Here is a 144,179-nt window from a genome sequence, read left to right as displayed (position 1 = left end):
TGATATTATATCATGATATATCACTTCCATTGTGCACACATAGACAAAAATACACTGCACATGTTTTCGCTACTTTTAATCAAGCATTATTGTGTGGACTTACTACAAGAAGATAGGGTATCAAATAGTTTGTTACACTCAGTAACGTGAGATATCTATTGTTTTTCACTTTGATCGAATAGTTAATATCGAGACAACAATATTACCTCATTGTTACTCGATCCAATGTGCACACATAGATTCACATGCATGCATGTTTCTACACTCCACCCTTACCTAGATATTTTGCACATGCTTTGTTTACACATCTTGTAGTATTGCAATTGAGCAAATGCCTATACAAAATCTCTTTCACTTGCACATTCCTCTCTCTTTCTCCTCTCCTCTCATCATCATTTTATTGCGCTTGTAAATAAAAAGAATCTAATAATTATGAAAGTACATATTTATCATGCACATCAAATATCAATCGCGTTCCATTGTTGGGGGTGGAATTGGTGATCCCTAACAAAGTCTAGGGCTGAGCCACGGAAGCACGCTAGCTTGATCAAGTAGGGAAGCATGTGCTCCAGAAGGATTGTGTCCATGGGGTTTCCCTCAAATGGGGGTGGGCATATAAAGGTGTTGGATGGGTTCTTCTCCATGCTATCATCCACAAATAGTGTTGTTGTTGGGCTGAAGTGTGACCAATCAATGTCGTCAAAACATTTCATGAAAAGGGGCTTTGTGTAACTTTTTATGGCAGAAGTTGTTGTGGGATTTGCTCTATACTTTCGTTGTCCATATTGGAATACAAATGTTGGTGCTTGCTTTGACAACTTCATACATTCACTTCTAACCAATTGGAGCAGCTCACTTAAGTTGTCTTCCTTCATGGAGCTCCAAATGGCAATGTCAAACAATGTAGATATTTCCTTCAAAAACTTGGCGAGCCTTGGCCACAAAATTACCCAATACTTGTCCACTTCTAGGGGCTTCATTGGTAACGATCCCTTTTGCTTTGGCCGCCTATGTAGAAGTACCCCATTCATATCGAACACGATTAATTTTCGGGTTGTGGGAGGTAGCTGTACATGCACATGTGGAAGGGTGAGCACCCATGTATTGGTATGATGAAAAAGAACACTACATTACAATCAGATATTGTACAAGTTTATGTAGAAATGTTACCTTTGCTCTTAGATATCTTCCATCTTCAGTGAAGTGATACACACATGCAATTAGTCTATTGGAATTTAGCGCTAGCGATGCAAAGTCACCACAGCCTGCATTGCAATCTAAAATGGTGTCCCCTTCTTTCGTGTACGTTTGCAAGAAGGAGCTCCAAAGATCCCTATCACGTTGCATGCCACCTACAATATTTGGTAGTCATATAATGTATTAGGAATCTACAAAACATATCAACAATAGTTTAACAGCATTGGATCTCATATTGACCTCTCATTGGGGATCCTGATGTATCTCGCACCCACTCATTTGCAGTAATGTCATATTTTGTGAACTCCGGAGGGATGATTCCATTGTAAGCGATATTTGAACACATGTACGCTAGAATATACAGCACATGTACCTGCATTTAAAGATTGAAATAATAATTTTAGTAATTATACTCACTAATTGAAGGCAACAAGTGTGATACATAAACAATATCTAGCATGAGCATATCATGACTTTAAAACTCTCACCTCTCTACCTCTAATGACACATACAGGTGTCTCGCAATGAATAACCTGTGCCATGCGTAAGGCCCAACACTTTTGCCCTGACTCCATCTGTCGGTGTCCATCCTCCACAACCTGCTCGATAAGCTCTACCATGGAGTGTGTTGTGGCAAGGAACAATAACATCCCTATGTCCTTGAGAACACGATCAGTCAGATACATGGCATCGACTGACTCTTCCTTAGTATGGGAGTTCCATGACGAAATTTCATCCCCCAATCCATGCATGTCACTATCTTTAGGGAGACAAACCACCATGGTATCGCATGCTATGTTTGTGGTTTCTTCGTCAACCTCAACCATCTTTTTTTGGTTGACCTCCTCCAATGCCTCTACCAATCGAGAGAATGCCTCACTTGGCTGATCATTTCGCAATGCATGTCGAATCTCGAATGGGTCGTAGAGAACAGTATGCCACTCCACCTTTGCCATCATAGTGGCATGGGAGACATCGACTGTCTTCCATAGGGCTTTCAATGTTGTGGACCTGTGCACATTGACTCCTCGATTACTAATATATTCTTCTTAGTGAATGTTAACGATAGATAATATTCTTCTTACATGTTTGTTTACCTACATGTGTGGCTGGAACATCTTGCAGCATTGTAGCTTCACGGGAGACGATGTCTTGCAAGTGGAATTCCACGTGACTTTCAATATGGCCCTCTGTATGATAAATTCATAATTAGCAACATATTTTTCATTCAAAATGTTATTGTAGATAGTATTATTGAGACAGGTTAGTTCACCAATGTTTGTGGCTGGTGCATCCTCCAACATTATAGGTTGAAAATCAAAAATTGTATCCCCCTCTGTAAAATATAGACCATTCTTATTGGCATTGTATTGTGGGGAAAAAAAACGATCAGTCACGCTTGTTTACCTGCCATGTCCCCTAGCACGGCTAGTCCATGTTCTTGCATTCTTTCCTTCCCTACACAAGGACACACATAACTATTAACATCATATAATGATAGAATATTTTAAAGCTCTAACATCATCCAATCATGCCATGTGTGGAATTCACAAGCATTGTTTTTTTACCTTTCTGCGCACGTGCCATGTCTGATGTGACCTCAAATCCAAGACACTCAATTCTTCTACCCTCTACATGTTTAAAAATATTGTTGATGTTACTTTGGTGATGAATAAGAATTACGTGCCTTCACATCATGAGTTTTGTACAAAAGCAAGCTTACCATCTTGGTGCTCTATAACACATGTGTAAGTTTCATGTGATGCCTCATTGCTTCTCGTCATTGTCCTGCATCTCTCTATAGCGGTGTCTAAGGTAACACTCTCCAGTGCAAGGTAATCTAGAAGAACTTGTTGTATCCTTCTATCCATGCCAATGTCACGAACCTCCTCGGTGATGCCTTCCATTGCGATTTGCTCTTCAGTGGTATCAATGAAGGGGCCTACATGGTTTGGTGGTTACGATTCATATTCAAGAAAATATTTTTACTTGAGGGACACAAGAGATGTCTTGGCTATAGTACTTCAAAACATCAACCTTTTAGGTGTGGACAAACCTGATTAATTGGTGATGAGGGCCGATCTTTGCTTGGCCTCTCTTCAATGATATTGGATATGCGCTTGCTCTTGTGTTTTCTTTTTATAATAACCGCACTAATAGTATCAGTTTCCTATGAACCCATCATAGTCTCTTCATTAGGAGACAACAAAGTGCAATATACTCCTAAGAATGTAACTCATTTCACTTACCATGCCTCTGGATCCTTGTATCTCATGTGTTTGCTTTTTGCTTGGGTATTTTTGGTACAAAATTTTCTCATTGGAGGGGTATTCACCTTCTGGATAGTCGAGGAAAATAGGGCATCTTCGATATACCTCTTCATCCCACTATTGCTCTATCTTTCGTAATCCTCATACACGCATTGCTCCTCCTGAACGTTTGCCCAGTCCTCACACTCTCCTGGTAGAGTTTGTATAGCCCTCCTCTCCATCTACCCATACATGAACCTGACTTGCAATGTAACCATTACAAATCTTGAATGGATTGGCAAGATAGCACCGCAAACATGCTACTAAAGAAGAATATTGTGAACTACCTATAGAGAAGCCTCCATGCTGCCAACTTCGTTGACTTCTGTGACTTTATATATTTGTTTGGCTTGAAATCATGGAAGACAATGCGAAACATTTTCTTTCTATGCTTTCTTTTTATCTATTGGGTGTATTGGAAGAACAAATCGTGTTCCACTTGAATGTTATAGTAGTCCTCCCAACTCAAAAGCAATCTCTTTCCGCCATCTTGCAACATGGCCCAAAAGGTCTCTTGTCTTATCCAACTTCAAAATGGTGCATTTCCATCTGCTCGAATCAAAGATATGTTGTTTAATACCAATTCATCAAACTTATGATGCACATAATTTAGATGAACAAGAATAACATATGTTCAGGCATGCCCATCAATGTTCCAATTTTCTTGTCAGAACTCTCCATGGCCTTCAATATCCTTATGCGATCTACCTCATTTAGCTTTGAGGATGCCAATGTGTATACTCTCTCCTCATTCAATACACCCCTTGTCTTGGAGCCCCACTCCAAGCATCGGACAGTTCTGCATTGAAAAAAACATTGTTACTTTGGACAAATGTAGTATAAGTACATATAGATGGCAGGCACAAAGAGGTAGCAACTTACTGATACCACTTCTCTCTGAGACTAGGGTTTGCAACTCTTAGCAAACATTGAGTTTTCTTGACGAGCTTTTCATTGATACTATAGTACGCCTCACCCAATTTGGTTCTAAACTCAGTGTCACAGAGTTGTGTCCGTTTCTGTTCGATCGGTTGCATTACCATATCATACTTGTCCTGCACTTGGTAATTAGGGACATCATCATTACATTAGGAAAAAATGCATCAGGAAAAACATTGTTAAGATATCTCGAAGAACTTCCTATCTTCCACAACGTGGGCTAGTGCAATCAATGGTGCCTTGTACCATGTGGGAATGGGTGCCGACTTTCTATGTGCTTGCACCCATGCCTTTGCCTCATCAGTTAGCTTGTCAAAAATAGTTCCGTGGTCAGCCTGCCCTAACATCCTTGCTTCACAAACAAGATCTAGATATGAGGTATGGAAAACCCCCTTTTGTGCCAGCTTGTGTACATTCTATATTAGGATCTCATGCATATTAGGATCTCATGAATATGGTCCATTGTATACCTATTTGCACGAGAAATAGCTGACAAAATCTCCCCCTTTGCCACACTTGTCATTTTCACAAGGCGACAATCAATGCGCACATGTTGCCTCGCATTATCTGGAAAGGTTGTTACAAACAATCAATTATGTAAAGGATGATTTAAGAAGCAAACGCATTGTAGAATGTTAAGGTCCTACTGTTTAGGGCCACTCACATGTGCATATCTCATTCATCCATGATGTGAGACGATGGTTACCATCCCAAACATAAAACATGCAATTTAACAAAAAGGCCCAATCGACACCACTAATTTCTACGTCGAAGTTCTCATGCTTCTTTAGCCAATGGGAATCCCACTCAGTTTTAATCATATCATCAACCTCCTTGCACTGGTGTCTTGGAGTATCTAATGACACTATAAACATACCCATCCCTCTAGCATACCCGTTACTAAAAAAGGTTTTCGAGAGTTGCTTGTACCTCAATGTGACTTGTCTAATTGTAGGCATGGAAACCAAACGACATAATGGGATGGGTGGCAAAGGGGTGGATGTTCGTATCTGAATGAGATGATGAAGTAATTAATGTCCAATTAACATAAATAAATAAAAACCATAATCTAAATCATGCTACCATCTCTTACAAGCACTCACCATCAATGTTTCCAATTGGTCTTCTATGCATGCTTGCACAATACGTTTATCGCAAGTGACTGTGAGAGCGGTCTCGCCAGTCGTTTTACTGGCATCTGGCATGAGCTTCTTTTTGGTTCTTTGTGTTTGATTCTTATTGGGTTGCGTACGGCCATGCCCTTGTTGTGCATTAAAGGACTTGATGCTTTGATGGTGATTGCTTTCCTCGTCAGTATCACTCTCCGATAGTACAAGCTTTCTCTTGCCCTTCCTTGCCTGCGTCATCGAAGCATGCCCACCTTCTCCTGATGTCACTCCTTCCCCACATGCAATTGCAACGGTTGCTTGTAGCTTGGTAGAAGTCAATGATCGTGTTTGTGTTACTCTTCCTCTCGCTCTTGGAGGGTGACTCCCCCCTTGTGATTGCATGTTGCCAGTGGAAATAGCCTGTCGTCTTGTTGTAGATCGTGGAGGTAAGTCAGAGTCCTCGAGAGACTTGTTCGGTCGTCGCTCTCTTTCCTGCAAACAATGATGTGAAATAGGATAAGAGGGGAGATAAAGCAATCATTAAAAAAATCAAGAGAGGATTTGCTTACCGTCTTTTCAATTGGCCACTGCACAGTTGTGTTTTCCTCAATGTTAATCTCACTATTGCCTTTGCCACGGGCCTTCACACCCCTCTAATGCGTGATGGTGATAAGAACTCCCACTCATCCAAGGAGCAAGCTCGGTGAGGGGAACGGACTAAACCTTTTGCAATCCTTTCATTGCCCTCGTAAAGAGTGACATGATCTTGCCTTTTGAAATCAGATTTGGCCATGATAGAGGGGCTTAGGGTTACTTCTTACATATATATTGCTTCCTCACTTTCCTGCCAATGAAATCCACAAAGAGAGAGAGAGAGAGAGAGAGAGAGAGAGAGAGAGAGAGAGAGAGAGAGAGAGAGAGAGAGAGAGAAGGGGGAAAGGAAGAGATGACATTGGGATAAGAGAGTGAGAGATAAAGAGAGAGAGTGTGTGAGAGGCAGATACAGGGAGAGAGAGAGAGAGCCAGAGCAAGGGAGAGGGAGAGAGACAGAGAGAAGGGGGAGGAAGGAGGAGATAGAGAGAGGGAGGAAGGTGGGGATAGATTTAGAGAGAGAGAGAGAAAGAAAGAAAGAAAGTTATATTAACGTCTTCTAAAGACCAAAACTGGCCTATGAGACAAACTGTGATACAACTGATGAGGTCCAGCTATCCAAAATAAAAGTGCTGAATGAAAAGCTAAAAATTGGAAACTGAAAATACGGTGTTGTGAGTGTGATAAGTGTCGTGTATGTGTATGTGCATATGTAGCTTTGGTACTCCAAATAAGGGCTACAAAAGAGAGAGAGAGAGAGAGAGAGAGAGAGAGAGAGAGAGAGAGAGAGAGAGAGAGAGAGAGAGAGAGAGAGAGAGAGAGAGAGAGAGAGAGAGAAGAGAGAGAGAAAGAGAGTATGTGTGTGTGTATGTGAGTGAGTGAATAAGTGGGAGAGAGAGAGTGGGAGGGGGAGAGAGAGAGGGGAAAAGCCTAGGATAGAATGGTGAGATAGAGTATGTGTGACTGTGTTAGAAAGAGAGAGGTGTGGAGAGAGAGAGAGAGGGGGAGAGAGAGACGGAACCGTACAGAGGGTAGGGGATAGAAAACAAGAAGTTGAATTACAAGGGGGAGGGGGTCCTTTTAAATACAAAGGAGAGAGAGTGAGGAAGGGATAGAGAGAGAGAGTCACATACTGAGAGTGGAACTATTTGCAATGTGAAAAGGGGGGGATGGGTCCTTTTATAGGTGAAGGAGAGAGAAAACAGGGGGAGAGAGAAAGAGTGATGAAAGAGAGTGGGAAAGAGGAAGAGCATGTGATATGTGTAAAATTTTCTCACCAGAAAGGGGTCACTGGAAACCCTTTGTCAGACGATTTATTTTTTCAATGACCCATTCTTGGATAGTAAATTTTGGCCCAATAAGATTTGTGGTTTTTTTTTCACCCATTAAGGGGCTACTGGTGGCAACTCCTTTTTGGCGAAAAAACAAACTACAGATTTGAGAATATACAGCATGGGGAGAATAGAGACCAATAGGATATGAGTTTTTCCTGCTCTTGGGCAGAAAAAAAAAACTTGTATCCTATTGGTCCCTATTCTGCTCATACAGTATATTCTCAGATCTGTGGTTTGTTTTTTTGCCCAAAAGGAGTCGCTGGCAGCCCCTTGTTAGGCGAAGAAAAACCCACAAATCCAATTGGGTGAAAAGTTACTCTGGTAAGGAATGGGTCACCATAAGTTTTTTTCGTTCGATAAGGGGCTTCTAGCAACCCCTTTTTGGCGAGAAAAATTTGCACACGTCACATGCCCTCTCTCTCATCACCCTTTCTCTCTCCCCCCTATTTTCTCAATTAATTAACAAATATTTACTTAATTAACTTTACGAGCAAAAGAGAGAGATATAATTTTCTAGATAGTAGATCTTTACACTCCTAAAAGCATAATATGAGATAGTCATACAAAGTAGAATCTTATATACACTTGTTCAAACATTGCTTTATTCATGTTGTCTCTCTCTCTCATCCCTCTCCCATCATTTTGTTACTCTCTCTTCCCTTGCTCAATTAGATTTGAGGTTTTTTTTTTGCCCATTAAGAGGCTGTTGGAAACCCCTTTTTGATGAAAAAACAAACCATAAATGCAAGAATATACAACATGGGGAGAATAGGGACCAATAGGGTATGGGCTTTTTTTCCACACTTGGGTGAAAAAAAAAATATGTACCCTATTGGTTCCTATTCTCGGATTTGTGATTTGTTTTTTCACCAAAAATGGGTCGACGACAGTCCCTTGTTAGGTGAAGAAAACCCACAAATCTAGTTGGGTGAAAAGTTACTTTCGCAAGGAATGGGTCGCTAGAAAATTTTTGTTCGATAAGGGGCTGCTGATGACCCATTTTTGGCAAGAAAAAATTACACACATCACATGCCCTCTCTCTCATCACCCTTTCTCTTCCCCCCCCATTATCTCAACAAATTAATAAATATTTACTTAATTAATTTTACTAGCAAAAGAGAGAGATATAATTTTCTAAATAGTAGATCTTTACACTCCTAGAAGCATAAAATGAGATAGTCATACAAAGTAGAAGCTTATACACACTCATTCAAACATTACTTTATTCATGTTGTCTCTCTCTCTCTCATCCCTCTCCCATCACTCTGTTACTCTCTCTTCCCTTGCCCAATTAGATCTACCTCACTCATGTAAAGACAAAAAAAAGAAGCAAAAAGTGTTATTTGATTTTTTCTAAATTGAAAAAATAATTAACTAACTAATCAATAGTGATTAATAATTAAGTATATAATTAATTAATTATGAACTAATTAATTAACTATTAATAAATTACTTAATTTCTTATTTTAACAAGTTAATAAAAAATAAAAAGTATTATTTAATTTCTCTTAAATTGAGAAATTAATTAACTAACTAATCAATAGTGATTAATAATTAAATAGCTAATTTACAATAAACTAATTAACATACCTATTAACAAATTAGTTAATTTTTTATTTTAGCAAATTAGCTAATTAACCAGTTAATCACTATTTGATAGTAATAAGGTAACTAATTAGTTAATTAAATAATTAATAATTATCTTAATTAGTAAATTATCTTATTAATTAATTAATTAATTATACTAAATAACTAATTAGGCAAATAATTATTGAGTTAAAAAATAAGCTAATAAAATTAACTTTAAAGCATTTAATTAATTTTTTATCAACTTCACTTACTAATCAATCTATTGATTAATTAAGTAACTAGCAAAAATTAAGTAATAGATTTTCTAAGTATTTCATTAATTAATAACTTTTTAGCTTTAATTATTTAATAAGTAAGTAATTAATTAAGCAACTAATTAACCAATAAATTAATAGCCGGTTCATAATTAATTATCTAATTAAAAACCAAGTAACTAATTAAGTAATCATTTAACCAATTAAGAAATTACTTATTAATTAACAAATAACATTATATTTTATATTAAGTTTTAGTTAAATAATTAATTACTTAATATTAATAACTAATAGATAAATACTTTATATATTAGCTATTAATTAATTACTTAGCCAATACAATTATATATTGATCGATTAGTTAAAATTAATAACTATTTATTTAAAATTAATAGCTAATAAATAATAATTGATTATTTATTAATTAGTTATGAGTTACTTAAATATGTTTAACTAGTTAAAAATTAGTTTTTAACAACCAATAAATATATTTTATTCAAGTAATAATTGCTAATGGTAATATTATATATTTATTTTATTTAAAAATATTAAATAATTTTATCATACAATTATTTAATATTTAGAAATATTTATTACTCAATTAATTAATATAAATCTATTATTTTAACTTTTATTTCTTTAATATAAATCAAATGATATTTAACAATATGATATCCGTTAGTTCATTGATTAGATAATTTAGTGTATCAGTCAAATTATATAAATTAAATTATTAATTAATTTCTTAATTCATAATAGTCAACTTGTTTTTTAATTTATGTACATCAACTAGCTTAATGATTAATTTAACTATTATAGTAATCAATTAGTATGAAGTAAACCATTGGTATATTAATATTACTCAACTTGTTTAATAATTTATATATTACTATTAATCATTTCATATACATCAATGTATTGTAATAGTAATACTTATTAATCAGTTAGTATGATTATGCATTAATACGTGTGGGAGCTCTTCGAGCTCTACCCTGAGACCTACGGACCACTTATTACTCAAGTGTTTCGAACTGAGCAGCCATGGCTACCTCTCACATAGCCGTCGCGCAACGCCTACCTTGTGGGTGTAGTGAGCTTACCTTGATGCTCGATCGAGTACCTTTCTCTTTCTTGCACCCCTGCAGCTCCACGATCCTTGAGGCGAGCTCAAGCAACCTCAATCCCTCTCCCATGAGCTTCATCCTCCATAGCCACGTTCAAGACCAGAGGAGAGAAGAGGGGAGGAGAAGATGAAGAGGGAAAATGGAGAGCTTCTTCTCCAAGATCCCTTGCCCTCCCACGATCACTCCCTCACACACTCTCACGCTCTCAGTCCCTCTCACAAGCATAAGCAAGGAGGCACGAAGGTGAGAAACAGGAGGAGAAGAAGAAGGCGCTATCTGCCACACACGAGGATCCTCTTCCCATTTACCTTTTAACTTTATATACATGCCCTTAATTTCCATGGGTGGTCGTCCCCCTTTTTTACATGGCCGGCCATTAGCCTAGGCTCTTTTTCCCATTGTCCCTCTATCTTCCTAGATTCCTTTCCATTGCCCGTCTACATTTACAAATTGCACGGGTGAGAGCCCGACGCTCTTTTACAAGATTTCAGGGTGCGCTTTTATATTTTAAAATGCGCCTTTCCCCTTTTGTATTTGCCTTGGACCTTTAAGGTTGCCCTTGCGCTTTTGGCCTTTTCTCCTATTCTTACTTCAGTTGGGCTACCTTTTTTTTCCGCCTTTGCCCTTCGTCTTTCCCGCTTTCTTTTGCTTTCTTCGTGTTGGGGTTAACATTACCCCCCTCCTAGACGAGTGCCAGTCCCATGGCAATGTGGCGAGAAGTAGTGGGATAAAGGATGCTAGTGGTAGGTGTGACTGGCGGTTGGAGGACACTGAGGCTTGTGAATGAGAGGTGATGGGGTTTGATGACGATGCCCAAGAGAGATTCCAGTGTGCTTTAGGCTTGCTAACAATTGCGGCATCTGTCTCATTGTTCTGGCGCCCCTCTGGAACTGGTCGTCGTTTGAGTATCCGAAATGCTTGAAATAAGAAGCAATCCCTTAGGAAGATGGTATTGTAGGGATTTATTCTAGAGAAACCCTCCGAACGCTGTTTGTCGTGAAAAGCCGTGGCATGGGCTGAAAAACCCTTGTCTGGGAGGAGAGGATCTTTGGTTTTGAGGTGAAAGTCTTCAGGCTTGTGGTGCTAATAAGCGATCCGTAGATCTTGAGGTAGTGGGCATGGATCATCGGACGATGAGGTTCCAAGATCTATGCCAATGGCACCCCATCAGTGGGCGGATGGTTGTCAACATGAAATCTGTGGAGCTACTGAAACCTTCGCAGCGAAGCTCCTGAAGTTGCAGTAATGGGGTCATGTCGGACTTCTGGAAAAAGTCCTTGTCATTGGAGGATGTAGTAGACGATCGCCTTCAACCAAGCAGCCCATTCTGGAAACATGAACATAACCTGCAAGAAAAGTGGTGCACTTCCTAGGGGGTGTGTCTGTCTCATTGTGCAGTGCATGGTGCCCGTGCGAGTGGAACTGGGAGATGGGTCTAACCTTGGGCAAGCCCTTGGTAATGTCCCACACTTGAGGACCTAGTTTGTGCGGCTTCTGAGGTGCGATGCGAAACTCAGGGTGACAGGTCTGAAAGTCCTGCCCTTGATGTGCCCTAAGTGTGAAGTGGGGGAGGGGCTAGAGAGGACTCTAGATGCAGTGACTATGGTGCACCACAATAGTGAACGAAGATAGCAAGCACTTTTCTTCTTCTTCTTCTTCTTCTTCTTCTTTTTTTGGTGAAGGAGAGAGAGGACATTGGGCGATGCATGGGGCACCTATTTAGTCACGAGGTGGTCGCAAGCATTGTGATAAAAATGCGCAACTTTGTAGGTATTCCTTAATACCGACTCTAGCTCTTAGAGGAGTGGTGGACAAAAAGGGGTGATTACACCTTGCAAAATGGGTGTCACTCATATTTTCTAATAGTTCTAAGCAGAAGGCCGGGAGGAGAGTAGCGCACATCATCAACCTTGCCATGGCTCTACTATCTATTCCTAGGTTAAGATAAAAAAAGAGTGGAGGGAGATGGGCTTCCTCTACGGCAGGTTTCTGGAGTAGCAGGAACTTGAGAAGTCGGAGGTAATTACAAGTGGTTAAGAATGCTGGATCGGGGCAGGAAGAGAAATCTACAAGGAAACGATTTATGGTGGGAAGTATATCTTCTGCCCTAAATACTAAGCACTCCTCCGGACTTCTAGCATTTACATTATAGATTCTCGGGAAGTCAAAATCCCCATGCAAATCTGTGTTGTAATCCACTCCATGCCTACGGGGGTAGGGCATGTAGATAGGATCATTGCGCTCTTTTGGGAGGGAGCTACAAAATGCGGTCCAGGCATCAAAATTGGTGTCCCAAATCCTCCTCCGCCATTTTGGCTGTGCCTGGTAGCCTTGGACGGATTTGAGAACCAGACCGACCTTGTCTTCCCAGTATTCTCATGGCTCTTGCCTCCACCTGGTTACTATCATGCTTCTCTCTTCCATCCATTTGTTTGCGAGTTCGTTAGCCAGATCTTTGATCTTGGCTACGACTCCTAGAGGTAGGGCCCGGTCCAGGGATCGTGGAAAAGCGAATGAGAGCTCGAATGGCCTCTTATGTAGCTCTCTCTGGCGCCATATGACCAACTCCTGGGGCCAATCTACAGGATGTGTATCATTTCGCAGTGGCATGGGCTCCTCAGGAAGTTGTCGTGGAAGTATGCACGCTCGGCGTTGGGCCTCTTCTGCTAACTCTTGCCTCCTTCTCCATGCTGCAATTATGCATTCAGGTAGCTCGCCGTCGGCAAGTTCCTCCTATAGGATCTTTGGTTGAGGCGGACTCGGCATCCTTTGCGGCTCGTCTTCCTCATCTGCTCGAAGTCTGGCCCCTCTTCAGCATTTCGCGCTACCATAGGAGGAATGACTGGTGGTGGTGGCAATGGCTGCTCTTGCTCTTGAAAACCCAACTCCTGGAGCTTCGCAGTGGAAAGGCCTGTACAGCGCAGGTAGTAGAACTGTTGCTCTTTAGTTATTATTGTACTTGTTGGAATCTCCCACTCTTGAAGGCCGTATCGTAGCACCCGGGTGCTTAGTCCAACTTTCTTTTTACCTGTTCCACTGTATCATCTCCCTCGGCTTGTGTCACGTGGAGCACCATGTTGAGAAAGGCCTGTCGCTGGGTCTTAGTCGTTATCTCTACAGCCTCAACCCTAGCCTCGGCCAACATTCTTTCACACTCTGCCACTGCAAGCCATTCTGTTAAATCCCTCACCTTGTCAAAGTTCTTTCCCACTCCACGGCTCTCTCCTCCATCTTTTGCCTTTGTTCCTCTAGCTGGCCCGCCAGGGTGGTTATTACCTGTTGTTGCTCATTTGAATAGAACCATAACTGGTTTATTTCGTTTAGTTTCTGAGCGAGCTGCTCTTCAGCGATCCCTCTTGCTTGATCAACAATGCTGAGCCTATGGTGCGCTTCGGTTAGGATTTCTGATTTCTCTTGGACCAACTGTTCTAGGATCTGGATTTCAGTGCGAAGCAGCCTCTTCTGATTAAAGATCGTGGCCATGAGGGCTTCCACGTCCTCCTTGGAGGTCTCCAGTGCGTCTTGCAGTCTCTGCACTTCATCCTATAGTCGTTTGGCTTCAGCTCTACTGAGATCCCCGGCCCTTCATTTTTTAGGAATTCGATTTCCCTGATTAGCTTGTCCTGTTCCTCTTGCTCGTACCATGACTGGGGCTCCGCTGCATATTCTTGTGGAACAGTGGCTTCGCCTTCCTGAACCTCCCGGTAGAGCTTTTCCACCTGGGCCACCCTTTGCTGGAGATCACTGTATTGCTGCATCAGAAGTTTTATGTTCCTTTGTTCCGCTACCAGGCTCTGCTCCTCATCCTCCAGCCTTTGCCTAAGGCGGCTTTCATTGGTTTGGGCTTGCTTCGTTTTCTCTTCTAGCTGGTCTCGCAGGGCCTTCATCTCTCTCCGTCTGTCAACTTCTTGCCTTGAGACCTCTAGCTTGAGGGCTGCTGACGTCTCCTTTTCTTTCTCTAGTTCTAGCAGCGCCACCTTCTTTTCTTCTTTTGCCTTGTCGAGTTGCGTTAGTAACTCGGCCACATATGCGTCATAGTCTGTGGTAGGTATGGGAGTATTGGGCGTGGTGGTCGATGCCTCTAGCCTTTGTCGTTTGGGATCTTGCCGAGACTCTGCATCTGCAGCGGTGGGCCTTTTCAACCGAGTTTCAGGGGCAATTTCGGCCACCCTGCTTACGAGCATTTGCATCATGGTCATGAGCTGTGCCACATTGAGAGGAGGCGTAGGGTGTGCAGTGGCGGTGGTCGTGATTTCGGCTATTGTTGGCACAAAGGAGGGAGGGAGTGGATGTAGGAGGTACTTGCCCTTGCCTACGACCACTGGTGTTGCCTCCACACTTGCACTGGCTTTGGTTTTATGGCCGGGGCTTGCGGGTTTGAGTTCTCCGTCCCCATGGGTCTCTTCCACCGACCTTCGGGTGGCTTCTACCAGTTCGGCCAGTTCCTGGAGTCACTGCTTCTCAGCCTCTTCCTCTGCCCTCCTTTCCCTGTCCTCTTCCGCCTTCTTCGACTCCTCTCCTATTCTAGCGAACTCCTCCTCCTCTTTCCTCCTCCTTTCTTCCTCAACCCTTCGAGACTCTTTCTTAGCCTTTTTGATGTCAGCCCGTTCTTCCTTACTTAATTTCTCTTTTTTCTCCTTCTGTTTCCTATCACTTTTGCTTTGTTCTGCGGGTTTGGTTGCTCGCGGAGGTGGCACTTCTTGCTCTCCCTCATCGCTCACTATTCTCTCGCTTGATCTCCCTCCGCCATGGTGAGCTGAGCTTTGATGCGCCGCTTCCTCCTCCATGATGCCCTCATTTTTTATTGCTTCATCTATGATGGCTGTCAGGATTTCCCCATATTTGATTGTAACCGCTTTCGATGCCGGTTTCTTCCTTGCGGAACGCGCTGTTGAGGTAAGGGACTCTCCTTCTGCTGGTGCTTCCGCCAGAGTGAGGAGGGCAGCTGAACTTTGAATGGTCTTCTGTACGAATCCATTCCAGTCTATTTCTTCAGGGGTTCCTGCTGCTATGCTTTCCAATAGTGGGACCTCGATCCTGTTCATCAACTCATTGTAACGCTGGCCCGAGAAGAGGGTATGGATCATTTTTGCTTGTAGTTTCACCACTGGGTCCGGGATGTCAGCCAAGATGATTCCATCCACAGTATGCACCGCTTCTTTCTTGACTCCCAGCATGGTGTAAACGTCTCGCCTCAGCCTTCTCTCTTTCTTTGGCACAAGCCCCAGGGCCTTTTCTACAATCGTTGCATTGAGGGGCACTTCGATTCTCCTTTCTTGCTCCCCTGTCCTTACTGTGACGGTGCCACAATTCTTGCTTTTGTCAAAATTCCTCAGGAAATCTGTGCACATGCTGTAGTCCACCGCCTGTCCCACCTTCTCCACGTACTTGTGGAGATGGCATCTATCCACTAAGTCCTTGTCCAGATTCAGTGTGTGCTTGAAAGTGAAGTGACTGAATCCACGCGTCTAGATGGCGATGCCAAATTTGGTCATTTCCTCTTCTGAGAATGGTAGTTTGCCTCCTTTGTCTTGTCCTGCCATGGCGGTGACCTATCAACACACCATGCCAACATTTAATGCCTAACAATCGGCGCATTTCTAATCAGAACTAAGTTTGAGAGAAGAATAGATGGGCTTAAAGTGGGCACACTTGCTTAGAGGTTTGACATTGCTATTGTTTTGTTCTGCAACATTCCTCCATAGAAACTTTCTTAATTAACAATCTGCTAGCTAGATAACATAACTTTTCATCCTTGCTCTGCTCTTGGTCGTGCTCCCCCCTCCGTTAGGAATCTTTCAAAGAATCCTTCATAGGATTAGCATAGGAAGGACGAGGGAAGCACTTGTTCGCGTGGGTTGACTTACCTAGCTAATAGCCAATCGTAGAAGTTTGGATTGTATTCAAGTTGGGCATGACAATCCAGAGTGGATGGTTGGATGGAGACTTGGGAAATGTAGGTCAAAATATCGTGGAAGAGATCTCCGGTACTGAGGCGACTAGCAACATGTAATTCCTCTTGGGTGAGGAATTGGTCAATGTAGGGGTGGGCGAGCACATGGTCATCCAGATGCTAATTGTGGGTGATGGCCAAGACCCTAAACGAGATAGATGCCACGTACGTGGGGTCATATTCGATAGTTTTGATTGCCCTGCGTTGCTCAGCATTGGTCATTATGCGACGACCTTTTTTCTCCCATTGGATCCTTAGCGTAAACCACTGCTGCAAGAATGTGGAAGGTGAGCTTGCCATCTGCGTGAGCTCTTGCAGCTCCTGTTCAGGAGCAGAACGTGGAGGCTTTCGATAAGAGGTAATAAGCCTTCTGAGGCAGCCTGATCCTTCGAGATTTCATCATTTGCTATTAGTTCGGCAGCAATTTTGGGAACTTTAGTTGTCATAAGTTCATATTCCTCCCAAGTGCATGGTAGTGCACGAACTGCCGAAGCAAGCATTTCGTCAAGAAGACCTAGATCTAGCCTCTCGTAGCTTCTAGCAAATGTAGTGAAAGTTTCATCTAACATTTTAATGCAGGCTATTAGATCGTCCCCAGAAGTTGCGGAAAGGTCCTTAGCCAAAGAGAGGAAAGGTCGTATTGCGTATGAAGGTTTAAGACCCTCTGGTGGGGTTGGTGCAAGTGGACTAGATAATTGCGACTTCCTCATCGGTGTCATGGGTCGGGCCTCGCACTGGGAAGCCCTTTGAGATGCTGTAGGAAGCTCTAGAGGCACGGGGGTTGTACTTGGTTCTGAGTTAGCAGTAATCGTTGTTTGTAAGTTCTCGGGATTAGGTAGGTTTGGGACCTAGGGCATTTGCTTTGGTCGATAGATGAGCTGAGGCTTGTTAGCCACCGCTGGCCCTGGCCTGTTAATTGTGTTCTGGGCGCCACTGGTGTAACCCTCTCTTGTTAGGAATAGATTGATTGTAGATGAGCTTCTTAGTTGGCCACTTTTAGGCACCCAAATCCAGGGATTGCCCTCGTAGTATCCTTGTGCCTGCAAGAGGTCTTTGGGAATCCAGAGCGACGTGGTTGTGCGTCTACAACGGTAGTGCCTAGACTGCCTCTTGGGTCAGGACAGTTGATAATTTGGACGTTTAGGGTCACACCTGGGTGGTTTACCTTGATGTGGTTTTTGCCGTTTTGGCACCCATAGAAACTTGGACTCTTTGGCCTTGTGAGCGCTCCTGGTGGCCATGGGTCTGGGGTTGAGAACTCAGCACGAGGCCGTGGTTTCTGTTTATTTAGACCGGGGTTGAAGCTTGGTTGTGGGGGTTTCTATCGTCAGCTCCGTAAAAGTGGGGGAGTTAGGGCAGCCCTTGTTGAAAGTCGTCACTATGCGCACATTGCCAATGGCAAGATGTATGTGATTTAGGTTGTAATCCACATTACAGTTGGTTTGTTTCTTGAAAGTGCGACCTAACAGTGATACATTACCAGCGTCCTTGGTGCCAGGAAACACATGGAAGAAGGCCGGTAAACTTTCAGACTCGATGGAAACGACCACCTTGCATTTCCCTAGGAGTGGGTAAGCGGTGCCCCCAAACGGGGTGAGTTGAGTGTTAGTGGGCTGTAGTTGCGGTTGACCAATGCACGTCTAATGGTCACGTGTTAGGATGTTGTAGTCAACACCTTCATCAATCAAGGCGTCAAAAGAATACACCGCTCCTGCTGCAACTATAATCCACAGGTATGCCGGTGCCACTACTTCTTCATCCTGATCTGTCAGGTCAGTTACATTAGCCATGCAGACGTTCATTGGGGGTTCTAACATGGGCGGCTCATGCAATGGATGTGAAGGAGGATAGTGCTTCTTAATGCGGTTGCCATTAAAAAATCCTATTCCCTCACCATCAAGTGTCTCCAACTCAACATTTTCGGTCCTACCAATTACGCGTACCCTGAAAGGCCCTAGCCCTCGAAACTTCATCTTCTGTTTATGTCCTTTTACCGAGTACAGCAGAACAAGGTCCCCTTGTTCGAAGTCTCTCTGCATGACATGCTTGTCAAACCACATCTTTCGTCGAGCCTTTTCGCAAATCAGAGAGTGAGTGGTGAGGAGTCAAGTCTCCGTTAAGCGCTCAAGTTCTACTAAGCGGTTGGTCCAAGCCTCTCTACCCTCCCAACGTTCCTGGACTGCTAGCCTCAAACTAGGGATGAAGAATTCTATGGGCAGAATGGCTTCAGTTCCGTAAGTCAGCCTAAAGGGCGTTTGTCCTATAGCCGTTTTATAAGCAGTGCGATAGGCCCACAAAGCCGCCATTAGCTTGTTATCCCAGTCACTTCTCGAAGTAAATACAACTATTATAAGCACATTGACTAGAATTTTGTTTGTGGATTCGGCTTGGCCATTAGCCTGAGGGTAATAGGGAGAGGACTTCCGGTGAATTATTAGGAAGGTAGAGAGCAAGTGGGCAATTACTTCATTAATGAAGTGTGTGCCTTGGTCGCTTACAAGTTCGATTGGACAACCGAACCGTGAAATGACCTGCTCCCATAGGAACTTAGCAGTGGTCCGAGCATCATTCTTTCTCCCGGCTCGTGCCTCTGTCCATTTCGTTAAATAGTCGGTTGCCACAATGATGTATCGAGCTTGGGAATATTGTGCTACAGGACTGACAGGCCCAATAAAATCGATGCCCCATTTTTCAAAGGGTTGTCGGGCTATGACAGGGCTCAGCTCCATCTTGTCCTTCCGCATAGGCACTCTGGTCCTTTGGCACTCATCGCAGTGCTTTACAAATTTAGTTGCATCGCGGAATAGGATGGGCCACCATAGCTAGGATTGTAGCACCTTTCGGGTTGTTGTGCCCCCACTAAAGTGTCCTCCAGCGATTTCGCCATGTGCTTCATTTAATGCGTCGTGCATCTCGTGCTCACACACGCATCTACGCAATAAACCGTCTTGTCCCAACCTGTAGAGTTGGCCAGCTATCAGTTGATAGGGCTGAATTTTTAGGATAAGTCTCTTCAGCCTGGCCTTCTCAATGGGTCGCTCCGGTAGTCCATTTTCTAGCACTTGCACTATGCCATCGGCCCAATAAGGCGTCAGATCAGCTCTAAACAATTCTTGTTCACTAGACAAGTTAAAAAGATGGCCATCTGGTAAATCATTAGGCACGCTTGTCCAACAGCTTCTCCTGTGGGTATGCGGGACATGTGGTCGGCCATGTAGTGCTGCTTTCCTTTGCGTACGACCACAGAGAAGTCAAACTCCAGTAAAAGGAGTAACCATCTAGCTATGCGCCCCATAGCACAAGGCTTGTTCACAAGATACAGTAGGGCTTGATGTGGTCAATGAAGAAGAAAAAGGGAGTGGCCAACAGGTAATGCTTAAATTTCTTTACCGCAAATACCATGGCCAACCCCTCCCTTTCTGTCATGGAATAGTTCATCTCGGTTTCTGTGAGCTGCCTGATGGCAAAACTCACAGGGTAATCCAAATTATGCTCACCAAGCTGGCATAGCACAGCTCCGATAGCGAACTTAGCGGCGTCTATGTGCACATGGAATGTTACATTCTAGTCTGGGGCTCGCAAGATTGGTGCAGTTGTAAGAGCCTTTTTCAATTCTTCATATGCGCGCTGGCAGTCCTCTGTCCACTCAAACACTATCAACAGCTTGTACAAAGGTCTAGCTATTAATGCATAATTTAGCACAAATCGTCGATAACATCCAGTGTGTCCCAAGAAGCACTGAACTCCCTTGTAGTTGTCGGGTGGCGGTAGCTCAACAATGACTCTGACTTTGGAAAAGTCAGTGGAAATGCCGTTCCTTGACACTACATGCCCCAAGATGCATCCGTGTTTTACCCAGAATTGGCACTTTAAGGGGTTTAGCGAGAGGTGGTACAGCCTACACCTTTCAAAGACAACTCACAATTTATTCAAGTGTTCGTCCCAACTAGAGTGTAAACATAGGTCATCTATGAACACTTCCAGTTCGCGCCTAAGCATGTCCTTAAAGATGGTGCACATTAGGCACTGGAAAGTTGCGGGTGCATTCATTAGCCCAAAAGGCATGACAATGTAGGCAAATACGCCCCATTCCGTGGCAAAGGCTGTTTTGTGCCTGTCGTGGGGTGCACTTGTACCTGATTGTAGCCCAAGAAGCCATCCAGAAAATTGTAGGCTTCCTTCCCTGCTACCCTCTCCAGCATGTGCTCGGTATAAGGTAAAGGATAATTATCCCTTTTCGTAGCGGCATTCACTTTTTTGTAGTTGACGCACACTCGGAATTTCCATTTTTCTTCATGACAATCACGATAGGTGACAGTTCGTGTGCTCGATCTCATATATGAAACCTGCCCTCATGAGTTTGTCAATCTCCTCCTTCACTGCATGGGCGTGTTTAGGATTCATGGGGTAAGGTCATTGTTTGGTTGGCACTGCATCTAGAATCATTGGGATGTTATGGGTCACAACCCTAGGGTCGACTTATTTAAGTTCCAGGCAAACACGTCGATGTACTCTTGCAGGAGCGCAACAAGTTTGGTCTCTTCATCTTCTGCCAAGTCATCTACGACGAATACCGGTCTTGGTTTTTTGCCTTTTCTAGCCAAGTTAACCTCCTCGACTTTGGCAGGTCCCTCTATCGGTTCACTAGTCTGACCTTCTCTCTTTGCACCTAGCAGGACCACCACTCTATCACCCTTTTTAAATTTTGTAAACCGTTTGGGCAAATCCTGTGGTTTCCTCTGCCTTTCCGCTTATGAGCCCATTGCTTGCTTCCTGGCCTCCTCTTTTAGCCTCCTGCACCTCAGGTGGACTGGCAAGTCTCCCTTGGTGCGTTTGACCTTAGATGGTTGAGGTATCTCGGGATCACTCTCAGTAATGACTTCCGACTCTGAGTTGAACTCGCATCCTTCACTTGAGGAAGGTGTTTCCCCAGAGGGTTTTAGTTCAGTAGGGGAATCTGTCTTGAGCACTAGGATTACCCACCGTTGTGCCACTCCAGCTTGCCCGTAATCTACGGCTTCTATTTGTTCCAGCCAGGATCTATCACACTCCATTAGTATGACTCCTTTTTCGTTTTGACTGAGCCCTTCCTTCCTAGGCCTTAAGTCTGCCCTGATTTGCTCTATCGCTTTTCCCTCCATGTCGTACTCTATCGCGTCTACCTCTTCTTCACTCTCTTCTCTCGCAGAACGACAGTCCTCATACTCATCGTCTGGGTCCTGTTCTTCTGACTGCTCATCATCCCCTAAGCTTCCCTGTTCACACTCCTTGTCGTCAGTAACTAAGGCCCAGTTATATAACAAGTTCAGGTCATGGACTTTGTTCCATTTCCATTCTGGTTTAGCTAGAAGGTCACGTAGAGGCTTTAAGTTAGCGGTCAAATTGCTGTTCAATTTATCGGACAGATACTCTACGATCTCCTGAAGCTCTAGTTTATTGTTGGGGGTGCGAGACGAGGCCGGTTTGCCTGGGTTGAGCGAGCTTCCTACCATCATGCAAAGCGGCACAACTGGCTCTTCAGTTGGCACTGTGGCAGTTTTAGCAGCCTGCTGAGGTTGTCCTTCCTCATTCGAGAATGGTAGGTCAATGGTTGCCAGCACGTGCATCCAATCCCTCTCATCCTCAGGGTAGGGAATATATCTAGCTAGTGATCCATAGGGCTTGGTCAGTTGAGTATTGCCTTTTAGCATGGCTGAGATGGCAGCCAGGTCAACAGACGTCGTTGCCCAAGTGTCCATCTCTATCCTCATTGCACTAGTCCTATTCCCTAGGAAAATCGATCCATTGCTCCAATCCTCTATGACTCGTGCATTCCTCATCCAAGGTCGGCCTAATAGTATGTCGTAATCCACTCCCTTCATGACAATGAAGTTTACTGAGAATTGCACACCGGCAATCTTTACCAGCCAATTCTTTAAGACCCGAAATGGTCTTGCCTTCATTCCGTTTGCTAGCATGACGTTGAATCTAGCGGTCTCTACGGGAGGGTTTCCCCATGCCTCTAGGACCGCATGGTTTAGCACACTAACACTGGCACCTGTGTCTACAATTCCCTTCCGAGTCATGTCCCCTAAGGCTAGGACGGGCAAAACTGCGTGCATTTCAGTGCCCTCCCAAAAAGCATTGATGTGCAAAGACTTAGGATCTGTGTGTAGAGTTAGACTTGGGATCTGTGTAACTGCATCGTGATCTTGCGAATTAGTGCCCACCAGTTCCGCGTGTCCCTCGATCCAGTCTTTTAACTCCTGCCACAAGGAGTGATTTTGCCTAAGCAAATCCTCCAGGCTTAGAGTTACTAGGGTGGACAGCAAAGTTGTGAGGAGGCTACTGGACCCTTGTCTTTCTCTGAGGCTGGCAGTTCTAGGCCATGCATCCTGTCTGCCCTGGTAAGCTTCTGCCCGGCCTTGCTGCTGAGCCGCCTTTAGGGGTGCAGGCATGTTCCCAGCCGGTGGTTTTGAGGGTGACACTGGTGTGTTAACACTGGAGAGGTCATCCATAGGGTCTTCCAATATGGGTTCAACATCTTCAAGGTGCTTTTGGGCGTCCTTGACCCACTCCTTGACCTTGGCTATAGCTTCGAGTTGTCGTTTGGGATGGGGATATTCTCCTACCTTGGCACTCCCTAGCTCTGCTATCTTAGGAGCCGAGGTCTCTGCCTCTGCGTCTGTGACCCTCTTTCCTGTTACCAACGTAGTCGTTTCCTCGATTTTAAGGGTTATCTTCGCATCAGTACTCTTTTTCGGTCTCTTCCGGCTTTTCTTCCCTATTGAGGTTGCATCAAGGTTACTTGGCCCTGGTAAGGAGATGCCTGCTTGTTTCGTTTGAGCTCGCGTCATAGCATGTAGTGGGATGGGCATATCCTCACTACCAAAAGTTTCAACTCCAAAGAGCCCCAAGGGCACCGATGGCATGTTGGCAGCGCCCGTTAATGGCTTCCGCCTAGGACAGTCAGGAAACAGGTGTGTGATTCCACACTCTGTGCATCAGAGATCCGCTTTGTCCTTGTTAGCTTGTTCTCGCTCTGGGCAGCGTGATGAAATGTGGCCTGGGTGGCCGCAAGTCCAGCATGTGACTGGATCCTGGCTTGGCCCTCCAAAGCCTCTGCCTCATCCTCTTCCTAAGGCCATCACCGGTACTGGCCGGTAGTCCATCAGGACTGGGTTGCCCTCCTCGTCGTAGGATACATAAGGATTGACATATGCCTCTTCCTCATTGGGCTCCTCCACAAAGTGAACAGGAGCATCACTAGGTGGGTGAGTCACAAAAGGCCCTAGTGGCCTAGGTATGCCAGTTGGGTTCATCTCCAGCCTAGGCACGACAGGTCTTGGGTCAGTTGGTACTAAAAGAGCTAGCTAGGTTCCCCTGCCTAAGAAATTAGGTGGCCTACTACTTAAGTATGGAGGGTTGTACTGCTGCGTATACGGGAGTCTCCTCGGCATTCTACAATGCGCTGCATCATGTCCGAATCTACCGCAATTTGAGCACGGCCGAGATCTAGGATCTTGGCACTCCACTAGGAGGTGATTGCCACCACAGTACACACATTGTACATGCGATCTCACCGGCTTTCTAACGAGCTCTTGTAACCGCGCAATCTCCATCCTCATCTCTACCATCCCTTGGTCATGGTCTGCACTCTTTCCCTTATCCTGCGTGCTAGCAATTGCTTTTTCCCCTAAGGGGGTTGATCTCTCAGGGTCCCTCTGGTTTGCATTATCCCGGTAGGTAGCACTCATGCTTCGCTCTCTAAGTTGATCATCTACATGCATTGCCTCCTCGAAGACTCGAGCTAGCACGTCCCGTTGTAAGGTGGAGTTACTGGCCAGAGCCTTGTAGAGCTCCTCACTCCGAATCCCGTTCATGAACACTGTAGACACTGCCCTTTCGATAGGTCGCTTGTGGGCAGGGATTCTCTTGTAGAGGCTACGCACCTGAGTAACGTAATCCCTAACATCCTCCTTCTCCCTTTGACTGATATTCATTAATCTAACAATGAGGTTGTCCGAATACCCTGCCTCTGAGAACCTCTTGATAAAGAGGTCCTTAAGGCGAGCGAAGTTTGTACGTTCTGCATCATCCAGACTAGAGTACCAAGTCCTCCCCTTATCGCCTAAACACAGGCCGAAGGCTTGAGCTCTCTGCCCTTTTGTATTTGCCTTGGACCTTTAAGGTTTCCCTTGCGCTTTTGGCCTTTTCTTCTATTCTTACTTCAGTCGGGCTACCTTTTTTTTCCGCCTTTGCCCTGCGTCTTTCCCGCTTTCTTTTGCTTTCTTTGTGTTGGGGTTAACAATATGTTAGTTGTATGGGATTTTTTTTTGGAGGGAATGAAGAGAGTGCAAGTGCATATGGATTAGGATCGTTCTGCCCACCACCGAGAAAGGGGTCGTTGGTGCACCTGCATCATCTATCTTAGTTATTTGGGTTTAGGGTCCAAGGTATGAGAGAGAGTGTGTGCGTGTAGGCCAGGACGACTGATGAGAGAGAGTGCATGTGGATTGGGATCATTTTGTCATCAAAGAAGGGGTCGTCGGTAGCAGCCCAATATTTGGTGTAGAAAAATATGACTAGCACCCCCCTTTCTCATATATCTCTCTTCGTATGGCACATGTCTCGCAATCTCCCTTTTTCCATCTCTCTCTCTCTCTCTGACATGCATTTAATGCCCCACAGTGTCAAAGTGGTTATATAAGGCCACATACCCCCTATGACACAATGCCTCCCCCTCCCTCAATTTGTAGATTATTTTCTTAATCTCGCAGGTACGTACACCTCTCCCCCTCTCTCTCTCTCTCTCTCTCTCTCTCTTTCCTTCTCCTTCTCCTCCCTCTCCCCCTCACTCTATCCATCACCCCCGATCTCTCTCCTAGGCCCCTTCTTGGTGCTCTCCAACTCTCCCCCCTCTCTCTCTCTCTCCATGGCACCCACATCCACTCACACACACACACACACACTCTCTCTCTCTATCTTTCTCTTTTGCTCTCTCCCTCCCTCCCATACAAATCTTTCTATCCTCTCACACACACACACACACACACACACACACTCTCTCTCTCTCTCTCTCTCTCTCTCTCTCTCTCTCTCTCTCTCTCTCTCTCTCTCTCTCTCTCTCTCTCATGCCAAATACTATATATATAGCACTCGCACGCACACACATGCATGTACACTCTCTCCCTCCTTCCCCCCTCTCTCTCTCTCATGCACACACTTTATATATCCTCCTCTCTCTCTCCCTCTCTTGTATACGAAATACACCCCGACACTAAGTCTTTCAATGACACCCATATCTGACATGAGTATTTGCACATGTGTAGGTAGCTTTGGAAATGGAGTCAACATCTAGTGCTACACCAAATACTGAGGTCCACATATATGTATCATCCCTCTCTGCCAAACCTATTATGCACTACACAAGTAGTCGGTTCCTGACGTTGAAGGAAGACATTTGCAATGGAAATAGCTACCGTGTTCTTGCTATCACCCATGCAAATGGCCGAATACAAAGCATGCCGGTCCATTGTAACAATGACCATGAGGCTCTCCAGGTATATGTTCTAGATACCTTGGTCTCGCAAAACTATCTTATCAAACAAGGAAATGGGCCTACATTGTAGCCTTCCCCCACCATAGACCTCACCCAGAGCCCTTGTAGCATTGAGAAAACAACAATCACCGTGGAAGCCTCACCACCCCCCTTGGACATTGAGAAAAACAAAACCATCCCTATCACACTTGATGTGGAAGAGGAGGGGATACATCAATCTTCTTATCCTGTAAGTGTGGTTGAGTATATAAGGTCTTCGGGGGGCCAACACAGAGTCTTACATCATTTGCTTCTGAATACGAGCACTATAGAGAGAGTGGAGGAGATCCCACTTTTCTATGATGGCAATGTGGCGTATGAGCTTCCACCAATAGCAGACAATATGCATCCAATGGAGGGTATGGAGCAAAAGTACAATGGCCATTGCTAGACAAAGCCCACATCAACATCGATGGCATTCCTCGGTACTGTTCACTGAAGCAAATGTATCGGAGAGCTAGAGTGTCCCAATAGAGATTGCACTATTGGCAGGTCGATTTTTAGCTCCCCAAACAAGGTGGCATGGACATGTGCAAGATTCTTCATTCACTCCACTATTGTTAAATTGATTGCAAAGTCGCATGACATGGTTCTAGTATCCTATCGCAAGTAAATCACACTAATCAAGTCCAAATGCATGCCATGCAGGTAAAATCAGTACAACCATACTGACTGTTGGAATGTCAACTGTTGGTCTTTGAATCCTTGGATGATTCTATTGTAAGAACCCCCTATCCTGCTCTCCAAGTGCGAGTGTATAGTGTATTATGTGATGTCAGCAAGGCCAATGTCAAGATTATTTATTCATCAAGGCACACATAACCATGAGGTGCAAAGAGGCACATGTAGAGCTAATGTAGAAGAGGTGTGAAAGACCGTAGAGAAAATGGTAAGAGATGTTAGTGCAGCTAGACCTCAACACCTACAAATGACTGTGGCTAGAAGGCTAATGATGGGTGCCTTGGTTCGTGAGCAAGGTGCCCCCATGTTTGACACTCAACTCTTGATGATGCTCAAGGAAATCCAACCACTCATTTAGAGGAACAGGTAACATATTATTCCATTCACAACACATTTCAAAATATCTTTAAAAGGCCATACATATGAAGATCAATATTTTGTGCATGCAGGTTCAAACACATGGTCCGTACAGCACGCACTGAGAGTGATCAAGGAATGGAATATTGTCTTCTAAAGTTAAAGCAACGTTGTGCATACAGATTTTTCCATGGTAGTCTATTTCCTGGGCAAGCCATTGACAATGATAGCAGGTGCTTTATATTCAAAATGTCAACGATTGGGTCAGTCTCAGGGGTTGACTTAGTGAATCGTATGCAAAGGAATGGCACTAGGGACCTACACAATAGCTGGGTATGCTTTGACCATGTGCATCACATTAATGATTGGACCACCATGGCAGCACATGTATATGACCCAAGGTAGTTTCTCTTATCTAATTCTACCGTCACAACACAAACTTAAGCAACATAGTTTTCCTTACTCTTCCATTCCTTTCTTATGTTTCTATAGTGTACAAGAGTTGATGAATCTGGAAATATGTGAGATAAAAGAAGAGGATATAGATGCACAATCTCTTTTTTGGACAAAGATGAATGAGGTGATGGAGAAGTGTGGACACCCAAGCGCTGATTTTTGAGGATTCATGGCAAACAAGGTAGCTGTCAATTGGAGGGCCATCCGCACAATGTTCAATGGTGGTCCAAACAACGTAATGCAAGGAAGGGTGAGATCTTGCTTATTTCTTTGGAACAAAGTCTCCAAATACACACATCACAATATGTGCACAAGAGTTTTCAAGATGAGCATAAGCGCTTGTGCCACATGTGGAGGTATGCAGTCATAGAAGATGATGCAACAATGCAATATCAATTCATTTGGGCCTGGTGGGCCTCAGGGAAAGTTGCGGATTGCAATATACCAGTAATGGATTGTTGGCTTAGTTGGTGGCTGTTAACCCTCAGACGAACAAGGTGGAAAATCTGGAAAAGCTAAAGTAGAAGAAAAAGGCCAAGGCAAAGTGAAACGGAAGATGAAGGCGCGGCAATAAAAATCTAGAACACAAGAAGCGCAGAAAAGTCCTAAATAAGGGAAAAAGGCGCACAAGGAAAAGTGCAATTCAATACTTTTGTAGAATAGTGCAAGTGCATCATGATTTAATTTAAGGAGCGTCGGGCTCTCACCCGTGCAATTTCTAAATGTAGACGGGCGGTGGAAAGGAAGCTAGGAAGATATAAGGACAATGGGAAAAAGGGCCTAGGCCATGGCCAACCATGTAAAAAAGGGGATAATGGGATGACTATCCAAAAGGGATTTAAGGTTTTGTATATAAAGTTGAAAAGTGAATGAGAAGCTCATTCTTGTGTGTGGCCAAAAGTGGGTCTCCTCTTCTTCTTCTTCTTCTTCTTCTTCTTCTTCTTCTTGCTTGCTTGAGCTTGTGCTTGAGAGAGGGAGTGTGAGAGTGTGAGGGAGTGAGTGTGTGAGGGTGAGGGACCGAGGAGGAGAAGCTCTCCATCTTCTCCTCTCTTCTTCTTCTTCTCTTCTCTTCTCTTGTCTTGCTCGCGGCTATGGAGTTTGGAGCGTGAATCTTGTTTGAAGCTTGCACTTGGATTGTGGAGCTACTGGAGTACACGAGAGAGGAGGTAACTCGATCAGCATGGAGGTAAGCTCACTACACCCATAGATATGAATGGCGCATCGGCTATGTGAGAGGTAGCCATTAGTGCTTGGATTGGAATGCTTGAAACAATAAGCGATCCGTGGGTCTTGGCGGTTGAGTGAAAACTCCCACATTCTGGTTCCATTGCTAGGACCAATGGATTCAAGCCTTGAGCACTTGCACGCTTCGAATCGAGCATTGGAGTAGGGTTTTCCCCGAACCGGTGCTTGAGGTAGATAGGTAGGAAGAGAGGGAGTTTGAAGAGGTATTCGATCTCCTTAACAAGTAGGTTTTTGTTGTTTTGGACTTGGGAAAGTATGATGGAGTAGTATAGGTATTTTCCTTATGATTTTTTTTTGCATTTAGGAAGGATAGGAGCAAAACATTGGAGCAAACAATAGGGTTTTCTGTTGCTGTATAACAGGCTAAAAGAGGGAAAAGAAGGGCTAAAAATGAAATTTTGGGTTAAATGTTAGTAAGGGAGGCAAGACTAGGTGAGTACATGCTTGGGCAAGGTGATAAGGGGCCAAGAGTGGCAAGAAAGGCCACATTGTGCATTGCAGGGTTTCAGGCGAGCAGAGAGAGGAAGAAAACTTCATCGTGTAGATCCGCTTTGATCTAGCCATCCGGGAGCTATTTGCCCAACCCAGGTAATTCTACACCTTCCCCTACATGAGTAGGTTGGATCTGGAGCTGCTCGACCAGTGGGAAAGCCTCCAACACTCGGCGCGGTGAATTTTGTGAAGTCCGGCAAAAAAAACATTGCGCTCGGCATCCGAGTGATGGCGATTCTGGGCCGAGTCCCAGAATCAACCCTCGGACCACTTGGCCATTCGGCCCTCGCCACACTACCACTAAGACCACTTGACTCGGCCCACTACCACACTCGGCCCACTTGACTCGGTCCGCTCAGCCTCGGCCCACTACTGCTCGGACCACCTGACTTGGACGACTCGACTCGGATGCGTCGAAATTCGACCCTCGGCCCACTCAACTCAGACACCCACCACTCGGCCTGTCCGAATCGACCATTCGGACCAACTTTGAAATTCGGCCATCGGCCCACTTGACTCGGCCCTCGTCCCACTCTGCCATTCGGCCCTCGAACGGTCCGAATCGGACACTTGGCCCCTGCAATTTGGACTTGTTGGGCTGAATTTAGATTTTTTTAAATTTTAACATGTAGACCCTGAAACTGATCGAGAGACCATATAGAGCCGAAACAATATCATAGATCGATCACTGGGCTGAAACTTAGAGCAAGTAGTTCAAAATTTGGCTATAAACGGTCTTTCAAATCATGTATGGCATTTACCGTAACAGCCCTATGGGCCGAGGGGATTGCCCCCCCGGACCCCCGCAGAGGGGGTCTGCCCCCTCTGTACCTCCCCCAAGTCGGTTGGAGAGAAAATGCACGCCGTGACAGGTCCTCCAAATTAGACCCTAGTGTAGTAATGGCTCTACACGAGCATGGATTCTCACTTGCAAAAGAGCAACCAAAAACCCATACCCGAACAAAGACAAACAGAGACCCTAGAACCTCAATTGGCCAACCTAGCGAATAAGGGCAAAAAGGCCACGCTACAAAAACACGTACGTATTGCATTTAGACTGCATTTGGTCAAAGCGAAAAGCAACAACATCAAGCTACAACAATGAGGATGACTAAATATGATAGTCCTAAGGATAGATGCACCTTGAATAGCACTACACAGGCGATGCAAGATAACAGTGGAGAATCCACATCTGGTCGTGCAGTTGGGGGCTCAAGAGCATTTGTCAGAAGGCTTAAATTTACAAGCCAAGACCTGGAAGACGAAGACATAGTACCACCTGCTTATCTTAGAGTCAAACTCACCGCAAAAAGAGAGCATACTATTGATGCTTTGATTGATGAAGGAGCAGATTTTAATATCTTGACCTATGAATCATGGACCCTACTAGGCCAACTAGAGCTCACACCGACTAATGTAACTCTTAGCCCTTATGGGGGACACCCACAAGCATTCATAGGGAAGTGAAAAATCCTTGCGTCAATTGAAACTGAAAGCTTGCCTATCCTATTTCATATTCCTCCAAATAGTGGTAATCACAGGAAGGAAACCCTCCTAGGAAGACCCTTCAAAAGGGCGACCAAGTGTGAGGCCGACTATGTAGCATGGAGGATACACCTGACACTACCAAGTGTGAGGATAGTCACAACCTTTAGCAAGGGTGACCTCATCGAACCTCGAGGGGAAGGCAAGGAAGGTGTTGACATAATTGTCAAGCCTACTAACGAGAGCAAGGACTTGTTTGAAGAGTTGATAAAAGCACAAGTTGAACGACGAGAACCAGTGAGTGAGGCCATGCCTGAAACAAGAAGGTTAAGAGACAATGCCAAGGACGGGATTTGGACTTACAAATATCGTAGAAGACCCCAAAAAAATCCCAAGCCTTATAGACGAAGGCATCGATGGAGGGTCAGCACAACACCGTGATGGATATCCAAAGCATTGCTATGTGCTCAAGCGTATTACGCACGTAACCGATGGATTTGGGTGCCAAAACCCCTGCTAAACCTCCTCTATAGATTGAAGGCCAGATCGTATCAAGAGCAAAGAAGCGTAGGAGGAGATCCAAATGAAAGACCAAGTCTCGAGTCAAAAACATTGGAGTGACCAAGCCCCTCACGGTCAAAATCAAGAAACCAAACTGGACTAATAGGAGGGTAGATCCTCAACCTAGTGTGCTTGACAAGTAGATATCAGATGTAATCATTGAGGATACACAAAAGCCACTAGTGCCCAAGGAGCCTTTGATTCCTCAAGAGGATAACAAGCATCATAGGCACAACATTGCTCATGGCAAGGTTAAATGTTCAACAAAGAAAATGACACAATCGTCTAATAGCCTTGAGCAAATCATTCAGCCAGTGCCAAGCCCACCTAAGAGTCCTAGATCTCCTACACCCTCTTTTCCCAAACGGATACAGGAAGCACAATAGTAGTTGTCAAGGGCAGCTGCTCAATCCCAATCTCTATCTCCATCTAAGCTTTCAAATGTCCAAGAGGTGGGACATGACACCAGTCGTAGCACTCGGCCCAAGGATATGCCTATGCAACCTAATGTGACTAGATCAAATCATGCTTGATCTACACAGGTGAATGCTCAAAGGGCAACAAAAGACACGACCACTTCCAATCTACATAGGTGAATGCTCAAAGGGCAACAAAAGACATGACCACTTCCGATCGCCCTAGGGACTTGACACCGCAATCCACCAAGAGTAGCTAGCCCACTGGACTAGCCGCTACTACTTCCAATCAGGGATCACAATAGTCACAACCCCTAGCTGTGACAACGCCCCTTACAGAACGTGTCCTTAGCAATTCACCTGTGGAGGAGGTGCCTCAACCAGTATCCTTGACAACTCCAGCACTCGAAGTGCTTAAAGGCTAAGCTGGAGGAGTTAAACAGAAGGGAATTGACTGAGGAGCTAGACTCTCCAAAAAGAGAGGCAGTTGTACCCTCACAACCTATCGAGGCTATTCAGCAGGCCACACCTATGCCCCATGAGGACACACTAGAGAAAGAGAATGCTGAGGCCCAGCCAAGCACATCAATGACAGACCTAGTTCAAGGTCGTGAGTCTTCAAGGGATACACCTTCTTCTTCCACACTCTTTACAATGTACACAAAGTATAGATAAGATACAACATAAAAGTAAAGTGGCCTACTAAGTCAAACAATGCATAACCGACTACACTAGTCGACTGGCGCTATAACTATGCGAGCTGTAAATAGGTGTAACAACCTGAATATAATAAGTAATGAGTTAGTGGCCATGTGAGAGTCATAATGACCACCGACGTGCTAAGTGTAGATGTGTGGACCCATCTAACCAGGCGGTCCATCATCAATGTCCGCATGTGTTGAGCTTGTCATCTCAACACTCCCCCTCAAGCTCAACTGCATCTCTGCAACTCCAAGTAAGCTTCGAAACTTTTGAAGCTTCTCTGTACCCAATGCCTTTGTGAAGATGTCAGCTATCTGATCCTGTGTGCTGACATGCAGCAAGTCAATCTCACCTACTAGTACCTTCTCTCTCACAAAGTGGTAGTGTACCTCAATATGTTTTGTCCTGGCATGGAACACAGGGTTCCTAGCCAACTGTATACTGCTCATGTTGTCACAATAAATGACAACTGGGCCTTCCACCTGCACATCCAAATCAGCCAATAACTTTTGCAACCATACTACCTCACATGTTGCAACAACAGCACCTCTATACTCAGCCTTTGTACTCGACAAAGCAACTGTAGATTGCTTTTTGCTGCTCCAAGCAACTGCTGCACTACCAAGAGCGAACATGTATCCGCTGGTAGATCTTCTATCAGACATACTACCAGCCCAATCTGCATCTGTGTATCCAAACACATGTACGTCTGTACCTGTCTCATAGAAAAGTCCATAATGTAATGTGGACTTCACATATCTCAATATGTGTCTCACTGCATCCAAGTGTGGCTTTCTAGGTACTTGCATAAACTGACTCACAAGACCAACAACGTAGCTCAAGTCTGGCCTTGTAATGGTCATGTAGATCAAACTCCCCACTATCCTCCTGAACATAGTAGGGTCTTCTATCTCATCCCCAACATCCGCACTCAGCTTTACATTCTGCTCCAATGGGACTGAAAGTGGTTTGCATGCAGTCATACCATACTTGGACAACATATCCAAGCCATATTGTCTTTAGGACAGCCATATACCATCATCACATCTGATCACCTCAATGCCAAGGAAGTACCTTAGCTCACCTAAATCCTTCATCTCAAACTTATTCTTCAAAAAATCCTTGACTTCTGCAATCCCACTATCACTATCACCTGTAATAATCAAGTCATCCACATAGATGACTATGATGACCAGACCTGCATCTCCCTTTCTCACATAAAGTGAGTGATCAGCATCAGAAACATAAAAACCAATATTGACAAGATACTCTCTAATCTTGTCAGACCATGCTCTAGGTGCTTGCTTGAGCCCATAGAGTGCCTTCTTCAACCTGCACACATACATGGGATGCTCTAAATCTTCATAACCTGCTGGCTGATCCATATACACTTCTTCTTGCAAATCACCATGCAAGAAGGCATTCTTTACATCCATTTGCTGCAATCTCCAACCTTTGGCTGCTACCAAGGCAATCACACATCTGACAGTTGCCATCCTAGCAACTGGACTGAAGGTTTCATCATAATCTATGCCATATGTTTGGGCATAGCCTTTTGCAACCAGCCTAGCTTTGTACCTGCTAATAGAACCATCTTCATTGTGCTTAATCTTATAAACCCATTTACATCCAATAGCTTTCTTTCCCTTTGGCAATGATACTAGATCCCAAGTCTTATTGGCCTCTAATGCAGCCATCTCCTCATCCATTGTTGCATCCCAATGAGCATGACCAACAGCCTCCTCAAAACATGTGGACTCAACATCCTCAACTAGTTTCACCATATAAGCATAATGGTGAGCTGCATAACCTTCAAAACCAAATCTTTTAACAGGGTATCTCACCGTGCTAGACCTGCGTACCACTGGATCACTCAATGGAGTCTTTGCATTAACACGTGCTCTCTGCACACCTGGAGTCCTCACTGAAGGAATGCCAAGCTCATCATCCAAGCTCTCTGAGCCACTGGAGTCTCCATCAAGAACTGCATCAATGCCTTCTGACACTTTATTCTTTCCTTTGTCTTTACCTGTAGTGCTACTAGATGCACCTGAAGATGTAGAGGTACTCCTTAGTCTCCCAGACCAAGGACTACTAGATGATGTCTCTGGTCCACTAAGAGTCCGTGATTCTTGCTTTTCAGCTTGCACATGAGTATCATAATCATCATCAACATCCAATGCATCACCACTAGATGCATACCAACTGCTCATTTTATCAAAGATGACATCTCTGCTCACTCTGAACTTACATGTGACAGGGTTGTAACAGCGATACCCTTTCTGCTCTAAAGAGTATCCAATAAAGATACACTTTTTAGCCTTTGGATCCAGTTTCCTCCGCAACTCATCTGGCACATGAACATACGCAATGCAACCAAACACTTTTAAGTGTGAAACATCAGGCTTCTTACCTGTAAAACATTCTTCGGGGTCATACCATGAACTGCAGCTGTGGGAGTTCTACTCATAATATAAACAGTAGTATGAATAGCCTCAGACCAAAAATGCTTAGGCATATTCTTTTCAGCCATCAAGGCGCGTGCAACTTCTACAATATGCCTGTTTTTCCTTTCTACAATCCCATTTTGCTATGAGGTATACCTGCATGTGAACTGTCTCTTTATCCCATGAGACCTTAGAAAATCACTGAACTCATTTGAGAGGTACTCTCCCCCTCCATTTGACCTCAAGCACTTTACTTTCAAGCCTGTTTCTCTTTCAACTGCAGCCTTGAAAGTTCTAAAATGCTCAAACGCTTCACTCTTTTCCTTCATAAAATATACCCACATCTTTCTAGAACAATCATCAATGAATGTGACAAAGTATGAACTGCCTCCAAGAGATACATTTTGTGTAGGCCCCCAAATGTCTGTATGCACAATATCAAGGATATTTATGCTTACATCTCTATCATGTGAAAAAGGTTGTCTTGCCTGCTTACCAAACCGACATGCTTCGCATACCTTATGAAATTCTGCAACTTTGAATATAGGCAAACCTGTAACCAACCCTTTGGACTGCATTAATTTCAGCCTTTGTACATTTGCATGTCCAATGCGTTTGTGCCAAATTTCAATGTCTGCAACAACACCTTTTCCTTTGGCATACATAGCAGCATTCATAGTAGGAATTCCAGCGTCCAGAGTAAACATACGTCCAACTCTACTTCCCTTTGCTACCAACCTGCACTTGTCATTGAAATCTTCTACAAAGCAGCCCTTTGCATTAAATCTGAATTGCAGCCCTTGCTCTACCATTTGACCGAAGATGGCACATGTAATACATCTGAAAGACTCTTTATCTTACCATCATGCAAGGACAAGGGAACTTTTCCAATGTGTAAAATTGGGTGGCATGAGTCATCACCCGTCTGCACATAACCTGCATTCTGCAAATTCTACATCTCTCCAAACCATTCTACATGGCTGGTCATATGATTAGATGCACCTGAATCAACATACCAAACATCATCATGTGCTCCCTTTCCTGTAACAGCATTCAGCATATGCTGCATAACAAACAGACGTTCATTTTTGTCTTCATTCTGTCGTGAAGACGATGCATAGTTTCCTTGCTGCAACTTACCACTACGGATATCATCTTTCTTAGCATAACATTGGGCTGCAATATGACCTGCTTTGCCACAGTAGTGGCACACAATACCAGAGTTGTTAGAACCTCTATTCTGCCATCCACCTCTTCCTCTAAAGCTCCCCCTGCCTCTAAAGTTACCACAACCTCCTGAAACCTGCATATCGCCAAATTGTTGATTCAATCTATTTTGCTGGTTATCACTACCACGTCCTGTACCACGGCCTCTTGAAGAGAACCTGCCACGTCCCCTTCCTGAATTGGAGTAGAAAGCTTGGACCTGTTCACCGCTTCTTTCAGATGTCTCACTCTGCATGTTGATCTCTTCAGTGATCATAAGGGAGACCAACTCATCAAAATCTGGAAATGGCTTTCTGACATATACAGAAGTTACAAAAGACTTCCAAGCCTTTTCATTGTTAAGTCCACCCAAGGTAGACGACACCAAATCATCATCATCGGGCATTGCATCAATTGCTGCCAAGGCATCTGCAATGCTCTTTACCTTCAATGCATACTCATTGATAAACATCTTCCCTTTCTTCAATGTATTTAACTCTTGCTTGAGTTGAATCTTTTGTGCCTTTGTATTTACAGAAAATATACTTTCAAGTATGGTCCAAGCTGCATATGCATTCTCTGCATTTCTAATGTGTCCCAACATATTATTGTCAATTACTGCAAACAACCAATACATGACCTTCTTGTCTTTTGCATTCCATTCCTTTCGTGCCTTTGTCTCTTCTGCAGTTGGAGGATCACTCACCTCCGGCTCCTTTTCTTCACCTGAAACGAACTCGTAGAGGCCTTTTCCAATAAGAAAGTTCGTGACATGGAACTTCCATGAAGGGTAGTTGTTCTTGTCGAGCTTCTCAATGATGGGGCTTCCACTATTCTCTACCATTATCACAAGAATAATACCAAACAACAAGCAAATCTTCTACAACCCTCGACCTGTAGTACACAGCAATACACCAGACAGCCTTTTTCACTGTCTGCTCAACAATACATGCAATCTGCAACCAGTTTGCAGATAAACCTTGTGTTTACTCACTGGTAAACACCTTTGATCTTACAGATCTGAAATCTGTAACCTGCGCACCCACTTTCGATCGATACAGCGGAAGTCACAGCGTACCTTGAAACTGCTATCCGCAACCTTGCGGCTCTAAAACAGGCCCTGAAATGGTCTCAAATGCCCAAAATAACTTCATCTCACTGCAATCTAAGATTTTTGCTCTGCCCTGCTTCCGGTGCCTCCACAGGCACTATCCAAGAGAAAGAGTGGAAGGATGGGAGAGCTTATTACCCGTGGCTTGCTTGCTCGAACCTTGCTTCTTCTCCTTTGCTTCAACCTTCGAAATCAGCCTCTCTCTCAGTGGTGTGGCTCTGATACCATGTCAAGAATCACGTGGTGGAGGGAGTTGCTCAAGATGCTGCGCCGAACACACAGAATGCACAAGGAGAAACTCACTCAAGAGACAAGAAGAGAGATGGAGGCCAAAACGTTTTCTTGCTGATTTCTTCTTCTTCTTCCACACTCTTTACAATGTACACAAAGTATAGATAAGATAACATAAAAGGAAAGTGGCCTACTAAGTCAAACAATGCATAACCGACTACACTAGTCGACTGGCGCTATAACTATGCCAGCTGTAAATAGGTGTAACAACCTGAATATAATAAGTAATGAGTCAGTGGCCATGTGAGAGTCATAATGACCACCGAGGTGCTAAGTGTAGATGTGTGGACCCATCTAACTAGGCGGTCCATCATCAATGTCCACATGTGTTGAGCTTGTCATCTCAACACTCGATTGCCTAAGAAAAAGAAGAGAAAAGAAAGAAAACAACAACAGCAATTGCAAGTGGTTGTAGACCCCAAGAAGATTGAAACCAAGAGTGCGGAAGAGCTGAGGAATAAAGCATCAAGACCATCCACCAATAAACCCATCGATGTCTCTCCTAATAGCGGTGAAACCTTAGACACATCTGTGTGCTCTGAAAAATCAAAGCAGCCGTTACCATCAATGGTTGCTTTCAATACTCAATCCACCGACAATAGAACTCGCATTGACCAATCAAGAGTGGATACAATGCTGTCACAATAGGGTGACAAACAGTCACATCCAAGGAGAACCATGACAAAATAACAAAGCCTCAAGAGAAACATGGAAACTCCGAGAGCATAAGAAATCCTAGCGCTAACCAATCTTGCTCATTTAGGCCTGAGCCCCCAGTTATGCTAAAGCCTAGGCAAACTCATAGAACCTTGCATGAGACAGCAACCGAGCAAGCCCTCATTGAACATAGAAGTATCGCAGAATGCTTAACTGAGTTGGATACTAAGCTCAAGGTGTTCACACGTGTCTACGTCCTTGCGGACATGGATGCATTCCCTAAGGAGAAGCTTGGAGAATACTTGCCATTTTCCCTATCCTGGGAAGAGGAAGAACATCTTAACGAGCACTATGATAGGCTCCTACATGAACACATGCGACTTATCTCTGATGAGGAAGCCGACGAACTATGCTTAACTGTAACATTCAATTATGTGCTCTACCAACCAAATCTCTTAGAGATAGAGCAACTAAAGCGACAATCGGAGGGTCAAAGTAAATTTGAGAAATGTTGGTTTGAAAACCGTGTTGGAATGGCCGAACTAGGAGCCCAAATCATGACAGTCTCAAAAGAGTGATTGGCCAAATGGCGGTCTCAAAGAGACCCAACCTATGTGGCGCCAACTTCCTTCAGGTGCTAACCGCCATTCGGGGTATGGACTTAGCTGGAACTAGCCAAGATAACTCTCTGGCTGATAAGGTTCTCACTGAGGAGGAGCTACATGTTGCAAGTAGACTCGGACAAGGTACCATGATACTTGATGTTGCAAAATACCTGATGTTATTAAGAAGGCTACCATGAGTACTGGATGCATGTGGCACACTCCAGTACAATCCCAAGTTCTACAATTGGTTTTTATCCTCGTGAAGTGACATGGACTCGTAAATATGTACATAAATAAACAATGACTTTTGTGACCTTGTATAGATAAGATCAACACACACAAGCAATGATAGTCAAGCGCAGGGAGAAGAGTTGGGTTTGACAGGCTGAGCTCCTAAGGTCCTCCTCTCACCACACATTGAGAAGTCGTGTGACCATTCTCGCCTCCACGAGGAGGGCATGCAACCCTCATTATCGCCATACACTGACCAACATTTCTGATGGTGTAGATGGGGCACCGTCCCTTTCTATACACCTTTCCCCTTTTTCGGTCTATCCTTCCAGGGACGAGCCTTGCTCCACTCCATGACAGTCAGTCCACGCAACTTAGCATAAGCCAAGATCTGCTAATGGCTGGAGACAAAACAAACATCATCATGGGGGCCATCCTCTACAATAAACATTGCATGCCTCACCTCTCCCCTCCTCATCATATGCGCTTGATAACCCACTGTATAATCCCTTCCATGCAAATAGTTTTATCCTGCCTCAAGGCTTAATCCTTGGTTTGCATTTTGCAGATCCCCCTATGGTAGCCGACATGGAGCGTCCATGCAGCTGGCTTGCAAGGACACTATCCGCCGTCGAAGGGAGCATGTAGCATAAGCTCCTCCGCCAAAACGCTACATACCTACCCTTAAAAGGTATGCAAATAAACGAGGCCCCAAGCAACACTGCCTCGGACGTAGGCCAAAAAATCCCCAGGCCAAGGGAATAGAAGCTCATGGGAGCACATGGGGCATGACAACACCGATCATGCAGGCTCCCACCAGATGCTTGGGCACCAGGTGCTCAAAAGAGGAGAGGGCAGCTTGAGACAAGCAAGAATTTGACACATTGTTTAAAAGCATTCTGGAAATAATTGCGGCCAGGGACTACACCATTCAGGTCCCGACCGACATTTTCCCTGCCCAGCCTCACAGGAGCCCCTTACCAGCACAACCTCAGTCGCCCAACCACCCAGACTCGCCCCGCCTCGTACAAATAGAGTAGCCCCATGTTGTATAAAAGGCTTATCAAATGCTACCTAGCCATGAATTTTTGTATTTAAATGGTTAAGTGCTGACATGTTTCCCAATTATACAAACTTTTCATATCTGCATTTAATGTATTTCACATCTTTAGCAAACGAAAAAGCTAATCAAGCACAGGTGATAAGTATCTAAGTCAACACCATGGAATTCAAATAAGTGATGTCTCCTTGCACTGCATTGGTTTATTATAGTTGCAGCATATGCCGTGCATGTACTCTCATGAAGTGACAAGTGGATGCAGGATGACACATGTCTTTGTGCAAAAGTGTTTAATGCCCAAGTCACTGCAAGACCACCGACCCCACAAAGAGCCGCGACAAAGCCACGCTGCCGAAAGCAAAAATCACTTGTGTGAGTGCCCACGTCGCATGGCCCAAAGCATAATCTTAACCACTTCCTCTTTCTGGGTTATGCTCTATGCCGGGCACTCACGATAGCTGTTACCCCAATTGTACCAACATCGCACGTTCCGAGGGTTGTAATATCTCAAGTGTATCTCCCCATCTCGACTATTTCTCTAACAATGAGCATAGGGCACAATCATCACTGTAATATCCATTTCCTAAGTCTTCAAAGCTTGACATTTGCCAACCCATTGAAAGGATAATAGCCTCAACATATTGCAATGGTTGTACTCAGGCAAGTCCAAAAAAAAGGAGGAAAGAGAAAAGAAAAAGAAAAGAAAAAGAAAACAAAAAAGGAAAAAAGAAAAGAAAATAAAAGAACGAAAAGATACGAAGCACCCACGATCACAGCACAATACCTAGGGGTCCTCAAATTAGGTATGTCTAGTGACCTCGGTCGGTTGGCTCTGTCCCTAGTCCCCTAGCCCTTTAGCATCACCCACAATTGTTCAGGGCACATCAAGGGTAGGACATACCTAGGGAGCTTGTCTTGCCTATGGGTAGACCTGTCACCCTGACCCATTCACACGATTCCCTCTTGCACTCTACCTTAATACCATTGCAATCAATTGTGGTAAGCACCGCAGAATGGCCATGGAAAGTACACTGTCCTCATCAAGCAAGTCCAATGGCACCCAACTACCAAAAGTGCGGTGTCCCTATGTTCAATTATGCTACGTCGTGCAGTCACAATGCAAAGGATGTCTCATACACCTTCATGTGTACTTCTTCTCAACATGGACACCTTTGCTTCATCCACACATTGTTATGAGAAACAAGCCTGTGGTCTTCTAACTATGTAATATCTAAGTATACACGAGCACTCACATAATATCTGCACCAAAATATATATACATTTTGGGTCCTTAAGTGCAGGACAATACTCTCAGCTTGCTTAGAGTTCGACCTGTCTCCCAAACTAATTGAACTATGTCTTGTGCACGATAGAGAAGACTAGCACTATCCCTAGGGAGAGACCACCTATGAGAGGTTTTCAATTGCAGGTATTGAAGACTCCAACGAAAGTGTCATTCGCTCTTCATCAACACCCAACTCTGAATTCTTATCCTTTATCATCTTGCAAGTCCGCCAAGAATCGTCATGTGCAGAATCCCCAACAAACCAACACTTGTGCTGGTCATCAATGCAATCCCCAACAAAGAAAAACCCTACCACCAGCCACCTAGGCCACCAACGTGCCCCCAATGACCTTCCTCCACACCACCACCAACACTCTCCATGGCAACCCCACCGATGTCCCTTCCACCCACATCTTCAGTGCAGGCCAAAGCCTGCTACCTACGACGATGAGTGCCATGGGATTGGCACTCGTCTAGGAGGGGGGTAATGTTAACCCTCAGACGAAAAAGGTGGAAAATCTAGAAAAGCTAAAGCAAAAGACAAAGGCCAAGGCAAAGTGAAATGGAAGACGAAGGCACGCCAAGAAAAATCTAGAACACAAGAAGCATAGAAAAGTCCTAAATAAGGGAAAAAGGTGCACAAGGAAAAGCGCAAGTCAATACTTTTGTAAAAGAGTGCAAGCGCATCATGATTTAATTAAGGAGCGTCGGGCTCTCACCCGTGCAATTTGTAAATGTAGACGGGTGGTGGAAAGGAAGCTAGGAAGATAGAAGGACAATGGAAAAAAGGGCATAGGCCACGGCCGGCCATATAAAAAAAGGGATAAGGGGATGACCGCCCAAAAGGGATTTAGGGTTTTGTATATAAAGTTGAAAAGTGAATGAGAAGCTCATTCTTGTGTGTGGCCAAAAGTGGGTCTCTTCTTCTTCTTCTTCTTCTTCTTCTTCTTCTTCTTCTTCTTCTTCTTCTTCTTCTTGTTGCTTGCTTGAGCTTATGCTTGAGAGAGGGAGTGTGAGAGTGTGAGGGAGTTAGTGTGTGAGGGTGAGGGACCAAGGAGGAGACACTCTCCATCTTCTCCTCTCTTCTTTTTCTTCTCTTCTCTTCTCTTGTCTCACTCGCAGCTATGGAGCTTGGAGCATGGAGCTTGAGGATGGAGCTTGCTTGAAGCTTGCACTTGGATCGTGGAGCTGTTAGAATATCAAGCTCATATTATTCTCATGTTAGTATGTATGACCGACATTAGCCTTGTCTAGTTGTATCAGCAAGTGTGGGTTAAATAAGTCGGTGGTATTAGACCCAATGTGAATGGTCCTACGGACCTTAGTACTATTGTATACACTTATGCTATGTGTGTGGTTATGAAAAAATTGAATGAAAGAAGAAGAGAGCATGCTTGCTCTTCACTCTGTCTATGCCTCTCTCAATCTCTACATGGTATCAGAGCCATGCTAGGCAGGCTCTCTAGAGCAAGAGGAAGTTAAGAAGACTTGTGGGAGTTGAAGATCAGGATTTCTCAAAGACCAAACAAGCTGCCATTGTTTCTCCAAGGCATGCATTTGTTCATGTGAGATTCTATGCTTCATAGCAGTGGTGAAGACTTGTCTGGGACTCTTTAGGAGCATCCTTAAGCACATTTGAGTGCTCATCATCATCATTATCATCAACATTAGCTGTTGCTCCAAGATCTGAAAACAGCGTGACTGCACCTGTTTGTGTAGATACCTTTATGGTCTGCAAAACTAACACACAGCTTGTCTATGCTCCTTGGAAGGTCATTGAAGTTCTGGATATATCAATACTTGATCATGGACTCATTAATGGGCTGTGAGAGTTGACTGCACATCTGAAATCTATCCCAAATTGCTATAGACAGAGAGTATTCAGCAAGTACATGACTTTGGAAAGAGCCTTGAGCTCATAGACATGTCCAAAAAGGGTCTACTGAAGTACACACATGCTAATACAGACATATGTCTTAGATGTTTTGCTTGTAAGTTGAAGATTACTGATCAAGTATACTCATATTTGAAGCATTTATCTTAGCTGGAAATTGTCAAGAATTTGTGGACAGCAAGCACTACTTGGTCCACTACTTGGCCCTGAAGGGTTATGTACTTCATGACATGGTATATCTCTTACAAATGCTTTGAGCACTGATAAGGGAGTTGAATGAAAATGGTTGCAGCTGGAGTTAGATGTACTACAGTTGTCTTGGTTGTTTATAAACAGTGAATACTTTGTATGCCACTTACTCCTGAAGACATGATACTCTTGGGTATTGGCAGGGTTATGCATTGGCTTCCATTTGTTGTGGCATATGGATATGATACCTTGAGGGTATTGTGGACTAAAATACATTGTCTTTGGCCTGTTCTTGGCTAACTAAAATTTGCAGGTAGAATACTCTGCACTTGTACTTGCAATACATGATGTATTCAGTGTCAGATTGACATGCTTGGAACCCCATATGCAGGGATAGATCTCTAAACTGTTGTAAGTGTTTTTGGGACATGTACCCTCTATGTTGAGCTCAAAAAGGAGCTATTGTTTACTGTCATTTTCAGCCTATAGACTGCTTGTTTGTACATGAACAGGTTGCTCAAATACATGATGGTTTTGCATTGAATGCAGTCCGTATATACAAGCTGCAATACCTAAGTGATTGCCAACTGTCATGAGGTGATTGTACTGCTATTTTCAGGCTAAAGAACTGACTGTCTGAGCACACAGAGTGCTGGAAACTATCATAAAAAGTTGCAAGCTGAAACTGAATTATTTGGAAGACTTTGTCTTGCATGTAGTCAGGCAGATTCTAGAACATAGCAAATGCAGAAAGGACAGACAACATAACCAAGATAGTGGGGGAAAAGCTTGACAGTAACAATTATGCCATATGGAAGTTCCACATGGAAAACTTCTTAATAGGGAAAGGCTATTGGGAGTTGGTGATTGGAGTGGAGCTGAACCTGAGCTCCCAGATCGACCTACGGCTGATCAGAGACGATTACACTGAGCTTGGACAGAAAAAGCTCATAGAGTCTTGCAGTGGCTCTCTTTGTGTATCTCAGATGCCATGGTAATGTAGATAATGAACTGTAGCTCTCCTAAGAATGCATGGGACATTTTGGTCAAGTATTATGGCACAACCACAAGTGCCAGGAAGATACAGTTAAAGTAGAAGTTCAACAACATGGAGAGGAAGAGCAGATCTATACAAGATTATGTCACGAAGGTTAAGACCATTGCAGATCGATTGGCATCTGTTGGTTCACAGGTTGAAGATGAAGACATGGTTGCTGTGACTTTGAATGGCTTGGGGCCTGAGTATAAGTCTTTTGACACTTTTGTGTCTGTGCGGGCTGAAATGCCTAATTTCAATGAGCTGGTTGCATTGCTTATCAATGAAGAGGTTAAGCTTGGCTTGGCTATAGGATCTAGCAGTTCTAAAAACAAGGATGCAGTTTTCTATTCCAATAAACACGGCCGTGGAAGTCATGGTAGAGGCTATGGATCTAGCAGAGAAGGTCACCAAAATGCATCCTATGGCAATAACAACCAGCAGGTATCGAATGCAAGAGGTGGTGGAAACTTTAGAGGCATGGGGAGGTCTATCCCTAGAGGTAGAGACTCCTGGCAATAGTAGTGTCCATCTGAAAATTTGAACAAGGATAAGGATTGCCATTGCTGCGGGAAGTATGGGCATATTGCCAAGGATTGCTAGAAGAAGCAAGGCAATCAGAAAGGAAAACAACATGGACATTTTGCTACATCTAGTCAGGCAGATGATACTTCAGGAGATAGATTGTTTGCCATGCAGTATGTAAAAGAAAGAGTTGCTGAAAAATGCACTGATGATGAAGTTTGGTACATTGATTCAGGGGCATCGAACCACATGACTCCTCGCGGTGATTCAGGGGCATCGAACCACATGACTCCTCACGGTGATTGGTTCACTGATATGGTGGTGCTGAAAAACATGGCGATGTCTGTACAGGTGATGACACGGAGCATAGCATTGAGCATAAAGGCAAAGTGCCTCTTGTGGTTCATGATGGCAGAAAGAAAAATTTGCATGATGTATTGCATGTTCCTTCGATTACGAAGAACCTATTGTCTGTTGGTTAGATGATGGAGCAGAACTTGCAGGTTAGATTCAACAAGAATGGTTGCTTTATTGAAGAGTTTGGCAATGGATGTAAGTTGATAGCTTGTGGCCATATGAATGGCATAATGTTTACTCTTGATGCTACCTTGCCAGAGCTGAATTCATCTATGTTTGCCCATGGTTCTGGCACTATCAGAGATTTGGAAATTTGGCACAAGAGAGTGGGGTACGTGAATTTGCAAAGGCTACAAATTACGCAGAAAAAACAACTCGTTACAGGTTTACCCAAGTTCCAATATTCAGATATTGGTCATGTATGCGATGCTTGCCAGTTTGGTAAGCAGTCAAGGTTACCATTTGTCAGGCATGTAAGGCAGAGTACACGTCCGTTGCAGTTAGTGCACTTTGATGTTTGGGGGCTAGCCCATAATGTATCCATGGGAGGCTCGAAGTATTATGTGACATTCATTGATGATTACAGTCGCTATACTTTGGTTTACATTCTGAAGACAAAGGATGAGGTGTTTGCTATTTTTCAGTAGTTTAAAAAGCAGGTTGAAAAGGAATTTGACTGCTGTATCTCTTGTTTGAGATCAGATAGCGGTGGGGAGTATGTGTCAAATGAGTTTGACAACTTTCTGGCTGAAAATGGCATACGTAGGTAGCTTACCTGCAGCTACACTCCTCAGCAGAATGGGGTAGCTGAAAGAAAGAACAAGGTCTTGATGGAAGCTGCTCCTGCCATGATGAATGAGAAGAAGATGACGCTCTATTATTGGGCTGAGGCTGTTATGACAGCCATGTATATTTTGAATCAGACTCCCACTGCAAGTATTCATGAGATGACACCGTTTGAGAAGCTATATGGCTATAAGCCGGATGTAAGTCACATGAAAGTCTTTGGCTGTCTTGCTTATGTGCATATTCCAGATGAAAAAAGGAAGAAGCTGGATCCAAAAGCGCATAAGTGTGTTTTCATTGGATATTCGCAGGAGAAGAAGGCATACAAATGTTATGATCCCTCTACCAGGGAAACCTTGGTGAGCAGGGATGTTATTTTTTATGAGATGGGTTCTTGGTATGTATCACACACCGGCCATAGTGCCATCAGATATGCCTTCTACTCATGTATCTCCAGTTGATATGCAGCAGAGCACTGCTATGATAGGACCTAGTAGTCAAACAGTATCCCCATGGATAGGGAGACTGAGGAGCTCACCATCCACTGACACCAATATGTCAGTGAGGGGGAGATATGATGTCGTGGACAACAAAGGAAAAGAGAAAGTTACTGAGGATGTATCTGGGATGATGACACCTGGTAGAATGACTTCTGGATATGAGTCTACTGACACTTTAGATAGTGAACTTGGTATTCCGATTGTCTATACTCCTAGCGCAAGGCAGAGCAGGTACATCCCGCCTCATGAGAGAGGAGAATCGAGCAGTGCACCACAGCCTAGATGCTCACAGAGGGTCAAATACCCTATTGACAGGTTGACATATAGTGGCTACATTGCAAAGCCGCTTACATGACAAAAGTGATGGAGATCAAAGAACCAGGTACATATGCTAAATCAGTGGAAGATGAGAACTGGTGTGCAACCATGGATGAAGAAATGAATGCATTGGCTGAAAATAAGACATGGGATTTTGTGCCACTGCCTGAAGGAAAAAAGACCATTGGTTGCAAATGGGTCTACAAAATCAAATGCAAGTCGGATGGCAGTGTGGAAAGGTACAAAGCCAGGCTGGTTGCTAAGGGGTATGCCCAACAATATGGACTTGATTAATGAGGAAACATTCAGCCCTGTTGCCAAGATGGCAATCATACGCACCGTGATTACTTTGGCTACTGCTAGAGGGTGGAAATTATAGCAGATGGATGTGAAGAATGCCTTTCTTAATGGTGACTTAGCAGAGGATGTCTATATGGTTCAGCCAGAAGGGTATGTTCACCCTGATTTTCAACATTATGTATGCAAGCTGAAAAAGGCACTGTATGGGCTAAAGCAGGCTCCGAGAGCTTGGCATGCTAGGATCAGTAACTACTTGCAGAGGTTGAGATTTACTGTTGGTAGGGCTGATCACAGCCTATTTACAAAGAAGACTGACAGTGGCTTGGTAGTGCTAGTCATATATGTTGATGATTTGATAATCACTGGTAATGATGACTTGGGCATACAGCATGTAATGAAGATGCTGAAATCTAAATTTGACATGAAAGATCTAGGTGAATTGAAGTATTTTTTGGGTATTGAGGTAATTAAGGCTGAAAATGGTTTATGGCTGATGCAGAAACATTATGCCATGGAAATGCTGAAAAATTATGGCATGGCTGAATGCAAACCATTGGATACACCCCTTGATCAGAATGTCAAGTTGGATATTAGCACTAGAGCTGAAATTCAGGATGTGACTATGTACAACCAGATGGTTGGAAGTCTGATCTACTTGACCATCACTAGGCCAGATTTGAGTTATGTAGTTGGGCTCATAAGTCAGTTTATGCAGAAGCCTAGGAAGCCACATTTGGATGCTGTTAGGCGGATTATGAGATATGTTAAGTCTACTGTAGATTATGGGCTGTTCTATATGAGAGATAAGCCCTTGAAACTGGTTGGATACATAGATGCGAATTGGGCAGGATGCTCATATGATCACAGATCTACGAGTGGTTATGCTTTTGGCTTTGGAAGCGGCATGATCAGCTGGAGCAACAAGAAGCAACCAACGGTTGCATTGTCTAGTACTGAGGCAGAGTATAGGGGTGCTGCATTGGCAGCATGTGAGATTTCATGGCTACTCAAGCTTATGGCTGATTTGGATATTCAGGTGGATGCTCTAGTGACCTTATTATGTGACAATCTTAGTAGTGTACTCCTGGCAATGAATCCAATATACCATGCCATGACAAAACACATAGAGGTACACTACCATTTTATCAGAGAGATGGTTCTTGCAGGGAGAGTAGATCTTATGCATGTGAAGACTGATGAATAGGTTGCAGATATCTTTACCAAGTCTTTGGGTAAAGATAAGTTTAGTAGTTTTAGACAACTACTTGGAATTCATCAGATGATTTGAGCTTGAGGGGGAGTGTTAGAATATCAAGCTCATATTATTCTCCTGTTAGTATGTATGACAGACATTAGCCTTGTCCAGGTGTGGGACATTAAATAAGTTAGTGGTCTTAGACCCAGTGTAAATGGTCCTATGGACCTTAGTACTATTGTATATACTTATGTTATGTGTGTGGTTATGAAAAAATTGAATGGAAGAAGAAGAGAGTATGCTTGCTCTTCACTCTGTCTCTGCCTCTCTCAATCTCTACAGGAGCTACCGGAGTGCGTGGGAGAGGAGGTAACTCGATCGGCATGGAGGTAAGCTCACTACACCCGTAGATATGAATGGCACGTCGGCTATGTGAGAGGTAGCCATTAGTACTTGGCTTGGAATGCTTGAAAAAATAAGCGGTCCGTGGGTCTTGGCGGTTGAGCGAAAGCTCTCACAGTGGCATATCAGATATCCACGTTGGAGGCGGGGGGTAAGACTAGTTCGTAATAGTAGGATGTGACGTGTGGTGCATTTGTTTTCTCACACTCCATTACTTCTCGTGCTATATTTTTCTCCAGGTGGTGGAGGATATTACTCATATGCCAACCATAAAATTGGCAGAGCCAATGCATGCAAGTTGGTTGGGGCGGATTCAAGGGATCTATCAGCTTGTATGATGCATGTGTTAGTGATTTGGCCAACGCTCTATTACAGAGTACAAAACGACATGCATTCATTGGTGGAAAGTTCCATGGTGCAGGATCCAGTGCAGAGAAGCTTTTCAATCGACTATAACAAGGAATTAGCCCCACACCTCAAGCATTGGTAAGGATGGTTGAGGAGGTGGCAAGAGGAACCGAATTGCATAAATGTCTCGATTTTCGAGAGAACAATGTGAATGTAGTAAGGAAATGCAAGGTTGATGGGAATGTGGGGTCAGAGGAAGCCAACGCCTCTCACAGGCCTGAGTATGTGACCGAAAACATACCTAGAAGAAAGGGTACAAGAAAACTAAACTTTGAGGACCCTTTGCCTTCCAACCAATCAAGGGCAGTATCACCAAATTGTTCAGAGGAAATGGTGGTGGAGACAGTCCCCTTCATGACACCGTTTGGGCTATAAGAAGGATTTTAGCTCACAGCCATGTACAATGTTAAGGATGGTTGGAAGCTAGATTTGGAAAATATAAAAAACCTATAAAAAATACATCACATGGGGTGCCTGCACCTTCATTTTGGGGTATCATGGAGTGGTCTAGCTCAAGAGGAGAAGCTAGTAATCAACATGGAATGCGGCGCCAATTCATGTGGTTTTGTAATGATAGTGTGGACCATACATGGAACATTTGTTCTTCCATTCAACATGCACTCCCCAAGGTTCCACAAGTATGGCCAGTGGCACAAGGCACTAACTTGACCGTAGAAAATATACACATGTCGAAGAGTGGTGGGTTTTTTTTTACAAAAGGTGGCACAAGAGGCAGATGCTAACGAGGGCTCATGTAGATATCGAAGAGGTGTTTCACAACTTGTAGGGAAAAGGATAGACTCAGCGTTGGCTCTAGATGCAACTGTAAAGGGCCACACAGTGGTGAAGGCCTTGAAGAATGAGGTTTTCAAACTAGAGACAGCTAACTCAAGTGTCATGCATGAGTGTTATGATGTGCACATTGCAAAGAATCCAACATGTAATTGCCGGGATTTCATGGACCGTGCCGTATAAGGAAAAGCGTATTTGGCATGCAAGCACCTATACTATGTGTACCTCCGAGTGTTTGGAATGGATGCAAATGCCAACATGTTTATACACCAACCCACACTCAGTGAAGAAAACTTGCACATTGTGTTTGGAAGCATAAGAACTTTTCCAACACCACCTATATAGTGACCAGCAATGCAATGCCAACACTACCTCTTAGCACAACCACATTTTATTTTGTTGAGAGTCACTATTATAGAATCCATTTGGATGGCAAGTCTTTGGTGAACTTGTCTCTCTTAATTTGACAAGCAAAAGCATGTTTCCAGAGTTGATACAATATAAATGTACATTTGGATTGCTTGTATGAATTGTCTTCTATCATATTTGTTGGGGAGAGGAGGGGAAGGGAGAGAGAGGGGGAGGGGAGGGAGCTATCAATGCATTGAAATTAAAGTTCTAAAAACACCAAGTGGCTACCCAAGCATTCACATTGTGTGTGTGTGTGTGTGTGTGTGTGTGTGTGTGTGTGTGTGTGTGTGTGTGTGTGTGTGTGTGTGTGTGTGTGTGTGTGTGTGTGTGTGTGTGTGTGTGTGTGTGTGTGTGTGTGTGTGTGTGTGTGTGTGAGGTGTTTAGGATTTAAGAGAAGCATTTGTTACAACACATGCCATAATCTGATGTGAGGCATTATGATACAATGTGGACTAATTGCATGCATGAGAGAGAGAAAGTGAGAGAGGGAGGGAGATAAACACGGAGAGTGAGTGAGTGACTAAGATTTATATACGTATATATATGTACGTGTGTGTGTGTGTGTGTGTGTGTGTGTGTAGGTGATAGGTGAGAGGGAGAGAGAGAGAGAGAGAATATAGAGTGAGAGGGAGAAATTGCATATACAACCCTAAACTGAGAGAGAGTAAAGGCATGGAGTAAATCGTGAGGGGGAGAGATAGAGAGAGAGAGAGAGAGAGAGAGAGAGAGAGAGAGAGAGAGAGAGAGAGAGAGAGAGAGAGAGAGAGAGAGAGAGAGAAAGAGAGAAAGAGAGAGATGAATATACATGAATGAATATACATGAGAGAGAGAGAGAGGTGATTACATGAGATGGAGTAATATTTGATCGAGTGCACTAGAAAGAGAAAAAGAGAATATACACGTAGAGGGAGAAACACACACACACACACACAAAGAGAGAGAGAGAGAGAGAGAGAGAGAGTGTGTGTGTGTGTGTGTGTGTGTGTGAAGGTAGTGGTGGCAATCGTGGAGATGGTGGGGATAATGGTGATGGCGGTGGAGGTGGCAATAGTATTGACAGTGGCTGCAGTGATGGTGGTAGTGGTGGTGGAGGCAGCATGGTGGTGGCAGTGGCGGCAATGACAGTGGCAATGGTGGTGGAGGAAGTTGTTGTGGTAGTGATGGTGGAGGTCAAGAAAAACAAGGGGTGGAATAAGTGGACTATGTGGAACAAGAAATGGAGATTTCCCAGAGAAGCTCGCTCAAAATCTTGCTCAAAAAGCTCGCTTCTCGAAAGCTTGCTCAAAAAGCTCGCTTCTCGCACGCACTTGTAAAGACCCAAGTTACCCCTTGGAATTCACGGTTAAGAATTCATTAAAGAAATCATATGTAAAAATTGAATAGAATCTTATTTTATGCATGTAGCTTCTATTGCCTATTCATGGGATAAAGGCATGCTAGCTGTTTTTATTTAAGAAAAATAGTACCTGACGATCCATGATGGGTGCTTGGTTGATGGTATTTGTGGCTTGGTTTCTAATCCCTGTACTTGCCATTCCGTTTGTAGTAATTGTGTCTGCAATGTTATTGGTAGCTCCTGCCTCTGTGACCTTCGCAGCTTTCTTTTTCGAGGCTATGGTCTTTAATCGCAAGATCGCAAAAACAGGGAATTCAACGAAGGAGCTTAGGGGTAATTAGATTGTCAAGATTTTTGATTGATTTTGGGGGGGGGGGGGGGGGGGGGGGAAGCAATCACCAAGAATTCTGACAAATCAAGAAGAGTCTTGATTCCATAGGGGAATAGGATAGAAGGGACAGAGGAATTGAATTTGAAAGCTCGCGGAGTATCCTCTTTGTATTCTTGACGAGGAATTCCCGTGCTTGCGCTTCTCTTTCCCCACTCCCTCTTGCACTATGCTTCTGAGAAGGGCCTCTCCTGTCTTGCTCCGACTACCCTCAATGGCTCCCCATGCCTCGTATTTATAGCTAAATTGGAAAAGAAGGGTTGTGCCTAAGAAGAAGAGCTCTTTATGGAAGGGATCTTGGCAAAATCAGCAATCTAAAGCTTCCAAGATGCAATATGATGGTTCTGTTGGCTCTGAAAGGGAGGTAAACCACTAGGACACCTGATTAGAATTCTTCCAGATCACTCCTTCTTATCCCCGTTCAGAGTGTTGTTTGCTGCCTGTAAACTGCGATTGCGACACTTGCGATTTTTCCAATCCTTCTTTTTGCATGAAATCTCCAAAACTAGTTGAAAATGTCACTTGTTTTTTTGCATGACACCCTACTCTAGAAGTTTCCATAGCTTTTTAGGATATTTATAATAAATAATATCCAAAATATAAAAACTATACTAGTCTTGTCTAAAAATCTAGTATTTTTGGACCATACATACTATAGACACTGACTATAGATACTAACACTAAAGACTAATATGGCTCATAACTCTTGTTCATGTGGTAACTTCCATGACGGGTGGCTACAGTCCTTGTCAATTCAAAAAAATGTCGAGTTATGATCCTCGGGTGCTTTTGCTCGAGATCTTCTCTATTTAATGATTTTAGAGTTCTTTGAGTCCATTCTGCAAGAAGTCGAGAAGATTTTAAATCAAAGTCAAGATATCACATCCATGGAGTTTTAGAAAACGAAAGGCCTAGTAGGAAAATCAAATTAGCCACACCCTAATTTGTCACATTAATCACAAGATTGTACCATTAATCATTAAGTAATCTCTCATTAATTGCAAGATTGTTTTGATAGGGGAACGATCTTTCCAAGATCGTGTTGATGATGTTGGATAGAGCAGTGATGCATACAAGTATGGATCATCTAAAAACTAGACCTATCAACTTGTCATCTAGAATCTTATTGAGGACTTTTGATGAACTTAGTTTAGCATTATCAAATAGAAAACCTTTTTGCAAGCAAATAAGCAAAATCAATTGCCTCCATGTACTCTTTCAAGCAAAATCTTCTTTTTTAAAAAAGGACAATGCTCCTGCTTGTGATATTGAGACCTTGTTTTGTAGATGGTTAATATGCAATGGTTGAATGCAAAAAATTGTGTTAGTAGTGATCTGCTTACCAAAAAATTATCAAACACTAATGTAGTTATAGCATTTTTAATATTCCATCATCACATGGCATCTCTACATGGACTTTTTAGCTATTTATCTACTTTCACATTTATAGTGATGTTTGGTTATGGATTGCAATTACATAACATTTGGGATTTCTCTTATATAGTTGTGGACTATTTAGAGCTTACTCATCGCAATCATTTTGGAGCTTGATAGATCTATTTAGAAACATCTAGTATGTAGTATAGACCATTTAATATTTGAGACACTTTGGCTTCAAGTTGATTGAGTTGCCATTTTTCATTTTTACGATGTGTTTTGAGAGTAGCCAAACATGGTTGCAAATTCACAACATAGTAAAAATCATAAATGAGGAGATTATGACGCCTCTTAGAAGCTTCTAGATTTCAAAAGCTAATAGGAAACACTATATAAGCTATTAAGAACAACTTTGCAATTTGCTAATACTTATTTAGCTAGGTTGGAGCATTCCATCTTCATTCACTATACATGTACCATCATAGCTTAGTAAGAGAAATTTCTAATGTGATAATATTTGGAAGACTAGGAAGGATGAATTAACAAAAGGGGGTTTTGAACTTTTAAAACTCATCACTTTATAAAGATGACCACATCTAAGAGCAAGAAGTTTTCAAAATACCTCTCGAATAACTAGTATCATGCACAAGATAGTGCATCCATCAAGTAATGGCTATGAATATTCAATGTAAAATTTTCAACAAGTGAGATTTAGTATGTTAGCTTTTGTGAGATGGTCTAGTGTGTACCAAACTATTAGACTACCTAATATGGAGCCTAACCTAAAAGCCTAATTGTCAAAATTTTTGCCTTTTTCTCAACCACATAAAGTCCCTTGACTTTGTAGCCATGAGCAATTGGCTATCCTCATGAAACATATTCACATACTACATTTTGTAGTCGAGCCTAATTTCTTATCCCCACAACTCTAAGCATGAGATCCCTAGACATAAAGGGTGTATAAACACCACATGACACATACATGAAAGGCTCCCCTCTAAATGAATGTGGTGACCTTTACACACATGTGTCCTTATGTGGTTAGAGTTGGTTCCCACCACCCCCATCTTTACACATAAAACATCACAAGGTATCTTTTCTCAATCACACAAAGGTCCATAAGGATCCCATGATACTACCCTATGGTGTGAATATCCTTACACACTTGGTCTATGATGAGACAAGTGCTATGAAATGGTCTATGAAATATGAGACATATAATGCAATAAAGTGTAAAAATTACACGGCGCAGCGAACAGAATCTGAGAAAGAGATAGAGAGTACACAACAAGTAAGAGGAGAATCAGTAAATTCTTTAGCTCCAAACAACTGATACAAAGATGGCTCTGTCTACCCGTGTGCTTCCACTGTGTGAAGCTTAGATGGCGATCTAGACAGAAGATAGGTGAAGAGCTTAAGGCTAGATGGAACAACAACTCTGACTGGGTGAAAGATGAGTGATGGATGGCTGTGAAGGGATTTAGCTTTTATAGCCTGCAAAGGTCGTTAGGTCGGCCTAATCGACCTACCATATGAGCCTCCACTAGTCGGCCAGGGAATATTCCCTTTACCATCGGGCCGGGGGCGCTGCCCCCAGACCCTCGCCAGGGGGGCCACTGGCCCCCCTAGGACCCCCCAGACAGGGGCCACTTTCGCAGCCCCCGAACCCCAAAATAAGGGCCCCTTTTAACTCCCTTACCCCGCAACTCGATGCAATGTGCCTCGAGTTGCTACCAACTTAACCACTCCATCTAACCCAAAGATTAGACCCACAACAGTCACCTTTTTTTGCTATCAGGTCACATAGACCTCATCTAATATACAAGTCAGGACTCAACCAATGTCCGGGATCACATTTGGCTTCTCCTCATAATGGGGGCCTTACAACTTTGAGCACCATGGATCATTGGTGGAACCTAATGAGGGTGGGGCATTGATCATATCTAACACCCCCCCTCAATGTCCACCCATAGGTGAACTATCTCCTCGGCCCAATGCCGAGTCTCTGAAGATGAACTTGAAGCAGATCCTTCGTTAGTACTTTGGTGAAGATATCTGCTCCATTCTCCTCTGTTGGACAGTAGACCAGTTCCACTATCCCATCCTCTATCAAATCACGCACATAGTGATACTGGATCTCTATATGTTTGGTATGTGCATGAAACACTAGATTTTTGGCAATGGCCATGCAACTCTGATTGTCACTTCTCAGCACAGTTGGTTCTTCATCCTGCACTCCCATATGCCATAGAATCCTTCTCAACCATACTGCTTCACATGCAGCAAAACAAGCTGCCTTGTACTCTGCTTCGGTAGAAGACAATGCCACTGTTGACTGCTTCTTACTAATCCAAGAGAAAATTCCTGAACCCAAAGAGAAACAATAACCAGAAACAGACTTCCTGAAATCACTGTTTCCTGCCCAATCTGAGTCACAGTTCCCCACAAGAGAAGTTTCGAAACTGTATGTGATACCATAGTCAAGAGTTTCCTTCAAGTATCTAAGCACCCGCATCCCAGCCTTCCAATGACTTTCATGAGGTTTGTTTGAGAACCTGCTCAAAACACCAACAGGAAAATTGATATTTGGTCTAGTGTTACACAAGTAGATTAGACTGCTGACCAACCTCCTATACCTCCTAATGTCTGCTAGTGCTGATGTATCCTCGACGGATAACTTTGCATTCACCTCCATAGGTGTAGCTATCTCCTTGCACTCGGTCATGCCAAATGCCTTCAAGATCTCCCATGCATACTTCTTTTGAGAGATGAAGATCTTTCCTGGCTCTTGCCAGACCTTGATCCCCAAACAATAGTGCAGCAAGCCCAAGCCTGTCATTTCAAACTCAAAACTCAAAGCATTTCGAGTTTGGTTGATCATATCTTCATAGTCACATGTAATAAGAAGGTCATCCACATATAGGACAATCACTACAGACTTTTTACCATCCCTGTAAACATACAACTTAGCATTTGAGGCACATCTTTTGAAGTTTAGGTCTATCCGCTGGTACCATGCTCTAGGGGCTTGTTTCAACCCATACAATGCCTTCTTTAGCTTACATACTTTGTTCTCTGAATGGGGGGCCTCAAACCGATGCCAGGAGGCATATTTCACGGTGGATTCCGTGCCACGGTGGATTCCGTGAGGTTTTACGGTGGATTCCGTAAACTTTGATGACCAGGGCTCATACACAAAGTGGATTCTTTGTGCGAGAAGTTGATGGGGACGCCTGTCCTTTTCGGGCGTTTCATTAATTTAGTGTGTACATGGGTGATTCCATAGCAGGTGATTCCACAAAATGCATATTAAATTAATAAATGTTTATGAGTTTAGAGTGCGCACTCGTAATAAATTAAGGTTAGGACTGATTTCTAACCAGTTGATTTATTTATGTAGTTGAAGACTGCTAGATATTCACTTTTGTCAGTTTAATTGTATCATTTTACTAACGATTGTGAATGCTTCAGTTGATGTGTAGAGATAGTAGCAGTGGCGGAGGAAAGCATTGGAGGATAGCGAATATTCGATTTATCACTTATATTTTGATGGGCGCATACCTTAGGCATGGCGCCTATATTTTGTCGCGCCTACTTATTGAGGCGTTGGATATTTATTTATTATTTTGTATGCGCATGGGCGCACGATTATGTTATTTGTACTTGGACATTGTATTGGGTATGCCAGACTCTTTGGGCACCGCCCGTTAGCTTTATTCCTATTTTGTGCTAAAGCAAACTCAAAAGCTAAAAGCTTTCTATTTTGTAATTTGGGCTATTATTTGAGCTTGAAGATGATTAATACATAAAATACATGCTTTGTGGAGCGCTCATACAAGGCATGGGGCGAGATTGCACCCAATTGGTCTCTTGTTCATGTCGTACATGCTTTTTACCTTGAGTTTTGTGCAAAAAGTAGAGTTCTTTTGTTCTTGGGGACCTTCCATCATTCACTACGCAAGCGTACAACATCTGATCTGGGCACCAGTGGTATCAGAGCGAAGCTGAGATCAAGAGCTTCCAATCGCTACGCATCTTGTGCGAAGGCGGAGCTCCTGGAAACAATCGAGCTCTACGGTCAATCTCGTCGTGAACGGTCGATACGGGAGGATTCCTAGCGATCAAGAACCTCTATTTCCATCATCAGATCGCGAAGGACCAGCTTGTAGAGGCGGAGGACCACGTGGATATCTCTTACATCAAGTCGTCTTCAAAACAAAGATAAGACTCCATAGCTTAAAAGCTTAAAAGCTTTCATTAGTATTAAGCTTAATAGTAAAGCTTAAAGAAGCTTTAACCCTCACGAAATTCAACGCGATGTATCAAAGGAGGAGTCTACAATTTGCGCCGAGCTGAAAAAAACGCCCCCCCCCCCCCCCCCCCCCCTTAAATTTCGCGTTTTGATTCTCATAAGTCACAAGCTTAATCACTTAAGCTTTCAAATCCCACAAGCTTCATAAATTCTGCAAGTCTTTCAAGTTCAAGTTCTGCAAGTCTAATAAATCAGCAACCAAGTTTTGCAAGTCCTGGAACTCTGCAAGTCACATAAGTTTGCAACTCTGCAAGTCAGACAAGTCACCTGAAGTCAAAACTGACTTCTGTTCAAAACTCATAGAAGGGCTGTTCCTGCGCAGAAACTCCGAACTGCAAAGTTGTTCATTGGAAGGTATTCTTGGCATACGCAGGTTTGCTAAACCATTTTCAGCACACGTAGAAGGATAAAACACATATTTTTCAAAGATTACAAATCCCGCAATAGCCAAAGACGAAGATTGTGAAAGCCATACACAAAAATATATAAGCCTTGTACACCCGATCTTGAGCTACGCTCATCCCGCTAATTTGATTTTGAGAGTGTGAGGTCTTTTGAGTTTTGCAGGATGACGGAACCACATATGGATGATTTAATGGCTGAAGGCAACCTACCTGAACCTACGATGGAGCAAAAGGTAGACTTAATTATGATGCAGTTAGATGAAGAACGACGAGCTAGGAAAGCATTACAAGTTCAATTGGCTAATTTACAAAGATCGACTACTGACAAAGAGGAACCTCAATTCTTATTCAACGTACCATCGACGCGACTCTCTAGCTCAATCCATCCGCAAGGAAACAAAGATAAGTAAAAGAAATTTCAAATTCCATACTTTCAATGGCACTCGAGAGGGAAAAACTGTTCTTGCATTCATTAGTCAGTTTGATGACTACTTTCATGAGGAAACATATGTAGAAAAAGATAAAATCAAGTGTATCACTAATCATTTAGTGGATAGAGCATCTCTTTGGTGAACCGTGGTTCATAAAAGTATAGATTGTCCCGCTACCTGGGAGAATTTCAAGAAGAAGTTTATGCAAAATTTCCTTCCTCCACAATTCCATGAAAAAGCCATAAAGCAATGGGACCTTCTTCAGCAAACGGGATCGTGAGCCTATTCCTTAGTACACCGAATGCTTTTGGAATGCATTACTCGAGTTACGCATGCTTGAAGACATACCTGAAGTGACACACAAGCGCAAGTATATGTCTGGACTACTTGGGCATTACTACGCTGAAGTTAATATGTTCAAGCCTGCAACTCTTGAAGACGCAATTTCATTAGCTCATGACACTGAAGACAAGCTGCGAGGAAGAGACAAGCGTCCATAGCAATTTCAAGCCAATGGTAACTATGGATCTAAGCAATTCAACTCAAATTTTAGAAGATTTAATCAAGGTCGTTTTCCTTCATCATCTTTCCGTAAAAATTGGGCAAAACCACTTGCTTTACCATCCAATGCCAATCAAAACCCTAAGCCTATTCCACAGCCAAATCCTAATATCCCTAGACTTCCTGCCATTGCAAACAATGTAACCAAAGCCAAACCTATAGTATGTTATAAATGCCACCAACTTGGACATCTAGCAACAAATCGCCATTCGAAGAAGCCACCTGTCCATATCAACTACCTTGGAGCAATGGAAGATGAAGAACATGAAGATATGCCTGATTTCATGGAAGATGAAGACGACATTACCACTCCTTCGGATACTTTACCAGGTATGCCAACTCCACATTCTTTATTGACAATGAAATGTTTAGTGCATGGAAAGGAAAAGATTATTTTGCATGATGATGGTAGTACTCATGATTTTATTTTTGCACAGCTAGTAAAAGAATTGAAATTACAGACTGTACCTACGCATTATCGCATTAAAGCAGCATTCTTAGGTACTAGGTATAATGGTACATAGGAAGTGCATGACTTAGAAATTCAAATTGGTGAATACACTGAAAGAAGAAATTTTCTAGTTGTACCATTACAGTCCATTGACATTATTCTAGGTATGCCTTGGTGTCATTAGCATAACCCTGATATAGATTATTCCACACATTCAATTAATATTCAATTTCAAGGAAAACATATTACATTGTATGGTATGCATGCATCTAATGCTTTTCCATTGCTTTTGCATACTCAAGCTAAACGTGCATTACGCAAAAGTAGTAAATCTTATCTCATTTGGGTGAATGAACTGCAAGTTAAAGAAAATCATATGCACCCTAGGCATAAAGAATTTCTTGCACACTTTAAAGACTGTTTTGCAGATCTACCATCTGGTTTACCTCCTTCACATCCAGAAGACCATAAAATAGATTTGATTCCTGGCACACAACCACCTTGTAAAGCACCATATAGGCACAACCAAATAGAGCAAAAAGAAATTCAAAGTCAAGTTGAGGAATTACTAAATAGAGGATTGATTAGACCTAGTAGTTCTCCATTTGGTGCACCTGTTCTGTTAGTAAAGAAGAAAAATAATACCTATCGTATGTGCATTGACTATCATGCTTTAAATAAGATCACTGTAAAGAATAGGTATCCAATTCCTAGAGTCGATGACCTTATGGATAAACTGCAAGGTTCTGCCAAATTTAGTAAAATAAACCTTAAATCTGGTTATCATCAGGTGAGACTAGATAAGTCTGACATATTCAAGACTGCATTTAGGACACAGTTTGGTCATTATGAATTTTTAGTGATGCCTTTCGGATTGACTAATGCACCTGATGTTGAGATATCGAGCTCCACTCGTGATATGTCAGGGTGATCGTTGTGCATTTATGTCACCGACTTGCCAGTTTGCAGATGCGGTTGGTACACCGCCCATGAATAATAGCTAGATGACAGCTATCCTTATCTACTCTAGTTCGTGGCTCAATTAGTATGCCACCTTAGTTAGTTGAGTTTGGTTTGAGACCCATATATAGGGTTCTTCTGTTTCTTTGTACTTGAGTTCTTTTGGCTTACACAACTAAGAAGAGGAAAATTGTTTTCAGCCTCCACCCTTGTGTGTATTCCCCCATTGTGAAAGCAAGAAAGCTACAAGTGAGACTCCTTCTTTCTCTCCCACAATCTTGACATGGTATCAAAGCCTTGTTCATGGTAAGGAGCTCAAGAAAGCAAGCCAAGTTCGTGGTGTTCTGGTAAGAGGACCAGTGTTGCTTTCATTCTTCTATTTTGGGAGTAAGTCTCTGCAGGTAGCACAGCCGGAAAGTGCAAGAGTGCATTGTCTCAAGTTGAGACGCCCTTCACGGTGAAGCAAGAGGGCAGTATATGCTGCGAGAGACCCTGTTTTTTTTTTAAGGCCATTTCGGGGCCTGTTTTGGAGGCAGAAGTTTTCTGCACGCACTCAGGAAAAGGCCCAGTTTTATTCTGTGCAACCACTCTTCTACAGGTCAGTGAAAATTTACTGAAGAAATTGCATCGTATGCCTATGCGCAGAGACATTGGGAGTTACAGAATCATCCTTGTTGCCTGTTTATGCAAAATCGTCACTAGGAAGTGACTGTGTGGTCAAACACCACATTCGCCAGTTTTGCAGATTTGCCCTTGTGAGGGTGAAGCTGTGTTTTTTGTGCAGTGAGAGAATTTTTTGCAGTGTTCTGTAATGGTGTCTGATTCTCTTTCACAAATTGTAACTGAAAAGCTTGACAAGAACAACTTTCAAGCATGGAAGTTTAGAATGACGAATTTCCTTATGGGAAAAGGATATTGGGAATTTGTTGCAGGAAATGAAGAAGCACCAGTTCTTCCTGATGTTTCCAATCAACAGCAAATGCAGGCATTTAAAGCATGGCATGAGAGAGACAAGAAAGTTATGTACTGGCTGTCTATCAGTATTTTAGACTCTATGATTGTGCATATTCAGGATGTAAGTATGCCAAAGGAGGCATGGGATACTTTGTCAAAAATATATAGCACAAATACACAAGCCAGAAAAATGCAGCTCAAGCAAGAGTTGCATAATGTGCAAAGAGAAAGTATGAGCATCAATGACTACCACATGAAGGTGAAGAAGATTGCAGATGCACTTGCTTCCATTGGGTCGCCAGTGGAAGATGATGATTTAATTTCTGTGACCTTGAATGGTCTAGGAAAGCATTATGCACAGTTTTGGACATCCATTTCAGCTCATGAAAGATTTTCTGATTTTGAGGAGTTGATTGCTCTTCTAATTTCTGAGGAGCAGAGAAATGGTGGTGCATCTTCTTCAGGAGGAACTTCAAAAGAAGTTGTCTTCTACTCAAATGCTAGAAGAGGTAGAGGAGGCCGATCTGGAGGCCATGGTAGAAATCAGAATATGTAGCAAACTCAAGAAAACCAGTCCTATGGAGGAGGACGTGGTAACTCTAGAGGCAGGGGGAGCCAAAGAGGTCATGGTGGATGGCAAAGAGGCCAAAATGCAAACAGTAATGTCGAATGCTACTATTGTGGTAAAATGGGTCATATGGCTAAAGACTGCTATAAAAAGCAGAATGACATTATGAATGGAAAATTGTAACAAGGGAATTATGCATCTTCTAGTAGACAGGGTGATGACAGAAATGAGCATTTGTTTATGGTGCAGCACATGAACAATTCTGTGACAAGTGCAGAAGAAAGCAACGATGTATGGTATGTTGACTCAGGTGTATCAAACCACATGACAGGTCATGCAGAATGGATAGAGGATGCAAGAAAAATGGAAAAACCAGGATTTGTGGAGACTGGTGATGATATTGCACATCCTATTGTGCAGATTGGAAAAATTCATTTGTCTATGCATGATAGGAAAAAGAAATACCTATCCGATGTATTTCATGTCCCGAATATCACCAAGAATCTAGTTTCTGTTGGTCAAATGGTTGAGCAGGGCTTGCAGGTCAGATTTAATCCTCATGGATGTTTTGTTGAGGATATGAAAAATAAAGGTCGCTTGATAGCAAAAGGAAATAAGAAGGGCAGAATGTTTACATTGGATGCAGACATGCCTGAATTGAGTGCAGCAATGTTTGCACATGGGACCGGTGTAGTTGCAGATATTGATATCTGGCATAAACGCATTGGTCATGTTAATGTACAGCGACTTAAATCAATGCAAGCCCAAAATATTATTGCAGGATACCTAAATTCAAGATTGCAGAAATGCATAAGGTATATGAAGCCTGTCAATTTGGAAAACAAGCAAGGAAACCATTTCCTAGACATGTTCAAGAGAGTAAGAAGCCATTGGAATTAATCCACTCTGATGTGCGGACTACTAAAGCTGCATCTCTTGGAGGCTGTCATTATTTTGTTACTTTTATTGATGACTATAGCAAAAAAATTTGGGTGTATTTTATGAAAAAGAAAAGTGAAGTTTTTGGGCATTTCAAAACTCTTAAAGCTATGGTTGAAAAAGAAACAGGCCTGCAAATAAAATGCCTAAGGTCAGATGGAGGGGGAGAGTACCTCTCAAATGAGTTTGCAAGGTTCCTGCAAGAGCATGGCATAAAGTAGCAATATTCATGCAGTCATACCCCACAACAAAATGGAATTGCAGAAAGAAAAAACAAACATATTGGAGAGGTATCTCGTGCCATGCTCAACGAAAAAGACTTGCCAGATTTTTACTGGGCTGAAGCAGTTGTTACAGCAGTCTACATAATGAACAGGACTCCCACTGCAGCAATACATGGGATGACTCCAGAGGAGAGGTATACTGGTAGGAAACGAGATATTTCTCATTTGAAAATTTTTTGTTACATTGCCTATGTTCATGTGCCAAATGAGTTGAGATCCAAGTTGGATCCAAAAGCTAAGAAGTGCATCTTTATTGGTTATTCTCTGCAACAACAAAAAGGGTATAGATGCTATAACCCTTCTACTCGTAAGTTTACAGTGAGCAAAGATATTGTTTTTGATGAGATGAGTAGCTAGTATAAACCAATAAATGTGATTGATGATGTAGATGCACAAAATGGTAATGCTACACAGAATTCACAGTAGCAATCACAAAATATTAGTGGACCTGGAGCATCCTCTAGCAGTGGTTCACATTCTTTGCCATGGACAAGCAGATTGAGATCAGGAGAATATTCTCAAAGCAATGCAGATAGTGGTATGCAGGTATCACGAAAAGGAAAAGAGAAGGTAGATCAGCCCATGTTTGATGTGAATGCAGGTCACTCTTATGTGGATGGTGAATCGAGTGGCTCAGAACAGAGCATTGATGATGAGTTGGGCATTCTTTCTATTGTTACACCTGGAGTAAGGAAGACCATGGATGTTTTGAGAGCACTTGGGAGTGAACCTACTTTGCGCAGGTCTACCAGAGCTAGGTATCCTGTGGATAGGCTGAAATATGATGGATTTACAGCCATTCACTATGCATATATGGTCAAAGTGATACAGGAACTAGAACCCACTTCTTTTGAACAAGCCATGGGAAAAGAAAAATGGGAGAAAGCCATGGATGAAGAAATGGATGCCTTGGAAGCAAATGCTACATGGGAGTTGGTACCTTTGCCTAAAGGTAAGAATGCAATTGGTTGTAAGTGGGTTTATAAGGTGAAGCACAATGCAGATGGTTCTGTGAACAGATACAAGGCAAGATTAGTAGTCAAGGGATATGCACAAACATATGGCATTGATTATGAAGAAACATTCAGTCCGGTAACAAGGATGGCAACCGTAAGAGCAGTCATTGCTATGGCTGCATCAAAGGAATGGTCTTTACATTAGATGGATGTAAAGAATGCCTTCTTGCATGGTGATTTGCAAGAAAAGATATATATGGAGCAGCCACCAAGTTATGTGCATGCTGTTCATCCTGAGTTTGTTTGCAGGTTGAAGAAAGCCTTGTATGGCTTAAAGCAAGCACCTCGAGCATGGTCTGACAAGATAGGACAATATCTTGTAACTATTGTCTTTCAAATTTCCAAGGTAAATTTCTCACTTTATGTGAGAAAAACAGAGAAATGTATTATGCTGCTTGTCATTTATGTTGATGATTTGATTATCACAGGTGATAGTGATGAAGATATCCTTCATGTGAAAATGCTATTAAAGCAGAAGTTTGAGATGAAGGATTTGGGAGAGCTGCGTTATTTCTTGGGCATTGAGGTGATTAGATCACCAAGTGGGATATGGCTCTTGCAGAGGCAGTATGGATTGGACATGCTGTCCAAATATGGGATGACAGGATGTAAGCCTATTTCAGTTCCTTTGGAGCAGAACGTGAAGTTGAGCGCAGATGCAGGTGAGCTTCTCGAAGACCCTACTATGTATAGATGCATAGTAGGAAGTTTGATTTATATGACTATTACCAGGCCAGATTTGAGCTATGTTGTTGGATTGGTAAGTCAGTTTATGCAGGCTCCAAGGAAACCACATTTGAATGCGGCTAGACACATACTCAGATATGTGAAGTCCACATTGCAGTATGGACTATTTTATGAGACTGGGGTTCAGATACAGTTGCATGGATACACTGATGCTGATTGGGCTGGTAGTATTTCTGATAGATGATCTACCAGTGGATATGTGTTCTCTTTTGGGAGTGCTGCAGTCACTTGGAGCAGCAAGAAACAACCTACAGTTGCCTTGTCGAGCACAGAGGCTGAGTACAGGGGTGCAGCAATGGCTGCATGTGAGGTAGCTTGGTTGCATAAGCTACTTTATGATATGCATCAACCTACAGATGGGCCAGTTGTCATTTATTGTGATAACATGAGTAGTATACACTTGGCAAATAACCCAGTCTATCATGCTAGAACAAAGCACATTGGGGTGCATTATCACTATGTGCGGGAGAGGGTTTTACTAGGTATTATTGATATAGTTTATGTCAGCACAGAGGATCAGGTAGCTGACATATTCACAAAGGCATTGGGCGTAGAGAAGCTGCGCAAGTTCAGAGACCTGCTTGGTGTGCAGGAATTGGGATTGAGCTTGAGGGGGAGTGTTGAGATATCGAGCTCCACTCGTGATATGCCAGGGTGACTATTGTGCATTTATGCCACCGACTTGCCAGTTTTTGCAGATGTGGTTGGTACACCGCCCATGAATAATAGCTAGATGACAGCTATCCTTATCTACTCTAGTTCGTGGCTCAGTTAGTATGCCACCTTAGTTAGTTGAGTTTGGTTTGAGACCCATATATAGGGTTCTTCTATTTCTTTGTACTTGAGTTCTTTTGACTTACACAACTAAGAAGAGGAAAATTGTTTTCAGCCTCCACCCTTGTGTGTATTCCCCCATTGTGCAAGCAAGAAAGCTACAAGTGAGACTCCTTCCTTCTCTTTCACAATCTTGACACCTGCTACATTTAGTAGAATGATGAATCGTATATTTTTGAAATATTAGTATTGTGTTATTGTCTTCTTTGATGATATTTTGGTGTTTAGTCAAAATGAGAAAAAACATTATGAACATTTGTCATTGGTTTTCCAGTTATTAAAAGATAATCAACTATATGCCAATCCGGAAAAGAGTGAGTTCTTTAAAACAAAAATTGAATATTTAGGTCATATAGTATCATCTGATGGTATTAAGGTTGACCCTAAGAAAATAGAAGCAATATTGAATTGGCCTATACCTAAAAATGTGCATGAGTCACGATCATTCCTAGGTCTTGCTAGTTTCTACAGGAAGTTTGTGCGTAATTTTTCATTAATTGCTTTGCCTTTGACCAAACTTTTGAAGAAAGGTATTATTTATCATTGGTCCGATAATCAACAGAAATCCTTTGACTTATTGAAACATGCATTAACCCATGCTCCTGTATTACAACTGCCTGATTTTAATAGACCATTCTTTTTAGTAGTGACTAATGCTAGCGGATCAAGAATAGGAGCCATACTTATGCAGGACAATCATCCTATAGCCTATTCTAGTTGTAAACTGAAAACCTCCGAACTTAAATATTCCACATATGATAAAGAATTATTAGCTGTAGTACAAGCCTTAAGACAGTGAAAACACTACTTAATGGGTTTTGAATTTATGATTAAGAGCGATCAACAAAGTATTAGACATTTACTTAGCCAACCTCAAATATCTGACCGACATATCAAATGGGCAGCCTTTATTCAGAGTTTTCATCCTATCATTCAATATCAACCCGGTAAAGAAAATGTAGTGGCCGATGCATTAAGTAGAAGACCTGCCATTCATAATATTCCTGTTATATCATTTGATTCTTTAACTCCTATGAAAGATACTTATCATCAAGACATTACTTTTTATGCTGATTGGAATAAGTTAGTTCAAAATAACTGGATTCCTATTCATTCACTGTCTTATAATGATGGATTCACATTTTATGAAAAGAGATTATGTGTTACAGTTCCATTCAGATCTTTTGTTTTGAATGAGATTCATTGTCCTCCATATCAAGGTCATAGAGGTATCATATCTACTTTACGTACATTAACTGAAGATTTTTATTGGCCGCATATGGACACTGATGTATCTAACTTTGTTTCTGAATGTTTGATTTGTCAAAGAGTTAAGAGACATCATGGTAAACAGTATGGATTACTTATGCCTTTATCTATTCCATCGAGACCATGGGAACAAATTTCTATGGATTTTATTACTGGTTTACCTAATACTAAATCTAACCATGATATGATTTGGACAGTAGTAGATAGGTTTAGTAAACAAGCATATTTCATTCCATGTAAGAAAACTTTAACAGCATCACAGGCAGCACAATTGTTTTTGAAAACTGTTTTTACTAACCATGGATTACCAAAAGTTATTATTTCTGATCGTGATTCTAGATTTTGTAACAACTTTTGGATTACTTTGTTTGCTAACCTAGGCACAAAAATTGATTTCTCATCTGCATTTCATCATGAAACTAATGGAAAAATAGAAGCCACTAATAGCACTATTTTAGATCTTCTACGTGCTTATACTATTTCTAAACCACAAACATGGGATACACATTTGCATTTATTGCAGTTTGCATATAACAATACACCACACACATCTACAAAGAAAGCATCGTTTGAAGTGATTTATGGTTATAGATTGTCTACACCTATTGCATCTTTATCAAATAGAATTCAGAGTGCTGATGATATTGCTAGTATGCACAATACTATTTTTGATAAAGTTAAAGACATGATTTCCAAAGCCCAACAATCATATACCAAACAAGCCAATAAGAAAAGACAAGCAATGAATTTTAAAGTTGATGACTATGTTTGGTTGAGAATAGAAAAACGTAGATTACAAAGTGTAGATAGACACCCAGTTGTCAAATTAGCCCCTAGATTCTATGGACCATTTAGGATCATTCATAAAATTAATGAAAATGCATTCAAGTTAGAATTACCACCTCACTGGAAAATTCACAACACATTTCACATTAGTTTATTACGGCCCTTTAGAGGCCAATTTCATGTACACCCTGTTTATGAAAACCCACCTTTGTTAGAGGAAGAGACTGAAATACTTGAACCTGAAGCTATCATAGACACTGACTTTATGACCACTAGAACTGGCCGAAGATATTCTAGATATCTAGTCAAATTTAAGAACCATCCTATAGAAGAAGCACAATGGATGCACGCTAGAGACTTAAATGCTTTCCCCACTCTGCTAGCTCCACTTTGAGCTAATAGCAATTGAGGTCAATTGCTATCCCACCCCAGGGGTATGATGCCAGGAGGCATATTTCATAGTGGATTCCGTGCCACGGTGGATTCCGTGAGGTTTTACGATGGATTCCATAAACTTTGATGACCGGAGCTCATACACAAAGTGGATTCTTTGTGCGAGAAGTTGATGGGGACGCCTGTCCTTTTCGGGTGTTTCATTAATTTGGTGTGTACATGGGTGATTCCATAGCAGGTGATTCCGCAAAATGCATATTAAATTAATAAATGTTTATGAGTTTAGAGTGCGCACTCGTAATAAATTAAGGTTAGGATTGATTTCTAACTACTTAATTTATTTATGTAGCTGAAGACTGCTAGGTATTCACTTTTGTCGGTTTAATTGTATTATTTTACTAACAATTGTGAATGCTTCAGTTGATGTGTAGAGATAGCAGCAGTGGCGAAGGAAAGCATTGGAGGATAGCGAGTATTCGATTTATCACTTATATTTTGATAGGCGCATACCTTAGGCATGGCGCCTATATTTTGTCGTGCCTATTTATTGAGGTGTTGGATATTTATTTATTATTTTGTATGCGCATGGGGCACGATTATATTATTTGTACTTGGACATTGTATTGGGTATGCCAGACTCTTTGGGCACCGCCCATTAGCTTTATTCCTATTTTGTGCTAAAGCAAACTCAAAAGCTAAAAGCTTGCTATTTTGTAATTTGGGCTATTATTTGAGCTTGAAGATGATTAATACATAAAATACATGCTTTGTGGAGCCCTCACACAAGGCATGGGGGGAGATTGCACCCAATTGGTCTCTTGTTCATGTCGTGCATGCTTTTTACCTTGAGTTTTGTGCAAAAAGTAGAGTTCTTTTGTTCTTGGGGACCTTCCGGCATTCACTACGCAAGCATACAGCATCCGATCTGTGCACCACAAACCCTGGTGGGGCTGAGCCACGTACACCTCCTCCTTGAGGTCACCATTTAAGAACACTGACTTAACATCCATTTGGTACACTGGCCACTTCTTGTGGGCAGCCATTGCAAGTACCGTGTGAATAGTGGTCATTCTAGCAGTTGGGGCAAATGACTATTGAAAATCAAACCCTTCAACTTGTGAAATCCTTGGGCAACCAATCTAGCTTTGTACTTTTCTAAGGTACCATCAGCCTTGTACTTTACCTTCCAGATCCACTTGGTGCCAATAACCTTCTGCTTTGCTGGTCGATCCACTAGCTCCCAAGTGTCATTCTTCATTATGCTGTCATACTCCGCTTGCATAGCAGCCTTCCATGATGGATCTACAAGTGCTTCTTCTAAGTCAGTTGGCTCCTTTACTTCTCTCATAATATCAACCATCAAGGCCATATTGACTATGTGAGCAGAAGCCCGCCTTTGCTCCTCTATTCTCTGAGACCTCCTTGGTCCATCTGCCTTCTCCTCAACAGATGTAGGCATAGGATTATTGTGGTCATAGAGCTACTTCACCCAATGCGGCAATGGCTTTTCCAGTGGGGTGATATCAGGTTGGTGAACTTTTTCCTCATCATCTGAAGATGATGCTTCCTCCTGCTTAAGGATAGGGATAGCTCTCGGGACAGGTTCATAGTGGACTACTTCTTTGCTTGATGATAAAGTGGAAGAACTTGCCTTCTCCTCCTCCACTGTATGCAGCTCCTCCTTGAATACCACATTACGGCTCGCGATGATCTTCTTTGTCTCTTGGTCATATAATTTGTAAGCCTTCTGCTCATCACTATAACCCAAGAAGATACATTTTCTGCTTTTTGGTTTTAACTTGTTTCTCTTCCCATCTGGAACATGTGCATAACATTCACATCCAAAAACTCTGAAATGTGAGACAGATGGTTTCTTACCAGTGTAAGCCTCATGAGGTGTTTTTCCCTTAAGAGCCTTTGTGTAGCTCCGATATAGAATGTAGACTGTAGTATTAACAGCTTCAGCCAAAAAATGGTTAGGCAATCCCTTTCCTTTTAGCATGCATCTTGCCATCTCCACAATGGTGTGATTCCTGCGTTCCACAACACTGTTCTGCTGAGGTGTGTGAGGCATCGTCAATTGACGCTTGATCCCTTTGCTCTTGAAAAAGCCTTCAAACTCCTTTGAGTTGAACTCACCACCACCATCTGTTCTAAATTTCTTCACACTTTTCCCTGTTTCATTCTCAACAAGTTTTAGCCATTCTTTAAACTTACCAAAAGCTTGAGCCTTATCACGAAGGAAGTACACCCACATCTTCATACTTTAGTCATCGACAATCAACATAAAATAAGAAGATCCCCCCAAGGCCTGTGTAGGCATCTTACCACACAAGTCAGCATGCACCAACTCTAGAGGAGCATGTGCTCTATTCTTGCTTTCTTGTGGAAATGCCTTTCTATGTTGCTTGCCTATCATACAAGCTTCACATGGTTCCTTCAATTCACTTATTGTAGGTAGGTGAGCAACCATACCTTGCTTTTGCATCTCCTTCAACACTGCAAATCCGATGTGTCCAAACCTTTCATGCCAAAGCTTACTTGTACCCACTCTAGCGGTGGCTGTAAGAGCACTTAGCTCATACAAGTTGTTCCTTCTATCTCCTTTGCCAACAATTTTGCCAGCACTATCAAGAATTTTTGCACCTGTCTTCTTGAACCTCACTTCATAACCAAGATCAGTTATGGCAGCAACATATTTCTCCTGATTTCGGGAACATACAACACATTTGAAAGCTTTTTGACTTCACCATTTGTGGCAACAAAAGAAATAGTACATGTGCCCGCAGCAGGGCATTTAGCATCATTTCCAACCGTCATAGTGATGGATTCTTGTAGAGGCTGCATAGAACTGTATAGACCTTTCTTATTGGTCATGTGACGGGAGGCCCCACTATCCAACACCCATGAGTCAGTGGTAGATTCTTCTTGCGCCAAGGAGCACACTTCCTCAATGGTCGCCATGAATAATTTCAACTCTGTTTCAACCATATTGGCTGCCTCTTTCCCTTTACTTTTAAGGGTACCATTCTTTTCATCTGCCTTCTTGACACAACAATCTGAAATTGCATGTCCTTTCTTCTTGCAGTAGAAGCACTCTCCTTGAAACTTCTTCTTGCCGCCCTTCTTCTCTTTATCACCATCATTTTTGGTGGAAGAACCACCTTTGCCTTTTGCATTCGTAGAGAATGCAGCATCTCCATTATTGCTTCCTTCTCAGGCTTTCAGTCTCAACTCCTTCTCCATCAATAATGCACAAAACTCCTCAAAAGTCAAAGGTTGAGGTCTTACCTGAGTATTAAGGACAGTTACTAGTCCATCAAACTTTTATGGACAAATCCGAAGACACCTCCGAGCTAGCTCTTCGCTAGTCTTTTGTATCCCAGCGCCAGCTATTTGATCGCGCAGATTCTTAATCTGAGTGATGAATGCTTCAACTGTCTCTCCTTCAGCAAACTTCTCCACTGCTAGTTGATTCTCCAAGTTTTGAATCCTTGTTTGGTTTCGTGTTTCATGTTGACTCCTTAGTACATTCCAAGCCTCTGACGCTTTGGTTGTATGCTGAATCAAAGTCAGAACACTGTCAGAACAGCTTGTAACTAAGGCACACAATGCATATGCATTTCTTCATTTCCAAGCTCGTAGAAGATCTGCATTCGGAGGAATCATCACACTAGAATCTGATGGGTTGGGGGTAGGCTGTGGTTCTGCGTCAGTCCCTAGCACAGTCTCCAGAAGCTCATAAGAATCAAGGATAGTTGGAATTTTGAACTTCCACAAGGTGTAGTTTGTACCATCTAACTTGCCTTCGCTGAAGGTTGGTGGACGAATCCTCAGTGTTTGAATAGCCGATACAGCAACACCATCTCCTGTACCGCTTCCTGATGTGCCAGAATTGCTTCCAAAAGTCAACATAGTTTCTATTTACCTGTTGAAACCTTTGCCTCTTGCACACTCTCCGATCTCTAGAGCCCCCTGGGCTCTGATACCATGTTAAAATTACACGGCGCAACGAACAGAATCGGAGAAAGAGATAGAGAGTACACAACAGATAAGAGGAGAATCAATAAATTCTTTAGCTCCAAACAACTGATACAAAGATGGCTCTATCCACCCGTGCACTTCCACTGTGTGAAGCTTAGATGGCGATCTAGACAGAAGATAGGTGAAGAGCTTAAGGCTAGCTAGAACAACAACTCTGACTGGGTGAAAGATGAGTGATGGATGGCTGTGATGAAGGGGTTTAGCTTTTATAGCTTGCGAAGGTCATTAGGTCGGCTTGACTGACCTACCATATGAGCCTCCACTAGTCGGCCAAGGAATATTCCCTTTACCATCAGGCAAGGGGCGCTGCCCCCAGACCCCCACCAGGGGGGTCGCTGGCCCCCCTGGGACCCCCCATCTAGGGGCTACTTTTGTAGCCCCCGGACCCCAAAATAGGGGCCCCTTTTAACTCCCTTACCCCGCAACTCGATGCAATGCGCCTCGAGTTGCTACCAACTTAACCACTCCATCTAACCCAAAGATTAGACCCACAACAATCACCTTTTTTTGCCATCCGGTCACATAGACCTCATCTAATATACAAGTTAGGACTCAACCAATGTCCGGGCTCACATTTGGCTTCTCCTCATAATGGGGGCCTTACAACTTTGAGCACCATGGATCATTGGTGGCACCTAATGAGGGTGGGGCATTGATCATATCTAACATAAAGTGTATCAAATGTGCACAAACAACTTTAAATCATTTAGCATGGGAGTACACAACCATTTCTTTTACTTTTGATGAATGTATCTATATGAATTCTAGTGGTATAGCACTAAACCAAGGCACCAATATCTATTGTCTCTTTCTACTAATGAAATACTTTTATCCACACATATTCGTTAATTTACCATATGTATGCTTACATACACAATGAGTGGCACTAACACTAATTTTGTGGTATCAATCCACCTTTTTTTTTGTAATTACCCATCACATCGTAGTGTACGATAACGTTTGGTAATCATTTAGGGTTTCACTATCCATACTCCACACAAATTATCAAACTTTCACTAGATTAGGTAGCCTTAGGTCTACCTCAAACAAAGTGCTCACTATCTACTCATGAGGATTGACTTGAGGGGTTCTATAGGACTAATAATCACTAACATCACTTTAGAGCCCCAACCAAGATGATCACACTGTAATCAATCATGGTTGAGGGTGGCATAGCCACTACACTTGGTTCAAAGAGAGTGAGAGATGAGGGGGAGTGGGACTCAACCCCTCTGTCCATAAGGTAAAATCTCAAATCCAGCTACCTCAAATGACACTTAGTCAAGATCTAATATCATAACCTAGAAAGTTGATGTTTAGCCTTGATCCTAAACTTTCGTCTATTGGAAAGCACTTGACTAATTGAGTGCACCCATTTGTTCAGCATTCCATCGAGAAATTGCACACTCACTTTCCATGCATGCAATTGATCATTCTTGAAAAGGACTACTATAACTAAAATTAATCTAACATCTAATGCCCAAAAACATGGAAACTTTTTAAAAAAATGCTAAACATGGCCATGCCATGGAGAAATTCTTCTATTAATCCATGATATAATGGAGCCATGGTTGATGTAGGAAATACAAGAGACAACAAATGCTAAAACTAGTGCTAAGTTGAATGTACTTGCTAATTTGTAAAATGATCCAAAAGTATTTATAATGGCATCAAGGCCCTTTTTATACTCCTAAGGGAATGCTCTAAATCACTCTTCCTTTTACAAACAATTATCTTCTTTTCCAGTTAATGATGGACTCTTGAAATAGTATTTGGTAAGCATTTTTCCTTCATTATATATTATCCCCTCCTAAAGTATCTTTGTCCTCAAAGCTTGGATGAGGAAAATGATGAATCAAAGGTATCCCATAAAGAACTAAATCACAAGGAAGTTTATTGAATAAAAGCATAAGATGGTGAAGTATCTACCATAAAGAGAAGAGTCACAATAGGTAATGTGTAGATGTGTGATGATTCATGCCACCCAATTTTACAAATTGGAAATGTTTCCTTGTCCTTTCATGATGGCCAGATAAAGAGTATGTCCCATCAGATGTATTACATGTGCTATCGATCACAAATAATTTAGTATCTATTGGCAAAATGGTAGAGCAAGGGTTGCAGGTTTGATTTAATGCAAAATATTATTTTGTAGAAGATTGTAATGATAAGTGTAGGCTAGTTGCTAAAGGAAGTAGAGTTGGCCACATGTTCACTTCAGATGTTGAAATTCCTACAATTAATGTTGTTGTGTATGCTAAAGGAAAATAAGTGGTTGTAGACACTAAAATATGGCATAAACATATTGTGTATGCAAATGTGCAAAGGATGAAATTAATGCACTCCAAAGTATTGGTTATAGGGTTGCCTATTTTTAGAGTTGAAAATTTTTATAGAGTGTGTGAAGCATGTCAGTTTAGTAAGTAAGAAAGACAACCTTTTTCGCATGATTGAGATGTGAGCAAAAATATACTTGATGTTGTGTATACAAATGTTTGGGGGCATACACAAAATGTTTCTCTTAGTGGCAACAAATACTTTGTTACATTTATTGATGATTGTTCAAGGAAGCTATGCGTATATTTCATGAAGAAAAAGAGTGATGTGTTTGAGCATTTCAAATCTTTCAAGGTAGCTGTTGAAACGAAAATAGGCTTGAAAGTTAAGTGCTTGAGATCAAATGGAGGGGAAAAGTACCTCTCTAATGAGTTTAATGGCTTCTTAAGGTATCATGGGATAAAGAAACAGTTTACTTGTAGGTATATCCCACAATAAAATGGGGTTGCAGAAAGAAAAAATAAGAATATTGCATAAGTTGCACTGGCATTGATGATTGAAATGAATATACCAAAACATTTTTGGTTTGAAGTTGTTTATATTGTTGTCTATATTATGAACAGAACCCCCACAACTATAGTCCATGGGATGACCCCCAAAGAATGCTTTATAGGCAAGCAAGAAACCACTTGAAAGTTATTGGCTGTATTGCATATGTTCATGTGCCAGATGATCTTGAAAGAAGCTTGATTCAAAGACATAAAAATGTATTTTTATTGGATACTCTTTAGAGTAGAAAGGGTATCTTTGTTATAACCTTGGTCAGTTCAGAGTGATCAAGGACATTATTTTTTATGAGATGAGCAGTTGGTATGCATCTACTAGTGATGTATTAGATGACGTTGTAGAAATAAAAGTAAGAATCATGGATCCTTAGACGACCAGAAACATCATTTGGTACTACACCTACAGTTAGTCCTTGGTCTAGAAGACTAAGGAGTAGCCCCACATCTTTAGGTGGATCTACAAGTATTGAAGGTAAAGACAAAGAAAAGAAGAAAGTGTCGGATGGTAATGATGCATCTACTAATCATTTGGGATTCGATGGAGATTCTAGTGGTTCAGAGTGTTTGGATGATGAGCTTCGTATTCCTTCAATCAGGACACTAGGTGTACAGAGAGCACATAGTAATGTGTAAAGGCTCCATTGAGTGATCCACTGGTACGGAGGTCTAGTAGAGTCAAATACCCTATTAAAAGATTTGGTTTTGAAGGTTATATAGCTCACCATTATACTTATATGGTGAAGGTAGTTGAAGATGTTGATCCCACTTGTTTTGAGGATATTGTTGGTCATGCACATTGGGATGTAGTAATGGATGAGGAGATAACTGTATTAGAAGCCAATAAGATAGGATTTGGTACCCTTGCCTAAGGGTAAGAAAGCTATTGGCACTGTAAGTGGGTTTACAAAATCAAGCATAATGCAAATAGTTCGGTTAGTAGATATAAGGCTAGGCTAGTTGCAAAAGGTTATGCTAAAAAATATGACATAGATTATGAAGAGACATTCAATCCAATTGCTAGGATGGCAACTATTAGGTGCGTGATTGCTTTGGCAATAGCCAAAGGTTGGAGTTTGCAGCAAATGGATGTTAAGAATACATTCTTGCATGGTGAATTGCAAGAAGAGGTGTATATGGAGCAGCTAGTAGGTTATGAGAATTTAGAGCATCCCACATATGTGTGTAGGTTAAAGAAGGCACTCTATGGGCTGAAGCAAGAACCTAGAGCATGGCTTGATAATATCGGAGAGTACCTTGTCAATATTGGATTTTATATGTTTGATGTTGATCACTCACTTTATGTGAGAAGAGGAGATGCAGGTTTGGTCATCATAGTCATCTATGTGAATAACTTGATTATTACAAGTGATAGTGACAATGGGATTGCTCAAGTTAAGGACTTCTTAAAGAAGAAGTCTGAGATCAAGGATTTGGGTGAGCTAAGATGCTTTCTTTGTATTGGGATGATGATATGTGATGATGATATATGTAAACTATATTTTTGTTATGTACTCTACCTGAAAGCTATGCTTCAATCATAATGAACAGGTGCAACTTAAAAAGACATCACTTATCTGAATCCCAGTGGTGATTTCGATGCATATTGTGGGAGCTTTCGCTCAACCGCTAAGACCCACGGATCCCTTATTGCTTCAAGCATTCCAAGTGATCTCTCATGGCTATCTCTCACCTAGCCGATGCATTGTTGATCCTCTCGGGGTGTAGTGAGCTTACCTTGATGCCGAAATGAGTTGCCTCCTCCCTCACACAAGTCGGTAGCTCCACGATCCTAGATGCTAGCTCAAGCATCCTCAAGCCTCCTCCATCTCCAAGCTCCATCCACCATAGCCACATGCGAGGCAAGAGAAGAGAAGAGAAGAGAGAATAAGAGAGAAGAGGAGATGGTGAAGAGCTTTACCCTCTTGATCCCTCACTCCCACACACTCACTCACTCACTCACTCCCTCACACTCTCACACTCCCTCCCTCAAGAGCACACACACAAGCAAGATGAAGAGAAGAAGAGAGGACTCTTGTTAGCCACACACCAAAGAAGGAGCTTTCATTCACTCTTTGAACTTTATATATACAAACCCTAAAACCCTCATGGACGTCCATCCCTTTTTACATAACCGGCCATTGTGGCAAGGTCCCTTTTCCTAATTCCCTCTTCTTGCTTCATGCCCTAAGCCTATACTCATCTATTCTTTTACAAGTGGCACAGGAGGGAGCCTGGTGCTCTTTTACAAGAGTTTTTAAGGTTTTTGAGACGCCTTTCCCTTAAAATTGCTCTTTTTGCCTCAGTTTAGTTTTAGAGGCCACCTCTACGCCTTTGCTCTTTTTCAGTTCTTTTTTCACTTTTTCCTTCATTTTTTCACCATTTTGATTTGAGGTTAACACATATCACCTGCGCTTGATTATCATTGCTTTTGTGTGCATCAACTTTGCTTCTTTCTGTATTATTTATACATAGTCACAAAACACATTGTTTATTTATGTACATGTTTATGGATCCATGTCACTTTGTGAGGCTAAAAACCAATTATAGAACTCAAGATTGTAATGAAGTGTGGCATATATATCTAGTAATTGTGGCAGCCTACTCAATAACAATAGATATTTTGCAACATCGAGTAACATGGTGCCTTGTCCAAGTCTATTGGCAACATGTAGATTCTCCTTAGTGAGAATTTTATCAATCAGAGAGTTCTCTTGGCTAATTCCAATGAAGTCCAAAACTGAACAATAGTCAGTACTCGAAAGGAAGTTGGCGCCACATAGGTTAGGTCTATTTGAGACTGCCATTTGGCCAATCTCTCCTTCGAGATTGGGCTCCAAGTTTGGCCATCATAATGCGGTTTTCAAACTAACATTTTTCAAATTGACTTCGACCCTCTGGTTGTTGCTTTAGTTTCTCTATCTCTAAGATATTTGGTTGACAAAGTGCTTCTTTGAATGTCACAGTTAAGCATAGTTCATTGGCTTCCTTGTTAGAGATGAGCTGCATGCGTTCATGTAGGAGCTTGTCATAGTGCTCATTAAGATATTCTTGCTGTTCCCAGGATAGAGGATATGACAAATATTCCTCAAGCTGCTCCCTAGGGAATGTGCCCATGTCCACAAGGATGTAGGCATGTGCGAATAATTTGAATTTAGCATCCAACTTAGTCAAGCACACTATGACACTTCTATTTTCGATGAGGGTTTACTTGGTTGCTATCTTATGCAAAGTTTTGGGAGTTTCCCTAGGCTTTAGCATAGCTAGGGGCTCATGCCTAGATGAGCAAGATTGGTCAATGCTAGGATTGCTCATGTCCTTGAGGTTTTCATGTTTCTCTTGAGGCTTTGTTGCTATTGTGTCATGGTTCTCCTTGAATGTGACTAATATCATTTCGTCAACTTGTTGTGACAATGTTGTATCCACTCTTGATTGGCCAATGTAAGTTCTATTGTCAGTGGATTGAGTGTTGCAAGCAACCGTTGATGGTAATGGTTGCTTTGATTTATTAGAATACATAAATGTATTTGAGGTTTCTCTGCCATTAGGAGAGATGGAAATGGGTTCATTCGTGGGTGGAGTCGATTGTTTATTCCTTAGCTCTTTAGCACTCTTGGTCTCAATCTTCTTGGCATCTACAACCACTTGCAACTACCATTGTTTTCATTTTTCTCTCCTCTTTTTCTTGGGAAATCGAGGTATCTTCTTTAAAGACTTTGGACCTTGAACTAGGTTAGTCATTGATGTGCTTGGTTGGGCCTTGGCATTCTCTTTTTCTGGTGTGTCCTCATGGGACATAATTGTGGCTTGCTAAACAGCCTCGCTAGGTTGTGAGAGTACTATTGCCTATCTTTTTAAAGAGTCTAGCTCTTCCACTAATTTCCCTCTATTTAGCCCCTCATCTGATTGCACTAGCACTTACTCCTAGTGGGGCATTTTCTCTAGACTCTTGTCCTTACCCATTGGAACATGCCTCCATTGCTTCTTATCAGAGTGGGTGTTGTATTTAGAGTTGTTTTTCTTTTGCTTAGGAGGTTTGGGTAACTCTAGTGTAGAGCCCAAAGATGGTTTAGGGTTCCTCTATGTAGGTTTGGACGAAAGCAACTATAGAAGTCAAGGTTTTATTGATGGGAATCATAGAGATTTATGATTGCAGGGACTTGAGTGAGGCAGAAGACATATGCACTAACATCAAGTACCATGCTCCTTACGCCTAACCTACTAGCCACGTGTAGATCTTCTTCTAGAGCTAGTTTATCATACAAGGGATGTTTTTGGATAGTGGTAGAAAGTTGGACCTCATGGACCATTGCCAACACTCTTAATTCGAGTGTCATTAGTCGGTGGCCAATTTTGGCTTGCACACTTTGGTTGGAGTACCATTTATGCACAAAGCTGGCTTGTCCTTTCCATTTTCATTTGATTACTTCGAGCTTTTTCTTGTTTATCTCACATTAAGCAATATAGAGTGAGGGTAAGCAAAATTCTCTAGTTGTGGCTTTTGGGATGTCTTTTATGACTTCTTCAGTGCAGCTACATAGCGGGAGCAAACATATTGTTGGTTGTCCCAAGTCAAGGGCTCGACTATGAGCTTTGTGTGCTCTGATGTTGGCCTTTTGGGGTTCACATGGACGTACACATGTGTGATTGGCTATCAGCTTGTGATCAAGCTTCATCATGCACTTCATCTTTGGTTCATTGGTCAAATGCACTATCTCTTTGGCCAATTCTTTGAGAGATTTCTCCTTGATCCTAGCCTTTAGGTGCTTTGGAAGTGCTGGAGGTGTCAAGGATGTTGGTTACAACATCTCTTCCGTGGGTGAATTGCTAAGGCCATGTTCCACAAGGGGCATAGTCACGACCAAAGGCTATGACTACTGTGATTCTTGATTGGAAGTAGTAGCAACTAGTTCAGTGGACTAGCTACTATTGGTAGGCTGCGGTGTCAAGTCCTTACGCAGATCAGAAGTGGTTGTGTCTTTTTTTTCCCTTTGTGCATTCACTTGTGCAGATCAAGTATCAGTTGAGCTACTCACAGTGGATGGCATAGACATATCCTTAGGCTGAGAATTAGGGGTGGTGTCATGTCTCACATCTTGGACATTTGGAAACTCAGATGGAGATTGAGATAGGGATTGAGCAGCTGCACTTGACAACTATTGTTGTGCTTCCTATGTCCATTTAAGAAAAGAGTGTGTAGGATATTTGGGACTCCTAGGTGGACTTAGCACTGGATGGAAGATTTTCTCATGTGGCTGTTAAAAGATTCTACCATTTGCTTTGTTGATCAATCAGCCTTATCATGAGCAATGTTGCACCTGTGGTGCTCATTATCCTCTTAGGAAGTCAAAGGCTCCTTGGGCACGTGGTCTTTGTGCACACTCGATGGCTACATTTGATATCCGGTGTTAAGCATGCTAGGCTGAGTATCTACCTTTTGAATAGTCATGTTTGGTTTCTTGATTTCAATCATGAGGGGCTCAATCACCCTGATGTTTTTGACTCAAGACTTGGAACTTCGTTTAGATTTTCTCATGCGCTCCTTTGCTTTTGATATGATATGGCCTTCAACCTCTGACAGAGGTGGTTTAGGCAGGGGTTTTGATACCCAAATCCATCGGTTACCTATGCAATACCCTTGAGCACATAGCATCGTGGTGTTGTGCTGGCTCTCCATCGATACCCTTGCCTATAAGGCTTGGGCTTCTATTGTGGTCTTCTACGATATTTGTAAGTCCAAAGCCTATCCTTGGCATTGTCTCCTAATGTTCTTGTTTCAAGCATGGCCGTGCTCACTGGTTCTCTGTGTTCAACATGTGCTTGTATCAACTCTTTCAACAAGTCATTGCTCTCGTTACTAGGCTTGCATGGTATGTTAGAATATTCCTTGTCTTTCCCTCATGGTTTGATGAGGTCACCCTTACTAAAGGTTATGATTATCCTCACACCTGGTAGTGTTAAGTGTATCCTTTGTGCTACATAATTAGCCTTACACTTCGTCGCCGTAGGATAGACAAGCTTTCTGTTTCAATAGTTACAAGGATTTTGCACCTCCCTATAAGTACTTGTGGGTATCCCTCATAAAAAATTAAGAGTTACATTAGTCAGTGTGAGCTCTAGTTGGCCTAGTCGAGTCCATGCTTCATAGGTCAAGATATTAAAATCCACTCCTTCATTGATGAGATCATCGACATTGTGCTCTCTTTTTGCGGTAAGTTTGACCCTAAGATAAGCAGATGGTACTATGTCTTCATCTTTCGGTTCTTGGCTTATAAGTTTAAGCCTTTCGATACATGCCTTTCAGTTCCCAATTGCACAACCAGATGTGGATTCTCTACTGATGTCTTGGGTCATCTATGCGATGCCATTCAAAGTGCATCTATCATCATCAGGACTGCCATGCCTAGCCATCCTCATAGTTCTAGCTTGATGTTGTTGCATTTTGCTTTGACTAGTTGCAGTAAGAATGTAATGTTTTTGTGGTGTGGTCTTTTTGCCCTTGTTGGCTAGATTGGCCCATTGAGGTTCTAGGGTCTCTAGTTATCTTTGTTCGAGTATGGGCTTTTGATTGTTGTTTTGCAAGTGAGAATCTATGCTTGTGCAGGTCCATTACTACACTAGGATCTAATTTGGAGGACCTGTCATGACACATGTTTTCTCTCTAGCCTACTTGGGGGAGGTGCGGAGGGGGTTAGAATGCCCCTTATGGGGGTTGGGGGGCCATTACGCTAAATACCATGCGTGATTTGAAGGACCATTTATAGCCAAATTTTGAACTACTTGCTCTAGATTTCAACCTAGTGATAAATCTATTATGTGCTTTCGGCTCTATACAGTCTTTGGGTTAGTTTCAAGGGTTAGATGTGTCAAATTTATATTCTGTTCACCTGTCTGATTTTGATAGTTTTATGTCTGATTCTTAGAGGCTCAAATATCAGAATCGGATGGTTCGATTATCAGAGGTTTGAATATTCTGGGTGGTCCGACTCTAGGAGTCAGATGATCCGAGTTTGATTGGGTAATGTTTGACCGGATGGCAGTCTGATCGGACCAAGGTGGTTTGATTCCCAAGTTTGGTTTGAGTGGGGATTGTTCGACTGGATAGAAGGTCATTCGATTAGCACCGGCGGTCTGATCAGATGGTTTGATCGGAGGGCGACTAGTCCCAATCTAGTCAAACTGGTTTGACTAGTTAGTAGAACAGTTAGATTCTAAGAGTCAACCATCCAAGTCTGATTTTGGGAGTCAAACTCTGGTAACAATGTTTGACTCTTGTGGATGAGTTTCCAGGGATGACAAAAATTAACTCAATTCTAATGATTTTGGTTATGAGGGGTCACACAAACTTCCAGAATGTAAGAATAGACCCCAATGAAGGATTGTATATACCTGGAATAGCGAATAAACTCCAAAATATGAATCGGCAACACAAATCAAACCCTCTTACCCTATTATGACAGCTGAAACCCCAATGCTTGTTTTCCTTTTTTTTCTTTGTTTTTTCCTACCCTAATGCATCCAAATAACAAAGAAAACACCTACACTACTCCAACCTGCTTTTCCAAATCCAAAAAACCAAAAGCTTCCTTGCTAAGGAGATCAAACACCTCTTCAAACTCCCTCGCTTCCTACCTATCTACCTCAAGCACCGATCAAGGAAAACCCTACTTCAATGCTCAGTTTGAAGTGTGCAAGCAGTCAAGGCTTGAATCTGTTGGTCCTAGCACAACAAAACCAAAATGTAGTAGCAAGCTCAAGCTCAACTGCCAAGACCCACTGACTGCTTATTGTTCAAGCATTTCAAGCCGAGCACTAATGGCTACCTCTCACATAGCCGATGCACTCTCTCTCTCTGTACGATTGTAGTGATCTTAGCTCTATGCCCAATTGAGTTTCCTCCTCTCCCAAGAACTTCGGTAGCTCCATCATCCAAGTGCAAGCTTCAAGCGAGCTCAATCCTCAAGCTTCACACTCTAGGCTCCATTACTGCAAATAAGACAAGACAAGAGAAGATAAGAGAAGAAGAGAGGATAAGATGGAGAGCTTCTCCACCACAGTCACTCACCCTCACACACTCACTCCCTCACACTTTCACACTTCACACCCTCACACACTCACTCCCTCACACTTTCACACTTCCTCTCTCAAGCATAAGCTCAAGCAAGCAAGAACAAGAAGAAGAAGAAGTAGAGGAGAGCTACTTTTGGCCACACAAGAATGAGCTCCTCATTCACTTTTCAACTTTATATACAAAACCCTAACCCTAATTCCCTTTGGGCAATCATCCCCTTTTTGGTCCATTCCTCCAACCCTTCTCCTCTTGTTTCCCTATTGGCATGGCCTCAACTCATGTCTCTAACCATTTACAACAGGTGAGATCCCGACACTCTTTTACAAAAGTATTGACTTGTGCTTTTTCTTGTGCGCCTCTCTCCTTGATCTAGGACTTTTTTGCACTTCTTGTGTTTCCAAATTTTTCTTAGCGCACCTCAACCTTCCACTTCACTTTTGCCTTAGCCTTGTCTTCTACTTTAGATTTTCTAAATTTTCCACCTTGTTCGTCTAAGGGTTAATATATATGTTCCATGTCCGTAGTGTGCTGCCTCTTGTTTGTTTAGACTTTCATTTGGTTTCTTGCCTAAATGTGTGCATGTTCATGGTGTGATGTTGTGTTACCTTTTTATGCAATGTGTGCCTACTATGAAATTGTGCATTAATTTAATTGCTATGTGCTATGTGTGTGGTGAATGGTAAGGTCACAATATCAATGCATGTACTAACTTAAATGAGTCTAATGTTTGTGCAATTGTGCGAAGTGCAAGTTTGTTATGAGTATGCGTGTAAATATGTGCAAGGTGATGTATATATGCATTGTGCATGTGTGCCACATGCATTGTACACTGTGTATGTAAGTGCATGTGTGTCAAATAAACCTAAGTGATTGCCTGAAACATTCTACATGTGATTATGTCCTAAGGATTTCCTATGTTGGTCAAGGATTACACATAGCCCATGCATAGTCCTCGTCTAAAGCCTTAGGCTATGCATGGGCCATGCATGATAGCTACATCGAGGCTATGCATAGGCCACAAAGGTGCATGATAGGTAGGTTGATCTAGGTGTAATATATTGTGTGTGTCCACCATGTATCATGTGCCATGCACCATGAAACACATCTCACCTTCCTCCTCTTCCCCTTGTTCACCCCTTGCAAATAAGGTGGTGTCAAGTGAAAGAGAGAAAAATGGTGAAAGACATTAAACAAGTGCAATGAGTTACATGCAACGTGTAGGCAAGTTGTAGTGCTCATGTATGCATTGTACAACATGCACATGTGCATATGCACTATGCATTATACACAAATGTGGTGCACGTGGTCAAATACTTTAGGCAAGTGCTTACTTGAAGAGAGAGAAGAGAGACAAACTCAATGAGTGTCCAAGCACCTTGTGAATGTTCTAGGGTTGTAACAATGCATAGTGATGTGCACGTATGTGTTATGCATGTGAAGTGTGCATGTGCACTAAAGTGTGCTCATAGATAACCAAGAGAATTAAATGCTCTACACTTATACCAATAACATTAATCAATTAATAAAAAATTCAATGTTGAATGGTGTGATCCCTAAGTGGAAGCCTGCGAGTGAAAGAAAGAGCTATGGTGGAAGGACCAAGAGAGAAAGAGCAAGAGACAAAAGATATGGGAAGTGATTGGCCTTTCATTTTTCAAATGTCACTGAAAGAATAAAGAATGAAGTGATAGTGATGGGCACCCACCACCTATAGTATACAGGTATGTGGATAGTGTCAATATAACAAATACATAAGTGGCTAGCGACATGCGCCTTTACCCCCAAAAACCTTCTACTTAAAGGTAACATGCCTCTAGTGAGGAGAGAACAAGAAAAAAAGTGACAAAGTACAATGTACATAGGTACAAGAGGATGAGGAAAGATGTCATCTCATCCAATGCCCATCAACTTTCTAAGGAAGGAAAAACGCTCCATTGAGAGACTTTTGGTGAGCAGATATTCAAGAATTTGGTTAGTTGAGATCTTGGCATGCTCAATGGACTTGTTCTCAATGACCTCTTGAATAAAGTAGTAACTATTCAAATGCAAGAGAGAAAGTGTAGAATAAACATGGAGTCAACAGAGATCATTGTGCTCTCATCTTTTTATATTTTTCTTTGACTCAGAAAAGCACATAATACTTGCATCAAAATAGGTCTAACTAACCATAGTAACTAACCATGACTAACTAGAGTTAAGTCAAGTGTACCCAACTTATTTAAGACACACACATGCTGGTAATAGTTGAGCAACATAGTTGTCATGTTGGGAATAAGATAGTAGTAAATGGGCTTGACTCTCTCAACACTCCCCTTCAAGCTCAAGAAAGGTATTGTACTCCAAGTAGTTGTCTGAAGTGGCTGAACTTATCTTTACCTGGTGACTTGGTAAAGATATTTGCTACTTGATCATTTGTCTTGACATGTAGGAGATCCACCTTTACTTCAAGTACCATCTCACTTATAAAGTAATAGTGTACCTTTATATATTTTGTTTTGATATGGTAAACCGGGCTTGCAGCCGGAAGTACACTACTTAGATTATCATAGTACAATGTCACTGGAGCCTCTGCCTACATATCCAAATTAGCCAATCAACTTCAGCAACCAAGCAATCTCACAAGCTACTAATTTGGGACATCTATACTTTGCCTTAGTACTAGATAGTGCAACTGTCGATTTCTTCTTGCTACTCTAGATAATCATCCCACTACCAAGGTTGAATGCATAGCCACTAGTAGACCGTCTATCATAAGGACATCATGCTTGATATACATCAATGTATCCCATGAGCTTCAAGTCCTTATCTCTCTTATAAAAAAATGCATAGCTTCACACAATGCATGATCCTTCTCACTGCATCCAAATGGGGTTTCATGGGCTTCACCAAACATAACAGATTCTTTGTACTCCATGACCTTAGTCATGTATGCATACTGCTTTGCAAAATATCCCTTGCATGTAAGTCTATCAACTGGGTATCTCACCCTCTACGAGCATCTCAACTATGGTGGTGCACTACTTGATTCCCCACTTTAATGAGGCGGAATATATCTGCTCTGCTTAACACCAGGAGGATACACAAATAGAATTCCAAGATCACTATCACGTTATCAACTAAATCATATCCAGAAGGCATCATGCCAAAAGCATCATCAATTTTTTTTTTCTTTTCCTCTACTTTCTACGTCATTTCTCCCCCTCAATAACATAGTGTTATCAGTATAGATGGTGATGCATAACTACACAATCTGCTAGTCCAAGGAGAGATGCTAGGAGATACATCACTTGTAAGCCTAAAAAAAGTAGTACTTTGTTGTGGAACAATAGTGGAACCATGTTTTGAAGGCATATCAGAAAGGACACTAGTAGATGATTAGATGATGCATACCAAGAAGCCATTTCATCAAAGATGACATCTTTGCTGAATAGTGTTTCCCACATAGATGGATCAAAACATTTGTAGTCCTTACCCTCTTAAGCATAACGAATGAACACACTCTTGTGTGCCTTGGGATCCAAATTCCTCCTCTTTTCATCTAGGATATGGACATATGCAATGCAACCAAAAACGTTCAAGTGGCTGATGTCTAGCTTATGCCCATATACAATCTTTGATATAGTGTCATGTCATGAGTCCTTGTAGTCGATGTTAGATTCAACACATAAATTGCTATCATACTGGCCTCAGCCCAATTGACTGGCCAAAGACCAAGCCACTTTTACCCAGGTTAACAAGCCAACTCCTAAGAGTTGTTGCACTAAACAAGTGGTTATTTGCACTAATTGTTTTAATTTGACTCAACTTAGCCTTCCCTAAAATCTACAACGTTGTTTGTAGTAGTCCAACTGCAAAAATTCTAAACTTCAATAAATTATACTGGGCACTAAATTGCTAAACCTAAGATAACTATGGTTTCTCCCCATCTCTCAGAGGCAGCTCCTCATAATGTTCTCCTGCCATGCTAGTGGCGGTTTATCCAGGAAATGTTTTTAATGTTTGACTTTGGAAAGGTTGTTTCAGGGATATAGATCTCTTAGATCTATTTGTATATCTCCGTTTAAAATTCCTTTTTATGTTTTTCTCCACTTGATTAAAATTAATTCTTTTTATTTGTTTAATTTTAAACAAACATTCAAATCAAATTTTCTGGCGTACCATAAACCCCTAAATTTTAATCTCCCTTGGTAGACATTCCCCACTCCGTATATAAATTTCGTCGTTGCTTTTAATTTTTAAATAATTTTTTCCGTTCTGCGAAAATCACGTCCTTTCTTTTCCTCTTCTATAACCAGTATCAGCATGATAAAACAAATTCTTTCCACACTCTTATGGTTCACATACCACGTTCATTTTAAATCCCGTATATCCCCTTAGTTTTCTTTAAATATCCTAGTGGCCCTCCACTCCATATATTTAAGAAGTTGATTGTAAAATGAATAACATGTAAAAATTTAATATAGATGCTGAGGCTTTTCCTCATGCCATCCAATCATTAAATTGTTTGATTTTATTTTGGTTTTAATTTAGACTAAATTTTATAACTGCAACCTAACATTATTAATCATTATAAAGTGTTGCCAAACTTTGTATTTGTAACTTCCCATGTTTCCTAAATCTTCACACCGTGTATAATCTCTCCTTTCAAAACCAAAACACCATATCTTTATACGAGCATTTCTTAAGTAAAATATTATTAAATCATTATTTCTTTTCTTTAACCCTTACAACATAAATGCACTAACAAATCAAAGATTTTTTTTCCAATATTTCACTAAGAATCCATAGTTTATATCAATAAATAACACATTTTACGTAAAGGAAAACTATGCTTTTTCCCTAAATATAACTCTTTTCTAATTTTTAAATATAACAAAACATATTTAAAAATCATGATAGAAATTCAGTAAATTCCCTGACTCATAAGATTTATAGGAAAAATATCAGAACTTATAAATTTTCAATCAGCAATTTTATAAAATTTTATTTATGATAATTTTGAGTCATTTTTTAGTGTTTTTGACTGTTTTTGATTTTTAATAAATAAAAACCAGTTCAGATAAATGCAAACAACCATGTAGCATGAGAAAACATATTAAAAGACATATTTTAAAAATATTAAACTAAAGAAGTTATCATGCCATATCATTTATTTTAGATAAACCAGTTAGACACTTACTTGGAAAACCCGCGGGTCGTGATTCTGTCTTTGGAGGTGCACATCCCGTAGTGCTAAGGAATGTAGTCCACCCAATCGTCTCAAACACAAGCTTTCTACTTCCCCTCTCCTGAGATTTCCAACTTGCCAATTGTTTTATCACAATAGGAATGGTTTTTATATGAGCTTGAAGATTAAGCCTTAATTAAAAGCTTAATGGCTATGGCTTCTTCTCATAAAACATGGTGACAAATGAAGGGGGAGGAGACTAATATGATATCTTGACAATCTATCCACCAAACTGTGTGTGAAGTAGAGCGATTTGAAGCTAGAATATTCTTCTTGATGCCTGCAATCTCAGTTTGCCTCAGTACATTGAGGCTCCAGATTGACCATAAGGGAGAGATCATGGCGATGTAGGAGAAGAACTATAATTGACATGATTTTAGAGGATCAATTGAGTGGAATTGACTTCTTTATGCTGTCGTGGATCTCATTTCCCCTTCAATTACACCGAAGGAATGGCAAACGATGGTGCCCTCCATCTCTTTCTCTCCTTCAAAGGTGTTGCTTGGAGAAGATGGCGCCTTTCATCCTTTCTCTCTCCTTGAGAAGATGCTCTCTCGCAAAAGGATTCTCTTAGTCTTTACATTGATTTTCATCTCCTATTTTTTTGCTTATGCTCGTGACATTTTACAAGCTCTGGTCCTCAACTCTCCTATAGATTTGGCAATAAATGCTTTGTCTTATATATTTTTCTCTCGTTCTGAACGAACCATTGGCAAGAAAAGATAGGCTCAATTTGAATAATGCAACCAGGGTGATCTTGTATTTCTACTACGCTACATCGAGGATCTCTTGATTTTCCCATAAATCTTCATGCACTTCTCTTTCGCCCATTTGTTGCTTTTGCTTCTGCGATATTGCAAATCGTGTATCTTCTTGCCCATTTTCTTTTGATCATAAAATTTGTGCTTTCTCTCAGGACGTCGCATCAGTGAAAGCTGCCTTGAGAGATGGTCTTTCTCTCTCTCGCTATCTTTCCCTCTCTTGCAGACCGTCGACTCCCCAAATTCGTTTTTTTTTTTTTTTGACAAAGAGGCGTCACACGAACGTAACTGCCCCTCCTCTCCTTGATATCAAGAGCCCACATAAGGTAGTATAGGCACCTTTACATCCCTTTGGGAATGTCAATGTGTGAGATATTGCTACTAATTGATGACCTCAATGACAGAAGGACAACCTTTGCTCGTCTAGTCCGACCAACTTTACCATATGCATGGTAGCCAACAAACTTTTTGTATTTCCTCGAAGGTTGCCGCAAAAATCATTGGCATGATGATGTTCATTATAGACCATACGATCATCTCTTGCTTCATGCAACGTCGACCAGAAGCCAGAGTTCACTTGTGCACAACCAATTCCCTCTTGCTCAACTCTAATTATTGAGCAAAGACTTGCTATACGTGTCTCAACTAGAGAAATGTGAAAATAAGCCAAGGCAGGAATCTTATCCATTGATGTAAATGCATTGATTTTGTTTCGTTCCTGCAGTTCGATGTTCGATAAATAGCTTTTTAAACCATTTCTTTTGGCTTTCTTGAATCCACCCATAACCATATATCCTCTTCACCTTGGAGTAGTCCCTACTATCAAACATGTAAAGATTTGGGACACTTCTTCTTTCATCCACCGATCCCAATGGCCTTGTACCTCTAAGTGGTAGTTACCAAATACATCTATGTGAGTGACGAGTTTATTGCTTGAATTCTTCATCCCCCCTACCACCCTGTACATCATGGTGTTTAATTTCTTTTGGATATACTTGTGACAAGGTGTAATCCATGGTGGTAATGTATATATATTTTTTTAATAATAATAAGGATCGTTGAAATATGAAGAGACTACCACATGTGTTGTATAAGAGTGTTAGTTGATGAGGACCACAATACTTAGTAATCAATCGTAGATAGATCATGATCATCAAGTCGTTTCCAAGTAGAAATCTGCCCTACCCCTAACCACTGCATATCTTGGATTGATATTGCAAAGTTTCCTTTGGCACCCTTTTGGATGTCACAAGGATAAATTCACATATGACATAGTGTATCCTTATAACCTTTAACACCAAGAGTACATCCTAGGTGGTACATCTGATCTTCCTTTTGCGAGTAAGTCCCTTTGGATCACATCATCCTTGCCAAGAGTCATCCTCTTGAATCTAATATTCAACACCTCCCCAAAGAAATCTTCATAATAATCATCAATGATCTAATGATCACCCCTTGATCATCACTACAATATTACTGTAGACAATAATCACAATGATAATGCTATGTATTTTTCATAAAGAATTTCATCACTAGGAGGTAGGAGGTAGGAGGTAGCATAACTAATGAAATCCTCCATCCCTGAGATTAATACTAAGATATCCTATCAACTTGTCAAGACCTTGTCAAGTCTAAAATTCCCCCGAAAACCCCTAATTTATAACAAGGTCTTATCTCCTCTAAGTGATAATAATCCCTACAGGAAAATTTTAAATAGTCATAGCTGAGGTTCACTAAGTAAACCTATCAAATTTTGTCTAAAACTCCACCTTCCTCTCGTACAAGAACTTCCTTGTACCACATCTCCTAGTTAGACTGCAAGGACACGGCCTCCAAAGACAGCAACAACGAACACCGCATCTGCATTGAATTCATGTAAAAATTTAGTAATAAGGTGTCAATTGTATACAGTTTTGCCAAAAAATTGTTGCAATAAATGGCATGTTTTTAGGTGTTGTCATTTCTCCCCCACTTAATTGCGAAGCATCCTCGCGAGCACGGCTACATCACGAACATTCAGCATCACGAACACTGCTACCACAAGCACTGCTACGCAACTTTGAAAGAAAAATATACTCCCCTCCACTTAATTGCGAAGCGTCCTCGCGAGCACAGCTACATCACCTGCATAACCGCACATGGACAACTAGTAGACACTGGAAAAGTAGAAAAAATACTTATTTGTGTCATATTAAAATGCAAACAATATAAATGTTTCAATGAAATGATGTAAAAACTTGTGCAAACTAACATTCTCCTTTACTCACTCTCCACACTGAAATGCATAACAGAGCTTCATCCATTGCATAGAATATACCAACTAGGAAACTGTCTAGAGCCGCTAAACAACAATAATCCCTCTAGGCAATAAATTGCCACACTACTATCCTACTAAAAATATTGCTTCTGAAATAGCATCACTGATAAGGTCGTTACTTAACAAAGAAACCAAACAAGGTAAACTAATACTACAACACTAAATAGGACTCCTAGGGTTTAGCTGCTAACCATCCATGTTCTACTAGAACAACCAGCCAATGGTTCGTAACTGCTAAGTGTCCAAGGCTCTTCTTTTAAGTTTATGTTTTAATGGTTTTTTTTTTTAAATGTCAAAAGAGTATATACATTGATTCTTTTTCCCAAAAGGTCCCACCCCAAAGAGATACAAGGCATCGGACGCAGGGCACCCGTCAAGGAAATCCCTACAGCCTACCAGGACCTCAGAGGCGATGGTTATCTTCTTTTGGTTGTTTTTTTTTCAAACCCTGCAGTCTCAGGGTGTTTTTTTTTTCTTTTCTTTTCTTTTTCTTCTTACTTTCTTTCTTTAAAAGAATAAATATATAGACTCTTCCGAACTTTTAATATTTGGATTGGATTTTAAGGATTGTTTTGTTGTTGTTGTTTTTTTTTTTTTTAAAGGATCAACTAAGAAGCTAAGAAGACATCACTTAATTGAACGGTCAAACATTTCAGCTCAACAACTTTGCTCGAGGAATCTAATCTAACGCATAATACTAGTCACTTTGCCTAGGCAAATGATAAGCAAAGAATACTCACCAGCTCAGCATCTTTCTTCCACGCTACTCCTAGTCAAAATTTCGTGGAGAGAACCTTGTTATTCAGCTATCCTACATATCGCTAGAAAAGCGACCAAAAGATAGGGGAAAACTCTATAGGATTCCTAATCGGACACCCATACAATGAAATTCACTATGTTATGCACACATGTCACCCCCCTTTTAATCACTCCCTAATGCTAAGTCCCATCCCTTGTGCGTGGACTTCATATAGAGAGAATTGTGTATATATATCATTCATATTTGTTTAAAATATTTATTTATAATTCCTCTGTAATTTACTTAAGTGTTTTTTCCTTTTTTTCTTCTTCTTCGACATCTCTAATTCCATTCCATCAATTTTTTTATTCATGTATTTTTTCAAAATGAATATGAAATAAAAAGTTTAGGTATGAAACAACCTTGTATGTTCGTGGATATTGCAACTCCAAGAATCAGCAACAAAAGCATACAACAGTGTGTAATGCAAAATCATAGTCAAATCTGCACATGAAACATACACTAGCCAGTACAATGTTAAAGGGTTAGATAAATAATAAAACTTTTCCATGTACAAAAGAATTATCAAATACTCATGTCACAATCACGATCAACTAGACTGTCATAATGCTCCCACTGCTTGGTTGTTTAAGAAGCAGTATATTTCTCCACTTGATAACCATTCTTACATAGAGAACTGTCCATCTTACCAACTTAAATATCCCAAACTCCAGCACTGAAAGGAATATCCTGACCGTGCGTGCAACTAACTACCTAACTACATGGAAAATAAAACTAAAGTGCATGAAAACCTACAGGATATCAATAACTCAAAGCATTGTATGTTTTTTTTTTAAACGATATATATATTTGTTTGTTTGTTTGTTTTTTTTCAAAATGTAGAATAAAAGAAAAACATAAAAGACTAAGAAAACAAAATATCTAGACTAAAATCTTCAAAGTCTCTGAGATCTTCTAGTGAAAACAATAATCCTAATCCGAAATCATCAACTCCATCTAAGTCAAACCTATTAACTAAACTATCATCTATAGGATGCTCAAGAATAGCCTCTAGCGTAGACATATCAGAAGTCACAGATCTGCTATCAGGTGCATCGCTAAGAACCTCCATCACATCATGGAGCGAAGCCGAAGCTGCATCATCATAGTAGGGCATAGGGGCCACTGGTAAAGCATCTAAGGAATGCCCCTCGGTCGCATCCATGTACCAACAAATATAATCCCAACATAGGCAGGGAACACTAGTCTGTAAATCATGGTAAGATGGAGTAAGGCGGTAAACAGTGGAACGATATCTCGCAAATTCTGCTTGCTCTCGGCCTACCCTAGACTGACCAGCACCGCGCTCAGGAGAAAAAACACTATTATAATCATGACGCTGGTAGGTATAACCAATCATTTCCTGCATGGCAGTGGTACCATAGCGTCGAAATTATGTGCGACACTGCCAACACAAGAACTGAGCATGCACAAATAAATGCCACTGACAGGACCTACAACCAAAAGGTGGATGATACTGTAAACAAAAAATAATCACAAAAGAAGAACCACAACAGGCCTCCCCTCTCGGTGCATATAAAAACTTGTCATGCGTCTGAAAACGCGGAATATCGTAAGGTCCAGCATGAACAGGATCAGTACTATCGGCATCAATACGAGGGTAAAGCGCATCCATCCACAAAAAGGCCATACCTGCATCCCATTTAAAAACCCCCCAAGAAAGAAAAGACATCCAAGGGTGGATTAGTCAAAATATTATTTTAACTACTAACCTAACTATACCTAGCTAGCCTAAGTCACAAAATGTTTAAGGCGCAGGCCATTAACCCTAAATATCTCATTTTCAGCATTAATATCCTGCACATCAAGAGAACCATTATCATAAACATTAATCACCTTAAAAGGTCCCAACCAACGAATTTTAAGCTTCCCAGGAAATTTATAATAACGACTGTCATAAAGTAAAACTAAATCGCCTTCTTTAAACTCCCGTACTTTAATATTCTGGTCGTGCCATGCTTTACGACGTTTTTGCATTGCTTCTAGACTTTGTAGAGCTAATAATCTTTCCTCATCCAACTTTACCAATTGTAAAATCCGTTGTTTCAAAGATTCAACCTCACCTAGTCGTAATGATAGAGCTACTCGTAAAGTGGGCAACTCTTGCTCAATAGGGAATATAGCATTAGTGCCATAAACTAAATTGAAGGGTGTATTTTGCACTGTCACCTTATAAGTAGTTCTATAGGCCCATAACGCTTCATATAAACGTTCATCCCAATCTCGCCTGTGGGAAGCAACCGTTTTAGTTAAAATCCCACATATAATGCGATTGGTTACTTCAACCTAACCGTTAGCTCTGGGATAATAAGGTGTTGATTTGCGATGTTTAATTTTATAGATTTCCATTAGCTCGCTGATAAGACCATTCAAGAAATGGGAACCTCGGTCACTTACTAATTCCAATGGGCAACCAAAACGCGTAATAATATTCTCATACATAAACTTAGCCACATCAATGGCTTTATCCGTTTTAAGCGCTTTCGCTTCCACCCACTTTGTAATATAGTCAGTACAGACTAAGATATAACGATTCGATCGATATCTAGTAGGCTGATAGATTGGGCCTACAAAATCAATTCCCCATTTCTCAAAAGGTGCTAATGCTAATATAGGTGTCAAAGGCGTAGCAAAACTCTTAGAGGGACGACCAGTCCTTTGACATATATCGCATTTGCGACAATAATAATAAGTATCTTTAAATAGAGTAGGCCACCAATAACCAGCTAATAGAACTTTTCTTGCAGTCAATTCACCGGCAAAATGGCCACCACACGGCTCATCATGCAATGCCTTAAGAACCATTGGTACTTCATCTTCCCTTACACAACGTCGATAGATACCTTCGCGTGAAAAAAATTTATAAAGGTAACCCCCTAATAATCCATAGGAGCGTGCTTGCATTAATATCTGACGTTTCCTGCGCTTATCAGCACCAGGTGGATATCGAGCAGTACTAAGAAAATTTGCAATATCAGCATACCATGGAACTTGTGTCTCCACAGTAAACAGTGATGCATCCGGCAAATCATCTTCCACCCCTTCCTCCTTGTCTGATGTTAATAATCGTGATAGATGATCTGCTAGCACATGAGCTCTACCAGGACGAGTAACTATTTGAAAATCAAACTCTTGGAATAACAACATCCAACGAATCACACGTCCTGAAAGTTCTGCTTTATTAAGCAAATACTTTAACGCCTCATGATCAACATATATAGTAAACTTATTCCCTAATAAATAATGACGAAATTTCTCCACCGCAAATACCATTGATAGGCATTCTTTCTCAGTGGTGGTATAATTCCTTTCTGCATCACTTAAATTTTGACTCGCATAATAAATTGGATGATCCACCTTATTATCATCTGCTTGGCACAAAACAGCTCCTACAGCATACATAGATGCATCAGCATGAATATGGAATTCTTTTGTCCAATCTGGGGGTGCGAGTATTGGTCCTTCAATTAACTTATGTTTAAGAAATTCAAATGCTTTCTGGCAAACACCATCCCAAATAAAAGGAGTATCCTTTCGTAGTAGATTTGTCAAAGGTGATGCCACCTTTGCAAAATCAGAAATAAATCTCCGATAATAATTTAGATGTCCTAAAAATCCACGCAATTGCTTAAGATTTGTTGGAGGTGGAAGTGCAGAAATCTTAATAATTTTAGCTGGATCCATGGCAATACCTTCTTTAGAAACGATATGCCCCAATAAGGTTCCTTTTGGTACTCCAAAAACACATTTATCAGGATTCAAGGATATACCTACTTCATCACTACGTTCAAATACTTGCGTTAGTAGCTCAGGCATTTCTTTTGCCGTACCATAGACACAAAAGTCATCTAAGAAAACTTCCATCCATTGACGTAAAAAATCTTGATAAGCTGCAATCATAACTCTCTGAAATGTTGTGGGTGCATTGCACAAACCAAAAGGCATTACTCTATAAGAAAATGTACCCCATTCAGTAGTAAATGTAGTTTTGGATTGATCTTCAGGATGAATTAGTACTTGGTTATAACCGCTAAATCCATCCATGAAAGAATACAGCTCATGACCAGCAACCTTATCAAGTACCTGATCAGTAAATGGCAAAGGAAAATGATCTTTACGTGTTTTGCTATTCACCTTTCTATAATCGACACAAATGCGAATCTTCTTACTATTCTTCTTAGGTACTACCACAATAGGAGATACCCATTCACTGTATGCAACAGGATAAATGAATCCAGCATCTAAAAGCTTAGTAATTTCAGCTTTCACTAACTCTGCATACACAGGGTTTGTTCGTCGTTGACGTTGACATACAGGTTTTGTGCCTGGTTCTAGATCAATAAAATGCTGACATAATTCAGCTTTGATACCCTTAAGGTCCCTATATGACCAAGCAAAAGCGTCAACATGCAATCGTAAGACTTCTTCGAATCTTTCACGATGTGGCAATTCCAATTGGTCTCCTAAATTTAAATATTTTCCTTCTGCCATTTTAAGCTTAACTACTTCAACTTCAGGCTCTTCAATAAATAGAGAGTCTATTCTTCGTGGCTTAATTTTGGGCACATCTTCAGATATCTGCATCAATACATTTTCAAGCAGGTTATTCTTAGTACTTGATTCCAGTGCTTCTTCTCCCACATTCACAGAATTTACTAAGGGTAAAGCCCTATAAGGAATAATAGCCAGGTTATCTTGCGTAGCACCATCAACTTCTACTCCATAGACATTTACTAACTCAGGAAAGGATTTTTCAGTATATCTCTTCCCATATTTATCTAAATCGCCATTATTGACATTTACATTTTTACGAGATTTCATGGTAAATGAGGTTCTTACAGAGTCAATTACGCTAGGTATCTGCTCTGAAGTACATGGATATTGAGCATGTAACCTATCGCGATATCGACGTAAAATGTCGTTATTCTTTTCTAAACATTCCTGATCATATAAACTCCAAAACCATTGATTATCTTTAAGCTTGAGAATTAATGAATGTAGATTCTCATCCTCCTCGCCCTGAATTCGACAGCCCAAATAATGTATAACTTGTTTCAGTTCCACAAAATTTCTAGGTACTGCAGGTTCAAACCATCTAAGTTGTGGCTCTTGCCCATCCCCATAAATAGTAAAATCCATTACTCTTTCTTTTGGATGAGGCAACACCACCACTTGCATATTGTGCAATTTAACCTTAGTAGGTTCAGATTGGACTTGTTGATAACCAATTATCGGTCCCCTAGAACAGCGATAAATCTTCTGCGCAATTCCGGTCGAACGCCTAAAAGAATGACACAACCAGGGAACATTTGTAGGGTTTTTCTCTTGAGTCTCTGGTTCAAAAGTATTCTTAGATTTATTTTTTTCCAAAAACCTATCAGTGTCTTCATGTTCTTTCCAATAATTTGTATCCATAGATAACGCTTGGTCCATCTGTAACTCACCCCTACTGAATTTAGATTTCTCTTCTTCTAAATAAAATTCTAAAAGCGAGATTTCATCTAGATATCGCCTTTCTCTAAACTGAAACTCTGCCTTTTCCTTTTGCAACTCAGTAATCTTCTTCATTGCTTCATTTACAGCAGTCAACGCTGCCTCACGCTCTACTTCCAATGCCTCTTCCAATTCTCTAATAATCCTAGCGTAATTGCCATGATGTTCACAAGAAGTCTATGAAAACCTGTTAAAAGCCGAAGCTGAATCATCCTCATCCTCACAAGATAGTGGTCTTTGTAGGGGTTTGCACCTATGCCTACTTCTCCTTTCTCTTTCCTTCGCTTCTAGCTGGTAGTAATAAATCCTTTTAGCTCTATCTGGCAATTGTCCAAATCCAAAGGGTAAAGCATTTTCCCCATAAGGAAGAGCTTCTAAAATCCTACTCTCCAGCATACTATTATGATTATCAGTAACATCATCTTCTCCCATACCTTCTGAAGAGGTTATTGAAATGTCAGCCACATCAGATATCATTAACTCAGGCATTTCTTCCTCCTCTAATTCATCCATAGAAATCACTTCCGACCTGTTGTAAGCAGAAAATCCATCTTCTTGATCATTTCCTTCTTGATCCGTAGATAATTGAAAACATGTTTCAAGCGAATCATCAAGATATTCTGCTTTCTCTACTAAAAGCATTAAGCAGTCGAGGGTTGTATCTTCGAATGTGGATAACCACTGAGTAATATCACTATCCGAATCATTGTCAGATGAAAACGCTACAGCATATTCACCAATACCCATCTGTTCTACCTTGTGAGGCTGATGTACTATATTGACCTCCACTTTCTCTGCTCCTGCTGGGTGTGGTGTTTTAAATAACCAGGCATAAGGCCCTTCATGATCAGTCCCCTCCATTTCTGAATCATAAAACTCACTGTTGGATCTCTCATCCATTTCACTAACTGCTTCATCTCCTGAATCTTTCAAAAATCCTTTTGAAATAACTTGTATCTTAACCCTATCATTTCGAGGACCAATCACAATTGAACCTTTATACTGTTGAGATATCGAGCTCCACTCGTGATACGCCAGGGTGACCGTTGTGCATTTATGTCACCGACGTGTTAGTTGCAGATGCGGTTGGTACACCGCCCATGAATAATAGCTACATGATAGCTATCCTTATCTACTCTAGTTCGTGGCTCAGTTAGTATGCCACCTTAGTTAGTTGAGTTTGGTTTGAGACCCATATATAGGGTTCTTCTATTTCCTTGTATTAGAGTTCTTTTTGGCTTACACAACTAAGAAGAGAAAAACAGTTTTCAGCCTCCACCCTTGTGTGTCTTCCCCCATTGTGCAAGCAAGAAAGCTACAAGTGAGACTCCTTCCTTCTCTCCCACAATCTTGACATGGTATCAGAGCCTTGTTCGTGGTAAGGAGCTCAAGAAAGCAAGCCAAGCTCGCGGTGTTCTGGTAAGAGGAGCAGTGTTGCTTTCATTTTCTGTTTTGGGAGCAGATCTATGCAGGTAGCACAGCCGGAAATTGCAAGAGTGCATTGTCTCAGGTTGAGACGCCCTTCGTGGTGAAGCAAGAGGGTAGTATATGTTGCGGGAAAGGGCTTTTGCCCTTGGCGACCTTGTTTTTTTTATTTGAGGCCATTTCGGGGCCTGTTTTGGAGGCGGAAGTTTTCTGCACGCACCCAGGAAAAGGCCTAGTTTTATGCTGTGCAGCCACTGTTCTACAGGTCGGTGAAAAGTTACTGTAGAAATTGCATTGTATGCTTGTGCGCAGAGACATTGGGAGTTACAGAATCATCCCTGTTGCCTGTTGATGCAAAATCGTCACTAGGAAGTGACTGTGTGGTCAAATACCACTTTCGTCAGTTTTGCAGATTTGCCCTTGTGAGGCTGAAGCTGTGTTCTTTGCAGTGACATAATTTTTTGCAGTGTTTTGTAATGGTGTCTGATTCTCTCTCACAGATTGTCACTGAAAAGCTTGACAAGAACAACTTCCAAGCATGGAAGTTTAGAATGACGAATTTCCTTATGGGAAAAGGATATTGGGAATTTGTTGCAGGAAATGAAGAAGAACCAGTTCTTCCTGATGTTCCCAATCAACAGCAAATGCAGGCATTTAAAGCATGGCATGAGAGAGCCAGGAAAGTTATGTATTGGCTGTCTATCAGCATTTCAGACTCTATGATTGTGCATATTCAAGATGCAAGTACGCCAAAGGAGGCATGGGATACTCTGTCAAAGATGTATAGCACAAATACACAAGCCAGGAAAATGCAGCTCAAGCAAGAGTTGCACAATGTGCAAAGAGAAAATATGAGCATCAATGACTACCACATGAAGGTGAAGAAGATTGCAGATGCACTTGCTTCCATTGGGTCGCCAGTGGAAGATGATGATTTAGTTTCCGTGACCTTGAATGGTCTAGGAAAGGATTATGCACAGTTTCGGACATCCATTTCAGTTCGTGAAAGATTTCCTGATTTTGAGGAGTTGATTGCTCTTCTAATTTCTGAGGAGCAGAGAAATGGTGGTGCATCTTCTTCAGGAGGAACTTCAAAAGAAGCTGTCTTCTACTCAAATGCTGGAAGAGGTAGAGGCAGAGGTAGAGGAGGCCGATTTGGAGGCCGTGGTAGAAATCAGAATATGCAGCAAACTCAGGAAAACCAGTCCTATGGAGGAGGACGTGGTAACTCTAGAGGCAGGGGGAGCCAAAGAGGTCGTGGTGGATGGCAAAGAGGTCAAAATGCAAACAGTAATGTTGAATGCTACTACTGTGGTAAAATGGGTCATATGGCTAAAGACTGCTATAAAAAGCAGAATGACATCATGAATGGAAAACTGCAACAAGGGAATTATGCATCTTCTAGTAGACAGGGTGATGACAGAAATGAGCATTTGTTTATGGTGCAGCACATGAACAATTCTGTGACAAGTGCAGAAGAAAGCAACGATGTGTGGTATGTTGACTCAGGTGCATCAAACCACATGACAGGTCATGCAGAATGGATGGAGGATGCAAGGAAAATGGAAAAACCAGGATTTGTGGAGACTGGTGATGATACTGCACATCCGATTGTGCAGATTGGAAAAATTCCTTTGTCTATGCAGGATGGGAAAAAGAAATACCTGTCCGATGTATTTCATGTCCCGAATATCACCAAGAATCTGGTTTCTGTTGGTCAAATGGTTGAACAGGGCTTGCAGGTCAGATTTAATCCTCATGGATGCTTTGTTGAGGATATGAAAAATAAAGGTCGCTTGATAGCAAAAGGAAAGAAGAAGGGCAGAATGTTTACATTGGATGCAGACATGCCTGAATTGAGTGCAGCAATGTTTGCACATGGGACCGGTGTAGTTGCAGATATTGATATCTGGCATAAACGCATTGGTCATGTTAATGTACAGCGACTTAAATCAATGCAGGCCCAAAATATTGTTGCAGGATTGCCTAAATTCAAGGTTGCAGAAATGCATAAGGTATGTGAAGCCTGTCAGTTTGGAAAACAGGCAAGGAAACCATTTCCTAGACATGTTCAAGAGAGTAAGAAGCCATTGGAATTAATCCACTCTGATGTGTGGACTACTAAAGCTGCATCTCTTGGAGGCTGTCATTATTTTGTCAGTTTTATTGATGACTATAGCAGAAAAGTTTGGGTGTATTTTATGAAGAAGAAAAGTGAAGTGTTTGGGCATTTCAAAACTCTTAAAGCTATGGTTGAAAAAGAAACAGGTCTGCAAGTAAAATGCCTAAGGTCAAATGGAGGGGGAGAGTACCTCTCAAATGAGTTTGCAAGGTTCTTGCAGGAGCATGGCATAAAGCAGCAATATTCATGCAGTCATACCCCACAGCAAAATGGAATTGCAGAAAGAAAAAACAGACATATTGGAGAGGTGTCTCGTGCCATGCTCAATGAAAAAGACCTGCCAGATTTTTATTGGGCTGAAGCAGTTGCTACAGCAGTCTACATAATGAACAAGACTCCCACTGCAGCAATACATGGAATGACTCTAGAGGAGAGGTATACTGGTAGGAAACCAGATATTTCTCATTTGAAAATTTTTGGTTGCATTGCCTATGTACATGTGCCAGATGAGTTGAGATCCAAGTTGGATCCAAAAGCTGAGAAGTGCATCTTTATTGGTTACTCTCTGCAGCAAAAAGGGTATAGATGCTATAACCCTTCTACTCGTAAGTTTACAGTGAGCAGAGATATTGTTTTTGATGAGATGAGTAGCTGGTATAAACCAGTGAATGTGATTGATGATGTAGATGCACAAAATGGTAATGCTGCACAGAATTCACAGCAGCAGTCACAAAATATTAGTGGACCTGGAGCGTCCTCTAGCAATGGTTCACATTCTTCGCCATGGACAGGCAGATTGAGATCAGGAGAATCTTCTCAAAGTAATGCAGATAGTGGTATGCAGGTATCACGAAAAGGAAAAGAGAAGGTTGATCAGCCCATGTTTGATGTGAATGCAGGTCACTCTTATGTGGATGGTGAATCCAGTGGCTCAGAACAGAGCATTGATGATGAGTTGGGTATTCCTTCTATTGTTACACCTGGAGTAAGAAAGACCAGGGATGTTTTGAGAGCACCTGGGAGTGAACCTACTTTGCGCAGGTCTACGAGAGCTAGGTATCCTGTGGATAGGCTGAAATATGATGGATTTACAGCCATTCACTATGCATATATGGTTAAAGTGATACAGGAACCAGAACCCACTTCTTTTGAGGAAGCCATGGGAAAAGAAAAATGGGAGAAAGCCATGGATGAAGAAATGGATGCCTTGGAAGCAAATACTACATGGGAATTGGTACCTTTGCCTAAAGGTAAAAATGCAATTGGCTGTAAGTGGGTTTATAAGGTGAAGCACAATGCAGATGGTTCTGTGAATAGATACAAGGCAAGATTAGTAGTCAAGGGGTATGCACAAACATATGGCATTGACTATGAAGAAACATTCAGTCCGGTTGCAAGGATGGCAACCGTAAGAGCAGTCATTGCTATGGCTGCATCAAAGGGATGGTCTTTACATCAGATGGATGTAAAGAATGCCTTCTTGCATGGTGATTTGCAAGAAGAGGTCTATATGGAGCAGCCACCAGGTTATGTGCATGCTGTTCATCCTGAGTTTGTTTGCAGGTTGAAGAAGGCCTTGTATGGCTTGAAGCAAGCACCTAGAGCATGGTCTGACAAGATAGGACAGTATCTTGTCACTATTGGCTTTCAGATTTCCAAGGCAGATTTCTCACTTTATGTGAGAAAAACAGAGAAAGGTATTATGCTACTTGTCATTTATGTTGATGATTTGATTATGACAAGTGACAGTGATGAAGATATCCTTCATGTGAAAATGCTATTGAAGCAGAAGTTTGAGATGAAGGATTTGGGAGAGCTGCGTTATTTCTTGGGCATTGAGGTGATTAGATTACCAAGTGGGATACAGCTCTTGCAGAGGCAGTATGGATTGGACATGATGTCCAAATATGGGATGATAGGCTGTAAGCCTATTTCAGTTCCTTTGGAGCAGAATGTGAAGCTAAGCGCAGATGCAGGTGAGCTTCTGGAAGACCCTACTATGTACAGACGCATAGTAGGAAGCTTGATTTATATGACTATTACCAGGCCAGATTTGAGCTATGCTGTTGGATTGGTAAGTCAGTTTATGCAGGCTCCAAGGAAATCGCATTTGGATGCGGCTAGACGCATACTCAGGTATGTGAAGTCCACATTGCAGTATGGACTATTTTATGAGACTGGGGTTTAAATACAGCTGCATGGATACACTGATGCTGATTGGGTTGGTAGTATTTCTGATAGACGATCTACCAGTGGATATGTGTTCTCTTTTGGGAGTGCTGCAGTCACTTGGAGCAGCAAGAAACAGCCTACAGTTACCTTGTCGAGCACAGAGGCTGAGTACAGGGGTGCAGCAATGGCTGCATGTGAGGTAGCTTGGTTGCATAAGCTACTTTATGATATGCATCAGTCTACAGATGGGCCAGTTGTCATTTATTGTGACAACATGAGTAGTATACACTTGGCAAATAACCCAGTCTATCATGCTAGAACAAAGCACATTGAGGTGCATTATCACTATGTGCGAGAGAGGGTTTTACTAGGTCTTATTGATCTAGTTTATGTCAGCATAGAGGATCAGGTAGCTGACATATTCACGAAGGCATTGGGCGCAGAAGCTGCGCAAGTTCAGAGACCTGCTTGGTGTGCAGGAATTGGGATTGAGCTCGAGGGGGAGTGTTGAGATATCGAGCTCCACTCGTGATACGCCAGGGTGACCGTTGTGCATTTATGTCACCGACGTGTTAGTTGCAGATGCGGTTGGTACACCGCCCATGAATAATAGCTACATGATAGCTATCCTTATCTACTCTAGTTCGTGGCTCAGTTAGTATGCCACCTTAGTTAGTTGAGTTTGGTTTGAGACCCATATATAGGGTTCTTCTATTTCCTTGTATTAGAGTTCTTTTTGGCTTACACAACTAAGAAGAGAAAAACAGTTTTCAGCCTCCACCCTTGTGTGTCTTCCCCCATTGTGCAAGCAAGAAAGCTACAAGTGAGACTCCTTCCTTCTCTCCCACAATCTTGACATATACCAGTCCTGAATGCATCTTGCTTGGTATAACCAAGGTCTTCCCAATAGGACAGAATATGATGAAATATTTGTTTGCGAACGAACAATCAAATAGTTCACATGAAATTCTAATCCAACTACTACAGATTTCACATTCCGCAGTAACCCCAAAGGAGTTACTTTTCTTTGATCAACCACACGTAAAACAATATGAGTAGGTTCTAGATCCTTCAACCCTAATTCTTGCATAGCTTGTTCTGTCATCAAATTAACTGCTGAGCCACCATCTAACTGCACTTCATGTAGCAAATGGCCATTAATAGTAGTATCGATAACTGGAGCTCCTGGGTCCACAAATAAATCTACTATTTTTACATCCTTAGTTGTTTTTCCTTTGGAAGAATTTTCACGGACTTTAGAAACGTTTATCTCATTCCTCTTCCTTCGACGCCGAACTAATTTATGGTAAAGTTATTTCCGACAAACAGGCGCTATTTCTAACAATTGCCGAAGGTTAATAGTCAATGATATTTCTTCTAATGCAGCCCAAAGATCATAGGTCTTATTTACGGATTCTACATAATCTTTACTCCTTTCCTTAGGAGGAACCAATCTTTCGGGAAAAGGAGCTACTCCCACTTGAATCTTAGGATTTGCTAAGGGCACAGGTAATAATGGATGGTCAGAGGAATGCTGCGGAGAATCCGATTCAGGTAGTTCTATATTAGGATCTATGTCCTTAGACTTATCCTTCACTGCTCCGTTTAATTGTGAACTCTCTTCCTCTAAACGTTGCTCCTTCTGTTGTTGCTTTTGTGCCCGAGTAATAACACCAATCATAGGGTCAGCTCTAAAAGTCACCTTGCGAGGTATAAATTTTGACTTAACTCCAATATCTTTCCTTATTGTGTCTACTTCAACTAAATTTGCAGCAGACATTGAAGGTTCGTTAGAGGTTTGTTTCCCTTTGTCAGACATTTTATTATCCTCTCGCTTAGGACAATTCTCTTCATAGTGTCCTTCACCACTGCACCTCCTACAAAGAGGAGTATAGTCTTGATTTTTACGCGCATTTGGACAATATGTGGCTATGTGACCTTCTTGTTGGCATCGATAACAAATTACTGGTCCCCTAGGTCTTTGTTGACCACCTTGTCCCATTGGATTACGAAAATTTCCATTATTTCTTCTAAAAGGAGAATTTCTCCCTCGATTGCCATCACTGTTGTAATTGTTTCGAGGCACTGGGGGTCTACCCTGGGTGGGCAATCCTCGTGGCCTAAAAGGTTGATTGGGTGGTCCAATCTCATAAGTCCTATTATTACGATCCATGTAATTGTAATTCGTTTGCATTGAACGAGCTTGTTGTTGCTCTTGACCTAATTTATGCCAACAATTTGTATCTAAATGACCAGTCTTGTGACAAAAAGAGCAAAACGGTGGATGATCGGGCATTAACCTTGAAGGCGTCGGACACTCTGTAGCCACATGGCCGTAACCATGACACTTGCCACACCAGATATTAGATCGAGGTGGGTTTGAAGTCGAATTTCCCGACAATTGTTGAGCACTAGATCCTTGTGTCGTTATCGAATAAATTTCTTTCAAAGGCGCTTGTACTGCAGTCATAATTTCCTCCTTTAATTTTCCTAGAGATTTCGCAATAATATCTGCTACTTTTGCTTCATCCAGAGGAGATTGAGATTGCGGCATAGAAGGCATTCCTGTCTGCATCATATAGGCTGGAATTGAAGTGTACGGACTTAGAGGTACACTCGACATGTTTGAGCTTGCGGTTACCGAGGGATTTAGAGGAACGGTCACATAAGACACGTTCTTAGGTACCCCACCTGAAGTGCTTGGATATTCTGTCCAAGATTCTTTGAATAGATCTCTCCGTCGTTGTTGACTAAGCTGCACTTCTTCCCACCATCTAGCATGTGTTTTAGCATCTGCCAACGTAGCTGGTCGTTGTAAACTAACATGCTGATGAACTTCAGGATTAAGTCCATCAATAAACTTACATTTTTGCGTGGGATCGTCAGGAGCAGGATTCATCTTACGAATGATCGTCTCCATGCGCTCAATATAATGTTCAACACTTTCAGTTGCTCCTTGGGACAGATAATCCAGTTGAAGAGCCAATCTATCTTGAAAACCTTGTCGTCTAAATTTTTCTAGAAAAGCTCTTGATAAGGCATCATAGGTCCCTTTATGTTGAGCATCTAAATTCCCATACCATTTCGCTGCTTCATCTTTTAATGTTGCAGGGAAGATATTAAGCTTTTGGTCGTCATCTATTATCTCATTGGCGACGCAAGTCACCTCAAATCTTTGCGAATGGGCATCGATATCTTCGTCCCATAGCCCCCCGAATTGCGTGAAATCAGCTAATCTAACTGGGTTGCGAGCCATTGTTTCTCTAAATAGTAGCCCTAACCCTAAATTGTTGATAGTATCAAACCACAGAGGTTCCTGAGGTTCCTTAAATAATTGATGCAATCCGAAATTTGACTCTAAATCCCAGTCAAAGAGCAGTTCAATACTCCCGACTGTAGCATTAGCTTCACTCTCCCTATTTTCACTATTTTGCCTACCTCTTTCCCCAGTGACACTGCTAGTACTGGAGACAACTTGATCCCATTGATATGAAGTTGCTTCACTTTCTTTCGATGGTGTTCTATCAGTTGATAAGCTAGGTTGAAGAGGTTCTACCGTTGAGTTAGACACAGCGTCTACTCCCAAATTCAGCAATGCGTTGACCCTCTCTAGTCTTTCTAATAGCCAAGCCTCTTGTCGCACTGCTCGTTCTCTAACTCATTGATCCCTAGCTTCGTTTTGCTGCTTCCGTCTCTCTTCTGAATTCATCCACGAGTACTAAACTAGCTTTTACTGTCATACTCCAAAATTACGCTCGTTTTATTTGAAGCTATAAAATTAGGTTGTCGCTTGTATGCGCACTTAGAAGTTTCAAAATAGTCGGCAGCTCTGGGTCTATCTCCCCAAAAGGTAACTTTTCTTCTTGCTCGGGGATTAAACCTAGAATTTCAGCAACCTCTCTAACGTCTTTCGTGTCAAAAACAATTTTTAAACCTCTGAATACACGTATCCAAGGCAACACATCATCCCACACTACTCTTCTAAACGTCCGATAAGCTGTGCGGTAATACCAATCAAAGTGGTACGATACACTGATTGTATTTATCTCTACCGCGTCTATTAACCCAAAGTGTGTCGCTAGTAGAACTATGGTTTGCGCACAGTCGTTATAACCCCAGCTCCAAGAGGATAATTGTTCAACGTCCACAGTTAATTGTGGCCCAAAATATGTGCCTCCCTCTACTAACTCTGTATCTCTCGCCCAGTCTAGCACTTTTCTTTGGCACTCCTAGGGCAAATTAGGAAAATAGTCCCTTAGAAAAGAGACTGCGTATTCACTCATAAATAACACTTAGGATCTAAAATACCCTCGGAAGATTTATCACTCGTTCGAGCGCACTTGGCTCCCGGCAGACGCACCAAAAATGACTGGCCAAAGACCAAGCCACTTTTACCCAGGTTAACAAGCCAACTCCTAAGAGTTGTTGCACTAAACAAGTGATTATTTGCACTAATTGTTTTAATTTGACTCAACTTAGCCTTCCCTAAAATCTACAACGTTGTTTGTAGTAGTCCAACTGCAAAAATTCTAAACTTCAATAAATTATACTGGGCACTAAATTGCTAAACCTAAGATAACTATGGTTTCTCCCCATCTCTCAGAGGCAGCTCCTCATAATGTTCTCCTGCCATGCTAGTGGCGGTTTATCCAGGAAATGTTTTTAATGTTTGACTTTGGAAAGGTTGTTTCAGGGATATAGATCTCTTAGATCTATTTGTATATCTCCGTTTAAAATTCCTTTTTATGTTTTTCTCCACCTGATTAAAATTAATTCTTTTTATTTGTTTAATTTTAAACAAACATTCAAATCAAATTTTCTGGCGTACCATAAACCCCTAAATTTTAATCTCCCTTGGTAGACGTTCCCCACTCCGTATATAAATTTCGTCGTTGCTTTTAATTTTTAAATAAATTTTTCCGTTCTGCGAAAATCACGTCCTTTCTTTTCCTCTTCTATAACCAGTATCAGCATGATAAAACAAATTCTTTCCACACTCTTATGGTTCACATACCACGTTCATTTTAAATCCCGTATATCCCCTTAGTTTTCTTTAAATATCCTAGTGGCCCTCCACTCCATATATTTAAGAAGTTGATTGTAAAATGAATAACATGTAAAAATTTAATATAAATGCTGAGGCTTTTCCTCATGCCATCCAATCATTAAATTGTTTGATTTTATTTTGGTTTTAATTTAAACTAAATTTTATAACTGCAACCTAACATTATTAATCATTATAAAGTGTTGCCAAACTTTGTATTTGTAACTTCCCATGTTTCCTAAATGTTCACACCGTGTATAATCTCTCCTTTCAAAACCAAAACACCATATCTTTATACGAGCATTTCTTAAGTAAAATATTATTAAATCATTATTTCTTTTCTTTAACCCTTACAACATAAATATACTAACAAATCAAAGATTTTGTTTCCAATATTTCACTAAGAATCCATAGTTTATATCAATAAATAACACATTTTACGTAAAGGAAAACTATGCTTTTTCCCTAAATATAACTCTTTTCTAATTTTTAAATATAACAAAACATCTTTAAAAATCTTGATAGAAATTCAGTAAATTCCTTGACTCATAATATTTATAGGAAAAATATCAGAACTTATAAATTTTCAATCAGTAATTTTATAAAATTTTATTTATGATAACTTTGAGTCATTTTTTAGTGTTTTCGACTGTTTTTGATTTTTAATAAATAAAAACCAGTTCAGATAAATGCAAACAACCATGTAGCATGAGAAAACATATTAAAAGACATATTTTAAAAATATTAAACTAAAGAAGTTATCATGCCATATCATTTATTTTAGATAAACCAATTAGACACTTACTTGGAAAACCCACGGGTCGTGATTCTGTCTTTGGAGGTGCACATCCCGTAGTGCTAAGGAATGTAGTCCACCCAATCGTCTCAAACACAAGCTTTCTACTTCCCCTCTCCTGAGATTTCCAACTTGCCAATTGTTTTATTGCAATAGGAATGGTTTTTATATGAGCTTGAAGATTAAGCCTTAATTAAAACCTTAATGGCTATGGCTTCTTCTCATCAAACATGGTGACAAATGAAGGGGGAGGAGACTAATATGATATCTTGACAATCTATCCACCAAACTGTGTGTGAAGTAGAGCGATTTGAAGCTAGAATATTCTTCTTGATGCCTGCAATCTCAGTTTGCCTCAGTACATTGAGGCTCCAGATTGACCATAAGGGAGAGATCATGGCGATGTAGGAGAAGAACTATAATTGACATGATTTTAGAGGATCAATTGAGTGGAATTGACTTCTTTATGCTGTCGTGGATCTCATTTCCCCTTCAATTACACCAAAGGAATGGCAAACGATGGTGCCCTCCATCTCTTTCTCTCCTTCAAAGGTGTTGCTTGGAGAAGATGGCGCCTTTCATCCTTTCTCTCTCCTTGAGAAGATGCTCTCTCGCAAAAGGATTCTCTTAGTCTTTACATTGATTTTCATCTCCTATTTTTTTGCTTATGCTCGTGACATTTTACAAGCTCTGGTCCTCAACTCTCCTATAGATTTGGCAATAAATGCTTTGTCTTATATATTTTTCTCTCGTTCTGAACGAACCATTGGCAAGAAAAGATAGGCTCAATTTGAATAATGCAACCAGGGTGATCTTGTATTTCTACTACGCTACATCGAGGATCTCTTGATTTGCCCATAAATCTTCATGCACTTCTCTTTCGCCCATTTGTTGCTTTTGCTTCTGCGATATTGCAAATCGTGTATCTTCTTGCCCATTTTCTTTTGATCATAAAATTTGTGCTTTCTCTCAGGACGTCGCATCAGTGAAAACTGCCTTGAGAGATGGTCTTTCTCTCTCTCGCTATCTTTCCCTCTCTTGCAGACCGTCGACTCCCCAAATTCGTTTTTTTTTTTTTAAGACAAAGAGGCGTCACACGAACGTAACTGCCCCTCCTCTCCTTGATATCAAGAGCCCACATAAGGTAGTATAGGCACCTTTACATCCCTTTGGGAATGTCAATGTGTGAGATATTGCTACTAATTGATGACCTCAATGACAGAAGGACAACCTTTGCTCGTCTAGTCCGACCAACTTTACCATATGCATGGTAGCCAACAAACTTTTTGTATTTCCTCGAAGGTTGCCGCAAAAATCATTGACATGATGATGTTCATTATAGACCATACGATCATCTCTTGCTTCATGCAACGTCGACCAGAAGCCAGAGTTCACTTGTGCACAACCAATTCCCTCTTGCTCAACTCTAATTATTGAGCAAAGACTTGCTATACGTGTCTCAACTAGAGAAATGTGAAAATAAGCCAAGGCAGGAATCTTATCCATTGATGTAAATGCATTGATTTTGTTTCGTTCCTGCAGTTCGATGTTCGATAAATAGCTTTTTAAACCATTTCTTTTGGCTTTCTTGAATCCACCCATAACCATATATCCTCTTCACCTTGGAGTAGTCCCTACTATCAAACATGTAAAGATTTGGGACACTTCTTCTTTCATCCACCGATCCCAATGGCCTTGTACCTCTAAGTGGTAGTTACCAAATACATCTATGTGAGTGACGAGTTTATTGCTTGAATTCTTCATCCCCCCTACCACCCTGTACATCATGGTGTTTAATTTCTTTTGGATATACTTGTGACAAGGTGTAATCCATGTTGGTAATGTATATTATTTTTTTTTAATAATAATAAGGATCGTTGAAATATGAAGAGACTACCACATGTGTTGTATAAGAGTGTTAGTTGATGAGGACCACAATACTTAGTAATCAATCGTAGATAGATCATGATCATCAAGTCGTTTCCAAGTAGAAATCTGCCCTACCCCTAACCACTGCATATCTTGGATTGATATTGCAAAATTTCCTTTGGCACCCTTTTGGATGTCACAAGGATAAATTCACATATGACATAGTGTATCCTTATAACCTTTAACACCAAGAGTACATCCTAGGTGGTACATCCGATCTTCCTTTTGCGAGTAAGTCCCTTTGGATCACATCATCCTTGCCAAGAGTCATCCTCTTGAATCTAATATTCAACACCTCCCCAAAGAAATCTTCATAATAATCATCAATGATCTAATGATCACCCCTTGATCATCACTACAATATTACTGTAGACAATAATCACAATCATAATGCTATGTATTTTTCATAAAGAATTTCATCATTAGGAGGTAGGAGGTAGGAGGTAGGAGGTAGGAGGTAGGAGGTAGGAGGTAGCATAACTAATGAAATCCTCCATCCCTGAGATTAATACTAAGATATCCTATCAACTTGTCAAGACCTTGTCAAGTCTAAAATTCCCCCGAAAACCCCTAATTTATAACAAGGTCTTATCTCCTCTAAGTGATAATAATCCCTATAGGAAAATTTTAAATAGTCATAGCTGAGGTTCACTAAGTAAACCTATCAAATTTTGTCTAAAACTCCACCTTCCTCTCGTACAAGAACTTCCTTGTACCACATCTCCTAGTTAGACTGCAAGGACACGGCCTCCAAAGACAGCAACAATGAACACCGCATCTGCATTGAATTCATGTAAAAATTTAGTAATAAGGTGTCAATTGTATACAGTTTTGCCAAAAAATTGTTGCAATAAATGGCATGTTTTTAGGTGTTGTCACCAATAGTATAGTGGCATATTCTTCTCATTAATCATTGCACGAGAAATCTCCATAAGTACCATGTTCTTTCTTTCAACCACTCCATTTTGTTGTGGAGTATAATTACATGAGAGTTGCCTGTGAATGTCATTCTTGGCTAAGTATCTATCAAACTTTACATAGTTTGTAGCCATTAAATATTTACATCCCCAATCCTCTTGTGCCATATTTCAAGATCTCTAAAAATGCCCTGACCATGTGCAAACATAGTTAATTTTAGTTGAGGAAATATAGCATCCAATGTGAACATCAGACCATATATGTTGCCTTGAGCAATGAGCTTGTAGTCATTGCCAAACTTCTTTATAAAATAGCCATGCTTATTAAAGCAACCTTACAAGTCTTGCTCTGTCACTTGTCTTGCTGACAATAATTTTTTTCTAATAGAGGCCACATGTAATACATCAGTAGACTTTTCTTCTACCCATCATGAATGACCAAGGGCAACTACACTCTTATTTTTAATGCTATGCTGAGTATCATCTCTTGTGAAAACATACCCATGCTTTTTTGGAACCATGTCAATAAACCATTCACCATGTAGTGTCATATGATTAGATGATTCAAAGTCAATATACCTAACATAATCTATCTTAGTTTCCTTAATCGCATGGTTCTAAACAGACGTCATAGCAAACAACTTGTCAGTAAAAGCATCCTTAGCATGACTTGATGATGCATAATGTCCCTATTGTTTGCCTTTCTAATTAGCCTGCTTTTTCCAACATTCTTTGGCAATGTGGCCATACTTTCCATAGTGATGATAGTCCTTATTTTTGTTTTCACTCTCATGTGTTGCATGTGACTACCATGATCCTCTAGCTCTAGAGTTGGACCTCCCCCTTGCTCAGAAGTATCCTCCACCTCTAGCATTTTGCCCCTGCTAGGTATTGGCATTCTGAGATGCATTTTGTTGAGTTCCTCTACCAAGAGTTAACCCTCTTCCATGATTACCACGACCTCTTTGATTTGAATAGAATACTGCATCTCTACCTTTCGAACTACTCAAACCAATAGCTAATCCAATTAGACCTCTTCATATGTGAGTAATGAAATAAGCTCATTAAAATTTGGCATCTCAAATTACATTGAGATAGAGATGTCAAAATATTTTTACTCATGCCCCATATCATTCAAAAAGTTCATAGCTACCAAATCCGCATCATCTACATCAGCTCCTACTAGAGCTAACTGATGTGCAATGGTCTTTATCTTAGTCACACCCACTATTTCTGTAATGTTGTTAGTCATCTCAACATTTACCATCTCTACAACTGAAGTTATTCAATTCAATCTTCGACCACCAGACAATGCCTGACTCCTTGCAAACCAAGTCATTTTTTTACATTGATCAAGTGTTTGCTAGTCACTATTTATGTAGGACAATTTTAGTCCTAGAGGAAATGACAGTCAAAAACTCTGAAACAACCAATAGATTTTAGTTTAGAAACATCTCATACATTTCCAAACATGTGGCAAAACATCTAGATGTAGTAGCATCCCAAGCAGATAGCATTGTCTGCACGATAGACATGTAGGTATGCACAACATACAATGATAGACAATAGTCTATAACCAACAATCTATGAGTAACCAAAAATATATTCTCTACTAGAACAAGGATATTATCAGCTCAAACCAATCACAAATCACAATAAACATGTGTCACGACCTCAGGGAGCCAATCCATAATCTTATAGGCATCAATGCTTGTCTACTCCTCAAGCAATGATACCAAATATGCTTATCAAACTATCAATACTCAACCCATTGCATTAACAGCAACAAACTAGTCCAATTTCAAGAATTTAATGCTCATAGCATTCCATAAACCATCCAATAACCATGTGACATCATCTAGGTATGGTTAGGCATCAATACATGCTCTAATGAAAATTGACAATGCATGATGCTACGATTTTACCAATCACAAAACAGGCACCATGCTAAGTGAAAACATGCTGAATTTCAGGTTCTTCTGCTGCTCCAAATGAAAGCTTCAATGCTCATGCTCAAGTTCTCCAAAATTTTATTGTGATATCTACCAAATGTAAGCTTTGATATAGTTGAAGTCTACTCAAGCAATGGATGCTTGATGCAGTTGATGTCACACTATCTAAACAAGGAGGGAAAATAGGTGCAATCTTCTCCAAATCCACATTTTTGATACATCTGGCCTTATTTTTGTTAATTCTCATTCAAAATGAGCTCTAATACTTGCCACTAACCTACTTCACAAGCCTAATAGGCTCTTGGCAAAATTTTCCAAGTTCAAGCTATGTCCTCCAATGTCCTACTATGGGGATTTTATCTTCTTCACTTTCCAACTCCTTGGATCCAGCTCTTGCTCATTGTCACACTCGACCTTTAGGCTCTGATACCACATTCAAATATAAGAGAGAAAGTGTAGAATAGACATGGATTCAATAGAGAGCATTGTGCTCTCATCTTTCTTTATTATTCTTTGATTGAGAAAAACACACAATACTTACATCAAACTAGGTTTGACTAAGCATACAAACTAACCACGACTAAGTAGAGTTAAGTCAAGTGTACCTAGCTTATTTAAGACACACACATGATGAGGATAGCTAAGCAACACAGATGTCATGTCTAGGAATAAGATATCAGGATTCAGTAGATGAGCTTGACTCTCTCAACAATAATGCACCTCAAGGTGCTTTGTCTTTGGATGGAAGACCACATTCTTAGCAAACTAAATAGTACTCATAGAATCCAAGTGTAGTGTAGGGAGGACCACATCAATAAAAATAACATCTTCCACCATATGGACTAATCCTCCTTACAAGCATTAGTGGCTACAATACACTCAGTCTCATTAGTAGAGAAGGCCATGCATTTCTATACCCTAAAGATCCAAGAAACAACACCTCTAGCAAAGGTGAAGACATAGCCAAAGGTGGACTTCCTATTGTCTGCATGTCTTGCATGATCAAAGTCAATGTACCCCGTGACTCTTGTATCCTAGCCACCATAACATATTCACATATTTGATGTACCCTTCAAGTACCTCATGATACCCTTCATGACATCCCAATGTTGTTTGCTAGGTGGTGTAGCCATATGGCATGCAGCAAGTCCCATTGCAAATGCAATGTCAAGATGAGTTGCTATCATAGCATATATCAAATAGCCCACTAGAATGCATAAGGGATCTTGGCCATCTCACCCTTCTTCTCATTAGAATGTGGATAATAGGCTTGACTAACCTTCACATGAGAAGAAAGAGGATAGCCAATAGGTTTACCATCTTACATATGAAACCACTCAATGGCTTTTTAGATATACCCCTTCTATGATAGATAAAGGAGCCTCTTAGAGTGATCACATGTGATGTGCATCCCAAGAATACGTTAGGCCTATCCCATGTCCTTCATCTCAAATCTCTTCTTGAGCCAAGTTTTCAAGGCATCCAACTCATCATGAGCTCTCCCAGGAATAAGAATATCATCCACATAGAGTATCAAGATTATAAGGCTGCCATCACAAGCCTTTTTTGTGTATAAATACAAGTCCATAGCACTACTATCGATATATTTGTGTGAATGCATAAAAGCATCAAACTTATGGTGCCATTCCCTAGGTGCCTACTTGCCATAAAGGCTCTTTCTCAACTTGTACACTAGATTTTTATTGCCTTTTTCCTCAAAGCCCTTAGATTGTAGCATATAAATCTCATCGTATAGGTCCCCATGTAGAAAAGCCATCTTTATATCCATTTGATAAAGGTCCAAATATAGCTGAGCAACTGATGCTAGTACCTAGCATAGGGTTGTCATCTTGATCATATGAGAAAATACTTCATCAAAGTCAACTCCGTGTTCCTACTTGAAACCCTTAGCTACCAATCTTGCCTTACAAGTAGGCTTGGGGTATCTAGGGATACTTTTCAACTTGTATACTACTTCCATGGCAATGCCTTCTTGCCATTAGGTGAACCTAATCCCATGTATAGTTTGTCTATAAGGAGTCAACTATGACTTCATAGTCCTATCCCATGAGTAATTATCATCTTTATGTTTGCCTCATCATAAGAGAGAGACTCACCTATATCTGTTACCATAACATAATCCATGGAGGGTGTAAAGTGCTCAAATGGAACATCTCAATTGGAGCTAGCTCTAGTGGAGCATCTCAAAATAGGCCGATCCTATACAATAAGAAAATTTTGGGCCATTGGAGCATCAACTACTTTAGGTTGTCTAGCTTGCTATATGGGAGCAAGAGGGTCCTCTTGAAAGATCACCTTACGTACTCAACTACCTGCTCACGCTATTATACATCTTTTCCTCATGGAAAAATACATCATGGCTGCAAATAACTTGGCAAGCCTACAGATCCCATAGGCAATAGCACATCTCACCTGCATCTCCATAACTAAGAAAAATGCATTTCACAAACTTAGGATCTAGCTTATTGCACATGTCCTTAGGAACATGGTACAATGCCTCACAACCAAAGATATGAAAATGAGTATATGATAGAGGTTTTCCAATCCATGTCTCCTCTCTACAACCTGATAATCAATAGCAGTGCAAGTAGACCTATTAGTCAAGTGTAGTTAATCAAGTGTACGATAGTAGTAACTACTTCAACCCAAAAGTGTTGTAGTAAGCGTGTCTGGCAAAGCATACTGTGGACTCTGTCCTAAATCACTATGTTCATGCATTTGGTAATAACATTCTAGGGAGGGGTATAGGGAGTAGTCAACTAATGCTTAATATCTTGCTTATCACAAAACTGCTCAAAAGACTTCAACACATACTCACCCCCATTATTTGTCCTTAGGCATTTACCAAGATTGGTTCTCAACAAGAGTAAGCCAATGATGAGAGGTAGACATGACATCCAATTTCTACTTAATAGGGTAAGCCCCAGACCTTATATGAGTAATCATCATCGATGGAGGTGACAAAGTATTTTGCACTACCTATGGACTAATAGGGCATGGGACCACATATATCCAATTGAACAAGAGCCAAAGGCTCACCCATGCGTATCATTCTAGACTTATTTTGCATACTATGGATCTTCCTTCCATTTAAACAATGATCACAAGACTCAAAACACTAATAGTCTAGGGACATAAGATTCTAAAAATTGATAAGCATTTTCATTCCTTTCAAAGACATGTGCCCAAGGCAACAATGCCAAAGAGATACATGTGAAACTATAGCCACATCCAAAAAATGATCAACTAACCCAGAAACAAGAAAGGGATAAAGAGTACCAGACTTATCACCACATGCAATAACAAGATTCCCACAAGTAACACTTCATGAGGAAACGCCAAAGAAGATAATATAACTTGCATCATCCAAGGTGGTAGCAGAGATAGGGCTCTTTGTGAGAGTTGATACATGATGTGCATCATGAAGAATGAACATGGTACCTAAACCAAGGACATCACCAATACCAACTATCTCCATTGCCAAGTCATTACCCAAACGAATAGAGTTAGTCATGCTACAAGAGGAGTGAAACCACTCTCTATGAGTGGCCACATAAAAGGAAGCCCCTAAATCTATCAACCAACACTGAGTATATCTTGACAAAGCATCAATCTATCGTGAAGCATCTAAGAGGTTTCCAATATGAGATTATCAAACACACAAGCTACAACATATTAGTCTCCTCAATCTTGATGCTAGACCTGCTAGGCACAATGCTATGATCATCATTCTTGTCCTACACTTTACCCTTTTCCTTTTTCTTATGCTTGTCTTCATGAATTTTATGGCATTGTGGCTAAATATGACTTGCTTTTCCAAATAATGACAAGTAAGACTGGATTTATGGCCACGAGGCTTACTACAAGACTTTCCACATATCCTAGATTGAGACCTTTGAGAGTCTCTACCATGACCATTTCCATCGTGTTGGCCTCTCACAATCAATGCATGTGACATACAAGAAGCATGTACATTCTTTCTGTTCACTTATTCTATCAAGAGGGCACTCTCAATATCCTGCAATTTTAGCCCATCCTTTGAGAACGAAAAGTGTCCCATGAATCATGTAGAGTATCAATAAGAAATAAAGGATGCAAAGGTTCCTTGAACTCAATCTCCTATAAAGCTAGATGGCTAATGACGAAGTGAAACTTATTGAAATGTGTAGACATAGAAGTCCCTTCCTTCATGCAAAGGTCCATATTAAACCTGCTTAGAGAGCGTGAAATGATTGTGGACTTGCATAGCTCATCTAGTTTAGCCCAATCCTCAATCTCTATATTTTCAAGTTTGATACCCTTAAATTTTAGTGGTCTAACATGAAATTTTTGCACCAAAACCTGCTATATCTATGTCTTCCAATAGCCTTAGTTAGTCCCATCCAATTTTTCAATATTGAAGATAGCACTACCATGAGAATCACTAGCCATGATGAGAACAAGCAAGTGTGGATAAAGGAAAAATAGGCTATTGTAGTTTCTTGCAAATCATCTCCAAACCATTACCAAATCAAGCTATAAACAAGAAAGACTGCCAAGGTAATGAGCTATACATAAACTACAATTAAGAAACTATCAAGTACAAGTGATTGCCCTTATATAAAAAATGCATAGATTAAAAATGACAGGTTTCTATGATAAATGGTAGCAATAGGTCAACAATCCATTGTGAGCAATCAAGATGAAGAAACCAAGAACAACCGGCATTGAAGACTGTCACAATTGAAGTGTGTTAGTAACCAAACATTATCGTGCCACTATGCTGGCACAATGTGAAAAACTCTAGATTACATCATCATCCGACTTTCTTATTGATCAAGAGAGTCAATGTGATATGAGTCATTAGTACTAGTCTGAGTGCCATGAATGGTCCAAAAAAATACTAGATTTTTGGACAATTTTAGCCTATTTTTTATATTATTTACTATAAAAAATCAAAAAAGTTAGAAAAGCTTCTAGATTAGGATGGCATGCAAAAAGCAAGTTTCTTTTTTAGTCAGTTATGGGATTTCTCATAAAAAAGAAATATTGGAAAAATCGTGCGCATTGTAATCGCTGTTGTTGACAGGCTGAAAATTGCACTTTGAACTAGAAGAAGGGGTGAACTAGGAGATTATGGACGAGGTCTCAGGTCTCCTAGGGTTTTACCCCCCTTCCAAAGCCAACGAAGCCATCAAATTTGGATTCCGAGTAGCAGAGAAGAAGCTGTTATTTTGATGTACGTTTTTAGTCTAGGAAGAAGCTCCACGAGATCTAATGCCTAGAGATTGTTTTTGAGTAGTGCCAAACAAAGGATTTCACGTTCTATCAATACATATTGATTCAATTCATTGTGATTTGTCTTTGTCATGTTTACCTCTTGTATATTCTTTTTATTCTCTTCCATCTCCTATCTCTACTTCATTCTATCTCTGATCCCCGGTGGATACGACCTTTCAACAAAAACCCCTCCAACATTGGTGAACTCGACGTGAAAGGTTGTCAAGAAGGAAAGACAAGATGGGAGAATCTTTAAACACAATCTCCAGTGATGTTTTGCAACAATTGGTGCAAAATATGAATATGCTTATGCAAGTACAACAACAACAACAGATGATGCATGCTTCTACTCAAAATAGAAAATGTTGTGATGAATGCTCTGCAAGCAGTTGAGTGTGAGATGAAGTTATTAAATGGAAAGAATGTATTTGCATATGTACATAACTACCTATGCTCATAAGATGTAATTCTTTGGGGTGGCTCAACTTGCATGGAGCCGGTATTTTGTACATGTTACTGTACATGAATTGAAAGTGCGGATTACTGAATTTTACGTGCAGGATACTGACTGGGTAGCTTTCAAGAAGACATTCAGGGAGGAATTTCACATTGAAGATACCAGTTTGATTACGCATAAGAATTTTCAAGAGTGGCCCTTTTACAACCCAATATGGCTACAGAATTGTTAAGAGAATTTGAAAGTCAATTTGAGCAATTGGATCTTGTAGAATAGCAAGCTCTTGCAAGTCAAAAAATTGAATTGTTTCTATAGGCAGCTGATCCTGAGCTTCAAGAGAAGCTTGATGATTTGCTAGAGGATCACACTACAAAGATAGGTTTGAAAGTAGAGTGGAGACATGTCAAGGAAGCTATTACTGCACTTGTGAAAAAGTATAGAAGAAGAGAAAGATTGCATGTCTCTAGCCACTACCACAGGAAAGATAGTGGATGTATCCAGTAAGCCACCCACTTTTGTAGTTAACCCTATGGCTGTACCTACTATCGTTCCCTCTATTAGGGAAGATGTCTTAGATGAATTGGTCAAAGGTATGCACGGTCTTCAATTGAAGGTTGCAAAATTGGATGAAAAAGGACAAGAGGAAAGGGGACGAGTAATAGTCCTTAAGCCAAGAAAAAGATGTATGCAGTGTGATAGTTTGCAGCATGAGAGAAAGGGTTGTGCTGCCTATCAGGAGGCCTTGGCATGACAACTCATCTTTTGGAAAGATGGCAAGATCCATGCACAAGAAATGGGATTGCCTCCTGCTTTGAATTTTGGAAAGGGAGGTATGTAGAAGTTGTTGGAAGACTTGGCTATTCGAAATGCTTATGCGGCGCTCATGCTTGTACTTTTGGTCTATAATTGGATAGAATGCATGGCCAAGTGACAGTTGGTCAAAAGGATGAAATATGGACACATGCTTTATATGTAGCTAAAAAGAGAAAGGTTACTAATAGTGAAATGTCTCATGCATGGCAAGACATTTGTGACATAACTGGCTGGGAATCACCGGTAAGATGCATATTCAATGTATGCATAGTTGACAAAGGTACAAAACACAGATGTACTTGTGGAAGAGAAACAAAAACAAGATGAATATAATGTAGGGACATCTAAAAGAGTGACAAGAAGAGGTGTGGATCAGCCTAAAGCTACAAATTAGCCACTTCCCGAGCATGTTATGGAAGAGGTTAGTAAGGAGCAAAAATAGGATAGCAAACAAGAGGGCAAAAAGAAGGGCAAGCAGCCAGGATATAAGTTGCAGTCTGACATTGAGACAACCATAGATCTTAAGAAGGTTCTTGAAGAATGGATCTTAAACAATCGGGTGGAATTCACCTTGGGAGAGGTGGTTGGCATTGCCAAGAAATAATTTCATAATGAGATCATTGACATAATTAAGAGGAAGTGTTAGTTTCTTAGTGATACCACTAGTGCATTCCTACAATTTGAAGAGGAAACTGTTCTATTGGGTATTATGAGCATGAAGTAAGTACTGGATTATCTATGCAAGATGCTACTAATCAATGGATAGCATGCGAAAAAGAGAAGAAAGTGGCTGAAAATGCATTGTCTTGTAGCAATATGCATGGTGGAGTAAGGCAAATGCAACAATATGGGGAAGAGACTCTAGGATTTATTCCTCGAAGTCATTACACAAGAAATCATTGGGCCAGGGCTACCACTGAAACAATAGTGAAAATAAGGAAACGTGAAACTCCTTGTGTTGTTTTACTTGACCATGGGTCTGAGATAAATGTCATTGAGTGTGGATTGTATGAGAATGGTGTATGGCCTGTGGACACTGATCATGGTTGGCGTATGAGGGTGGAAAATAATTCTTTGGGAGAGCTTTATGCTGCATGTCCTAATGTGAAAGTGATGATTGGTGATGTACAAGAAGAGCAACACTTCTTTGTGCAAGATAATTCCTCATATGTAGTGATTTTGGGACAAGCCTATATTACAAAAGTGCATATAGAAACAAAGGCGCTTGATGATGGTTCTGCTTATGTAAGAGTCAGAAGCAAGGATGGGAGGAAAGCAGTTCAATTTCTTATTGTTTGTGTTAATCATCCTAGAAATCGGGGTACACTTCGAGAGTCTCCTTTGGCTCCAAATGCAAGGGAATTCAAAGACCTGGATTTGCATTAAGCACTGTTGTAATGAGGGGCTACAGTAGTGTTGTTTTGAGGATGTACTTGCCTCTTGATGGAATGAAGAATGTATTTACTATTGGTTATTCCTCAGTTTACAGCAAACAATTCATGTTGGTTTAAGCCTATGGAAGCTACGTGTAAGGCTGAATGCATATCTATGAAACGGGCTACTAAGGAACTGAAAGCATTGGGATTATTAGCTAAAAATGAAGGCATTTTAGGCATCTTTTATGGGCTGAATATTAATGACACTATGTCTGAAATTTCAACAACTATACATGCAGAAAATGAGGCTAAAAATAGAGTGTTGTTAGTATGTTCTTTGGACATGTATGATGCTATAGCATTGGTTGCTCAATTGGAAGGATTACAATGGGCTTCACTTGTGGAGACAAAGTATAAGACAATTGACAAAAATATGAGACCAATTGCTTTGTCACTTCCACCAGAAAGTGAGGGTTTGTATGAAAAAGTGTCAAGGCAGCCAAGCTTACGGGATCTTGAAGATATAGGTCATCAGTTTACATATGAAACATTACAGAAATTGAAAGTTGGTGCAGAAGGGTTTCTTTTTCTTGCTGAAAGAGACTGTTTTATGTGGATGTTGGCTAGGCATGGAAAGGAATTTGCATTTCAGCCAACTGAAATAGGTTGTGAGGATCCAAATGTTCTCTCCTATGGTAACATTTACTGTGCCACATGTACCATGGAACTTGAGGCCTATTCCAGTGCCTAAAGTTGCTGAATGAAAAGATTTGCATGAAGATCTTGGAGCCCTCTTCAGCCCCATACTGAAATTGTTGGTTTACTATACCCAAAAAGAATGGGGCTTTGAGATTTATTCAAGACATGCAACAAGTCAATAAAGTGACCATAAGAATGTGGGTGCAGGTCCTGTGCTTAATGAATTTGCAGAGGCTTTTGTAAGTAGAGCGATCTATTCTTTGGGTGATCTTTACTCGGGGTATGATCAATTCTAGCTTGCAATTGAAAGCAGGGATATCACAACCATGAAGTTTCCCTTGGGGTTAGTATGGATGTGTACTCTTTCGCAGGGTGCAACAAACTCAATGGCACATGACAAATGCTATGAATAGGGTACTCTGGGATTTTATACCACAATTGACAATGCCCTTCTTGGATAATGTTCAAATCAAAGGGTGTGCCGTGGTGGAGCCCCAAGAGGAACACCAAGGAAAAGGGAATTCTCTTGCAAGAAAATCTATCTTGTAACATCAACAAGCTTGTTTATCATGTTTCATATGATCACAATGAAGAAAAGAACACCAAGCACAAAAAATCTTCATACATCATCATGTAGATCTCCCACGGATTTAATAGAATCAACCATATTCTTCAACATCTTCATAAAATCCATCTATAGAACAAATAAAGCAAAGAAATACATCATCTTTGAATGGAAATACATCACATAGTATTCATCTTCAATATCTTCATAGTCTTCTCTCTCAATCTCTCATATACAATCACTCTGTTTGAGTAGAATTGGCTATCTCTGACTTTCTCTCTCTCTCACTCTATCAATAATACATAATATCCTCACTACAATCTCTCAAAATTCACTCTCAATAATTACTCTTAGGTCGTGGATACCCCTCCCAAGAGGTATGTCTGATATGAAGAGTCACCAGAGCCACTACAGTGTCCTTTCATAGCTCACTACTGTCACTTCACTCTAGTCTTCACTTGAGTCTTTAACATCTACTTCTTCCACTTCTTTCAGCTCTTTTGCACTTGTATTCACCTCTTTCCAAGGCTAGAAAACTTTCCCAAAGTCACACATACATTCCACAGAACACTTACAGAAGCATACAGAACAGTCTACAAAATAGTACCAGAACAGCTACAGTACAGAACATAACAGAAACATAACAGAAGCAGAAGCTCTACAGAAGACCTACAAAAGGTTACAGAAGGTCATCAAAACTACATAACTCATTCTCAAACCATTCCAAACTCTCACAAACCATTCAATAAGCTTTCACAATATCTCATTCTTCATCAATCAATACTCCATCCCTCCTTACAGAAGACAATCAGAACAAAACAGACCAAAACAGAGCAAAACAGAACAAAACAGAAGGTATACAGAACCAATCAGAATCTGTCAAAACATCACATAACCACCAACAAACATCATGATCTTCCAAAACACAATCAATATCATCCAAAACATTCTCAAACCACTTCCAAATCAATCAATCATCTCATAAAATCAACCATTCAGCTCTCAAAAACAACAAAAATCAGCCAAAAAACAAGTCATTTCAACACTCGACATATCCCCACACTTAATAAGGAAGCGTCCTCGCGACCCAGGAAAAAGGGAATACAAGTGCATTGAAAAGCTCAACTTTAATCTTCAATATCTTTTCAAAAAAAAAAAAAAAATCCATCCACCACGACCCCAACTTATAACCTGTTTCTGATAGAAAAATACAAAGAAAGGAAAACTCTTTATACATTAACACCTCTTATCAAACTAAAAATCACAACAAATTTATAAAGGATATAAGAGTTTGCTTCTTCTTCATCTGCATCTGCTTCAATTCTCCAACCACGACCCCATCACCACAAATCTCCAAAACATAGCTCGTACACGAAATTCCATAGGAAACCACCACGTTCGTTTGACATAAATGATCTCACAACACAAACACTAATACACAACACAACCATCTGAATGACTCCTGAAAAAGAAAGTTGTTCATTAAAAGCTTCCACCATACATTGGAAAGGTATCAATAAAGATGATCCCTCTTAAAAGATTGATGTTGTCGGAATCGGTCCATAGATAAGGATTCATCTACAAAGTTTTTAGGAGGATTTTGAAAAAATTGGAGACAGCACATCCTTTCCAACAGGACCAGGTATCTGCTAGGCAAACAGAGGGCATGAAAATACAATATCTCCAACTGTTGGGAATCAATGCTAACATTGACATTCATGCACAACTTTGAAATAGGCTTGGAATCATTATGAGAGTGCCTATGCATATACGCCAGGTACCAAGCAAAGTGAGCAGTTAATCTCACTGAGGGATCTGCAGACTGTGAATATTGCTAGGCAAAATGAACATAGTTCTGATAAGCTTGACTGGAAGCTGTCCATTCTCCTGGAATTACTGGCCAATTAATCAGCGGTCCTGTAAGGCAATCATCCGAACTCCATCCCCTTCTTCTGGAAATCTGAGTATCAAACCTGTCACAGTCACTAACCAACTGAGGTGGTTGAGATATGGAAGTGTTAGGAGAGGGTAGTGGAATAAGGAAAAGTGGATGAAGGGAAGGATAGGAAAAATCATAAAAGGAAGAAAAGGTTAAAGAAGGAGTGGCAGAAATTTGTAAGGAATCACTAAGGAACGATGTTAACTGATAAATAGGAAATGTGGAGGGTACATTAATGGATGGAGAAGGAGAGGGTGGAGAAGGGGAAAATACCCTATCCTCAATAAAGGAACAGTAAGTGAAGATAGGAATTTGAGGGAAAGATGAAGGTTGGAAAAGAAGGGGTAAAATAGTGGTGGAATTAGATTGACAAAGGGAAATATATATAGCATAGCGGTGAGCCATTTGTTGGTAATAGAGGAGGGTAGGAACAGAAGGTCCTAAGAGAGATCGTTTATGATAGGCATCAAAGAAGGTAGCATCAAATGGATTATGCTTTGAAAGATAGGTTAAGAGATCCATCCTCAGTTGGTTAGTACTCTGGGCAAAGGTAGGAGCTGTGTTTTGTCTTTGATTTAGGACCACCGAATCAATCATGGGATGCCACGAATTATCATGACAATAAGCTACTTTGGAGAAATAACTCTGGAACATGTCAGCTATGCGCAACTCCAAATGATTGACATACAAAACAGCTTGTAAGACCACATCCCCCACATACCATGCCATATCTACCTCATCTAGAATTAACAAATCTCCTCGTAGATACATGTATGACATCAACATAGTATCTGGTGTGACAGAATCTTCAAAGACCATTCTGACTACCTCTGTCAATAACTCAGCAGACCAATCCCCACTCCAGCCATCCTCTGGAAAAGGTAAATCCATCGTGGAAAGCTTCATGTAGAAGACCAACTTCTCTAAGTGGTAGTGGACAAAGAAAGAATGGTCTGGTAAGACATATTCCTGAAACTGCTCAAAGGTAGACCATAACAAGTCCATTCTGGACTGCAATCTTTCCACTTTATCTTGGAATAGAGGGCACAAAGTAGCCTGTCTCTGAAGAGCAGCCAAGTCCTGCTGTGAAAGAGAAGGAATCAATGGAACAGGAGGGCTGGGAGGAACAAAGCGGGACTTTGCAAGCTGATCTTGCAACTGCTGGATTTGGGAGGCTTGGTTGGCCACTGTGTCATTAGCCATCTGTAAAGCTGACAGTTTGTCATCTAAGATAGTGTGGAATTCCGTCGCTTCTCTGGACATCCTCTCCTTCTCTTCTGAAAGGCTAGTAACTTGTGATTGAGCCTCAAGTAACTGGGTCTTCAATGAAGAAATCTCATCGCTTTGGGTGGCAACCAGTTGGGTTTGTTGTTCCATTTGCTTAAATAAATCTGCTAGGGTATCCTTAGCAGAAGCTAACTCAGATGTTGCCTTATGCAACTGGTCTTTGGACTGCATGAGCTCTTCATAGAAAGATGCGTACAGCTGTTGAACACAGGCTGTCACTGACAACTCAATGGAACTTTGAATATCCTTGCAGAGGAAAGGAATGGCATCTCCTGAGATGAGACTGTTCAAGGAAGGAACTGAGATCTCCAAGGATCCTTCACGATGTGCTCTAAACAGGTTATTACAAGTGAGATACCCAGGGAGTTCACTGCCAGAGGTAGCAGGGATGGGCACTGAAGGAAGTACAGAAGGGGCTTTATCCGCTACCCTCTTCAAGCGTTTGCGCTGTATGACCAGGGGAGGTGGAGAATCATCATCCTCTATGTCAATGGGTTCTGACTCTTCTGAAGGTGGAGGAGGAGGTACCAGATCTGATGGAGGAGGTGGAGGCACAGTCTTCTGTAAACCTGAATAGGTCAAGAAGGCAAACAAATATGATCCGTATGTAACATTGGTAACATTACCCCTGGTGACTTTAACAAAATGCTGATCCATTTTAGTGAGGAGGTAAGTGCTCCAATCAATAGCAACTCCTTTCAGCACCATCTTGGAAGCTGTGAAAAGCTCTTTGGACAAATAGTGGGATGGCGTTTTGGCAGGCATAAACCTGTCCTGAAGGAATGACACATCGTCTTCCATATGGGATCAGTGATCACAGAAAAGGAAACTCCTGAAGAGTTAATCACCTTCTTAACATCGAGGATTTCCCTTGTCTGCTTCTGCAACAGCTTGAGAATCTCTTCATTAGAGAAGAGCTGACGAGTGGTCACAAAAGGTTCACCTTTGAAGGGTAGAGACAGAGCCTTCCCTAAGCCTCGAGATGTCAAAGTCATAGACATGCCCTGGACTACGCCTGTCTTCTTGCTGTAAGAGGCCAAGAACTCATCACATAACGATGGATCCTCTAGAAGCAATGGAAAAGGAGTGGCCACAAAAGCAGCAAGTCCTGCCTTCGTGAGGGGCTCAAAAGTAAGTAGGGAAGAGTAATCCCTACTGACTAATGGGACGTACTGGATAGGGGGAGGAGCATGAGAAGGCGCCATTCAGATGGTTACACACACACCACAAACATAGACAATCAAGGAGAATGCTTGCAAAGCAACAGACAAAAACCAAGGATAAGAGAATAACCAATAAAACGTGACACGACCAACTAACCCCAAGCAAACCACATCCTAGAAAAAATTTGACATGACCTTGAGACAAATGCGACCGAAAGCTTCATGCGATGCATCAGACAAACACCCTGAACCCCGTATCAGGCAATAAAAGAAAAAAAAACTGCATACCGTACACGTAACCGTATCAAAGACAAGAAACCAAAACAATACCACATCCGACACATATCAAGACTACATCGGTGATAAACCAAGACTGGACCATGAAAATAACTCTAATGACTGCGCATACCCATCCCACGAAACGGTTCATTAAAAAGGGGAAGTAAGTGCAGTGAGGGGGGATTAATTTAATGAAGGGTTGATTTTAAGAAATTATTAAGAATGGATGAATTTTTATTAGGTGATAAACCTTAGCAAGAAAACGGCGGTTCCTTATTATAAATTAAATTACCCATTATTAGGTGAAGCGGTACATTAATTCGATTCCCGAACTTCGATTCCCGACTGGGTCTCTAAATGCAATTCATTGATTACAAATTAAGGTGATGTGGAGCGCTTTTTTGCCAGCGCGTGCTCATGTGACGGCTGGTTCATTTTAATTAAAATTTTAAAGTGCCTCTGTAGCGCATGTAGCGCGTGCTAAGTGAACGGTTGGTTTATTTTAATTAAAAAAATGTGTGTATAGTGCGAATGCGCGTGGAAACTGTGGGTAAATAAAGAGTTAATTTTAACAATTAATTTGTGATTAAGGGGGAAAATAAAAATAAATAAAACACATAAAATAAATACCTGGAAGGGGTGTGTATGTAATGCAGAAATGCGCTCTTCTCAATCCAAAAATATCTCGATTTTGGTTGCGAGACGGTTAGTTGGGGAGTTGGATGAAAAAGGTTGTTTTTTGTTTTAAATGTTATGGATGTGTGATTTAGTGTGAAAGAATTTAGATGTGAAAGAAAATATTATGACAACTGAGAAAAATATGCCAAAAATAAATAAAAATGGGAAGGAAAGGGTTAGGAATTTTTCAGAAATTAATTGGGAATTTTTGAGTATTTTTAATGAATTTTTATCATATTGTTGGGGATTTGGAAAGATTGTGGAATTTTAAAAATAGATAAAAAATATTTGTTCGCAAATTTACAGGGTTAGAAAAATATAGCCATGAGTTGCAAAAATAATCGGAAAGTGTTCTAGATTTTTCAGGATTTTTTTTGCAGAATTGAAAGTAGTTTTTAATGATTTGTTTTGTTTTGTTTGGTGTTTTAAAAAATATAAAATAAAATAAAATAAAATTGTAAAAGGGTTTGTGGGTGTGTGAATTTAAAAAAACTGGGAAAATACCCAGCAATAAGCTGCATGGCAGCAACCAACGATCAAAATCCCGCACTCGCGTACGAACACGCATAATCACACTCGGACGAACAGCCACGTGTGCGTATGTCAGCGTCGCGAGGAAGAACAGTGGTTTGGATGGCTGCGGGTGGAACAGGGATATATGGAGGGGGTTTCGGTGGTGGGGTTTCGGCGAGGGAATAGGGGTTATGGAGGGGGTACGGTGGTTTTGCGGTTCTACGGTGCTGCAAGGTAGGACAGGGGACTTACAGGGGGGTAGGGTGGTTTTGTGTGGGTGAGCTGCGGGTGTGCGGGATGGGGGGCTTATGGAGGGGTGGGTTTAGGAATGGGGGTGGGGTTATGATGGGTGGGAAGGGGGGTTAGTGGGGAGGGGTGTGGTAGGGTATGGGTTTGCTAGGGGGAAAGAAGGGCCTGTAGAGAGGTGGAGTGGGTGGGTATGATGGGGGGCTTGGGTGGGGAAATGGAGGTGGGAGAGTTGGTGTGTGTATTTGGGGGGGAAGGGGGGCTAGTGGGGGGGTGTACAAGAGGGTGGTGGGGGATGTCGGGTAGGAAGGGGGACTAGTGGGGGGGGTTTGAAGTAGGGGAAAAAGGCGGGAAGGCGGCAGGAGGGGACGTGGCCTGGGCGTGGCAGGAGGCGCAAGCGGCGGACGAGGCACGCAGGGCGACGGGCGAGGCACGCAGGGCGGCGAGGCACGGGCCACAGGGCGAAGAGGCACGGGCGGCGGACGAGGCACGCAGGGCGGCGGGCGACAGGGGGGCGGCGACTACAGCAACGTGGTAGTAGGGCTTCGACGAGCGACGACGGACGGCGACTGGAGAGCGAGGACGACGGCGGCTCAGGCGCTGTCGAGGGCGGCCACGGCGGGAGAGGCGCAGGACCTGCAAGGGCGTGGAGGAGGCAAGGGAGGAGGGGAGAAAGAGGAGGAGGAGGGGAAAGGAGGGGAAGATGAGAGGGAGAAGAAGGAGGGGAAGAGGAGGGCAGGTGGGAGGACGGAGGGTAGGAGAGGAGGGAGATGGAAGTGAAGAGGGAGGTGGAGATGGAGGGAGGGGAAGAACGCAGAGGGAGAGGGAGACAGTTGGGGGACGGGGAGAGAGAAAGGGGGGTAGGGGGGAGATAGGGGAGGGTAGGGTAGGTGGTCAGGGCCCAAGGGGGGTGGTCAGGGCCCAAGGGGGGTGGGCAGGGCCAAGGGGGGTGGGCAGGGCCAAGAGGGTTAGGCAGGGCCAAGGGGGGTAGGCAGGGCCCAAGGGGGGGTAGAGGGAGGGCCAAGAGGGTTAGGCAGGGCCAAGGGCGCATACCCCCGTCCCGCGCACGTGCGCGGGGCGGGGTAAAAAAATTTGCCGTGACGGGATTGAAATGGCACTTGGATGACGGGACGGGTCATGCGGACACGACCGGGGCGCGTGGAGATACGTAAAATCGAAAAAGGGGCGCGTTCACGTGCAAGACGGACGCGCGAATACACGTAAAAATAAAGAAAAATTAATAACTCCCAATCCGGATGTCAAAACGAAATAGCGTAAAAACAAAAAGTGGGCAGGACGACAGGGAGAAAACAAGAAAAATATATGACGAAAGTTCCAGGAGGGGTAAAGGGCGGTCACGTGCAAAAAACACAAAAAACGAACCAACAAACGCAATTAAAAATTAATATCAAAAAATCCGTGCATCGAAATGAGGTGCAGAAAAAAGGAAAACTGTGCAGAAAGATGTGCCCGACAATCCTATCTCATCAAAACATAAGTCCGACAGAGATAAGATGCGTTCACATGGGAAAAACCCAAAAAACAAACCCGAAAATGGGATCGAAAATTAATATCGGGCGAACCGTACACCGGAATGACATGCAGTATGAAGGAAAAATGTCTGCAAAAAGGAGTGGCACAGGGTTTTCACGTTAAAGCGCAGTTCCGGTGGAAGTAGGAAGGGTTCACATGCGAAAAACACCAAAAATACTCCCGAAAGCACATGTAAAAATTAATAATAATAAATCCAGAAGTCGAAAGAGGGTGGAGGAAAAAGGAAAAAGGTGGGGGAAGGCACAGGGGACACAGCTATTAGATTAAATTGGAAGTCTGATGCAAATAGGGCAGGTTCACATGGAAAAATGTGAAAAATACGCATGAAAAAGTCTTAAAAAACCAGAAATTTAATAACGGACAAACCGTGTATCGGAATGATGTGCAGTAAGAAGGAAAAATATCAGGGGAAAAGTGGTGGGCAGGGCTAGGATGTCAGATCATAGTTTTGAAGCAAGAAAAGCGCGTTCACATGGAAAACCGGCTAAATTGCGCAAAATGCTTCACAAATTAATAACTCAAAAACCGTGCACCGGAATAAGGGTAGGTAAAAAGGAAAAATGATCAGTTCAAAGGGAGGAACAGGGCTATGAGGTTGGATTTTGGACTTCGGTGAACGTAGGGTGCATTCACATGGAAGGACCTCAAAATCAGGGAATGAAGGAAAACTGCAAGGGAAGAGCCCCAAGGGTGGGTGGAACATAACCGGGTGGGTGGGAAGGGACCCCATTAAGGTAAAAGTAAGGCATGGCAGACATGCATGAGCAGGTTGAGGCATATGCAGAGGATATACAATGTAGACGCGCAGGGACGTGTCCCCACACTTAAGACCTTTAACGGATAGGGTTAACCGAGCAACAGGGACCTAGGACCACACCACATACCATCCACTAACGTCCCCACACTTAAAACATGACTGTCACGAAGAAACAGAAGATGTAGGGTTAGAAAAACTTGGCCCGTTTCGTCAAGAATCAAGGTTGAGTGTCGATGGTACATCCAGTGTGGTTGTCGGCGCTGGAGGGACCAAGGCATCTTTTCGGCACACGTTCGTCATGGAAGGGACCACGCGGCAGTACCCGGGGAGGTAGCTGGTCGAAGGAATCGTAGGAAATTCATCGATGATGAGGGATACTACACTCAACTCACAATCACTCAATTGAAATGAAAGAACAGTCACTCGCCCCATGACTAATATCACTCGAGGAAGAATGATTGAAACCCATATCTCATACCCAGTTGAGGAATCGACAGGGAAATGGTGCAGAAGGAGTATGCCAGGGTGCACATTTGATGGTGCATTAGTGCATCCAACCCGTCTGGCATAACTGCAAGGTGAAAGGCAAGGGAGCCTTACAGTGCAGTGTACAGAACAGGGTGGCGTGTCTTGTGATGACAGCAAAGACCCATCCCGTGGGTGCATAGGGAAACGGGAACATACCTGACTCCAAGTGTCGTAACGTCCCTCAATCTCACCTCTCGATATTTGATTGAAGAAACTCCAGTCACACTCAGCCCACCCCTTATCTCACGCTCTGTTGATAGAGACAGGAGGGCAGCCTGTTCCTGAAACCCATTGATATTATCCTCACAGTCACTTGTGCAAAGGTTGTATGCCTTGCGCGCATTTGATGGTGCAACTGTGCATCCCGCCCTGTGCCGGCACACGGTGCGAGAAGGAAGGCCAGGGAGCCTTATGGTGCAGTGCACAGAAACAAATTGTGCTTTGTGCATTGAGAGGCCCATCCCGTGCGTGCAACACTTCATTCACACTTCTCACCTCTCATTTGATTTGAAGGGAAAAGACTGGTCTCTCGCCCCACCCTCTGTCTCACTCTCTGTTGATAGTTACAGAGGGCAACCCATACTCACCTCCCCATCCGGTTAGGATGAAAGCTCACATCACTCAATTGTTTGTCGATGAAGATCACATCATCAGTTGTTGAAGAGGCGTACCCAGGGAGGTAGCCACCAAATCGAACGTTTTATTGGACAGGAACATGTCGTCTGCTAGAGGACAGGTAGTCACTTTGCAAAGAGACCCAGGACACAGCGTACCAAGGGAGGCAGCTTCGGAATTGGATCCGAAGGATATCAATCAATGAATCCGCTTTTTGGACTGCTGGGTGTTGCCACCTTTGCCACAGCCAGCTTCCCGCCCAAGGGTGTTTACCACCTTTTCTTGGAACGAGGCCTGCTATGACAGGGAATTGCTTCCTTTTCTCTCATAACAAATTTGTTTGTTTTTTTCTTTTTCTTTTTCTTGTTTTTCCCTATTCCCGAGGGTGTTTCCACCTTTTCACGAAGAATAGGTCGGCATGACAGGGACCTAAGTCCTTTTCTCCCATAACCGATATGTTTTGTTTTTTTTCTCTCTTTTTTTTTTCAAATTGAGCAAGGAAATGGTAAAAAGACCATGTATCAAGACCAACCTCGCCACTGTCGCTGGTGGAAAATAGAGGATAAGAGATCAAGGCTGGAGGGTGGAGTTGAGGGGACAGAGGGTTGCGTCCACTTCATCAGGAGTGACTGAAGAACGGCTATCAGAAGTAGCATCATAACAAGTACAGTGCCGCGCCAACGAGGAAAAAGATCAAGTGACCGTAATTGTCAAGATCCCCAAGGAGGGAAGTACTTCTTCAGGCGATATCCATTGATCAGAAAGGGATCATCAGAGGCATCAACGGTCTGCACTTGGACAGAACCATTCGGGTTGACGGCAAGTACCTTATAGGGGCCCATCCACCGCTGCTGGAGCTTGCCAGGAAACTTGCCAAATCGTGAATCATAGGCTAGGACCAAATCACCTTCTTTGAACTCCTTGTGCTTGATGAAGCTATCATGGTAAGCCTTGCGTCGAGCTTGCATGGCTTCCATGCACTGTAGAGCCATCCTACGAATTTCGTCCAAACATTCCAAATGCAGGAGACGGCGTTGCAGTGAATCATCATCCCCCAAATGCTCTTTGATAGCCACTCTCAAAGAGGGTAGTTCCAATTCAACAGGAAAAACAGCTTCTGTACCATACACCAGCTGGAAGGGTGTCTGTCCTGTTGCGGCTTTATGGGAGGTTCGGTATGCCCAGAGGGCCTCTGTAAGTTGATCGTCCCAATCACGACGATGTGCGGCAATTGTTCTTGTCAGAATCGAACAGAGGATGCGATTGGTGACTTCGACTTGGCCGTTGGCTCTGGGGTAATAAGGAGTGGACTTGCGATGGCGGATCTTATACAACTCTATCAACTCTTCCATGACTTTGTTGAGAAAATGAGTGCCTCTATCACTTACCAGCTCTAAGGGACTGCCAAAACGGGTGATGATATTCTCATACATGAACAGGGCCACACTGTTACCATCGTCCCGCTTTAGGGCTTTAGCTTCACACCACTTTGTGACATAATCCATACATACGAGGATGTATTGGTTCTGTTTCCTTCTGGTAGGAGGATCGATGGGACCGACGAAGTCGATGCCCCACTTCTCAAACGGCTTCAAAGGAAGGATAGGTTGTAGTGACATGGCACTTGTCTTGGTGGGTTTCCCCATTCTTTGACAAGCATCACATCTTTTACAGTAATCATAGGAATCTTTATGAATGGTAGGCCACCAATATCCTGCTAGCAGAGCCTTCCTGGCTGTAGCTTCTCCTGCAAAGTGACCTCCACATGGCTCGTCATGGCAAGTCTTCAGAACAATCCCAATCTCATTTCCTGCAACACATCTTCGGAGCACTTCATCTTTGCCTTTCTTGTACAGTGCACCACCTAGCAGGGTGTATGGGGCTGATTCTAGCATGAGCTTCTTCCTTTCCCGACTAGAAATACCAAGAGGGTACTCTTGGGTTGCCAGCAGATTGGCAATGTCTGCATGCCAGGGAGTTACAGCTTCTACCAAGAAGAGGGAAGCATCAAGGAGGTCTGGATCATCCTGCTCCTCGTCTGCAGTTTGTGGGATACGCGACAGATGATCAGCCAGAACATGGGAACGACCAGGCTTAGTAATCACCTCAAAGTCAAACTCCTGGAATAGAAGGAGCCATCTCATCATTCGTCCTTTCACATATTCTTTGTTCATCAGGAAGGATAGGGCCTCATGATCCACATAAAATTTAAAGTGGGTGGATAGGAGGTAGTGGCGGAACTTCTCCAGGGCAAACACCATTGCCAAGCACTCCAGCTCTGTCACTGTATAGTTCCGTTCCCTATCAGTGACTTTTCGGCTTGCGTAATAGATCGGTTGATCCAACTTGGAGGAGTCCTTTTGGTAGAGGACAGCACCTAAACCTTCAATTGATGCATCAGTGTGTACATGGAACTCTTTCGTCCAATCAGGAGGTTGCAGAATGGGTGCCTCAATTAGACACTGCTTCAGAGTGTGGAAGGCTTTGTCACATTCTTCCGTCCAAGTAAACTCTGCATCTTTCCTCAGAAGCTTGTGCAAGGAGGTTGCCTTTGTCGCAAAATGGGCTATAAACCTTCTGTAGTAACCCACATGGCCTAGGAATCCCCTCAACTGTTTGAGGTTGGTGGGTGCTGTCAGAGTTGCGATCTTTTCAATCTTTGCAGGGTCTGTTGATATCCCTTGTGCAGAGACAATGTGGCCCAACAGGACTCCAGAAGAGACCCCAAAGATGCATTTGTTGGGGTTGAGGGAAATCCCATACTCCCGGCATCGATCAAAGCATTGCTCCAAATGTTCCCAGTGTTCACGGATCAAACTATAGACACAGAAGTCATCCAAATATACCTCAATAAAGTCGTGTAGATGATTTTGAAATGCGGCCATCATGACTTGTTGGAAAGTAGCAGGGGCATTGCAGAGCCCAAATGGCATCACTCGGTAAGCATAGGTTCCCCATTCTGTGGTGAAGGTTGTCTTGGATTGGTCTTCTTCCGCGATTTGGACTTGGTTATATCCGCTGAATCCATCCAGAAGAGAATAAAGCTCATGTCCTGCCACTGTGTCCAACAGTTGGTCTGTGAAAGGGATAGGAAAGTGATCCTTCTTTGTCTTGGAATTAAGCTTTCAAAAATCCACACATATTCGCAATTTGCCATTCTTCTTGGGTACAACCACGATGGGTGAAACCCATTCACTATTTGCCACTGGATAGATGAACTCGGCTTCCAGAAGCTTCAACAGCTCTGCTTTCACCAATGTGGAATAATTCGGGTTCATTCGCCTCTGTCGTTGCCGTACTGGCTTGGCATCAGGCTCCAAGTCAATATGATGTTGACATATTGTGGGATCAATCCCCTTTAGGTCTTTGTAAGACCATGCAAACACGTCCAAATTTTCTTTCAACAAGATGTACAAGGTTGACAACTCCTCTTTTGGGAGACTTCTACCCACCTTCAAGTGGCGTTCAGTGCCTTCTGCATCCACAAAGGTTAACTGCCTTTCACCTTCTACTTCACGGATGAAGGTCCCACGGACTGCTTCTGGGTAGAGATCCGACTCCTTCAAGGGAGTGGTGTCCTCGTCTGATGTCCCACTAGAACCCACTTCTTCTTTTGGTGGAGACTTAGGTTGCTCCTTAAGATGTTGAAATGGGATTAGAGCCATTTCGGGTTTGGTTTCAAGAGTAATTACCTCTTGGCTTGAAGACTCATCTTCTGATGATACATCCAGGAATGTCACATAACAGGGACCCTCTGACGCCTGTTGGGTTTGTGGGACTGGTACTTGTTGGCACGGTGCATCATCATCATCTTTCTTTGGCAAGGATAGGTTAGGACGGCAGGAGACACTCTTGAAAGATGGCTTGTTCTTCTTAATCCATCTTTTATAAAGGTTTTGCATATGAGAAGATCCATTTACCAGACCAAATGGTACCATCACCATTCTATCCCATAGCATGAGCTCATCTGCTTCTGATGCTTCTGGAACTTCTTCCTCAAATGTATCCTCTTTAGGTGGGATAGACTCTTCCGTTTCACTTTCATAATCTTCTTCATCCATATCATACCCATCCTCTTCTGTCTCTGTGTGTGCTTCTGCTTCTATCTCTGCTTCTGTTTCTGTCTCTGCTTCTGCTTCTGCTTCTGTCTCTGTCTCTGTAGGAGCTCTGTAACAGAAGAACAGATTCTCTGTTTCCTCTCCTGCCTCTGTCTCTGGCTCTGCTATGGCCATGTAACAGGGAGAGCAGTACATCCATGCTTCTATCTCACTGTCAGAAGTGATTTCAGAAGTCATTTCTGGTTCAGGCAGGAAGTATTCACCCATTGATAATGGCTTTGCATCTTTTGGAAGTCGGCTTACAGTATCCACTGTTAAGGAATGTGCCACTGTTTTCTTGGGAAGGATCTGTTTGACAGCATCTTCGTCTGCTGATGTTCCATCCGTAACCTCATTAGGGGAGTCAGAAGATAATTCCAAGGAGGTGGATCCATGTCCTTTTTGAGAACCATACACTTTCAGCACCACTTTGTTGGGTCCTCTACCCAAGGTCAAGGTTCCTTTGAACCAATCTGTCCTTGCTCTGGCTTCAAAAAGCCATGGTCTGCCCAGTAACAGAGGATAAGATGTACCATAAGAGTTTGGCTTCACCACTAAATAGGTTAGCCAATAATCTTTTCCAGTCACTGTAGTCTTCACATATGGAAGAATGCCCAAAGGCTTGATTCTGCTCTGATCCGCCAGTCTGATGAGCCATTGGGTGGGTTGCACACCTTATAAGCCTAGATCCTTCATTGTCACATCCGTCATAATGTTCACTGATAAACCACCATCAATCAGTGCATTTGCAATGAAACAACCTTCTATCCACACGCCAGTCTCTGGAGTACCTGGATCTAGGAAAGCATTAGCCACATCCACTTCTTTTACAGGCTCTGGAGCCTTGTTGGACTTTGTTGCTATTGAGGGAGCAATCCTTTAACCACATCGTCTTGTCAGTATACTTTTGAACCTTTTCCGGCAACTGGGAGACAACATCAATAATTGTCAAAATGTGAGGTTTGGTCTAAAGGTATCTAGATCTCTGACCAGATCGTATTCCTTAATAGGATCCACTAGCTTCTCTAACCGGTTAGGGAATGGGGCAACACCCATTTTCATTTTCCCTCTTTCTTCCAACAAAGGCATCATGGGAACTTCTTCTGCCACTTGTGGCACGTCCTCCTCTTCTGTATCCTGGACCTCTGGTCCTGTCTCTGTAACTCTCTGTGGCACTATAGTGCTCTCTACGGCACTGTTAGGCTCTGTTCTGTTCTGTTCTTCTGGTGGAAGACTGAACTTCACTGTTCTGGCAGGAGGGTTATTTTCTTTCTGGACAGATGGTTCCTTCTGCTTTGCACGCGTGATGGCAGCAACTTCCAATTCCACCAAATTGGAGGTAGGCTCTTGGGCCTTGGCTGGACTATCAGTAGCACTGATTTTCACTGGGGCTGGGCTTGGACAGTCTTTTGCAGTGTGGCCTTCTCCTTTGTATCGACTGCATAAGGGCTTGTAATCCACTGACCTTCGAGGATTTGGACAATTTGGTGAGATGTGTCCCTTTTCTCCGCATCTGTAACACTCCACTTCTGATCTCTGACCACCGCCAGACTGTCTTCCTCTGTAACTTTGGGAAGGAAATCTTCTGGGTCCGAAATTAGGACCAAACTCTCTAGGCTTGGGTCCAATATCTTGTGTTGTCATTTTGGATTCCAGCAAGTTGAATCTTGCGTCTTCTTCCTTCCTTCTCCTATCATGCATCTCCTTCAGAGAGCAAATGTCCTCTATATGATTCTTCCGCAAACAGTAGGAACAGAAGGCTCCAGGAATGGTTGGTTTTCATGTACATTCAGTGGCTAAATGGCCTGCTTGATGACACTTACCACACCAAGTATTTGACCGCATCACATCTCTTCCTGCTCTTGCAACATTGGATATGCTGGCAGTATTCACTTTCAGCGTCTGTAGTTGTTCTATGATCACATCCATCAATTCCTTTTTTATGTTTGCAACTGAGTTGGATAAATAATCCTTCAAGATTTCTCCTCCGAACGTACTGGCAGGAGGGTTTTGAGGAGTTTCTGTAATCACTGCATAAACTGGTTGGGCTGGTACAGAGGGGTCTTTGTTCTGGTTCTGATTCAGTGCTCCTGTTTGAACTGTTGGCTGTTGGCTCCAGTTGGTAGGATTCCACTGTTGCTGCTGATTTGGCATTGAGGAAATTGGTTGGGACCATTGTTGTTGTGGATGAACCACCATTTGAGGCATGGATTGTGGCCACTGTGGATTTGATGCACTGTACTGTGATACCGGGGACATTTGTTGGTAAGGGTAGGGAACAGTCCCTGGAACTGCATTTGGTGGGTACATCATTCATGGCATCAGAGGAGGTAGGACTCCTCTTCCTGTATTCATCGCTAATCTAGCTTCCACTTCATCGTACAGTCTTGCTCCTTCTGTTGCAGCTTGCAGGGTGGCTGGTCTTTGTAGCTCCACAAACTTACGGACTTCTGGTTGTAATCCTCTGAGAAACACCCCCTTTTGAATGCCATCATCTAGATTATGGTTAGTCCATCTCTTCAGGATGGATTCCATTCGTGAGACATAGGCTTCTACTCTTTCTCCAGAGGACTGACTTAGGTTCATGAATTCCTCTCTCATCCGCTCTTCAAAACCTTCACGCCTGAATTTAGTGAGGAAGGCCAACTTTAGGTCGTCCCATGTGCCAAAAGTTCCTGCTGCTTGTCTTTCATACCACTGAAACGCCGCACCCTTGAAAGTGGCGGGGAATATCGCTAACCAATGCTCAAGGGTTCTGGCATTGTTAGCCACACACGCTACCATAAACTCTGCTACATGAAGATCGGGGTCTTCATTGTACTCTCCCTTAAAAACTGGCAATGGGACTACATTCGCTGGCCTGTCATCAATATTTCCAGGACGGATCTGGCTTGGAAGTGGACCTCCCGCAGGAGGAAGGGCTTGATGTGCCATTGGGACTTCTGTAAAGAGTTTCGCAAGGGCGTCAAAGGCAACTTCTGCTGTTAGCTCGTTCTCAGCCTTGATTTTTACTTTCTCTCTTCTCACGTACCTCTGGACTCGTTCTAACGCTTGCCTCTTTATTGTGTCATTCATCAGGGGTGTGGCTCCACTATGTTGTTAGTGCTCCACAGAGGGTTAACACAAGACTTCAGTCTCTGGAGGACTCTCTTGCCAACATTTCTTCTACTTCTTTCTTTTCAACGTCCCTGAATTCTGCTTTCATGCCACTGCACAGGGGAAGGTATTCGGTTCGGAAGGTGTCAAAATGCATACGTCTAAGCATTGTGGTGGTGCCATCATCATAGTAATGCCAACTTTTGATGGTTTCAACAGTGTATGTTGTGAAAAACACTCTGTCTACCAACTTCCAGTGGGTTGCTAATTGAACAAACAGAAGATTATCAGTACACCAAGCATCCCATGTATCTTGCTGTTGAGCGTCCACGAACAAATTCCAACTCTTTTCCTTCTTGTCCCTGTGAACCTCTACAGACCAAGACTCCTGAAGCTTCTTCACAATCTCCCACTTGATGTTGTCTGGAAACTTCTCAATGAATGCCAAATCTTCCATGGATGGTCATTCTCTCTGTTTCTGCTCTTCAGTTTATTCCCAAACAGTTTGCCACCAAGGTGCAAGTTTCTGCTGCTTCAACAGGAAGAGGAAACTGTCCACCACATAGAGCATGCATCATGATGGTGATGTGTTTCCGCCATTGTGGGATGAACTTCTTGTAGAAAGTGGCTTTGATTATGAGAAATTCCAACTCTTCAGTGGAAGAAGGAACTTTACAAACATCCATTGAATTCTTCTCTTCTTGGCAATGCCATTTCCTTCATTTTCAACCTCTTTTGGTGCTTGTTGATGGCAAGTTTCCCCGGCTGCGCACCAAAAAATTGGAGCCCCAAGAGGAACACCAAGGAAAAGGGAATTCTCTTGCAAGAAAATCTATCTTGTAACATAAACAAGCTTGTTTATCATGTTTCATATGATCACAATGAAGAAAAGAACACCAAGCACAACAAATCTTCATACAGCATCATGTAGATCTCCCACGGATTTAATAGAATCAACCATATTCTTCAACATCTTCATAAAATCCATCTATAGAACAAATAAAGCAAAGAAATACATCATCTTTGAATGGAAATACATCACATAGTATTCATCTTCAATATCTTCATAGTCTTCTCTCTCAATCTCTCATATACAATCACTCTGTTTGAGTAGAATTGGCTATCTCTGACTCTCTCTCTCTCACTCTATCAATAATACATCATATCCTCACTAAAATCTCTCAAAATTCACTCTCAATAATCACTCTTAGGTCGTGGATACCCCTCCCAAGAGGTATGTCTGATATGAAGAGTCACCAGAGCCACTACAGTGTCCTTTCATAGCTCACTACTGTCACTTCACTCTAGTCTTCACTTGAGTCTTCAACAGCTACTTCTTCCACTTCTTTCAGCTCTTTTGCACTTGTATTCACCTCTTTCCAAGGCTAGAAAACTTTCCCAAAGTCACACATACATTCCACAGAACACTTACAAAAGCATACAGAACAGTCTACAAAACAGTACCAGAACAGCTACAGTACAGAACAGAACAGAAACATAACAGAAGCAGAAGCTCTACAGAAGACCTACAAAAGGTTACAGAAGGTCATCAAAACTACATAACTCATTCTCAAACCATTCCAAACTCTCACAAACCATTCAATAAGCTTTCACAATATCTCATTCTTCATCAATCAATACTCCATCCCTCCTTACAGAAGACAATCAGAACAAAACAGAGCAAAACAGAACAAAACAGAAGGTATACAGAACCAATCAGAATCTGTCAAAACATCACATAACCACCAACAAACATCATGATCTTCCAAAACACAATCAATATCATCCAAAACATTCTCAAACCACTTCCAAATCAATCAATCATCTCATAAAATCAACCATTCAGCTCTCAAAAACAACAAAAATCAGCCAAAAAACAAGTCATTTCAACACTCAATACGTGGATGAAAAGAATGAAGAGATGGATGCTCATGGATGCAGATAGTTTGTTGCAGACCATATTGTGGATTGTGAGAGGATTTTGACGTGTCTAGAAGAGGTGCATTTAACTCTTTCTAGAAAAAAGTATGTCTTTGGAGTTGAAGAGGTTTTGATTGTTGGGCATATGTGTGGGCCCTACGGGCAAAGACCATCACCAGCAAAAATAGATGGGATTGATAGAATGCAAAATGTATGCACGAATGTATCAGAAGCATAGATTCTTGGATGCATGTGTGTTCTATTTGATATGGATTCTTCACTTTGCACATGTAGCCAATGCTCTATATCAACTTTTGAGGAAAGGTTAGAGATTTCATTGGGAAAGGAAGCATTAGAAAGCAATGAGGAAATTGAAGCAGCTCTTAAAATCTGCTCCTACATTGAGAAAGGCTGACTATTCACATGGAAAGCCTATCATTATTACTATTGATACAAGCTCAATTAGAATTGGATGGGCGATTGGGCAAGATGATGAGGAAGGGCAAAGATATGCAATATGCTTTGGTGCTAAAGTATTTACTGAACGGCAGAGAAGGTATCCACAAGTAAAAAGAGAATTATGGGGAATTTTGATAGCCCTTAAATGCGATAAGGAGTATTTTAAGGGTGCTCATGTAGTCATTGAGACTGATTGTTTGTTGATATTGGGTATGATTACTAGTTGTGCTACCCCAAACATTGCTATGCTCCGGTGGATGTACATCAAATCTTTGAACCTTGAATTTTAGCATATTGTAGAAAGAGATAACCCAGTGTGGCAGACATGTTATCTCAAGCACTCTATGAGAATGAAGATGGGATGATGTATGAGGAGGAAGAAGATGACTTTCTTTCATCTGAAAATGATGTTGTAAGAGTGAATTTAGCAAAGCAAGGTGTTTCTACAGCATTAACAGAAGCTTGGACAACAAAGAGAAGACACTTTAGATGTTTTGCATCTTGTGTAGAAATGTTTCTAGAAGACAAATATGCAGGAGAATGGTTGAGAATTGGTCAATACCTCAGTACATTAACAAAGAGAGATAAATGGTCAGATGAGGAGTTTAAAAAGATCAAGAGGAAAGCCTACAGGGTTTTCTTAAAAGATGGATACTTATGGAAACATACTAAAAAGAAACAGGATATGCCATTGCGAGTTTTGGGTGACAGAGCTTCAAAAGTAAATGTTATGCAAGAGTTTCATGAAAGATTGTGGGCTGGTCATAGAGGTGTTTGGGTAAATTTTGCAAAGATCAAAGAAAGATATTGGTGGCAGGGTATGTATAAGGATGTTTCTCACTTTGTGGAAACATGTATGACATGTCAAATGTATTCATCTATGAGACATCAAGATGGATTACAGGCTAGATATCCATTGTCTCTTCATTTTAAGTGGGTGGTGGATTTAGTCACGATGCCTACAGGTCTTTGGCAAATGAGATATCTTATGCTTTTCCCATGAAGACTTGACTAATCAAGTGGAAGGGAGAGCTCTACGTATTAAGACAAAAAATGCTGTGTATACTTTTCTCTTAGTAGATATCTTTTGTAGGTATGGTTGTGTGGGCAAAATTACAACAAATAGGGGTGAGCTGGATGCAAATGAAGCTCATGATTTCTTTGCATGGTTGCGGATAAAGCTTGCTTTAACTTCAACCTATAACCCTAAAGAAAATGGAAAAAGTAAAAGAGGTCATCCACCTATTTTGAAGGCATCGACAAAAGCATGTGGAGAGAAGGTGAAAGAGTGGCCACAATTGCTCCCTTATGCCTTGTGGGCTGACAAAACAACTCATAGTGATGTTACAAGATATATGCCTACAGAATTGATGTATGATCAAAAACTTATCATGCCGACAAAAGAGATGATAGTCACATGGAGTGTGCTACCTTGGGAAGAGGATTTGAATCGCAAGAGGATTTTTTGGCCTTGCGCATTAGACAATTGGAAAGAAAGTCAGAAGACATAGAGGCAGCAATTGCAAAATTAAGGGCA

This window comes from Lygodium microphyllum, chromosome 23, assembly GCF_053477565.2.
Source record: "Lygodium microphyllum isolate KBCC chromosome 23, Lygodium_microphyllum_v1.1.10, whole genome shotgun sequence".
Lineage (NCBI taxonomy): Eukaryota > Viridiplantae > Streptophyta > Polypodiopsida > Schizaeales > Lygodiaceae > Lygodium > Lygodium microphyllum.
The sequence above is the reverse complement of the archived record's forward strand: the minus strand, read 5'-3'. Positions refer to the sequence as shown.